The following is a 144,179-nucleotide window of genomic DNA, read 5'->3' as shown; positions in this document are numbered from 1 at the left end:
AGGTGGGAGAGGTCCAGCGAGTCAGGCCGAGGGTTCAGGCCAGTTGGGGAGGCCGGGGGTCATGACATGGGTGGGTGCAAGGTCACAGAGGTGTGGGTCAGGTCAGGGAGGTTAGGTTCTGTCAGGTAGGATGGGTTCAGCTCAGATTGTGGGTGTGGGGTCAGGCATCGTTGGGGAGGGGAAGCGGGTCAGTTGTGGTGGATTGGGTGTTGGTCAGTTGCTCAGTGTGGCATTCAGGTGGGTGGGGGGGGAGGGGGCCAGCCGAGTCAGAGGGTCAGGTCAAGGTATGGGGCTGCGGGTTTGGGGTGAGGAATCTGTAGGGGTGTGTTTCAAGGGGGGGACGGGGGGGGGGTTCCCTGGGTGTTCTGGAGTGTGGGGCTGTCCCGTGCATGGCTAAGTTGGAAGTCTAAACAGTTTCTCTGACGTTTGAAATATTTTTATTTCTGTAACTCCTGTTACTCAGAGTAACAATGAGCGTAACGCTGGCAGAACCATAGCGATTTACATCACTTTGTCGAACGGTTCCCAGCACAGTGCGTCCAGGGGAAGTTAGTATTTCTGGACATTTGTCACGTAAACCTTTTCCCGGAAGCTTTCCAGAGGGGTTCCCCAGGAAATCTTCAGGGTAACTCTAAAATCCGATGCTGGCAAACAACATATTTGTCTATAACTTGGGGTTTTGAACCCTCTTTGTGACATTCCAAAAATACTCAACACTATCCTTCAGAATTCCCGATGCACTGGTTCCATGGGAATTGTTTGGGAGATTTGAACTTCCAATCGGATATTCCCCTGCTCCCTAGGACCCTCCAAAAATGTCTTCAACTCTGAGTTAGAGTTGTTTGACGGTTCTGACTTACTTACCTGAATGTTTATCCAGAAAATGTTAGACATAAAGGCCTAGCTCAACCTGACTAACTCTCCTGACCACCTGACTGCCCCTTAACCCAATCTGATTCAACCCAACCATCTGAAGAAGATTGCCCCCCCAAAACCTTCCCTGACACAACCTGACTAGACCAAGATCGGACAATCTTTCTCACCCCAACCAAGCTACCCTTGACCCACCTACCCATTCAACCACCTACCCATTTACCACCTGCCATTCAACCACCACACCCATCTGCCACACTACACACCTGGCACCCTATCTGACTACAACTCCACCTATGACCCCACCCATTTGCCAACATGCCAATATCTACCAGCCACCCCACCCACCTGGCACTCTGCCACCTTTTCCATCCATCTACTACTCTATACCCTTGCCATCCTACACCACTATGCAGTTACTTTGATTTGATTTTGATTTATTATTGTCACTTGTATTGGGATACAGTGAAAAGTATAGTTCTTGCATGCTATATAGACAAAACGTATTGTCCATAGAGTAAATAGGAGAGAAGAAAAGGAGAGGGTGCAGAATATAATGTTGCTGCCACCAATAGAGTGTAGAGATAGATCAGCTTAATATATGATAGATCCATTCAGAAGTGTGATGGCAGCAGGGAATAATCTGTTCCTGACTTGGTTAGTACATGTTCTTAGACTTTTGTATCTTTTTTCCAATGGAAGAAGATGGAAGAGAATATGTCCGAGGTGCATGGGTTCCTTGATTATGCTGGCTGCTTTTCCGAGATGCAGGAAGTGTAGACAGAGTCAATGGATGGGAGGCTGGTTTGCGTAATTGACCTTCATTCCCAGCCCTTTGTAGTTTCTTGTGGTCTTGGTAAGAGCGGACCAAGCTACCCTCGACCCACCTACCCATTCACCCACCTACCCATTTACCACATGCCACTCAACCACCATACCCATCTGCCACACTACACACCTGGCACCCATCTAACTACAACTCTACCTATGAGCCCACCCACTTGCCAACATGCCAATATCTACCTGCCACCCCACCCACCTGGACTCTGCCACCCTTTCCATCCATCTACCACTCTATACCCTTGCCACCCTAAGCCATTACACACTCACTTTGATTTGATTTTGATTTATTATGATTTGATTTGATTTAATGCTTTCTGTGGCACATCTGTAAAAATTGGTGAGAGTCATAATGGACATGCTGGATTTCCTGATGTAAATGTAGAGGCATTGGTGTGCTTGCTTAATTATAGAGGGACTAGGACAGGTTATTGGTGATCTGAACACCTAAAAACTTGAAGCTCTCAACCATTTCTACTTCATCGCCGTAGACTTCACCACAATACCCCATTACCCACTTATATTACCCACCCTACCCTGAACCGTTTATCTTATCTCATTAAGTGAGGGGATATCTCATATCTCCTCACCTAACCTACCATCCTTATCCACTCTACCCATCACCCACTTACTTTCGCTCTGCAGCTTTGTACAGCGGTTTTAGATCATTTAAACTCTTAACCTACAGGAATACCATGGACAGAATTCTTCAGCCGCGTTCACCCCAAAGCGAAAAGTCCCGCCTGAGGTCAAGGGATCTTTGCTTGGTCGATATCCAGCCCGCTCCGATTCCTGCAACAGGTGGGACAGTAAAATTCCGCCCTATGTGTACTTCCATGTTATAAGATGGGGGCTTGCCTTTTCCCCTGACCATCCAGCTCTACAAACGACTCCATTTCAGGCATGCTCCACACTTCTGGAGAAGCTGAGATCCGAAGTCCAATTCCAAAATGTGGAACTGTGGCGTGACGGAGAAAAGATGGAGCAAAGTGGCAATCCAATGGCGATTGCCACTGCCTGGAAGATTTGAGCTATTAACTTTCTTGCTCCAGAAATGCTGCCCCATCTGTGGTGTGTTTCCGACAGTTTCTGTTCGTGCTCCAGATTTTCAGCATCTTCAGTATTTGTGATCCGCTCACAAGAGCTAGAAATGCTTGCGGTTAAATCCTACTTAAGAACTAATCACAAACTCAAAACACCTCTCTGGGACTGACTGAGCTCCAGGTTGTTGCCGTGTGGTGAAGGAAGAAAGAAAAATAACGCTCACAGCATTATCCTGACATCCTTTCTATAAATAAAACACACCTGTGTATGTGTGCAAAGTGAGGACTAGCCACACTTTAGTTGTGATGTCCCTTCGGTCACATTAGGAAGCTGGCTGAAAAAGACCCACTTTGATGAGGAGCTTGTGGGCTGCCGGGGCTGTTGGAAAGTCAAAATTAGGTCATTGCCTTAAAGGAAAGTTTGCAAAGTCAATAAAACATTTGCAATCTGTGGAGCAGGGAGGTTTAATGTTGGTTCTTTCAATGTAATGGGATCAGTAGAGGATTGCACCACCTGCTGGATAAAGTTAATTGCTTATAAAGTTTAAACTGCAGAGGGGAGATTGTTCCTCAAATCATAGAATAGAATCAATAGAATCTCTGCAGTACAGAAGGAGGCCATTTGGCCCTTCGAGCCTGCACTGGCAACAATCCCACCCAGGTCCTATCCTCGTAACCCCATGTATTTACCCTGTTAATCCCCCTGACATGAAGGGTCAATTTAGCATGGCCAATCCGCCAGACACACATATCTGTGGAGTGTGGGAGGAAACCAGAGCACCCGGAGGAAACCCGGGAAGACATGGAAAGAATGCTCAAACTCCACACAGACAGTGACCTGAGGCCGGAATCAAACCTGGGTCCCTGGCGCTGTGAGGCAGCAGGAAAGGGATTATCAGTTCACATAAGTGTCATCTAGCTTTTTCCTTGCATATTTGTTCCCACAATGTGGTTTTAACTGGCAAAGCTGCATTCAGCCTGGAGAAGGGAATCTTACTGGAAAGGATGGTGATGAGTTTCAGACTAGATCCTTTTTATGGTCAGGGTCAGTGAAAAACACTGTTATCAATGATGCAATCTGTGTTACTGGAAACACGATTACAGTTGATTAGCCATATTTATACTTGATGCCAGAGTTGGTTCGGCCACAAATGCAACACATTTTCTTATTAAATTGAGTGATTTTCTTTCTGTTTTTTAACAGTAAAAGTTTAAATCTGAGTTGTCTATACAGGATAACTTCCTGATCGTTGTCATTTGCGCAACCCTCGAAGATCACACTGGAAATAAACTCATCAGATGAGTCACGTCAGCCCAATCTCATACGCCACCAGGTGGCCTGTTGAAGAGATGCAGAATCCTAAAAGAGGCTCCCATGGGGTTTCTAATAATCAGTTGCCTGAGGAAAATTAAATACCGAGAAAAATAACACCTTCCGTCATTTAGCATGATTGGGTTCAAATCCAGTTGCAAGGATAAGGCAATATTTGTTGTAATGTGCCTTACTATACCTCTGCCATCACTTTAAGGGAAGTGTGGTATGTGATCCAGTCTCAGTTTCACTTTATTCTGGAGCAGAGCACAGATACACAGCCCTGCCACTCTAATCTCCTCAAACCCTTTCTGTGCAGTCACCAATTCAACACTCTCCGATGTTTCAGCTTCATTGTGGTCTGACCAGAATATTGGGCGCCACCTCATGCCATGCAGTACCATCTGAGGTTGTTGACAAGGGCATATCTGTATTGAATTTTGCTGCTGGACTAAACAATGTGATGTAAAAGCACCAATCACTCGTAAGGAATTGTGCAAGCTGTCTGTGGGTTCATTTATTAATTCCAGGTGTATGTGAACATATACACATGGATAGAAATCAGAGCTGTGTGTGTATGAGAGTTTTGCTCCAAGTCAAAGTGAGGCTGGATCACATGACACATCTCCCTTAAAGTGACAGCGTGCTGCTAGAAGATGTCAGATGGACTTAAAGTGTTATTTCTGTTTCTTCCTCCACAGCTGCTGCCAGACCTGCTGAGTGTTCCCAGCCTTTTCTGTTTTTATTTCTGACCTATTCTGTTGGATTTATGTACAATACAATTATTAAAGGGATGGATTCTCAGAGTAGGGAGATAAATTTATTAGTATTGTTCCCCTTACTGTCCCAGTTGATCCTGTTTGCTCGCAGATTTACACAGTTATTATTAGCTTTGACGTTGGTGTGAATGAAGGGCCTTCAGCCCTTTATTGCATTGGTGTTAAGTGTTGACAATGAATAATACGCACAGCTTCAATGATGTTATGCAACCTTCAAACAGTTATCCTATCAGAGATATATACAGACTGGAATAAATACCGTGCATGTTATTGTCCACAAATTTGTTATTGTTATCAGGATATTGAGATTAACCCCAGTCTTTTATTTCTAATCCAGGCTTTCTCACCAACTTTTACAGATGCACCACAGAAAGCATCATTTCCAGTTGTATCACAGCTTGGTACGGCTCCTGCTCTAACCAAGACCGCAACAAACTACAAAGGGTTGTGAACCTAGCCCAGTCCATCATGCAAACCAGCCTCCCATCTGCTGTCTACACTTCCCACTGCCTTGGAAAAGCAGCCAGCATAATCAAGGACTCCATGAACCCCGGGCATACACTCTTCCACCTTCTTCCATTGGGAAAAAGATACAAAGTCTAAGATCAAGTCGCAAGCGACTCAAGGAGAGCTTCTTCCCTGCTGCCATCAGACTTTTGAATATTAAGTTGATCTTTTTCTACACCCTAGCTATGACTGTAACATTACATTCTGCATTCTCTCCTTTCCTTCTCTAGGTATTGTCTGCTTTATCTGTACAGTGCGCAAGAAACAATTCTCTTGGCTGTATAGTAATATATGTGACAATAATAAATCAAATCAGAAAGAATGCTGTCCTGATTGTGGGTGACATGGGTACAGTGAAATCAATCATGAAATGATAGCAGGTACTGTAGCACAGCAGGGACTGTATGTTCTCCACTGGTTTAGTGCCGAGAGCCATGCATGTTCAACTCAGCAAACAAAACATGGGGACAGCTGCAAACATTGCTGCTACAAGTCCAAGCCTCAGTGTTCTGTTTTTGGAGTTAAACATTTATAGTTGGATTTTATTTTGGCTAGTTTAAAGATTGTTAAAGTCAATTTAGTGAATTAAATTGTCCACCGTATAGATACTACCACTTAGAGAATCCCATCTTCGGCCTTGTTTTACTTTTTATAAAAATAACAAGTTAAGAACATAAGAAATAGGAGCAGGAGTAGGCCATCTGGCCCTTCGAGCCTGCCCCGCCATTCAATAAGATCATGGCTGATCTGAAGTGGCTCAGTTCCACTTTCCCACTTTCTCCCCATAACCCTTAATTCCCTTGTCTGTCAAAAACCTATCTACCCGCGTCTTAAATATATTTAGCGAGGTAGTCTCCACCACTTCAACAGGCAGAGAATTCCAGAGATTCACCACCCTTTGAGTGAAGAAGTTCCTCCTCAACTCCGTTCTAAACTGCGTGCCCCCCCCTCTTATCTTGAGGCTGTGCCCTCTAGTCCTGCAAAGTTGGCAATAAAGGGTGCAGCTTATACAATAAGGAGCATTACCAGTGTTTGTGCGAGGACACAGAAGGCAGGGCTGTTAGTGTTTACAGACTCTACAGAGTCTGCATTATTTCAAATTCCATCTGAGCAGCTTAGCACAGGCAAACACCAGCCCTCGGTGCACTGCTATATCTAGTGCTGTATTGAGGATCTGCTAAAGTATCTCCCTTCATAATCACAATGCACCATTGATGCACCGTAGAAAGCATCCGTTCCGGATGTATCACCGCTTGGTACGGCTCCTGCTCTGACCAAGGCCACAAGAAATTACAAAGGGTTGTGAACGTAGCCCAGTCTATCACACAAACAAACCTTTCATCCATTGACTCTGTCCACACTTCCCACTGCCTCGGAAAAGCAGCCAGCATAATCAAGGACCCCATGTACCCCGGACATAGTCTCTTCCACCTTCTTCTGTTGGGAATAAGATACAAAGTCTGAGATCACATTGTAAGCGACTCAAGAAAAACTTCGTCCTTGCTGCCATCAAACCTTTGGGTGGACCTATCCTATATTAACTTCATTTTTGTCTACACCGTGGCTGTAACTTAAAGGGAGGCAATAGCCTAGTGGCTTTATCACTAGACTGTTAATCTAGAAACTCAGCTAGTGTTCTGGGGACCCGGGTTCAAATCCCGCCATGGCAGATGGTAGAATTTGAATTCAATAAAAAATATCTGGAATTAACAATCCACTGATGACCACGAAACCATTGCCAATTGTCGGAAAACCTATCTGATTCACTAGGAACCAGAAGGAAGGAAATCTGCTGTCCTTACCCAGTCTAATCTACGTGTGACTGTGATGTGGAGTTGGCAGCGTTGAACTGGAGTAAACACAGTAAGAAGTCTCACAACACCAGGTTAAGGTCCAAAAGGTTTATTTGGCAGCACTAGTTTTCGGAGTCTCAAGCTTCTTCATTAGGTGAGTGAGGACTTGTGTTCACAATCAGGGCATATAAAGACACAAATTCAATTTACAGGATAATGGTTGGAATGCGAGTCTTTACAGCTAATCTGCTGTTCAAGTCTTAAAGGTACAGACAATGTGAGTGGAGGGAGCGTTAAGCACAGGTTAAAGAGATGTGTATTGTCTCCAGCCAGGACAGTTAGTGAGATTTTGCAAGCTCAGGCAAGTCATGGGGGTTACAGATAGTGTGACATAAACCCAAGATCCCGGTTGAGGCCATGTGTGCGGAACTTGGCTATGAGTTTCTGCTCAGTGACTCTGCGCTGTCATGTGTTGTGAAGGCGGCCTTGGAGAACGCTTACCCGAAGATCAGAGGCTGAATGCCCGTGATTGCTGAAGTGTTCCCCGACTTGAAGGGAACACCCCTGCCTGGTGATTGTCGAGCGGTGTTCATTCACTTATTGTCGAAATGTCTGCATGGTCTCCCCAATGTACCATGCCTCAGGACATCCTTTCCTGCAGCATATCAGGTGGACAACATTGGTCGAGTCACAAAAGTATGTACCGTGTAGCTGGTGGATGGTGTTCTCAAGTGAGATGATGGCATCAGTGTTGATGATCCGGCATGTCTTGCAGAGGTTGCTGTGGCAGGGTTGTGTGGTGTCGTGGTCACTGTTCCATAAATTGAGTTTGTGTCTTTATACGCCCAGTTTGTGAACACAAGTCCTCATTCACCTGATGAAGAAGCTCGAGACTCCGAAAGCTAGTGCTACCAAATAAACCTGTTGGACTTTAACCTGGTGTTGTACATAAGAACATAAGAAATAGGAGCAGGAGTAGGCCAACTAGCCCTTCGAGCCTGCCCCGCCATTCAGTAAGATCATGGCTGATCTGTCGTGGCTCAGTTCCACTTTCCCGCCCTCTCCCCATAACCCTTAATCCCCTCGCTTATCAAAAACCCATCAACCCGTGTCTTAAAAATATTTAGCGAGGCAGCCTCCTCCACCACCTCATAGCTCAATCCCCTCAACTCTGGCATCAGCCTAGTAAACCTCCTCTGCACTCCCTCCAAGGCCAAAATATCCTTGCGCAGGTACGGCGCCCAAAACTGCACACAGTACTCCAGCTGCGGCCTCACCAATGCCCTATACAGCTGCAGCAAGACCTCCCTACTTTTATATTCAATCCCCCTCGCTATGAAGGCCAGCATCCCATTCGCCTTCCTGACCACCTGCTGCACCTGCAGGCTGGGTTTTTGCGACTCATGCACAAGGACCCCGAGGTCCCTCTGCACCGTCACCAGCTGCAGTTTTTCGCCACGTAAGTAATAGTCCTTCCTACCATTATTCCTACCAAAGTGGACCACCTCGCACTTGCCAACATTAAATTCCATTTGCCAGTTCCTGGCCCATTCGCCCAGCCTATCTAGATCCTTCTGCAGACTCTCCACACCCTCCGCGCAACTTGCCGTTCCACCAATCTTGGTGTCATCAGCAAATTTCGACACCATACACTCGGTTCCCTCCTCCAGATCATCTATATAAATGGTAAATAGCTGAGGCCCCAGCACCGACCCCTGGGGCACCCCACTAGTCACCAACCGCCAATCCGAATAGCACCCATTGACCCCCACTCTCTAGCTCCTATTTGACAGCCAATCCTCTATCCACGCTAACACCCTACCCCCAACTCCATGCCCCCTGACCTTCTGTAATAACCTCTTGTGAGGTACCTTGTCAAACGCCTTCTGAAAATCAAGAAAGACTTCTTATTACATGTGACTCCAGAGCCACAGGGATGTGCTTGACTTTCAACTGCAGCTGAACAAGGGCAACTAGAAATGTGCAATAAATGCTGGGCAGCCAGTGGTGCCCACATATGAATAAAAAAATTACATTCTGCGACCTCTCCTTTCCTCCTCCCTTATGTACTCTATGAACTATATGCTTTGTCAGTATAGTACACAAGAAACAATCCTTTTCACTGTACCCCAATATATGTGACAATAATAAACCAAATCAAATCAAGAAGGTGTGCATTATGGCTGACACAGAGATACAAGTCTCTGTTAGTACTATTGATTACCTAAGGGTGCTGAGCATCACCTTCCACATATGGGTGCGCTTTCCTTCTTAACAGTGTTACTCTCATTAGGGAGTTTGGAGCAGTAAAGTACTCCACTTTAATATGTGTGGCTCATCTAGGCTAAAACTCCAGGGCAGACCCATTTCTGTGCTGATAATGCACTGCCTAATACATGTCCTACAAAAATAAAAAAGAATATTGCTCACTTAATGAACAGAAAAAGCAAACAAAGCACTCAAGTTCATTTGCACTGTAATAGAATTGGAATGCAGAGTGGTTATGTTAATGTTGCAGTGACCTTTAGTTAGAGCGCATTTGGAGCATTGTAAGGAATTCTAGTCCCCCTGGTATAAAAAGGATATCAATGTTGTCCACCTGATGTGCTGCAGGAAAGGATGTCCTGAGGCATGGTACACTGGGGAGACCATGCAGACATTTCGACAATAAGTGAATGAACACCGCTCGACAATCACCAGGCAGGAGTGTTCCCTTCAAGTCGGGGAACACTTCAGCAATCACGGGCATTCAGCCTCTGATCTTCGGGTAAGCGTTCTCCAAGGCCGCCTTCACAACACACGACAGCGCAGAGTCACTGAGCAGAAACTGATAGCCAAGTTCCGCACACATGGCCTTAACCGGGATTTTGGGTTTATGTCACACTACCTGTAACCCCCATCTGTAACTGGAGAAGGTGCCAAAAAGACTTGCTAAAACTGAGATTTCATAATCTATCGGGAAAGAATGAATGGGCTGGGGCTCTTTAATCTAGAATAGAGATGACTGAAGGTTTAATATTGTAGATGAGGTCTCCACTTGCGGGGAGGAGAGAACTTGGGGGCCTTGAGTATGAGATAATAAATCCAATAGGGAATTCAGAAGAAATTTTCTTCAACCAGAGATTCGTTAGAATGTGGAACTCACTGCGCAGGGTGGGGTTGAGAGAGCTAGCATTTAAAAGGAAGTAAGATAAGCACATGAGGGAGAAAACAATGGAAGGCAATGTTGATGGGGTTAGAATGGCAGGAGGCTCATTGGAAGCATAAACACTGGCGGAGATGTGCTGAGCTGAATGATCTGCTTCTGTACTGTAATATTATGATCTGGATACTTACTGAGTTTCCGAACTGGGGAGCCCAAATGTTGTGCAGCATTAATGTCCACAGCATCCATGTTTTCCTTGAATCAGTTTTACCAGAAGTAAGTCCAACCAACAGGCTTGGCACATTATAAAACAGGAATGAGTAGGTTTATTGCTCTTCAGGGTGGAGACTAAGAGAAGTGTGTGGGGTGGATAAGGAATGGTTTTAAGCAATCCGTAATCATAGGAGGATTTTTAAAAATGTATTCATTTACTTATTTATAAGTATTACAAGCGGGCTTACATTAATGCTGCAGCAAAGTTACTGTGAAAATCCCCTAGTAGCCACACTCTAGCACCTGTTCATGTATTTAGCATGGCCAATGCACCTAACCAGCACATCTTTCAGACTGTAGGGGAAACCGGAGCACCTGGAGGAAACCCACACAGAGATGGGGAGAATGTCTTGACTCCACACAGACCCAAGCCAGGAATTGAACCCAGGTCCCTGTCGCTGCGACGCAGCAGTGCTAACCACTGTGCAAGGTATGATCATAGAGGGGCAATGTCAGTCATTGGATGAGTTGGGGATAAGTTTGGCGCTGGGGGTGTTGGGGCACTTCTATGCCTTACAGTCTGCAAGAAGTCCTGGAAAAGCACTTACCTCTTCCACACAGCAATCCTCACTTTCCTTTAACTGCTGGGTTTTATAATGATGTAGAGATGCTGGCGTTGGACTGGAGTAAGCACAGTAAGAAGTCTCACGACACCAGGTTATAGTCCAACCAGTTTGTTTGATAGCAATCCCACAAGCTTTCGGAAACAGTGTTCCTTCGTCAGGTATGTGGAAGGTTCTGATCAGACTGATCCAACCTCCATTAAGAACTGGAAGTGAACATTTTTGAGCTGGATTTACTTGGGTTTGAGATTTTTAAAAATCTTAATATCCAACGCAGCCCAAACCCTCCCAGTAAAAATTACTCCCACTGTAATAGTGCGTGACTTATCCACCTCCACATTAAAACCTGGCTTCCCGAGAACTGGTGTGCTTCTGAACTCCCCCGACAGTCTGGCATCAGTTCTATGGAATTGGCAGGCTGCAATGATGGATGTTGAAACATTCCGGCTACTCTCTTCAACCTCAGCATGAAGATCATTAGTTGCCACAGCAACCAACAAGACTGTGGAATGTGACATCAATGCAAATGCCAAACCTTGAGCCTTGCAGAACAACAAAATGACAATTACGTTACAAATTATTACTGTACCTTTCGAGCATCGTCACGATGGTAAAGTATGAAATGCAGCTCCCAATTTGTGTACAGTTAAGTCCCACAAGAAACAATATTATCATGGCCAGGTCATCTGTTTCAATGATGTTGTTGAGAGATATGTATTGGAATGGACAATGAGAAAAATTCTTCATCAGAAGAGCGCCTTTGGATCTTTTATATCCACTTGAGGTGGCAGACAGGAGCTTAGATTAACATCCCCAAAATACAGCGCCTCTGACAATGCAGCACTCATTCAGTCATGCATTGCAGGTCTACCTAACTTGTGTCAGCCGTGGCTCAGTTAGTAGCACTGTTGCTTCACCATCAACAAATTCTACGTTCAAGTTTCATCCCAGGACTTGAGCATGTAATCCAGCCTGACATGTACAGTACAACTGAGGGAGTGCTACATTGTCAGAGGTGCCATCTTGTGGATGGGGTTTTAAACTGAGGCCCAATCTGCCTGAATGTAGAAAATCTTGTCTCGCTATTCTGAAAAAGAACAGGAGAGCCATCCCAAATGTCCTGGTCAATGTTTATTCCTCAATCAATGTCACAAAAACAGATTTGTTTCAATTGTACATGGGATGTGAGTGTCGCTGGCTAAGTCAACACTTATTCCCTAATTGCCCTTGAGAAGGTGATGGCGAACTGCCTTCTTGAACTGCTGCAGTCCATGTGGTGTAGGTACACCCACAGAGCTGTTAGAGAGGGAGTTCCAGGATTTTGACCCAGCAATAGTGAAGGAATGGTGAATGACTTGACAGGGAATTTTCAGGTAGCGGTGTTTCCAGATGTCTGCTGCCCTTATCCTTCTAGATGATAGTGCTTCTGGGTTTGGAATGTACTGTTGAAAGTGCCTTGGTGAATTCCTGTTGTGCACCTTGTAGAAACTGCCATTGTGTATTGGTGGAGGAGGGAGTGAATGTTTGCAACGGGGTACAGAACGAGCCAGTTGCTCCATCTGAACAATGTCAATTTTCTTGAGCGTTGTTAGAGCTATAATCGTCCAGGCAAGTGGAGAGTATCCCACCACACTCCTAACTTGTTCCTTGTAGATGGTGGACAGGCTTTTTCGGGGAGTCAGGAGGTGAGGTACTTGCAGCAGGGTTCCCAGCCTCTGAGCTGCTCTTGTAGCCACATTTTTTATTTGACTGGTTCTGTTCAGTATCTGATCAATGGTAACAGCCAGGATGTTGATAGTGGGGGATTCAATAATGTAATGCCATTGAATATCAATGGGTAGTGGTTATATTCTCTCTGTTTGAAGATGGTCATTGCATGACACTTGTGTGTCACAAATGTTACTTGTCACTTGTCAGCCCAAGCCTGCTAATACCCAAGTCTTGTTGAATTTTGACAAGGACTGCTTTAGTATCTAAGGAGTCGCAAATAATGCTGAACATTGTGCAAACAGCTTCGAACATCCCCATGTCTGACTTCATGGTGCAAGGAAGGTCATTGATGAACCAGTCGAAGATGGTTGGTCCCAGGACACTACCCTGAGGAACTCTTGCAGTGATGTCCTGCAACTGAGAAAATTGCTCTTTAACAACCACAACCATCTTTCTTTGTGTCAGGTGCAACTTCAGCCAACATAGAGTTATCTGCCTGATTCCCATTGATTCCAGTTTTGCTAGGGTTACTTGATGCCACACTGAGTCAAATACTGTCTTGATATATCAAGGGCACTCACCCTCACCTTATCTCTGGGGTTCAGCTCTGTTGCCCATGTTGGGATCAAGCCTGGAATTAGGTCAGGAGCTGAGTAACCCTCAGAGCCCAAAGTGAATGCCAGTGATCAGGCTATTGATAAGTGACTATCATCTGATCACACTGTTGATGACCCCTCCCATCACTTTACTAATGATCTAGAGTAGACTGATGGGGCGGTCATTAGTCAGGTTGGAATTGTCCTTTTTTTGTGTACAGGTCATAACGGATCAATTTTTCACATTGCCTGGTAGATGCTAGTGTTGTAGATGTACTGGAACAGCTTGGCTAGAGGCACAGCAAGTTATGGAACATAAGTCTTCAGAAGCATTGCTGGAATCTTGGCAGGGACCATAGTCTTTGAAGTAAGCAATACTTTCAGTCATTTCTTGATATGACGTGAAATATGTTGATAGAGCCATCTGGAGCAAGCCAAGATGGATCATCCACATGGCACTGCTGAAGATTTTATTTTATTCATTTGTGGGACATGGAGCATTATTAGTTGGTCAGCATTTGTTGCCCATCCCTAGTTGCTCATGGAGGGCAATTAAGAGTCAACCACATTGCTGTGGCTCTGGAGTCACATGTAGGCCAGACCAGGTAAGGACATCGGATTTCCTTCCCTAAAGGACATTAATGAACCAGTTGAGTTTTTCTGACAATTGGCAATGGTTTCATGGCCATCAGTCGATTCTTAATTCCAGATATTTTTTATTGAACTCAAGTTCCACTGCCTGCTGTGACGGGATTCAAACCCAGGTCTCCAGAACATTAGTTGAGTTTCTGGATTAATAGTCTAGCTTCAGCCTATCTTTTACACCAATGTACTGGGTTCCCTGCTCTCTGAGGATGGAGATAACTATGGAGCCTCATCCTCCAGTGAGTTGCCCAATTGTCCACCACCATTCACGACTGGATGTGGCAGGACTGCAGAACTTAGATCTGATCCATACGTTGTGAGATCACTTGTGAGCTCTGTTTATCACTTGCTGCTTCTTACTTTTGGCATGCACGTAACTCTGTGTTCTAAGGGTTTATTTATTAGTGTCACGAGTAGGCTTACATTAACATGCAATGAAGTTACTATGAAAATCCCCTAGTTGCCACACTCTTGAGCCTGTTCGGATATGCTGTGGAGAACCTAGCATGGACATTGCACCTAACCAGCATTGGGAGCTGTGGGAGGAAACCAGAGCACCTGGAGGAAACTCACATAGACACAAGGAGGATGTGCATATTCCACACATTGACCCAAGTCTGGAATCAAACACAGGTCCCTAGCATTGTGTGGCAGAAGTGCCACAGTGCTGCACCACCTAGCCTCACCCGATTGATACCTAATTTTTAGCTGTGCCTGGTGCTGCTCCTGACGTATTACTGGTTATGTTCTTTATCATGCATTTCAACAACCACTAAACTTCAAAAGTATTTCATTGGCTGTAAAGCACTTTGGGATGTCTGGTGACTGTGACCGGTGTGATATAATTGCAAACCTTTCAGTAGCTGTCTTGGGACCTGAATGTGCAATTACTGAGGCAAGAGTTATAAATCTGAGACCATTAGTAACACCTCTAAACACCTTAGGGTCATTAGGATAGTGAAAAGGTGCCTGGCAGCCCCACTACTAACTCAGACAGCACGGGGAGTTAAATAATCACCCAAGAGAGGACACAGGCCGCATCCGTTTGAGAATGGCAAGTACAAATGACTTCCCTTACTAACAGACTTCAACAAATCAGGGAGTGGAGGCAATCAGCTTGTGGAGTGATAAGTGGGCTATTAAAATGATTGATCTACTGTTGAAAAATCAACATCTTGATAGGAGTCTGACCTCTGATTTTTTTGCTTCTTCTGTATTAAGTGAAAATCATTTGCGTGATTCTATTAATTTATGAGAATGAACTTGTTGGAAATATACAAGGAAACAAGGTTTTGTTTTGGTTATTTGGCAAGATTTTCTGCAACCAGTGATCGTGGCCAACCCTCAACCACACCTCACAGTCAGTCTTTGTTTTTGTGGCATTCAGTCATTAGCTCCCTATCACATTTCACTTTGTCAAGTGCTTTCACTGACCTGCTAAGTGTCACACAATCGAACGACACTCACGCATTCTGATTGAGAGTACGAACTTTTCATTATAGGTCGTTGGTGAAAAATAAACAAAGCTCGGTGGCCTCTCAAATTAATTCACTCTCGCAAGCAACATAACTCTGAACTTGTGGCATTTTTCCCATGTAGGCAGCCTCCTTCCAAGGATGTTTAAGTAGGAATGCAAACAAAGTAGAGGCTTGTAATACTGAACTGTGGAAGTCCCCAAAGGATCGGTTCAAGTAATCCTGCACTAGATGAGCAGGTTGCGATGGTGCCATCTTTATTGTTGCCACTGCCAACTTCAAGAAAATTACCTTCAGCAAATTAAAAATGTGTGTTCAAGATTGTGCACTGTGTTTCAAACAATTCCTCGTGATAGCTGGCTATTTCGGGTTGTTCCATGGCCCTCGCAAGTACATTTGAGGAGCAAGGAAAGTACTTCCGCTCTCCCCTCATAACAGCAAAACCTCCTCCTTATATGGAAACAGGAGGAGGAATTTTGTGACTGTGCTGGTTCAGTGCAAAACATTTCACTGGAGGGTGATGTTGTACAAACCTGTGTGTTTTAACCCCTAATAGCGAATCAATACCAAGTTAACTTTAAATACTTAAACATATATTCCTTTATTTTGTAGCTACTGAGACAATAGTCAATATCTGCAATGCACAAACCAAATACTCACTATCCATTACTAAACTTAAGATTGATTTCCACACGCACATAAAACTGAGCCAAAATTTTGCCGCATGGATACTAGCCTTTTCTCTCGTTCTAGATGTTGTCCCCTTCTGTGGCCCTATGTTTTTCACTGAACACAATCTATTTGTGTTGACATCCTTATGCCCCAAATGTTCCTTGGCAACCAGCCAATGAATTGATCAGAAACCCGATTGCATTGTTCAATGAAGTCAATCAGATAGAGTTGGCAAAGAGGCTCAGGACCCTCCAGGCCCCATCATGTGTTTAGGCCTTACTGCATATAGCTTTCATTCCAATGTCCATATTAGGAAACACTGGCTCCAAAACTCTGTCTTCAATGATGGGGAGGTGGAGGCCTGGTGGTATTTCCACCTGACAATTAATTCAGAAACTCGGCTAATGTTCTGGGGATTCAAGTCCTGCCACAGAAGATAATGGAATTTGAATTTTAAAAAAATACCTGGAATTGAGAATCTTCTGATGACTATGAAACCATTGTTGATTATCGGAAAAACCTATCTGGTTCACTTATGTCCTTTAGAGAAGAAAATCTGCCATCCGTACCTGGCCTGGCCTACATGTGACTCCAGAGCCACAGCAATGTGGTTGACTCATAACTGCCCTCAGCTAGCAATGCCCTTGTCCCACAAATAAATTAAAAATCACAACTTCTTCTGCTGGGGTCAAGCTGATGTATCCAATCCCTTGTGTCCTTTGATAAGTTTCAGGCCAGCTTGACCATAGGAAATCCTAGCATACTTAAAAACAACTTTGGCCAAAAATCAGATTTGTTTGATTGAAGCTCTTTCACTATATTACAAGTTAAATCTCTGCAGGCGATTCAGCCACAATATGTGACCCCAACCAGCTGGGTTGCTTTCCACTGTTGTTAAGGTGACCAACTGTCCTCTATTTTACAGGACTGTCCCATATTTGTAAATTTGCCCCAGATATCATATATCATTTCCCAGGGATGCCATTCACCCCATACTCTGTAACCTTGTCAGACTAGAACTCTAAAATTCAGAAACACACGTTACAAGAAATTGTTTAGGTGCTCCCCAGTTCTCAAGCTCGCCATTTGTGGCACTGGAACAAGCCTGGATTTACTGGCTTGGATTTCCATCCTTGAGATGGATATTAAGAGTTGGGAAAATTCCTGGATTCCCAGGTAAGCATAAATAATGAAGCTTGGCTAAGAACCCAGACATCCATTAGGTTGTCAAAACAGCTGCCCCACAGAGGAAACATTGGAGAATTGACAGGCTCAGGCTCTCTGTAAAGTTAAAGTTTATTTATTAGTCACAAGTAAGGCTTAATTAACACTGCAATGAAGTTACTGTGAAATTCCCCTAGTCGCCACAGTCCGGCGTGTGTTCAGATCAATGCACCTAACCAGCATGTCTTTTAGACCACGGGAGGAAACTGGAGCACCCGGAGGGAACCCACACAGACACAGAGAGAATGTGCAAACTCCACACAGACGGTGACCTAAGCTAGGAATCAAACCCAGTCCCTGGCACTGTGAGGCAGCAGAGCTAACCACTGGGCTACCATGTCGCACAACTTGGACTTAGAGATACTACTTATGGTGAGGCAAAGTGATCAGATTACCTCCCGATTGCCTTTGTTCCTATGTCTCCAATTCCTAGACTTGCGGCTTTGCTGCTTCTTCTGAAATAGTTGATCCCGGGTTACTGCTGCCGATGTTTCCCTGTTTTTTATTCTTATACAGATCCTACTGGCACTGATCATGCTTCCAGTCATATGCTCCCGTGCCAGGCACTAATCAATCACTATCTTTTTGATCACAAATGCTGTAGAGTCATATCTCCATCAGGAATCATAATTCTCTCAGGAACACAGGGGTCTGTGTTCACTCACTCTCTGCTCAAACAGCCAGTGTCTAATTAACTCCTGTGCTTGTTCCATAGCTGCACATCCTGTTCTTTGTTGCCCCCACAGTCCTTAGCCTGATACAGAGTTAGCCTTTTTAACCATCAGGCTTTGCTGGTGTCCTGACATTGCTGGTGCCTTTATGAATACCCATCAGACCATGGCTAACTGATGGTAGCCAATTACTGTAATTATTACAGGCTGATTTAAAAATCAAGAGAAGTATTCATGCTTTGTAACACACTATTTGATCAGTTTACTGTATGACTTGTTGAATAAGCTTACTGATGACTTCCAACTCACTTCCATACAAATGGAGCTGAAAATGTAAGGTGCCTCATGTGATTGACAGTGCTTCTTTCTCTGCTTCTTGAATAAAATTGCTTAACAGGTATTGATGATCTGCTCGTCGTTGCGACAGTTGATGGGTCTTTTTGCAATAGGATGGTACCTAAGCCAACCAGGTTTGTGATCATGACTTGCTGGGTGGTTTTCTCAGTATTGCACACCTCCAACATAACTTCGCTGTTCTTGTAATCTACATGTGAGATGCCGGCATTGGATTGGGGTAAACACAGTAACAAGCCTCACAACACCAGGTTAAAGTCCAACAGGTTTATTTGGTAGCAAAAGCCACTAGCTTTCAGAGCGCTGCTCCTTCATCAGGTAAATGGGAGGTCTGTTCACAAACAGGGCATATAAAGACTCAATATCAATTTACAAAATAATGGTTGGAATGCGAGTCTTTACAGGTAATCAAGTCTTAAAGGTACTGACAATGTGAACGGAGAGAGCGTTAAGCACAGGTTAAAGAGATGTGTATTGTCTCCAGACAGGACAGTTAGTGAGCAAGCCCAAACAAGTCGTGGGTGTTATAGATAGTATGACATGAACCTAAGATCCTGGTTGAGGCCATCATCATGTGTGCGGAACTTGGTTATTAGTCTCTGTGCTGTCATGTGTCATGAAGGCCGCCTTGGAGAATGCTTACCCGAAGATCAGAGGCCAAATGCCCGTGACCGCTGAAGGATTTCCCAATAGGAAGAGAAAACTCTTGCCTGGTGATTATATAGCGGTGTTCATTCATCCATTGTCGCAGCATTTACATGGTCTCCCCAGTGTACCATGCCTCAGGACATCCTTTCCTGAAGTGTATCAAGTAATGGCATTCCAACCATTATTTTGTAAATTGAGTTTGTGTCTTTATATGCCCTGTTTGTGAACAGAACTCTCACTTACCTGATAAAGGAACAACGCTCCAAAAGCGAGTGAGTTTTGCTACCAAATAAACCTGTTAGACTTTAACCTGATGTTGTGAGCTTCCTAATGTCCTGCCATTCATTGGGTATTCCTTTGTCATTTATTCCTTCCAAAGTGTATGGTGATGCTGATGGACTGAAAGGAAAGAGAGTTAAAATTCCAGTAAAATCGATCTGCATGAATGAATGGGTTGAAGTGCTATGAACTGGGGAGAGATGATAGGCAAGATGCCATTTCTACTTCTGCTTATCTACTTACCAAAGGCAGCATGTTGAAATAAAAGGGGTTTTAACTCCTGAGTGCTTTAATTGTCAGGAACCAGCAAATGACAGTTTTGATTTAAATTTTCAAAGAACGATAAATATTTATTGCTCAACATCCAAGTATACCCAGCCACGTGCACACTCACGGTCATAGACAACACACACTGACAAAAAGATTGTCATTGTAAAAATAGCACATATTCACGTCCTATAATTTCAAGAGTTCTTTGTCATGCTGGCTTTACCCCAGGGTGAAGATTTGAAACAATTCAGGCCTGTAATCCTTTCCAAACACACTGGAGAAAAGTTCTGGTAACACAGATTCACTGATGTTTTATGTTCGCAACAGCAGATTTCTCTTACTAAACTCCAGTCAAGGTTCAATAGAGGATGCCTGGAATGGATCATTGGGTAAAGAGCCAAGGCCAACACAAGGCCCTGACGGCAGCTGGCTTCAGAGTGGGTATCCTTGGGCAGGGTTGGGATGGATATTTCTGCCTGCCTGACCAGAATGTGCCTTCTTAAGACCCTTTTCAGAAACCAGGGGAAGAATTTTCCCATTCCATCTGTCACAGGAATCATAGCGGGTGATAACGGACCATGGAAAGGTCAGTTGACTTTGGGTGGGATTTTCCAGTTTTGTGGTGAGCCTTTGGCTCTGTCACACAGATCTTCCCATTGTCCTGATAAATATTTTCTCATGGTTAGACCATTGTCACATAATGGAGTTCTAAGTATTGTTTTGCCGCATACTGTCTTGATAAGATAGAGCTTTTTACATCAATTGTTTCTCGATTTCAAGTCTGGAATCACAGAAGCTGCAAGAGTATTCTAAACCCTGCCTTTTTAATTAGTTGGAGAACTGTAGCAATTATCACAGGAAAGGTCATTTGAATTTAAATGACTTTAAGAAGACTTGTCCAGACATGAAAATAAACTCAGTGTTCTTACAGTTCCATGTGTTGGCAAAAAAGAAGGTTGCCTGACCTCTCACCTCCATTTTGCATTACTGAAAAGTGTACATTTTGAATTCATATTTCATAAGTTCACACTTACAGTTCATAAGTTAGTACTGTGTGACCACGACAAAAGGAACTGAAATGGCTAATGCAGTGATAGCAGTTCTTAAAGAACAAAGAAAATTACAGCACAGGAACAAGCCCTTCGGTCCTCCAAGCCTGCATCGACAAAGCTGCCCAATTTAATTAAAACTCCTACCCTTCCCGGGGACCACATCCCTCTATTCCCATCTCATTCACGTACTTGTCAAGACGCCCCTTAAATGTAACTATCTTATCCGCTCCCACTGCCTCCCCTGGCAATGAGTTCCAGGCTTACACTACTCTCTTCGTACACCTCTTTTAAACCTTGCTCCTTGCACCTTAAACCTATACCGCCTAGTAATTCACTCCTGCACCCTGGGAAAAAGCTTCTGACTATCCACTCTGTCCATACGTCTCACAATCTTGTAGACTTCTATCAGGTCTCCCCTCAACCTCCATTTGCCCCAGTAAGAACAAACCAAGTTTCTCCAACCTCTCCTCATAGCTAATGCCCTCCATACAAGACAACATCCTGGTAAATCTTTTCTGTACCCTCTCCAAAGCCTCCACTTCCTTCTGGTAGTGTGGCGACCAGAATTGAATACTATATTCCAAATGCGGCATAACTAAGGTTCTATAAAACTGCAACATGACTTGCCAATTTTTAAGTTCAATACTCTGGCCGATGAAGGCAAGCATTCCATATGCCTTCTTGACTACCTTCTCCACCTGCATTGCCACTTTCAGTGTACCTGTACACCCAGATCCCTTTGCCTAACAATACTCTTGAGGGTTCTGCCATTTACTGTATATTTCCTTTTTGTATTAGACCTTCTAAAATGCATTACCTCACATTTGTCCGGATTAAGCTCCATCTGCCATCTTTCCGCCCAAGTGTCCAATTGATCTATATCCTGCTGTATCCTCTGATGGTCCTCATCGTTATCTGCAAATCCACCAATCTTTGTGTCAGCCGCAAACTTACTAATCAATCCAGTTACATTTTGCTCCAAATCATTTATATATATTACAAACAGCAAAGGTCCCAGCACTTATCCCTGAGGAACACCACTTGTCACAGATCTCCATTCAGAAATGTACCCTTTCACTGCTACCCTCTGTCTTCTTTGCCTGAGCCAGTTTTGTATCCACCTTGCCTGCTCCCCTCTGATCCCATGCAACTTCACCTTCTGCACCAGTCTACCATGAGGGACCTTGTCAAAGGCCTTACTGAAGTCCATGCAGACAACATCCACTGCCTACCCTCATCAATCATCTTTGTCACTTCCTCAAAAAACTCAATCAAGTTCATGAGACACAACCTCCCCTTCACAAAACCATGTTGCTTCTCACTAATATGTCCATTTATTTCCAAGTGGGAATAAATCCTGTCTCGAAGAATCCTCTCCAATAATTTCCATACCACTGATGTAAGGCTCACCGGCCTGTAATTACCTGGATTATTCTTGCTACCCTTAAACAAAGGAACAACACTGGTTAATCTCCAATCCTCTAGGGCCTCCCTTGTAGCCAGTGAGGATGCAACGATTTCTCTCAAGGCCCCAGCAATTTCCTCCCTTCCCTCTCTCAGTATTTTGGGGTATATCCCATCAGGCCCTGGAGACTTGTCTTCCTTAATATTTCTCAAGAACCACAATACCTCCTCCTTTTTGATCTCAACATGACTCAAACTATCCACACATCCTTTCCCAGACTCATCATCCACCATTTCCTTCACTTTGCTGAATATTGACACAAAGTACTCATTTAGTATCTCGCCCATTTCCTCTGGTTCCACATATAGATTCTTTCCCTTGTCCTTGAGTGGACCAACCCTCTCCCTGGCTACTCTCTTCCTCTCAATAAGAAGTTTGAGAGAAGGCAGGAGATTGAATGGCTGAATGGCCTTTTTCTGCACTGCGGGGATTCTATGAGCAGGATTTTCCAATTGCGCTCGCCTCATGACCGAAAAATCCCACTTGGGGTCAACGGATCTTAGTATGGTCCATGTCCCATCCAGTACAATTCCATGGCGGGCTGAACAGGAAAATTCCACCTCTTGATTTTATGACTGTGATCAGAGGGAAGGCATCCAGAGACTTCAGAAGGAATCATGTTCTGAATACTGAACAGTTATGTGTGGAGCTCCTAAAACAAGGACAGAATAGAAGTTCAGTTCATCAACACATAGAATGAATTGAAAGTTAGACAGGAGCTGACCAAAAGATTGAAGTTGAGAAAAGATACAAAGATGAGCAGATTGGCCATGCTAAGTTCTCCCTCAGTGCGTCCGAACAGGTTCTGGAGTGTGGCGACTAGAGGATTTTCACAGTAACTTCATTGCAGTGTGCATGTAAACCTACTTGTGACGAATAAATAAATGTCTAACTTTAGGTTTTGGTGATTTTTTAAAAATCCATTCATGGGATGTGGGTGTTGCTGGCGGGGCCAGTATTTATTACGCATCCTGGTTGCTTTGGAGGGCAGTTGAGAGTCAACCACATTGCTGTGGCTGTGGGGTCACATTAGGCCAGGCCAGGTAAGGACAGCAGATTTCCTTTCATAAAGGACATTAGTGAGCCAGATGGGTTTCAAGAACCAGCCACAACGGTTTCATGGTCATCGGTAGATTCTTAATTCCAGGTATATTTTGTTGAATTCAAATTCCACCATTTGCCATGGCAGGATACAAACTCGGGTTCCCAGGACATGAGCTGAGTTACTGACTTAATAGTCTAGCGATAATACCATGAGGCCATCGCCTCCCCTCATTAGATTACAGTCACTGATGAGACAGGAAAAGGAGACAATTATGGAGAGCAGAATGAAAGAGATAAAGCTGGTGTCCAATGAGAGAAGAGATCTAAATCAATCTACAGAAAAGACTAATGACTCAGAATCCCAGAAGGAAAAGCAGGAAATGTTGGGAGTGTACGGCAGGAGTTTCTCATAAACAAACAAACTCCATGTTTCAATCCCTGCATTCAGGCTTCTGTCCCTGGCATGAACAGAACCAGTCCTCATCAAAGTCATGAATGTCATCCAACATCGTTGAGATGGTGTCAAGTGATTCCTTCCTGTCCTCCTCTATCTGTTTGCAACCTTTGGCTCTTCTGTGTGCTGCTCTTTGGCAAAATCATCCAAAAACTCAATGTCATCAGATATGCCTTGATGAATAAGTGTTGGCTATGTTTGCGGAGGAGAATTTCCCTGCTATGAGATACCTTACATCTGCCAGCTGGCCTCAGTTTAGCATCTCCCCATAAAGACAGTAACTCCATGTGACACCTACTTAGTACAACACTGAACTGTAAACACAGATTATATCCTCAGATTTCTAAAAAAGGGCTGAAATCCACATCCTTCTGACACAGGGACACAAATACTATCACTGATCCAAAGTTCCAGGATATAGATAAATCACAGCTGTGTGTATCAGTAAGAGATAGAATAAGTAAATAGGAGTATAAACTGAGATGTAGATTTAGTTGGAATGTAAAGAAATAATTTGCAAAAGAATGGACAGTTTTGTGGGAACATCTTACCAAGGAAAGTTTGGCCTAGCTAAATTACCCCTTAGTGTCCAAAGATGTGCAGGTGAGATGGATTGGCCATGCTAAATTACCCCTTAGTGTCCAAAGATGTGCAGGTGAGGTGGATTGGCCATGTTAAATTGCTCTTTAGTATCTAAAGATATGCAGGTTAGGTGGGTTGGCTATGCTAAATTGCCCATAGGGAGGAATTTTCCCACTGCATTGCCCCAAAACCGGAAAAGCCTGAGGTCAACAGACTTTTGCATGGTCCACCACTGCCCACTATGATTCCTGTGGCGGGCAGAATGGAAAACTTGCCCCCATAATGTCCAATAGTATGTAGGTTAGGTTGATTAGCCAAGGTAAATGCACAGGGTTATGGGGATGCTGCAGCAGAGAGGGCATGGGTAGGATGCTCTTTCGCCAAGTTGGCGCAGACCCAATGGACTGCATGGTAGGGATTCTATGGAAAGTTGTAGGGAAACGTTGCTTAGATAGCTCCAAAGCAAAATTGATCAATGTGAACAAAATTGATTAGAGGATAGATTAGAGCAAATTTTTTTGAAACTCCACACCACTGGCAGGTTAAGTCATCGAGTCATAGAGGTTTAGAGCATGGAAATATTTGAAAAGGGGCAAGCTATGCACAGAATTCAGGCACAGAGTTGCAGGAAAGATGAGCATAGATTTGGGACATGATAACATGTTCAAGGACCTTGTCATTGTCATAGAGATTTACAGCATGGAAACAGGCCCTTTGGCCCAACTTGTCCATGCTACCCCTTTTTTAGCCACTAAGCTAGTTTCAATTGTTCATGTTTGGCCCATACACTGCTATAGCCGTTTTACTCATATAACTGTCTAAATGATTTTTAAAAGATAAAATTTTCCTGCTTCTACTACGACCTCTGGCAGCTTGTTCCAAACACTCAGCCCCCCTCTGTGTGAAAAAATTGCCCCTCTGGACACTTTTGTAACTCTCCCCTCTCACCTTAAAACCTATGCCTTCTAGTTTTATACTCCCCTACCTTTGGGAAAAGATGTTGACTATCTAGCTGATCTATGGCCCTCTTTATTTTATAGACCTCTGTAAGATCACCCCTAAGTCTCCTATGCTCCAGAGAAAAAAGTTCCAATCTTTCCAGTCTCTCTTATAACTCAAACCACCAAGTCCTGGTAGCATCCTAGTTCTAGTTTAATAGTATCCTTTCTATAATAGGGTCACCAGAGCTGTTCACAGCATTCCAAGTGTGTCCTTACCAATGTATTGTACAACTTCAACAAGACATTCCAACTCCAGTATTCAATGTTCTGACCAATGAAACCAAGCATGCTGAATGCCTTCTCCACCATTCTGTCCACTTTCAAGGAGCTATGAACCTAGATCTTTTTTTCTATAATTCTCTCCAACATCCATTAATGGAGTAAGTCCTGCCCTGGTTTGATCAACCAAAATGCATGTGAAATATATTCTGTTCTCTCTTCCAGCCTTGGGTTTTATCACAGAAACCCTACAGTACAGAAAGACGCCATTCAGCCCATCGAGTCTGCGTTGACCACAATCCCACCCAAGCCCTATCCCCAAAACCCCACATATTTTACCCACTAATCCCTCTAACCTACGCATCTCAGGACATGAAGGGGCAACTTTAGCATGGCCAATCAACCTAACCCACACATTTTTGGACTGTGGGAGGAAACCGCAGCACCCACAGGAAACCCACACAGACACAAGGAGAAAGTGCAAATTCCACACAGACAGTGACCCAAGCTGGGAATCAAACCCAGGCCCCTGGAGCTATGAAGCAGCAGTGCTAATCACTATGCTACCGTACCACCCGGTTCTCTAGTCCTAAGGTTTCCAAGTCTACTTAAGTTTTCTTTTGAGATGCTAAAAATGGAAGTGATGGAAATACAGATGTAGCAGCATGTGTGGACACTTCAATCAAATATGACTCTTCACAAGAAATGTCTTGACTATTTAGCTTTTCTGACAGATTTGTAAATTGTAGTTCTAGAATTTATAGCATTGTTGGAAGCCATTCAGCCCATTGTAACTTTGCCAGTGCTAACTGTGTGACACAAAGTGCTCCAAAGACACCCCCTGCTCTGGTTCACACCTGGTATTAAATGACAGAATGACTGTTCCTCTTGGTGAGTTGCTTATTGTTCTGACATTTAACGGAAACCCCAGTGCAAGACCAGGGGAGTGGCTTTGAAAACTGCAACCTTGTCCAAAAACACTAAAGTTACATGTTGAATAAACATTCAGATCAAAGGCCATCAACCTGAAATACTGGGGGGATTTCAATTGAGCCAACTGCATTGGGGGTGGGGTGCGCAGGCAGGGCAAATTGGGCTAGAGGGCCCGCATCCAACTCTCGGTGGCAGGAAATGTATTCCACAATCATTGAGTGGTGGAAAGTGCCCGATATGGGAATCCTGTCCTCTGGCAGCAGCACACAAGGTTAAGGAGCCTCTTGAGACCAATTATCCATCAGCCCACCAGGATTTATTGGTGGCTGAGTGATCTAACAGAGTTCCTGTACTCAGAGAGCCATCCAATAGAACAGGTTTACCAGTATCCTACCAAGGGGTGTACATTCATAGACACCCAGTGCCCAATCGAGCATCTTAGCAAGAGAAAAATGTTGGTGCTGAAAAACATGTCCTTGCCCATGGTTCCGACTCTCAACCCCATTCCTTGTCAATGACCACCACCCCATTTATCCTGCAATCTCATCTCACCCCACTTCCCTTCGGGGATCCAGTTGCTAAATACTCAAGTGTGTAACCGGTAATGGCCACCACCCCTGCTGGTGCTGTCCTGGTGGTGAGCAGTTGCCAGTCTGTGATTAACCAACATCCTGTGGATTGGGATTCCTGCCCGTCTTGGGATTTGATTGAGTGGGAGATCCAACACTGCCCGGGTAAGTTCCTGTTCAGATTGAATTAGCATCGAGCCTCACGTGGAATGGCAATTAAGGTTTTCCATCTGTTCTACAATTGTGCAGAGCCTCTTGTAGCCAAACAGGCCATCTAAAATGGTGTTTTGTAAAGCACTCTGCGAAACCAAACTGACAGGCTGCAGTTTAAAGACAGACAAAGAGGCTGCAACACTGATGAGTGAATACACAGGATATGGGCCATCTCCAGGATGAAAGAGACTTTCTGGTCACACTGGGTTGTGTGCCAGACGTAAAGGCACCGTGAATCCCTATTTAGGAGGAAGGTATGTGACCTATGTGCCTACAACACCTACAGGCATGGCCGCCAGGGACACACCCAGAGATTGGTGTGGTAGCACCTGATTGGACTCTTATCAATCAGGGTGATCAAGTCCTGATCGATTGATTGGCAATGGCCAAAAAAAGGGTGTGAAACCAAACGGGGTATAAAGGATGCTGCACAACCAGGAATCTCTCTCTCTCTCTGACCCCACGAACAAGCTACAACAATGGTGAACATCGCCAGCAAGAGGAGAGCCACCACACCCGAGAAGGAAGAAAGAGAGACTACAGCCAGAATGCCAGACCAGAGCAAAGGACCAAACTACACAGACAACTACCAAGACCAGCACACAGATAAAGGCCAGTATCTGTTTGGGTATTTGTCAGTCACACAAAGTTAAGTCAAGGTCTTGTATTGTACTTGAATTCTAGCATTTCTGTAAGATAACTTATTGTTGGTCGGGTGGATGATTATCGATTGCGTGGGTTTAAATAAATATTGTTTGTACTAATAAAACGTCTACTCAAAGTTATTTGTCCATCGTATAAGGGTTAAAACAGACTGATTTTTACAACATTCTTAACTAAATTAACTCATTGACTGGAATTTTCCTGACCCGCCCACCATGGGATTTGTAGTGGACAGTGGACGGACCACGCAAAGGTCTGTTGACCTGTGGCAGGATTTTCTGTCTTGGGGCGAATCTGGCAGGAAAACCCTGCCCATTTATTCTGTTTCTCTATCCACAGATGCTGCCTGACTGCTGGGTATTTCCAGCATTTTCTGTTCTCTACTGCAGAATAAACTGCATTTTTATTGCATTTGTATGTTGCAACTGCTCCTTTTCTTGCCTTGTTGTGTTGTCAAGTATCTCATGACTATTTCCAGCACTTTATTTGAATAAGTCTTGCTTGGGTCTGTGAACTAGCTGAGTGCCATGTGTGCCCATGCCTTGGGCAGTGACCCAAAGATGTACATCGTCTCCAATCATACAGACTCAACAACATGTTTTGAGAAAGGAAAGATGGATAAACTATATGAAATCAGTGTGCTGGAAAGAGATCAATGTGTGACTTACTGCAAAACAATGCATCAGTAGCTCAGGAAAACGACCCTTAAAAAAAATTAAAAAGTACGTGATTTCAATCATTCTGAATAGCAGGAAGGATTAGATTTCTGCAAGCTTCTGATAGTGAACTGCAGCAAGTAACCATTAACTATTATACAGAAATCAAATGAGACAAGTGTTTTGATGTTTATTGTTGGCTCTTTTAATTCAGATTAAAACAAATCCCATAGTATGTGTTGACAAAAGAATTGATTTACACAGAGGCAGTTATTAAGCAAATGCAAGCATCATTGTTGTGTGATTGTAAGGATCTAGACTGTGGAGGTACGTCCCACACAGCAACATTCAGTGATGTGACAGAACCTGCCAGATGCCGTTAATCACGGTCGAGATAAAAGGCACAGTATTTAGTACGCAGGTCAATGTGATTGACACAATTAAATTGATCGTAGATCCATGTGAAGAAGCACCATTGGTAGATAGGTATTTAGCCAGAGCTCATGAGAGGTCTTAAAAACAGTTGGTTAAATAGGTTGAGAGGCACATTTCATATAAAACATGTGGCAATGAGTGTCACAAGTAGGCTTATATTAACACCGCAATGAAGTTATTATGAAAATCCACTAGCTGCCACACTCTAGCGCCTGTTCGGGTACACTGAGGGAGAATTAAGCACTGTTAATGCGTCTAACCAGCACAACTTTCGGACTGTGGGAGGAAACCTACACAGATACAGAAAACTGGTGCAGCAGCAATAATCACTCCCTCAATATCAACAAATGAAGGAGATTGTCATTGACTTCAGGAAGCATAAAGGAGAACATGCCCCTGTCTACATCAACAGGGATGAAGTAGAAAGGGTCAAGGGCTTTAAGTTTTTAGGTATCCAGATCACCAACAACCTATCCTGGTTCCCCCGTGCCAACACTGTAGTTAAGAAAGCCCACCAACGCCTCTACTTTCTCAGAAGATTAAGGAAATTTGGCATGTCAACTATGACTCTCACCAACTTTAACAGATGCACCATAGAAAGCATTCTTTCTGGTTGTATCATAGCTTGGTATGGCTCCTGCTCTGCCTATGAGTGCAAAGAAATACAAAAGGTCATGAATGTAGCCCAATCCCTCACGCAAACCAGCCTCCCAACCACTGACCCTGTCTACACTTCCCGGTGCCTCAGCAAAGCAACCAACATAATTAAGGACCCCATACACCTCAGACATTCTCTCTTCCACCTTCTTCCTTCGGGGAAAAAAATACGAAAGTCGAGGTCACGTACCAACTGACTCAAGAACAGCTTCTTCCCTGCTGCTATCAGACTTTTGAATGGACTTACCTTGCATTAAGTTGATCTTTCTCTACACCCTAACTATGATTGTAACACTACATTCTGCACTCTCTCGTTTCCTTCTCTATGAATGATATGTTTTGTCTGTATAGCACGCAAGAAACAATACTTTTCACTGCATACTAATACATGTGACAATAATATATCAAATCAAACAGGGAGAATGTGCAGACTCTGCACAGACAGTATGCCAAGCAGGGAATTGAACCCAGGTCCTTGTGAGAGAGCAGTGCTAACCACTATGCCACCATATCACCCCAGCTAAAAAAGAAGTCTACCTCAGTAGAAATAGGAATTGAACCACACACTAATCATCTAGCCAACTGATCTAACTGGCCCTTTATGTCTTGCAGCATGAAGCAAGAATGTATTAACTTTGTGGTGTCATTTTAACTAATATTCTCGATTTTAATATGTTCTGATTCAGTAACCTTGTGCCTCTTAGAGCCTGCAGAGACTTGCACCATTGCATAGCACAGTGAGCGGGACTGTCTGAAAGCAAGTAAATAGAACCTCAATTTTAATACTGCCTGACTGATGTGAACAGAGCAGCTAAGCAGAGAAAGTGACAGCAAAGTAAGTATATACCACATGTTCCCAAAGAGCTTCTGCTTGCTTCCACTTTAATTGTGCACTTTTTGCAGGTTGGGGACTCATGAATAGATTAAACCTGAGCTTCTCCAACGCAGTGGGAATCCAGAAACTATTTTAACTCAAATTGCGGTGTACCATTTACAATTTTTCTTTCTGTGAGAAAGGAAGAGCAGAGTGATGCTCCAGAAAGTGTAATAAAGGTTGTTTGGTGTTTCATCCAGAGGTCTGAGGGCTTGTATTTTTTAATTCAGTCGAGTGATATGGACTCCACTGACGAGGCCAGCATTCATTGTCTGTCCCTAATCAACCTTGCAAGGACGGTGGGACACTGCTTTCTTGAACTCCACGCCGTACCTGAGGTGTAGGCACACCCACAGTGCGGTGAGGGTGGGAGATCCAGGATTTTGGCTCAGTGATGGAATATTTCCAGGGCAGGATGGTGAGTGGCTTGGAGAGGAACCTCCAAGTGGTGGCAATCCGATGTGACTGTTGTTCTTGTCCTTCTACATGGTCATGTCACGGGATAGGAAGCTGCTATCTAAAGAGCCTTGGTGAATTGCTGCAGTGCACCTTGTAGATAGTACACACTGAGCGTCAGTGGTGGAGGGAGTGAATTTTTGTGGAAGGAGTGCCAATCAAGCAGGCTGCTTCATACAGGGTGCTGTCAAGCTTCTTGCGTGTTGTTGGAGCAACACTCATCCAGGCTAGTATGGTTGTCATTGCTAACTCAAAATTATGCACCTGTCTAATTATATACCTAATGCTGTCTCCTTCCAGACTCTGCTCTACAGACAGCTTACTATCATCTGACTCACTATGTGGGTGACACAATTCTCCAGTCCCACATTAACCCTTACTCTGCCAAACATTGTTAATTCCTCTAACGCAACTAAGACTCCGGTAACAACTTTAAGTAAAATTTAAGTAAAGTTCTAACCAGTGACAGCTGCCTGAAAAGCTAGGGACCAAGAAGTGCAGAAAATAACATCACTTTCAGCAGTGCTGCCCTGCAGCTCCTTCCTCCTCTCACTGATAGCAATACTTCTCCAAAGCTGACCCGACTACTGTGGTGTTCAATGATTTAATTGTTCTGTGTTCAATTACGTTAGTCTGGAAACTGATCTATGCTCACTAAGTGTGATTGGTTAAGCCTGTGAACATAGAGCTACAGTAAACAGACACCGGAGAAAGACCTGGGATCTCAGCTGTAAATGCAGACATTTTGTGTTTACTGTTATAAAGCTTTAAAAAGTAAATGTATTAAGTGGGTTTTTTATGAATAAGTGTAGTCCTTTCAATATAGAGATGTCTGCAATATACACTTAGAGCTTTAGAACCTTACTTGGTCTCATCTCTGCTTAGGTCTTGAGGTTTGCCCATGATGGATACTAGAAGAGTTGGCATGATAGATGTAAGGGCATGTAAGATGTGTGTGTGTAGGCTGGGGGCATGGTTGACATAAATTGGCACTAAATGGCATGGGGCTATAAAGACCCATAGGGCCAGGTGGGGAGCATGAGATGGCATTGATTGGGGCAGAGAGGGTGTATGGGAGTGGTGAAAACATAGAATCCCTACAGTGCAGAAGGAGGCCATTCGATCCATCAAGTCTGTAACGACCACAATCCCACCCAAGCCCTATTCCTGTATTTACCTCATATTTACTCTGCTCATCCCCCTGACACTAGAGTCAATTTAGCATGGCCAATCCACCTAACCCATACATTTTGGACTATGGGAGGAAATCAGAGCACCCAGAGGAAACCCACACAGACACAGAAACAATATGCAAGTTCCACAGAGGCAGTGGCCTTTGGTCGGAATTGAATCTGGGACCCTGTGCTGTGAGGCAGCAGCACTAACCACTGTGCCACGCATTAAGACCATCTCCATGCCGGGGCTGGTCTCCATGGACAGCACCATGGACCCTCCTGTGTCACTGACTCAAATCAGTACTGTTCCTGGAGATGGTCCTCTCCCCCCAGTGCCACAGACCAGTGTCTATCTGGCCAGAACTGCACCGTGGGACTCACACAACAAAGGTCCAAAGGGAGAAGGAGGAATAATGAGGCGGACAAGCATTGGAAGGCAGAGGCAAGCAACAGGGAGGGAAGTTGGATCCTACTAAGGCTGCAGACAAATAGAGAATGATGTGAAGATGCCGGTGTTGGACTGGGGTAAACGCAGTCAGAAGTCTCACAACACCAGGTTAAAGCCTTTAACTTCGTGTTGTGACACTTCTTACAAAGACAAATAGGGAAGCCAAGGGTATAGCACATGTACTTCTGGAAGGGCATCATGTGGAAGGGGACAGGACGTATTCACACAGGGGAGCTGGCTGGCTCAGTTGGTTGGATAGCTAATTTGCGATGCAAAGAGCGCATGTTCAATTCCTGTATCAGCTGAGGTTATTCATGAAGGCCCCGGCTTCTCAACCTTACCCCTGGCCTGAGGTGTGGTGACCCTCAGGTTAAATCGCCACCAGTCAGATCACCTATCATCATCTGGGACTATGACGATTTTACATTTTACGCCTGCAGATTATAGGGTGGGTGCCTCTGCGGCACATTAGGGATGGTTTACATGAACACCAAACGATCGGAGCTTCAGTGATTTGTGAAAATCACTGTTGTCCGTAGTCCTCTTTGGAAACAGGAACTATGTCAAGGTTTCTATTTTAGTTCAGGGGCTGGAGATAGGTGTCACAAAATGCAGAAGTTCCTGCTGTGAATGGACAGCAGTTACAGATAACAGGCAGTGTGGACCTCACAGTCTGAAGCCAGAGAAAGAAACCGAAGTGCAGTGAGCGTACAGCAGTAGCAATCTTTGGAAGCATTGTGTACCCCAGTTATAGGGAGGAGGCAAGGGCTGTGTGCTTCATAGAAATGATGCAGAGCTTGGTGTGCAGGGCTGTCCTATAGCCCATGAGTGTGGCAGGCTCTGTACTGGGCTGCAGAGGGTCTGGTGATGGTAACTGAGGGCATCTGCAGTCTGGAAATAGGGAACATATTGTACAGGGTATGGTTGTGAAGCTGATATGGGATGTGGGGCGGGGGGGGAGGTGGGGGTAGACCTCTGCAAGTGATGGTGCTCACAGCTTCCAGACGGCATGGCACAGGCTCACGTGGGGCATGGGTGCCTCGCAAGTGATAGACTCGAGGTGGGATGTCCACCAGCACAATGACAGGATCCAGGATTAATGGGGGAGGCTGGAGAATAATAGGTGGCATCTCAACCTGCACATTGTGAGGATCTGGGTAAATCAATAGCATGCAGACAGTGTGGGAGGGAGGGTCAAAACTCATTCCTGTAATAAAGATACACCACTATCTCAACACTCAGGTCAAGGGCAGTCTTTCCAAACCAAGAGTAAGATTGATTCTCTTTGAGAGAGATCTGATGAAGTGTGAGAGGACCATTAAACTGGGCTCTGGAGATCCTTCTTGCAATGCATACTCACTTGTTGGAGCCACTATAGTATACAGGATCTGGGTCACTAACATGGAACTCAGATCCTGTTGCCCAGAAGGAAGAGGAAGTGAGAATTCTAATATCATGATTCGAAAGGGCTCAGCACAACTCAACAGCTTCAGGTCAGATTTTGATAAGGTGGAAGGCAGGAATGCAGCCTTGAGGAGTGAAGGCTGTAGTGAAGGGGGCATCAACTGTGTCATTCCCATCAGTGAAGGGGAATCACAAGTTAATGAATACTATTCATCAGTGATCTAACAGATTCCATTCATTCACCATGAGCAAATGAGTGCTAATGGTTATGCCAAGTGAATGAATGGAGTTCAGGGCCACATTGGTTTAAAAAGTTTATTTATTAGTCACAAGTAAGGCTTACATTAACAATGAAGTACAATGAAGCTACTATGAAGCTACTGTGTCGCCACACACTGGTGCCCCTGTTCGGGTCAATGCACCTCACCATTGTTCAATGGTGTAAGTCACAAGTTCTCACCCTCCCCACAGGGCTCCAGATGTCACAGAACAAAGAACAACACAGCACGGGAAACAGGCCCTTCAGCCCAACGAGCCCGCACCGCCATTTTAACACTGTGAGTGCCCTCTGCTACCTATGACCTTTGTCTATGTCTATTGGACTCCACAATAAAGGAACCATAACTCCACAGCTGTGGAATGAAATGCTGCTCACCTCAATGTGTGTGCTGGAGTCCCAGGAGTAAGACCACATGAGGAACAATGTAAACTAAGGTTCCAAAGTTTAGCTGCCCAACTCCTCCCATCGCTTTCTTGTTTTCACACTTTGTACTCTGCACCCTTTACCCATTCTGCTCTCCAATATGTCTTTCCAGAGAGGAGGCAGAAGTAAGAATGGATCCAGTTGTCCAGGGAGATTTTGTATGAATCCTCATTCATCGCTGGAGGTGATGGAGGGGAAGGTGTCTGCACAAGAAGTTCCAGTAGGAGGCACTGCATGGGGGACAAGGCCAGGAGAAGTGTAAACATCAACCTGAGGCTGAGGAGCAGGGAGTCAGTCTGTGGAGATAATTAGTTACACCAAGGGTCCATCATCCACAAGTCTCCTTTCAGTGGGAAGCAATGCAGGGCAAGGCTGCGATTGTCCAGCAATCTGGTCAACCAGAGGGTGAACTGGAGGAGGATCCCTTCTCAAAAGATAAAGATAGGGAGGTGCACGAAGACCAGGGGGATGCTGAGGGCAATATGAGCATCATGATGTCATGGAGGAGGGGAGACATGGAAGACATGCCTATGATACCTTCATAGCTGAAAGGTTTCAAGAGGAATAAGTCTTGAAGTTCAATCATCCAGAAACATCTCTTCAAGCCCTCTGAACTAATTTGTGACTTCTGAGGAAATTGCTGAGAGGACGGGTTCTGCAATCACACTTGGGCCATAAATGCTCGTGAATCACTAGGGTCAGATCTTAGCTGTGGTCAGCAAGGCCCTGCCAATTGCTCACTCTGTCAACTTAAAGACCAGCAAGGGAGTGTTTCTTCTGAAGGAATTCTTCAAAATGTAGATAACGAAAATGTAACAAAACTTACTCCAACTTGTAAATCAAAGAAAGGGTTTAATAAAGAAACTTAATTACTCCAAACTTGGGGCCTAGCCCTGGGCTACTCCAAGCGTCCCACAATTACAAACAGGTTCTTATTTATAGTGATTCAGCTGGTCAGCTGACTATTACATCATTCCGTAATTGGTTCCATGGTTTACTGGGTCAGCTGACCCTCACAGCTTGTTACCATTGGTCACATTACATCCAATACAAAGTTGTCACTGGTTACATTCTAACAGGGAGGACAGTGACGTGAGTTGAGGCTGGAAGTTTTCCACACTGATTGCCAAACCTCCCATGGCAGCTTGCATGTCAGAGCCATGACATCAAACAAAATGCAAAGCTGTCTCCAATGTGTATTCTATTCTGATGAGAGACTGTCGAAGCTCTGCTCGATGTTCCACTACTTCCACCAATGAGATGGCAACTACTTTGAGAGACTCATTCGCTGACTAGGACTGAACTCCCTCATGCACGGACATGCTCCAAGGTCTCAGAGAGCCACTGGGCTGGCTAGCTACCCAAGGTCTGCTGATACCTGCAAAATACAAAAGGACAATTCTAGCGGATGATCTGAAGATAATTCAAAGGGTGTTTCACTCTGAGAATTACAGCATTGGCTGAATGATGGAGCTGAGGTTTACTAGATTGTTGCAAGGGACATTCGTGATCTTTAAGGGGCGTCTTTACAGCCACGTGAATGGGATGGGAATAGAGGCATATGGTTCCTGGAAGGGTAGGGGATTACAAATCAGATGGGCAGCTTGGTCGGTATGGCTTGGAGCACCGAAGGGCCTGTTCCTGTGATGTAATTTTCTTTGTGCTTTGTTCCATGTTCAATGGAGAAATGTGAATCACGAGTTGGTATCCCAGGTTCCTCTCCCTGCCTTGCTCTTAACCTTGAGTTCTATGTTGCAGGGACAGATCTGGATGCCTGGGACCTTCTAGACTACAGGCCCTTACTATAGCTTCCGCTCATCCTGTTCAGGACTGCTCGGACAAGTCCTCGGGGGATACGGCTGCAGGGACCTCCGAGTGTGGCACCGTTTTGGTGTCAGCTACCACCTCACAACTCACCATCCCAGATACTGACACAACGATGGTTCCAGTTAGTGGTGAGGCTTCTGGGTCACTCTCTGGTGAGCACGACTCATCTACTGATGTGCATCGGGTGGAGGAGGATTGTCCAAGGCCTTTGGCATGCAGGGGCCTGCTGAAGGCGAGGACTCAGCTGGCCCCAAGCTATAAGCTGGTCCTCTGAGATCACATCTCCCTTAGCAGCCAGAGATGCAGCAACAGAGCCAGGGAATGCAGGAGGGGCTGACAGCCACACTGAACTAACTGCGAGGCTGTTAGGACGGATCCCAAAGCTTTCAGATGGACCAGCTATTGCCTGACTTATAAGGGTGGCAGTGGAAAGCCTGGGGCAGGAGACCCTCACCATGAGTGGTATTCAAGCGATGGCCGGGTCACAGAAGGTCATGGCTGAGGAGCTGCAAAGTGTGGCTCAGTCTCAGAGGGCACTTGCTGAGGCCATTGAGACGTGACCCTCAACCCAGGTAGCCATTTCAGAGAGCTCGACCACCATGGTTGGACGCAGATGGTCCTCTAGGACCGGCAGTGCAAGGAGAAGCCGGAGCTTCTGGAACTCACTGCAGAAGCACCACCGTCCCATGGAGTGACCCAGGGGCCCACAAGAACCCCAAGGGAGGAGGAAGGACTCGAGCCCATGCTGGGGCCCTCCAACCAGGAGACTGTGGCTGTGGCTAAACCTTCTGACTCCCCCCTTCCTGACTCTGGGGCTCCTCAGGGGCGCAGGATGAAGAGGGTGTCATGGAAACATCCCAGACACCAGGAAGCTGGCCAGGGTTGTCAAGATGCAAGGCCTTCCAGAGGACGCCTACCACATGCATCACAGGCATCGGGGCGAGGTAGGCAGCTGGTCCCCCGGAACTCTGATGTACATTCTGGGGAGTCACTCAGACATAGTAGTAGGCCGTGTAAGGTTAGGAAGTTGTCACTGAGATGGCACAGGTGAAGGACTGCACTAGCTAGATCTTGAGGCACCGTAACAGTTTCTGTTCACAAGCTTTTAGGGAGGCGAGGGGGAGCGGTGGGAAATGGAACCCACAGGCACAAACCCCTAGTGATTGAACCGCCTGGTGATAGGGCTTCCCTAACTGCCTTCTCATGCCTCACTTGAGCTGCCAGCTCTCCTGAGCCTGGGTGGTGTTCCTCAGCTTGCTCTTCCTCTTCCTCCTCCTCCTCCTCTTCCTCCTCCACCTGCTAGTCATCCTCCCCAGTGACGCCCAGCTGGTCAGCCTCCATATCCTCCTCCTCCTCCTCCTCATCCAATAGGTCACCTCTCTACAGAGCCAGATTGTGCAGGGCACAGCACACGACCACAGTGCGGGAAGAGATCACTGGGCTGTATTGGAATGTCCAGGCACCGGAATCGTATTTTGAGGAGCCCAATGCACCTCTCCATTATCGCACGGGTGGCTACATGGGCCTCATTAAAGCGGGACTCTGTCTCAGACACAGCTCTCCACGCAGGCGTCATCAGCCATGTCCGAAGCCGGTGACCCAATCACCCATGAGCCATCCCTCCAGCCCGGCCTCCTTCTCAAATGCCTCCAGGATGTCTGAGCTCCTAACAATGAAGCTATTATGCACACTACCTGGATGTCTCGTGCAGACATGCATTAATGTTCATATTATGATCATACCTCAGTTGCACATTCAGGGAGTGGATTCTGTAAGGGGGCCTTGAGGGTGATGTGTGTGTGCAGTCAATGGCCCCCTGTACATTAGGCATCGCCCCAGTGGCTGTGAATCCTGCAGCCTAGGCTTCCTGACGGGCCTAGTCCAGGTTAAATTTGATGTACTGCCCAGCCTGGGCATACAGGGTTTCTGTGATCTGCTTAACACAGGGGTGTACAGGTGACTGGGGAACGCCATCTACATCTCTGCCAGGGGTCTGGAAAGAGCCGGTCGCATAAAAGTTCAGAGCGGCTGTCAATTTGACAGCCACCGATTAGCGGGTGCCTCCTGCCACCCCATCTCCGGGTGCCAGGTTCTGCAACAGCTTGCACAAGTGTTGCACTGTCTCCTTTCAGAGGTGGAGAAGCTGACGGCACATCATGTCCGACATCTGTTCAAATGACACTCATGAACGGAACTGCCAGGTTCTCTGCTCCCTCCTTCTCCTGCTCCTGAAGGCGGCCACCCCCTGTCTCTAGTGAGCGCCTCCCTCTACTCCTGCAAGTAGTAAGGCCCCGGGCCTCCTGTGTCCTCAATTCTTCCTCCAGCTCCTCCTCCTCCTCAGCTCCAGCCGCAACCAAAAGAACAGCAAGATGGATTGGTTGCATTGCAAAAGCCATCTCATCACTCTGAAAGGGTGAGGGGTCAGAGAGGAAGATGAGAGAAACACATGTAGAGGCTAAGGAACGCTGCTTGCCCCTAGCACATCAACAGTCACTGTCCATACTGCCCATTCCCCCAGCCACATACTCCCCACAATCACAGCCCCCCCAATTCCCCCAGCCACATACTCCCCACAATCACAGCCCCCCCAATTCCCCCAGCCACATACTCCCCACAGTCACAGCCCCCCCAATTCCCCCAGCCACATGCTCCCCATAATCACCATCCCCCCAATTCCCCCAGCCACATACTCCCCACAATCACAGCCCCCCCAATTCCCCCAGCCACATACTCCCCACAATCACAGCCCCCCCAATTCCCCCAGCCACACACTCCCCACAATCACAGCCCCCCCAATTCCCCCAGCCACATACTCCCCACAATCACAGCCCCCCCAATTCCCCCAGCCACATACTCCCCACAATCACAGCCCCCCCAATTCCCCCAGCCACACACTCCCCACAATCACAGCCCCCCCAATTCCCCCAGCCACATACTCCCCACAATCACAGCTCCCCCAATTCCCCCAGCCCCATGCTCCCCACAATCACAGCCCCCCCAATTCCCCCAGCCACATACTCCCCACAATCACAGCCCCCCCAATTCCCCCAGCCACATACTCCCCACAATCACAGCCCCCCCAATTCCCCCAGCCACACACTCCCCACAATCACAGCCCCCCCAATTCCCCCAGCCACATACTCCCCACAATCACAGCCCCCCCAATTCCCCCAGCCACATACTCCCCACAGTCACAGCCCCCCCAATTCCCCCAGCCACATACTCCCCACAATCACAGCCCCCCCAATTCCTCCAGCCACATACTCCCCACAATCACAGCCCCCCCAATTCCCCCAGCCACATGTTCCCCACAATCACAGCCCCCCCAATTCCCCCAGCCACATACTCCCCACAGTCACAGCCCCCCCAATTCCTCCAGCCACATACTCCCCACAATCACAGCCCCCCCAATTCCCCCAGCCACATGTTCCCCACAATCACAGCCCCCCCAATTCCCCCAGCCACATACTCCCCACAATCACAGCCCCCCCAATTCCCCCAGCCACATACTCCCCACAGTCACAGCCCCCCCAATTCCCCCAGCCACATACTCCCCACAATCACAGCCCCCCCAATTCCCCCAGCCACATGTTCCCCACAATCACAGCCCCCCCAATTCCCCCAGCCACATACTCCCCACAATCACAGCCCCCCCAATTCCCCCAGCCACATACTCCCCACAGTCACAGCCCCCCCAATTCCTCCAGCCACATACTCCCCACAATCACAGCCCCCCCAATTCCCCCAGCCACATGTTCCCCACAATCACAGCCCCCCCAATTCCCCCAGCCACATACTCCCCACAATCACAGCCCCCCCAATTCCTCCAGCCACATACTCCCCACAATCACAGCCCCCCCAATTCCCCCAGCCACATGTTCCCCACAATCACAGCCCCCCCAATTCCCCCAGCCACATACTCCCCACAGTCACAGCCCCCCCAATTCCCCAGCCACATACTCCCCACAATCACAGCCCCCCCAATTCCCCAGCCACATACTCCCCACAATCACAGCCCCCCCAATTCCCCAGCCACATACTCCCCACAGTCACAGCCCCCCCAATTCCTCCAGCCACATACTCCCCACAATCACAGCCCCCCCAATTCCCCCAGCCACACACTCCCCACAATCACAGCCCCCCCAATTCCCCCAGCCACACACTCCCCACAATCACAGCCCCCCCAATTCCCCCAGCCACATGTTCCCCACAATCACAGCCCCCCCAGTTCCCCCAGCCACATGCTCCCCACAGTCACAGCTCCTTGAAAAGTTGAGAGGCTGCAGCAGTGCAATTTATGAGGGCTTTGTGCTTCAGCTGGAAGTGAGCTGAGTGCGCTAGGACCCAGCAGCACCACAGTGCTCAGACCTAGGTCCGTGCAGCAAATCAGAGACCCTGCTGAGCAATGCCCACCCCCCCCCCATCCCCTACACACCCTCAGAGCCGCCACCGACCCAAGAAAGAAAATGGCTGCAACGAAAGGACACCCATGAGCAGCAGAGAGCCATCGGACGCTCAGCACTTACCTGCTCACTAACCCTCACTGATGGAGTGCCCGAATCGGACTTTTACAGAGCATGTCTGTTTCCCGATTGACGAACATATTGGACAAGGGGGAAGTGCTGTTAAAGTTGGGCTGCAGCCCATTAATTCAATTGAAATGGATGCAATGCATTTAAATGGCCATCACGTCTGTTTCGTGTACAGTCCCAATCGCGTCCATTTTTGGGCCTTGTAAAAGGGGAAACCGGTGCAGAGGTGGGCGTGGATCGGACTACTTGCCTCACGCCCGACTTTACCAAGTTTTCATGCCTGAAATCAGGCCCCGAGTCTTAAAATAGGGAAGTTCTGCCCTCTGTCTCCCTCCCTTTTTGAATCATGAAGTTGCATTTGCTGCTTCCCAATCTTGTGGACATTGTTCGAATCTAAGGAGTTTCAGAAAATTAAAACCAGTGCATTAACTATCTCGCTAAACATTTGTATTAAGGCCATAGGATGATGTCCATTAGGACCTGAACACTTGTCAGCCCACTGCTCCTATAATTTACTCAGGACCACCTCTCTGGTGATTGCAATTTTCCTGAGCTCCTTCCCCCCCCGCTCCTTCCATTTCCTGATTTGTAGCTACTTCCGGGATGTTACTTGTATCCTTTATGGTGAAGATCTCAGTCAACGTTAAAGAAATGAAAGGCATATGAGGAATAAAGTGTTGGGCGAATTGCTAAGACACTGGAAGGCCTAAGGAGGAAGCAAGAAGAGGGAAAATGGAAAGTCTCACAGTTTGAAAAAGAGTCTCCCCCACGCAAAGTGACCCGTCAACCCAGATAAAAAAGCTATTTTTTTTTTAAACTGAACACTCAGAACAAAATATATCCCAAATATTTTATTTTCCAGTGCAACTTGATTCGAAAGAGAAGATGGATACGTGGGTTCTTTTAATTCCTTTGGCCTTTGAATGAAACAGAATGTTGTGGACTGATGATAGAATACAAATTAACTTTGCACATTTGTGACCCGACATCACACAAAAACAGGAAGGTAGTTTCATCAAGTTCCATTACAATCACTTTCCTTTATATCTCACACCCTTCCGAAAACACTTTTTCTCCAGATAAGTGAGGTTAGGGTAATTAAGGATTAAATGTGCTTAAGTTCTCTGGTACTTATAAACCCTTAATATTATTTGTCTGAAGTGTTCCTCTTTCCTGTATATTTCAGAAAGTAAAGTGATTTGATAAGAGCTGTCAACATTCTTTGAAGAGAATATAATCTAAGATTCCAGCATGCTATGATTCCACAGTATTGGGAATCATCATGGACTCTCACGGCTGTTTCTCCTTCCCCAGTTCTCTCCACTGTAACTGGATTGGAAACAGCCTGATGGATCAATACGAAGGCTGGAATATTCTGGCTGGGATCCGCTAGCGGGATCTTCCAGTCCTGCCGACGACGCACCCCCACCGCGTATTTGCTGGCAAGCGAGGGGTGCACTCAACACAATCCTGCCACCGTCCAATGACACGTGCCTCTGCCACCACGAAACACACAGCGGGTAGCGTGGAAAATGCAGCCAGGTGTACTTGTACTGATACTTGGTTTACAACACCTGGTGTGCACTGGTAACAACACCTGATGTACCAAAACTCACAACTGAGTCAGCTATGCAGCCTCCCAGGTCTAGACTACCATTCGATTAGATCAATGATCCGCACCTTTACTCCACTTATCTCTTGCCGTCATTTTGCATCATATAAGTTGATAAACTTAAAAAAGCAACGCAGTAACAGAACCTGTTGTCTCAATATCAGCTTATCAGATATCCCGATACATGGTGGGCCTACAGTGTGCCAACATCAATTCTTGTGTACTTGCTGCTTCAATGCTGTGGGGTTGTGTAGGAATTACAGTTTCAATAGTTTATTATAAGGACTTTCAGCAGCTCTTGCATGCCATGCCTGGAGCCACGCTGGAGAGAATCCCCACACAACCATCACAACACTTGTGGTGCACAGGTCATGGCAATATATGCATGAATATACATTCTACAAGTACTATTGTTTAGAATACTTGGGGTGGAATTTTACTGGCGTGTCTGCCCAAGGTTCGTATGATCCCACCCGAGGCCAACAGAGTATGCCGTTCTCCAAAGCTCATCCGTCCCCAGAATGGGGCGGGTGTGCTGGTAGAATTCCAGCCAAGGTCTCTCTCATGTACCACACTGAATATCAGCTGAATATCAAAAGCTGGCCATCAATATTACTATCTATTGTACAAGTGACAACAACAAGCAAACCAGTAGAACGATTTGGTAAATTATTATCAGTAACTGTGTCTGGCATTATGAAAACTGGTGACTGGTGTGCCAATTATGGACTGATACCTGCTGTACCAATACCAACACTAGGTGCATTAATACCAAAACATGTAAGTGTCAACCCCTGGTTTAGTAAAAATGTCAAATTACTATTTCTATCAATCATGAACCACCGTGAATCCAGTAAAACTCACTGTGGGATATGATTATATTCTGGATTGGGTAAGTCCTGGATACTCTACATATTACAGCAATTAGAAGAACACATGAAATAACTTGAAGAATATTTTCAATATTGATTCAAGCATTAGGCTTGTAAATATATTTGAAATTGTTTTTTTTAAATTCATTCATGGGGCATGGGTGTCGCTGGTTGGCCAGCATTTAGTGCCCATCCCTAGTTACCCTGGGAAGGCATCCGAGAGTCATCCATATTGCTGTGGCTCTGGAGTCACATATAGGCAGGCCAGTTAAGCACGGTAGATCTCCTTCCCTAGAGGACATTAGTGAGCCAGATGGGTTTTTCCAACAATCAACAGTGGTTTCATGGTTACCAGTAGATTCTTAATTCCAGATATTTTTTATTGATTTCAAATTCCACCATCTGCCATGGCAGGATTTGAACCCAGGTCCCCAGAAGATTAACTGAGTTTCTGGATTAATAGTCTAGGGATAATACCAATAGGTCATCGCTAACTAATAGCTAAAAGGGTGTTAGCGTGCCAGGGGCAGTATCAGAATGACAGAGACAGTGTCAGGATACGAGGGACAGTGTCATGGTACGAGGGACAGTGTCTGGGCAGCGCCAGGATACTGCCTGACCATGTCCCTCTTTCTCCGGGTGCTATATTTACCTACACCACCCCCTGCCTCCACCCCAGTGGGTTCTCTCCACCTGGCTCCCCTTTTTTTGAAAACTTCTAGTAGACCTCTCTGATGGAGGAGAGATTCCAGTGTGGGGGACAAAACAGCAGGGGAGACCTTTAACTAAATTATAATTTATTTAAATGAGGTTTCTGACTGTTCTGGGTGGAGTTTCACAACTCTCTTTGACAAATCTAGGTGACACAGTGGTTAGCACTGCTGCCTCATGGTGCCACAGACCCAGGTTCAATTCCAGCTATGGGTGGCTGTCTGTGTGGAGTCTGCACATTCTCCCTATGGGTTTCCTCCAGGTGCTCCGGTTTCCTCCCACACTCTAAACATATGTGGGTTAGGTTGATTGGCCATGGTAAATTGCCCCTTAGTGTTAGGATTACCAGGGTAAATATATGGGTTTATGGGGGATAGGGCCTGGGTGGGATTGTTGGTGGTGCAGACTCGATAGGCTGAATGGCCTCCTTCTGCACTATAGGGATTCTATGATCCAATAGATGGGATTTTAGGGCCTTGCTCATCCCGAAACCATAAAATCCAACCTGAGGTCAGTGGACCTTTCTATGGTCTGCCCCTTGTCCGCTCTGATTCAAGTTGCCGGCAGCATGGTAAAATTCCAGCCGATCAATCTATGAAAGGTGCAATGAAAAGTGGGGGAGGCAATGGTGTAGTGGTACTGTCTCTGCAATAGTAATCCTCTGGGGACCCAGGTTCAAATCCCACCATGGTAGATGTTGAAATTTGAATTCAGTAAAAAATCTGGAATTAAAAGTGTAATGATGACCATGAAAAAGTTTTTTGCTTTAAATCTGTGCCCTCTCATAACTAAGGATTAACAAATAACGATTGTTAATCTCCTGGTGCTTTTATCAATTGTACTATATTCAGCTGCCTAATTTGGAGACATTTTTATATAATCAATATTATCTCTTCTCCATTTCACCATTTGATTCTGCCACATTGTGCACCACTGCCTAAAATGACAGAGTAAGAAGTCTCACAACATTAGATTAAAGTCCAACAGGTTTACTTAGAATCATGAGCTTTTGGAATGCTAGTCCTTCACCAGGTGAGTCAAGGCGAGGCTAGAATGATGGAGGAATGAAGGGTTATAGCGATGAGGAAAGGCTTGAAAAATTGGGTCTTTTCAATGGAACAGCCAATGCTAAGGTTAACATATTACAGTTCTTCATGATTCTGAAAGGTTAGGTGTTTCAAGTCCTCGTATAAATGTGCGGCCTAAAAATTCCTATCTGTTCATTTGGTGAAACAAAATCATATTGATGGAGTTGGGAATCTTTTTTCTGAGGATAGGATCAGGATCTAACATTGAGATAGTGTACAACCTTCTGACAGCACTATAGCTGTACTCTGAGCCAAAAATAAAATACACAGTCTAATTTTATTTGTTGTGTGACCCAAGGACTGTTATTTTTAGATGAGTTGAATTGTGTACAAAGAGCATGCTGCAGTCCTGAAAAGGAAAAATAAATCACCTGGTGATCTCTAGCCCCTGGGTTCAAAAATCACTTCCAGAGGTTGACTACAAAATAATAAACAAGGGTCAATCTGAGGAACTTCCTTCAACATCTGGCAAGCTTTAGCAAATATTTTACCTCAGTGTCCAGTCATGGAATGACAGCGGATTTCCACTTTGTAGTGAGCTAATTTGGGTGGATGCTGTTCTGTGCGATGAGGGCTGATATCCAAGCCTACACAAAGAGGAACGTGGTCTTGTTTCTTTGTTGACAGTGGGAGGCCTGTGGGTGTAAATGGGTTCTGACAGCTCTCAGTTCAATTGGGCCCTCAGTGGGAAAACTTCTAAGAGGATTGAAAGTCTTAAATTGAGAGGATAAAAGTGTCACATGGGTGTACCACCAGCTGTTATTTCACAATGGGAGACTGTCAGAGGATACAGCAACAGGGCAGTCCTGCATTGCAGCATACCTAACACAAAATTACTTACTAATCTAAAAAAAGGATCAAAATAACAATTGACTGACAGATGAAGGCCTCTCCGTCCATTCAGCCTGACCTGTTTTAATGACTTTAATCAAGCAATTGCGGTGGGCCTGTTGGAATATGAACTCCCTGATTAATGGCCATTAAAGGATGTCCCTGATTAAGGGCCAAATTGATGGGCCAGTCAGGGAGCCTCTTGGTTCGTACTTGACCAGGCGTGTCAGTTCCTTTGGGGCTCCTAGTGCAGACCGCTAACTGAAAGCACTCAGTATGCTGTTGTCAGACTGGAAAATAAAGGGATTCTGCTTCCGAGGACTTACTACACCAGTACAGTTGTGATAGATTTTCCACATGACAACAGTGACTACATTTCATAAGTACTTCAGCAGCTGTCAAACACTTTGGAAAACACTGAGATTGTGAAAGGCACTATGTATGTTTTTTTGATGCCTTATCGCTGGCAATTGCTGGATCTGCTTGGAACACTAGGGTGGAATTTTGCCGTCCTGCCCACCATGAGAATTGTAACAGGTGTGGGGGGGGGAGGTGGTGCCAGACTATGCAAAGGTCTATTGACCTCAGGTGGGATTTTCCGGATATTGGCCAGGATATTGGCCACGCGGGAAGGGAGATGATGTGAAAGTGGTGGGTGTGTGAGGAGAGGGAGAGTGCGGGAGAGGTGTCGTACGAGGAAAGATGCGGATATGGCAGGAGTGGAAACCTGAGGGATGGATACGGAGGGATGGGTGCAGGAAGAGAGGGAAGGGTGTGGGAGGGGAGGTATGGATATACAAGGATGGACAGAGGAAGGATTGGTGTGGAGGAAGATGAAAGGGAGGTGAGTATGAGAAAGGAGGGAATGGTGGCAAGTGGTTTGCACTGCGGTTTCTGAGTGTCAGGGATCCAGGTTTGATTCCAGCTCCAAGTGACTGACTGTCTAGAGTTTGCACATTCTGGCTGTGTCTGCGTGGGTTTCTTCTGTGTTCTCCAGTTTCCTTCTACAGTCTAAAGATGTGCAGGTTAGGTTGATTGGCCATGCTAAATTGCCCCTTAGTGTCAGAGAGATTAGCAAGGGTTAAGGGGATAGGGCCTGGGTGGGATTATTGTTGGTGTTGATTCTATGAGATTCTATGATTCTCTGTGATGCAAATGGAGTGGTGAGTGCAGGAGGAGAGGGGAGGGGATGATGTGCAAGGCATTGGGTAGGTACGGAAGGGGTGAATACAAGAGGGAGAAATTGGCTCAGGGCACTTTATTGCCCCCTTTCTCCTCCCTATTCTTCACTACCAAGTCTATTTATCATCCTGATATCACTGGACCATTACGGCAGATATTGCAATAGTCAGCCGTTTGCTGCTTCACCAAGTCTGCTATTCAGAGATCCTGAAGTCCTATCCTGTAGTGCTACTGATCCAGGACCGGCAGGACTAAAGATTTCCGGCTATTTTCAATGGTGGAAGCAGGTCTGGCAGCATCTATGGAGTGAGAAACAGAGGGGGGGAGCTTTCCAGCGATTCGTACCGGTGGGATTTTCTGTTCCCCCTGATAGTGCACCCTGGCCATGGACTTACCGAGGCGAGCGATATATTCAATAAGAAAACAATTGACATTGGCAGGACCAGAAGATCCTTCCTTTGGCCAATGACAGGCCATCTCAGCCACATGAAATCCCGCCCAGAGTTAACATTTCCAGTCCAATATGACTCTTCAGAAATAAGGCAGTTAATGGCTCAGATCTTGCTGAGCATTTTGCAGCCTGGCCTACCAGTTAGACTTCATTTTTGCACCCTTCTGTTTAAATTTTATTACATTGCAAATTGCTGGGAGGTATGAGGTGACAACAGTGCAAAGGCAATGGAGCCTCTAGGATCATGGTAGACACCGAGACTCAGGGTATGTCTCTGTAACCAGGATCGAGAGAGAAACAAAAGGACAACTGAGAAATGGGTGAATTAGAGCCAAAGTAGTGCAGAAGGAGACATACAGAGGGAGAATGATTGGGTTAAGAAGTGCCTGGATCTCAAAGACTATGTTGTAATAAAGATGGAGTGTACTGTAAACAAGTTCACATGTTGGCACCAAACAACACTTTGTGCGCTGTGGAAAAATCAGACATTCAAAGCTATTCCTTAGTTGTCGAGTGCCACCAGAGGAAGGCTGAATGGCGAAAGATCACTGAAGGTTATCGCATCACTATTTTGATAGCTCTATGCAAAGAATTAAATGTCGGAGTGCTGTTACACCAGCAACTTTATTGCATATCTGCAAAATACAGATCCTTAAAAAAAGGAATGATGAAGGGTCAATAGTGCATTCAGTTCCTTTTCCAAATACTTTTAATGGCCGCAAAGTTATATTCCAAGGATAATAGGAAGTAAACAGAAGTGTGATGTGGAGCTGGATTTAGTCCTGCAACAGTGGCGCCTGCCAGCAGGGTCAGAAGGCATTGGGAATCTGGTCATGGGTCCATGGAGTAAGCTGAACCCTATTACACAGCAACAAGCTGCTCAAAGCTGGGTGATATGGGTTTGCCATTAAGTCAGGTGGTGAGTGTGGCACAAACATCAAGAGGCCCTAATCACCCAATGACTGTGCAGACATGGCATCATCACACTGAAAGGACATAGTATCATCACGCTGAAAGGACATAGTATCATCACGCTGAAAGGACATAGTATCATCACGCTGAAAGGACATAGTATCATCACGCTGAAAGGACATAGTATCGTCACGCTGAAAGGACATAGTATCATCATGCTGAAAGGACATAGTATCATCACACTAAAAGGACATGGTATCATCACGCTAAAAGGACATAGTATCATCACACTAAAAGGACATGGTATCATCACGCTGAAAGGACATAGTATCATCACGCTGAAAGGACATAGTATCATCACGCTGAAAGGACATAGTATCATCACGCTGAAAGGACATAGTATCATCACACTAAAAGGACATAGTATCATCATGCTGAAAGGACATAGTATCATCACACTAAAAGGACATGGTATCATCACGCTGAAAGGACATGGTATCATCACACTAAAAGGACATGGTATCATCACGCTGAAAGGACATAGTATCATCACGCTGAAAGGACATAGTATCATCATGCTGAAAGGACATAGTATCATCACACTAAAAGGACATGGTATCATCACGCTAAAAGGACATAGTATCATCACACTAAAAGGACATGGTATCATCACGCTGAAAGGACATAGTATCATCACGCTGAAAGGACATAGTATCATCACGCTGAAAGGACATAGTATCATCACGCTGAAAGGACATAGTATCATCACACTAAAAGGACATAGTATCATCATGCTGAAAGGACATAGTATCATCACACTAAAAGGACATGGTATCATCACGCTGAAAGGACATGGTATCATCACACTAAAAGGACATGGTATCATCACGCTGAAAGGACATAGTATCGTCACGCTGAAAGGACATAGTATCATCATGCTGAAAGGACATAGTATCATCACACTAAAAGGACATGGTATCATCACGCTAAAAGGACATAGTATCATCACACTAAAAGGACATGGTATCATCACGCTGAAAGGACATAGTATCATCACGCTGAAAGGACATAGTATCATCACGCTGAAAGGACATAGTATCATCACGCTGAAAGGACATAGTATCATCACACTAAAAGGACATAGTATCATCATGCTGAAAGGACATAGTATCATCACACTAAAAGGACATGGTATCATCACGCTGAAAGGACATGGTATCATCACGCTAAAAGGACATAGTATCATCACGCTAAAAGGACATAGTATCATCACACTAAAAGGACATGGTATCATCACACTAAAAGGACATGGTATCATCACACTAAAAGGACATGGTATCATCACGCTGAAAGGACATAGTATCATCACGCTGAAAGGACATAGTATCATCACACTAAAAGGACATGGTATCATCACGCTGAAAGGACATAGTATCATCACACTAAAAGGACATGGTATCATCACGCTGAAAGGACATGGTATCATCACGCTAAAAGGACATGGTATCATCACGCTGAAAGGACATGGTATCATCACGCTGAAAGGACATAGTATCATCACGCTGAAAGGACATAGTATCATCACACTAAAAGGACACAGTATCATCACGCTGAAAGGACACAGTATCATCACACTAAAAGGACACAGTATCATCACGCTGAAAGGACATAGTATCATCACGCTGAAAGGACATAGTATCATCACGCTGAAAGGACATAGTATCATCACGCTGAAAGGACATAGTATCATCACGCTGAAAGGACATAGTATCATCACACTAAAAGGACATGGTATCATCACGCTGAAAGGACACAGTATCATCACACTAAAAGGACATGGTATCATCACGCTGAAAGGACATAGTATCATCACGCTGAAAGGACATAGTATCATCACACTGAAAGGACATAGTATCATCACACTAAAAGGACATGGTATCATCACGCTGAAAGGACATGGTATCATCACGCTGAAAGGACATAGTATCATCACGCTGAAAGGACATGGTATCATCACGCTAAAAGGACATAGTATCATCACGCTGAAAGGACATAGTATCATCACGCTGAAAGGACATAGTATCATCACACTGAAAGGACACAGTATCATCGCGCTGAAAGGACATGGTATCATCACGCTAAAAGGACATAGTATCATCACGCTGAAAGGACATAGTATCATCACGCTGAAAGGACATGGTATCATCACGCTAAAAGGACATAGTATCATCACGCTGAAAGGACATAGTATCATCACGCTGAAAGGACACAGTATCATCACACTGAAAGGACATAGTATCGTCACGCTGAAAGGACATAGTATCGTCACACTGAAAGGACACAGTATCATCGCGCTGAAAGGACATGGTATCATCACGCTAAAAGGACATAGTATCATCACGCTAAAAGGACATAGTATCATCACGCTAAAAGGACATAGTATCATCACGCTAAAAGGACATAGTATCATCACGCTAAAAGGACATAGTATCATCACGCTAAAAGGACATAGTATCATCACGCTAAAAGGACACTATCATCACACTGAAAGGACATAGTATCATCACGCTAAAAGGACATAGTATCGTCACACTGAAAGGACATAGTATCATCACGCTGAAAGGACATAGTATCGTCACGCTGAAAGGACACAGTATCGTCACACTGAAAGGACATAGTATCATCACACTAAAAGGACATAGTATCATCACGCTAAAAGGACACAGTATCATCACACTGAAAGGACATAGTATCATCACGCTAAAAGGACATAGTATCATCACGCTAAAAGGACATAGTATCGTCACACTAAAAGGACATAGTATCATCACGCTGAAAGGACATAGTATCATCACACTAAAAGGACATAGTATCATCACGCTAAAAGGACATAGTATCATCACGCTAAAAGGACACAGTATCATCACACTAAAAGGACATAGTATCATCACGCTAAAAGGACATAGTATCATCACGCTGAAAGGACACAGTATCATCGCGCTGAAAGGACATAGTATCGTCACACTGAAAGGACATAGTATCATTACGCTTAAATGACATAGTATCATCACGCTAAAAGGACATGGTATCATCACGCTAAAAGGACATGGCATCATCACGCTAAAAGGACATAGTATCATCACGCTGAAAGGACATAGTATCATCACGCTGAAAGAACATGGTATCATCACGCTGAAAGGACATAGTATCATCACGCTAAAAGGACATAGTATCATCACGCTAAAAGGACATGGTATCATCACGCTGAAAGGACATGGCATCATCACGCTAAAAGGACACAGTATCATCACGCTGAAAGGACATAGTATCATCACACTGAAAGGACACAGTATCATCGCACTGAAAGGACATAGTATCATCACACTAAAAGGACATAGTATCATCACGCTGAAAGGACATAGTATCGTCACACTGAAAGGACATAGTATCGTCACACTAAAAGGACATAGTATCATCACGCTGAAAGGACATAGTATCATCACACTAAAAGGACATAGTATCATCACGGTAAAAGGACATAGTATCATCACGCTAAAAGGACACAGTATCATCACACCGAAAGGACATAGTATCATCACACTAAAAGGACATAGTATCATCACGCTAAAAGGACACAGTATCATCACACTGAAAGGACATAGTATCATCACGCTAAAAGGACATAGTATCATCACGCTAAAAGGACATAGTATCGTCACACTAAAAGGACATAGTATCATCACGCTGAAAGGACATAGTATCATCACACTAAAAGGACATAGTATCATCACGCTAAAAGGACATAGTATCATCACACTAAAAGGACATAGTATCATCACGCTAAAAGGACATAGTATCATCACGCTGAAAGGACACAGTATCATCACGCTGAAAGGACATAGTATCGTCACACTGAAAGGACATAGTATCATCACGCTGAAAGGACATAGTATCATCACGCTAAAAGGACATGGTATCATCACGCTAAAAAGACATGGTATCATCACGCTAAAAGGACATGGCATCATCACGCTAAAAGGACACAGTATCATCACGCTGAAAGGACATAGTATCATCACGCTGAAAGAACATGGTATCATCACGCTGAAAGGACATGGCATCATCACGCTAAAAGGACACAGTATCATCACGCTGAAAGGACATAGTATCATCACGCTGAAAGGACATGGTATCATCACGCTAAAAGGACATGGCATCATCACGCTAAAAGGACACAGTATCATCACGCTGAAAGGACATAGTATCATCACGCTGAAAGGACATGGTATCATCACTCTAAAAGGACATGGCATCATCACGCTAAAAGGACATCCAGCCTTGTGTCTAAGTTGGAAATCACCTTTGATAGAATGTAACCAGTGACAATTTGATTGGATGTAATGTGACCAATGGAAATAAGATGTAAGGGTCAGCTGACCCAGTAAACCATTGAACCAATTACAGAGTGTTGTAATAGTCAGCTGACCAGCTGATTCACTATAAATAAGGAACTGTGCAGCATTTTGGGGAGCTTGGATTGGCCCACGATGAGGCCTCAAGTTTGGAGCGATGATGTTTCTTTCTTAAACCCTTTCTTTGATTTCTAAGCTGGAGTAAGTTTTGTTGTGTTGTCATCAGCTGCATTTTGAAGAGTTACTTCTGAAGAAACAACCTTGCAAGTTTTTTTTCTTAAAGGAAATTCTGCGGGTTTAAATCTCCGGCATCTAACTTTCCTGACTCCAGCACGAGCAGACCAGGGATAAGATTCTTCTGCTGTTACACAAGATCATTCAGTGCAGCGGTGGGGACACAGTCCTTGCAGTATATTTCCCTGTTCCGTCCGCCACAGGAATTGTAGCAGGTCGGGGATGGACCATGGAAAGAATTCAGGCTGGATTTTCCAGTCCTGTAGCTGGAAAATCCTGCCCCTTGTGTATATGCGTGTATAGGGGATTTTCACAGTAACTTCATTGCAGTGTGAATGTAAGCCTACTTGTGATGAATAAATAAACTTTATATTTAAGGTTGAGAGAGATAGATACCTGATCAGTAAGGGAATCAAGGGTTACGGAGAGAAAGTGGGTGTGAGGAATACCAGATCAGCCATGATCTTATTGAATGGTGGAGCAGTTCGAGGGGCCAAATGGCCTACTCTTGACCCTATTTCCCATGATCTTATCAATGGCTTCAACTGAGGTTTGAGATGTCTCATTCCATCTGGCACACCCCCTCCACTGCTTGAAAATAAAGAAGGACAGAGTGTATGGTTTCCACGCTGCCACTACCTCTCTCTTTCTTTGTGAGCTGGTTATTATATTCAATTAATAAAAACAAAATCTGGAATTGCAAGTTGGCATTAGCAATAGTGACCACATGAAACTTTCAGTGATTGTTTCTTTTTAAAAGAAACAATGTCACTAATGTCCTTTAGGGAAGGAGATCTGTCATCCCTAGCATAGTCTACATAGGACACCACAGCCACAACAATGTGCATCACACTTAACTAGCCTCTGAGATGGTCTAGCGAGCCACACAGTTCAAGGGCAATTAGAATGGGTAACAAATGCTGGTCTTGTCAGCAACAGACACATCCCATGAAAGTAAAAAACAGACAAGAGCTACCATATCCATTTAAAACTGTTCATGTAGATCAACCTCCCTCCATTCAAAAAGGGAGAACAATGTGAAAAAAATAATTCATCTGCTGCAGTTTTTGTGTTGTAATTTACATAATAATAGTCATTTGAATAAGAAGGTAAACTTAACATGGGTGGGATTGTCCAAACTCAGGAGACAGCCGGTGGGAATCCCCGATGTCCTGCTGAATGGGCATCGGGAAAAAAAATCAGGATCCTGATGGCTGTCAAAATAATCGGGATTCACCCAACTTGCCCCACTGGCCCTCATCAAATTTTGATTTGATTTGATTTATTATTGTCACATGTATTAGTATACAGTGAAAAGTATTGTTTCTCGCATGCTGTACAGACAAAGCATGCCATTCATAGAGACAGAAAGAAGAAGGTCCATGTAATGTTATAGTCATAGTTAGGGTGAAGAGAAAGATCAACTTAATGCAAAGTAAGTCCATTCAAAAGTCTGACAGCACCAGGGAAGAAGCTGTTCTTGAGTCGGTTGGTACGTGACCTCTTTTGTATCTTTTTCTCGATGGAAGAAGGTGAAAGAGAGAATGTCCGGTGTGCATGGGGTCCTTAATTATTCTGGCTGCTTTGCCGAGGCAGCGGGAAGTGTTGTCAGAGTCAATGGATGGGAGCCTGGTTTGTGTGATGGATTGGGCTACATTCACGACCATTAGCAGTTTCATGCAGTCTTGGGCAGAGCAGGAGCCATGCCAAGCTGTGATCAACCAGAAAGAATGCTTTCTATGGTGCATCTGTAAAAGTTGGTGCGAGTTGTAGCTGACATGCCAAATTTCCTTAGTCTTCTGAGAAATTAGAGGCATTGGTGGGCTTTCTTACCTATAGTGTCAGCATGGGGGGACCAGGACAGGTTGTTGGTGATCTGGCCACCTGAAGACTTGAAGCTCTTGACCATTTCTACTCTATCCCCGTTGACTTAGAAAGGGGTATGTTCTCCATTACGTTTCCTGAAGATTCCCGCCCAGGGCAGGCAGCATCCTGATCATTTTGCTGATTTCAATGTCATTCGTGTGCTGGACAGCCCATGCAGTGGCCTCCCATCAGGCACCCACCCTCTCTGCCAGATGTCATATGGGCTTCATTTGGTGCCTGAAACTAACATGGATAGAGTTACGTGCCACACCTTGGAAACTGAATGAAAGCAGTCTGCCAATGCTTTCCCTACTTGTCCCCCCAAGATCACCCCAACTCAAACTCCCCCTTGCCCGAGTGGTTGCCTGGCAGCAAGGCATTTGAGGGGAACAAGGCAGTATTGAGTTGGCTATTGAGTTGGATAATCAGCCATGATCTTGACGAATGGTGGAGCAGGCTTGAAGGGACAAATGGCCTCCTCCTGCTCCTATCTTCTATGTTTCTATGCTCATGAGCATTGAAGAGTTGCTTTGCTCAGCTTGTGGAGTTCTGCGCCTCAACTGGGCCAAGGGGGGGTGGTTTGAGTTGGGATGATCTCAGGGGACAGGTTGGGAAAGCATTGGCAGGCCACTTTCATTCAGTTTCCAAGGTAACACCATCCATGTTAGTTTCTGGCACCTTTGTTAAAATTGCTCCGTCAGGAAAAAGATACAAAAGTCTGAGGTCACGCACCAACCAATTCAAGAACTTCCCTGCTTATTCCCTGTTGCTGTCAGACTTTTGAATGGACCTACCTCGCATTAAATTGATCTTTCTCTACACCCTAGCTATGACTGTAATACTACATTCTGCACTCTCTCATTTCCTTCTCTATGAACAGTATGATTTGTCTATATAGCGCACAAAAAACAATACTTTTCACTGTACTAATACAAGTGACAATAATAAATCAAATCAAGTCAAAAAGGTCCTCTCAGTTCAGAGCTTTAAGCTTAATATAGACATCTTCACCAGGGCCATCTGGACCCCCGTATACTTGTACCAGTTGTCCACTCACAGTTTGGCCTAATCTTGGCTTCATGGAGAAACCCCAAGCTCAGGCCAGCCCTCCCTTAACTCACTCCACACACAGCAAGTGTCAGTAACCCAGAGACCCAAAGCCTACATGATCACAGGTAGATGGAAGAATTTGTAGAACTCCCCTTACTGACAATCCCACCAGATGAGGGGCGGGATTCAGAAAGGTTGGTGTACACAGGATCAGGTAGCCCAACAGCGACTGAACAATGTGCTGCCAAGTAGCCCATATCATGTAAAACAGCACAGAGACAGTTGGGATGTTCCATGAAAGATGACGCTCTCTGCCTCTGCCTAACAGCCACTCCCTCTGGTCTCCTCCAGATCCAGCTGGCTAACATTAACCCTTTCAGCACCTTGCTGTATCTCGCACTGTGGCCCAGATTTCCCCCATAGAGTCACATCGCTGACTGACAGAATCCTTCAATCTGTGGCATCTTGCAGTCTCCTCATGAGGAGACACTTGGCTGCATAGAGTAAACACTCAGTCTACACATTCAGCTGCCTCTGCCGTACAAGAGTCTACAAGGGCACCTCATCAGGGACCCCCCTCCCACCCACTGACCCAGACCCCCGGAAGATGCTGGGGAAGGGACACAATGATGCTTGCCTTCACTCAACATTTAGCTCCCATTCTTGTCATGCGAGAGGAAGGGGTTTTACAAACTGACGTTTTACAAACCAAGGGGACCCCGGCAACACCCTGAAGGCCACAGGGTTGTAATGTCTTCTGTAATCCCTGGAAGCAGCCAGGGTTTCAGAAAAGGGATCAAGGGGGTGGTTAGAGAAAGCAAGTACAGCCAATGGAATGTTCCAGATCATGCAGCTGATTGCCACTTCCAGACAGTCACCCAAACTGCCTCGGGTACAGGTCATAATGAGAAAGGTCCTTCTGGCTCTCACTTTCTCAGCTCAGCCCAACCTTGCATTTGGACACTGGCTGCTCTGGGGTTTCCCCCATAATTTCCAGCGTACTCCCCTCAAATGGTGTGAGGATGACACGCTGGCACAGTAATTAGCACTGCTGCCTCACATAAGAACATAAGAACATAAGAAATAGGAGCAGGAGTAGGCCATCTAGCCCCTCGAGCCTGCCCCGCCATTCAATAAGATCATGGCTGATCTGTCGTGGCTCAGTTCCACATTCCCGCCCTCTCCCCATAACCCTTAATCCCCTTGCCTATCAAAAACCTATCAACCCGCGTCTTAAATATATTTAATGAGGCAGCCTCTACCACTTCAACGGGCAGAGAATTCCAGAGATTCACCACCCTTTGAGTGAAGAAGTTCCTCCTCAACTCTGTTCTAAACCGCCCCCCCTTTATCTTGAGGCTGTGCCCCCTAGTCCTACTATCCTTTCTGAGCGGGAAGAGTCTCTCCACCTCTATCCTATCCATCCCATTCATCATCTTATACGTCTCAATGAGATCTCCCCTCATTCTTCTAAACTCTAACGAGTACAAGCCTAGTTTATTCAGCCTCTCCTCATAGCTCAACCCCCTCAACTCCGGCATCAGCCTAGTAAACCTCCTCTGCACTCCCTCCAAGGCCAAAATATCCTTGCGTAAGTACGGCGCCCAAAACTGCACACAGTTCTCCAGCTGCGGCCTCACCAATGCCCTATACAGCCGCAGCAAGACCTCCCTACTTTTATATTCAATCCCCCTCGCTATGAAGGCCAGCATCCCATTCGCCTTCCTGACCACCTGCTGCACCTGCAAGCTGGGTTTTTGCGACTCATGCACAAGGACCCCAAGGTCCCTCTGCACCGTCGCCTGCTGCAGTTTTTCGCCACGTAAGTAATAATCCTTCCTACCATTATTCCTACCAAAGTGGACCACCTCGCACTTGCCAACATTAAATTCCATTTGCCAATCCCTGGCCCATTCGCCCAGCCTATCTAGATCCTTCTGTAGACTCTCCACACCCTCCGCACAATTTGCCGTTCCACCAATCTTGGTGTCATCAGCAAATTTCAACACCCTACACTCGGTTCCCTCCTCCAGATCATCTATATAAATGGTAAATAGCTGAGGCCCCAGCACCGAACCCTGAGGCACTCCACTAGTCACCATCCGCCAATCCGAATAGCACCCATTGACCCCCACTCTCTGCCTCCTATTTGACAACCAATCCTCTATCCACGCTAACACCCTACCCCCAACTCCATGTCCCCTGACCTTCTGCAATAACCTCCTGTGAGGTACCTTGTCAAACGCCTTCTGAAAATTAAGAAAGACCACATCCACCAGCTCTCCTCTATCCACCGCCCTAGACACATCTCACAGTGCCAAGGATCCACGTTCAATTGTCAGATTGGGTCACTGTCTGTGCGGAGTTTGCACATTCTCCCCGTGTCTGCGTGCATTTCCTCCGAGTGCTCTGGTTTCCTCCCACACTCCAAAGATGTGCAGTTTAAGTGGATTGGCCATATTAAATTGCTCCTTCGTGTCAGGGGCTAGCTAAGTTAAATGCATGTGATTATGGGGATAGGGTCTGGGTGGGATTGTGGTCAGTGCAGACCCAAAGGGTCAAATGGCCTCCTTCTGCACTGTAGTATTCTATGACCCTCAGCTCTGATATGTCTCCATCCACCTTGCCCTCATCTCTCCTGTTCTGTCAAGGCTTGTCCCGGGAGACACAAAGGGGCAGTTTGAGACTGTGGCCAGGTGGCGGCATCATTCGAGGTGTGTGTGGCAAGTCTGTGAAGGATAAGGATGGGGATCAGTGGGGCGAGGCGGGTTCACGGACAGGGGAAGATCTGAGGGAGATGCTGCTCGCCAGTGGATGAAGGCCAGAACTGTTGATTGTTAGATGACAGAAATACAGGAATGATGCCATGAGAGGAAAAGTGGGTACTACCCTTACAGCTCAAAGGAGGTCATTCAGCTTTCTCCAGCATTGGACAGAGTTCCACCTCGTCATGTGTTCTTTCCGACCACCTCTCCAGCTGCTCCTACAACACTGGCAGGAAATCTCCTGCCTGCCCTGGGGAATGGACCTCCTCTCCACAATGCGTCCAACATTTGATTGTAACTTTTTATTCATTTTCATTTATCCTGATCTTTTTTTGCTTCTCGCTGCCCTTGCCTCTGTAGCATCATAAAGATGACACTTGTTTCCATGACAGAAGTTAGAAATAAATACTACATGGAAACCAAGTCCAAAATCAGCCAGTGGTAGGCACCCTGTTCATACTGAAAGCCCCACCTCAAATATGCAACACTCTGCTATTATAGCTCACCACAATATATCTCTATTCCTTTGTTGTTCTGTGCTACTATTTTTATACATAACGGGACAGCCAGTGTCAGAATGACTATTTAAACTTGGCTGGACATTGCATTCTTCTCCCTTTCACCTATGGTTTCCTGTTTACTAATATTGACGTAAAAGAACAGCAACATCGTTCTAAATCTTACCCCACAGAGAAGTAAGTATTAGTTACAAAAATTCAAGCGATTCTCATTTTGGACAAAGGGCTGGATTTCACATGGGACAAGGTGATGGAATGGTTTAAAGAGGGAATTTCAGAGTAAAACCCAGATTACTTTCCAAGCTTATCCCAGCATTCTCAGCTGAGTTTTAAAATGTGGCTAAGTTAGTTTTAAAGCTTAGCATAGTTAGTTACACAGGCAGAAATATCTTAAAATGAAGTATTTTGCATTAACTGAAGCAAACCATTCAAAAGATCCCACAATATACATATCCATAGCAATAAATCTGAGTGCAAACATTTTTTGAAAAGAATAAAGCAATGCATACAATCACCATTACTGAAAACGATATGAGAGACTGTTTCTTTACAAATAGTAACGTAAAATCATTGTCTTCTTTGTTTGCAGTTACGAGGTAAGCAAATATTGAATTTCCTGTAAGTGATTAGTGATTAATGTGTTTTTCCCTCTGGTCTGTAACGTGGAAAATGTCCAGAAAAGATGACTCAAGAATCTCCAATCTGTTTGTGCTAAGATAAAAGCTCATTACACAGAGGACTGTTCCAAAGAATTCACAGGGTTATCCTGTTCTAAGTGACTTTGCTACATTGGGGGACCTGAATGGATGAAAGATTTACTAAGAGTATTTATAACTGAATAGTGATGTGAATAAATGACAGGACTTTTGAAAGTCTGAAGAAGTTTTACATACAAATATCTCTGAAAGTACTCGTAATCAGTCCTTTTATAGAGTATCTAGAGTGTTCAAGTATTTCCAGATTGTCATTTGCTTATCTATTGCTCAGATGGGATTAAACTTTGAGAAATGTTCCAAGATCAGTAAGATTGGTGAAGCGTATTTTCACAACAGAATTAAATCTACTTTTACCAGCCCAGCAATCCAAGCAATATCTAAAAACGGGGTTAAAACCCATTGAAAATATTCCCAAATTAGTAGAATCCTTTGCGAAGGTGCAAGCGCTCTTACCTCCAATTTTTAACTGCTGGAGCTACCTCAGACTCTCTGGGTCGGATTCTCTGACCTCACTTGCAGCTGGGATTTGCTGTAGTGATCGGAGATTTGGCTGAGTGCCAAATTCTCCATCCTCATTATCAGTGGTAACGGGGCATAAATGCCTGGAGAATCCCGGCCTCTGAGTATTTGTTCCAGGTACAGATTGAATGATGTTGGCACGGCCTTATCGCACTCCTCTCTTCACTTACAGCACACCGTCACTCTCCGAATCAGAAGAGGCTCTATGAAATATCATAGATCAAATAAAATTGGAGCTTAGAATATGGGTTGAGCATAAACATCAAAAAGACAAAGCAATTGTAGGAGGAATAGAAGAAGACTGAAGTGGACGTAGTCACATTGGAACAAGCAGATTGGTTTTGGCTATTCACGGCAAATAAAAGCACAACACGGTAGATGCAGTGCCAAAGTTAGGAGCAATTTTGTGAAGATGAAGGATGTTTAACAACAAGAAAATTCAAGCTTGCAACAAGGGAAAAATTCATATGATGCTGCATTTTATCCACCATCCAAGGTAGACAGTGGTTAGCACTGCTGCCTCATAGCTCCAGGGACCTGGGTTTGATTCCCGTCTTGAAGTTTGCACATTCTTCTCATGTTTGAGTGGGTTTTTTCTGGGTGCTCCGGGTGCTCCGAATCTGCAGGGTCCTAATGCACCCTGTATACAACATTACCTTTCTCTTTGTGATAGTTACTGATTGATACATAACACTAGTTTATCCATAACTTTTTACACCTCAATTAGGACTCCAACCACCCTCCCTCAGCTTTCTCTGCCCTAGAGAAAACACCCCCACTTTAAGCAGCATCTCCTCATAGCTGAATCGCTCCAGCCCAGTTAACATTCTGGCGAATCTCCTCTGCACCCTTTCTAGTGCAATCAGATCCTTCTTATGGTGTGAGAGCCAGAACTGCACACAGTACTCTAGCTGTGACCTAACGAGCGTTTTATACAGTTCCATCATAACCTCCCTGCTCCCTCGGCTAATAAAGGCAAGTATCCCATATGCCGTTGAAATATACATGGTAAGATATATGCTAAAAATTGCATATACAGACCATCAGACAAATGAAGAGGTACTTGAAATAGCAAAATCAACTCTTAAGAAATGACACCCAGAAAAGACAATATCAGAATTTTAGCCATTTGATCAGAGTTGAAAAGCTATACAGGTCTTTACTGGAGGGCAAAGGAGAACAGCAAAAGGAAGGATTAACCTATGCATAGTAGGTTGATGTATATCTTACAGACAGGAGAGAGAGAGACAAAACTGCACTGATTTCCTCTTACCATCTGTCTGACAAACATCTGCTTGGAGAGATGTTTGTCTTCATCAATGACATGTTGAAGGCTCCGGAGAAGATGTCATAGCTTCTCCGCTCCAGGGAAGTACTGGATGACGAAGGGTACTGCGTCCACCGTGGAAAACAAACATCTCACCAAGGCCAACCCCACACACCCACTTTTTGCCTTCAAACAACCGCACAACCTCAAACAGACCATTGTCCGCAACAAACTACCCAGCCTTTAGGAGAACAGTGACCATAACACCACACAACCCTGCCACAACAACCTCTGCAAGACGTGCCGGATCATTGACATGGATGCCATCATCTCACGTGAGAACACCATCCACCAGGTACACGGCACATACTCTTGCAACGTGGCCAACGATGTCTACCTGATAAGCTGCAGGAAAGGATGTCCTGAGGCATGGTATATTGGGGAGACCATGCAGATGCTACAACAACGGATGAATGAACACCACACAACAATCAACAGACAAGACTGTTCTCTTCCTGTTGGGGAACACTTCAGCGGTCACAGGCATTTGGCCTCTGATTGTTGGGTAAGCGTTCTCCAAGGCGGCCTTCACAACACACGACAGCGCAGACTCGCTGAGCGGAGACTGACAGCCAAGTCCCATACACATGAGGGTGGCTTCAACTGGGATCTTAAGTTAAAATCACACTATCTGTAACCCCCATGACTTGCCTGGACTTGCAAAATCCTACTTTTTTTTTTATATTTTTACTTTTCTGCTGGTAATTGATTCAGGGATGGCAGTTCAGGCTGTAAGCTGCATCTCCTGTGGGATGTATGTAGTGAGGGACTCCCACAGTGTTTCAGATGATTTTACTTGTGGGAAGTGTGTTAGATTGCAGTTTCTGGAGGAGCGTGTAAAGGAGCTGGAAGGGGAATTAGAGGAGCTCCGTATAATTCGGGAAGTGGAGCAGGACATAGAAAGGAGTTATAAGGAGATAGTCACTCCTAGGAATAAGTCTTGGGTCACTGCCAGGAAGAGGGGCAAAAAGCAGTTGGGGGGACAATCCCCTGGGGCTGTTCCCCTCCAAAATAGGTTCTCGGTCCTGGAGGCTACAGTTGAGGAGAAATCAACTGGGGATAGCCAAAGGGAGCAGGTCTCTGGGGGTGAGCCTATTGGCAAGCCTCAGGTGGTTAGGGGTAAGAGATTGGGCCTCGTGATTGGGGACTCCACAGTTATGGGGACGGATAGGAGAGTTGGAGGTAAGGGTAGGGACTCTGGGCTGGTGTGTTGCCTACCAGGGGCTGGGGTCCAGGATGTATCGGACAGAGTATTCAGGACTCTTAGGGGAGAGGGAGATCAACCCCAAGTTATAGTTCATGTGGGGACACATGACATAGGGAGATTAAGGGAAGGGGATATTAAGCAAAGATTTATGGAGTTGGGATGGAAACTCAAGGCGAAGTCAGAAAGAGTAGTTATATCTGGACTCTTGCCTGTGCCACGGGATAGATTAGAGAGGAATAGGGAGAGGGAAAGTTTGAACTCGTGGCTGAGGGGATGGTGCAGGAGGGAGGGGTTCAGGTACTTGAGCAATTGGGGCTCATTCTGGGGAAGGTGGGACCTCTATAAGAGGGATGGTCTACACCTGAACCAGAGGGGAATCAATATCCTGGGGGGTAAATTTGCAAAAGCGATGCAGGAAGGTTTAAACTGATTCGGAGGGGGGGAGGGATAGTGAGGAAAGGGGGTGAAAGTGAGGGGGGCATAGTTGGGGAATGCAAGGCACGGCATAGTGGGGGTGGGGCGGAGCAGGGTTTGAAATGCGTGTACTTTAATGCGAGGAGTATTCGCAATAAAGTGGATGAACTTGCAGCGTGGATCAGTACCTGGGACTTTGATGTTGTGGCCATTTCTGAGACTTGGATAGAGCAGGGTCAGGAATGGATGTTGCAGGTTCCGGGGTACAAATGCTTTAGTCGGAGTAGAGAAGAAGGTAGAAGGGGGGGTGGGGTAGCATTGCTAGTCAAGGACTGTATCACAGTGTCGGAGAGAAAGTTTGATGAGGACTTGTCAGTTGAGGTAGTATGGGCGGAGATTAGAAATAGGAGAGGAGAGGTCACCCTGTTGGGAGTCTTTTATAGACCTCCTAAAAGTTCTAGAGAGGTTGAGGAAAGGATTGCGGAGACAATCCTGGTTAGGAGTGAAAGTAATAGGGTAATTGTTATGGGGGACTTTAACTTTACGAATATTGATTGGAGTTGCTATAGTTCTAGCTCGCTAGAGGGGTCAGTGTTTGTACAAAGCGTGCAGGAAGGTTTTTTGTCTCAGTATGTAGACAGGCCAACTAGAGGTGAGGCTATATTGGATTTGGTGCTGGGAAATGAGCCAGACCAGGTGCTAGACTTGGAAGTTGGTGTGCATTTTGGTGATAGTGACCACAATTCGGTTACGTTCACCTTAGTGATGGGAAGAGATAGGCGTGAACCTCGGGTCAGCAATTTTAGCTGGGGTAAGGGCGATTATGAGGCTATCAGGAGTGAATTAGGAAGCATGGATTGGATTAGGGGATTACAGGGACTGGGAACATCTGAAATGTGGAATTTTTTCAAGGAGCAGCTACTGCGAGTCCTTGATAGGTATGTCCCTGTCAGGCATGGTGGATTTGGTAGATCTAGGGAACCGTGGTGCACTAAAAGAGTTGAGTCGATGGTTAAAAAGGAAAAGGAGGCTTATGTTCGGATGAGATTGGAGGGCTCAGATAGTGCACTAGAAAGCTTTAGATTGGCTAGGAGGGAGTTGAAGAGTGAGTTGAGAAGGGCTAAAAGAGGACATGAGAAGACTTTGGCTGATAGGATTAAGGAGAATCCTAAGGCGTTCTATAAGTATGTCAAGAACAGAAGGTTGGTCAGGGCAAGATTAGGGCCAGTTACAGACAGCAGGGGGAAGTTGTGTGTGGAACCGGAGGAGATTGGAGAAGTATTGAACCAATATTTCTCTTCGGTGTTCACGCAGGGGGACATGAATATAGCTGAGGAGGACATTGGGTTGCAGGGGTGTAAAATAGAAAGTATTACGGTTGATAAAGAGGATGTGCTGGAAATTCTTGAGGGGCTGAAAATAGATAAGTCCCCTGGTCCGGATGGGATCTACCCTAGGATTCTCTGGGAGGCTAGAGAGGTGATTGCAGAGCCTCTGGCTCAGATCTTCAGGTCGTCATTGGTCTCTGGTGTAGTCCCGGAGGATTGGAGGATAGCGAATGTTGTCCCATTGTTTAAGAAGGGGAACAGAGACTTTGCCGGGAATTATAGACCGGTGAGTCTTACTTCTGTTGTGGGCAAGGTTTTAGAAAAAATTATTAGGGATAGGATTTATAGTTATTTGGAGTGTAATGAATTGATTAGAAATAGTCAGCATGGTTTTGTAGCAGGTAGGTCGTGCCTTACTAACCTTATTGAGTTTTTTGAGAAGGTGACCAAAGAGGTGGATGGGGGTAAGGCAGTTGACGTGGTATACATGGATTTTAGTAAGGCGTTCGATAAGGTTCACCATGGTAGGCTTCTGCAGAAAATGCAGATGTATGGGATTGTGGGTAATCTAGGAAGTTGGATCAGGAATTGGCTATCAGATAGGAGACAGAGGGTGGTGGTGGATGGAAAATATTCATCATGGAGTGCAGTTACGAGTGGTGTGCCTCAGGGATCTGTTTTGGGGCCACTGTTGTTTGTAATTTTTATTAATGATCTGGATGAGGGTATAGTTGGGTGGATTAGTAAATTTGCTGATGACACCAAAGTTGGAGGTGTGGTAGATTGTGAGGAAGGGTGTCATAGTCTGCAGGGAGACTTAGATAGGTTGCAGAGCTGGGCCGAGAGGTGGCGGATGGAATTTAATGCGGAGAAGTGTGAGGTAATTCACTTTGGTAGGAGCAACAGATGTGTCGAGTATAGGGCTAACGGGAGGACTTTGAATAGTGTGGATGAACAGAGGGATCTAGGTGTGTGTGTACATAGATCCCTGAAAGTTGGGAATCAAGTAGATAAGGTTGTCAAGAAGGCGTACGGTGTCTTGGCGTTTATTGGTAGGGGGATTGAATTTAGGAGTCGCAGTGTAATGTTGCAACTGTACACTACTCTAGTGCGGCCGCACTTGGAGTACTGTGTGCAGTTCTGGTCCCCGCATTACAAGAAGGATGTGGAGGCGTTGGAGAGGGTGCAGAGGAGGTTTACTAGGATGTTGCCTGGTATGGTGGGGAGGTCCTATGAGGAGAGACTGAGGGATCTAGGGTTGTTTTCGTTGGGAAGAAGGCGGCTAAGAGGGGATCTTATTGAAACATATAAGATGATTAGGGGTTTAGATAGGGTGGATAGTGATAGCCTTTTTCCTCGGATGGAGAAAGCTAGCACGAGGGGGCATGACTTTAAATTAAGGGGGGGTAGCTACAGGACGGATGTCAGGGGTAGGTTCTTTACCCAGCGGGTGGTGAGGGATTGGAATGCCCTGCCTGCTGCAGTTGTAGATGCGTCTAGTTTGGGGGCGTTTAAGAGATCTCTGGATAGGTTTATGGACGAAAAGGGATTGGTATAGGCTAGTGGGTCATTGTTTTTGTAACTGGTCGGCGCAACATCGTGGGCCGAAGGGCCTGTTCTGCGCTGTAATGTTCTATGTTCTATGTTCTATGTTCTAACTGTCCTGACTGGAGACAATACATGTCTCTTTAACCTGTGCTTAATGCTCTCTCCATTCACATTGTCTATACCTTTAAGACTTGATTAGCTGGAAAGACTTGCTTTCCAATTATTATTCATGTAAATTGAGTTTGCATCTTTATATGCCCTGTTTGTGATTAGAACCCCCATTCGCCTGACGAAGGGGCAGCCAGCGGTCCAAAAGCTAGCTGCTACCAAATAAACCTGTTGGACTTTAACCTGGTGTTGTGAGACTTCTTACTGTGTTTACCCCAGTCTAACGCCGGCATCTCCACATCATGACTGTTATTTTAGCGCAACGGGCTGGGAGATTCAAGTGGCACCTGATGTACAGATCCACACTGGGCATCGCGTCCTGATAGCATCTCCTAGTGCTGGGAATAGGCTCGGAGCTTCATTACCTATACAGGACGTCATTTCCCTACAATTTAAATAGAATTCGTGGGCTCGGGGCTGAAATGCCTAAGCACACTAGCCTCTCTCTCCCCCACCAGGAGTATGTCACCCCAGTGGGGTTTACAGTAGCTCCCCACTTTCAGGAGATGGTGGCCTGACGCCACTGGAGTGAAAGGGGTCGGCTGGGGCCTTTCCAGAGGTCTGGATGCCGGAAGGGTGCCCCCTGGTCATTGGCAGTGTCAGCCTGGTGCCCCTAGCACTGCCCAAGAGGCAAAGTACCAATGCCCGGGGGCACCTTAGCACTGCCCATCAGGCATTGGGCAATGCCAAAAGAATGGTGGGGGTGGGCAGCTCCCTTTGCCAGTCTGAATTTGGGATCAGTGGGAGGAAGCCAGCGATCGGTGCTGGCCAATGGGGCGGGGCAGCCTGCTCGGCGGTTGGGTGGTGTCAAGACTGCAGTGGGGCAGGGAGGGGGATCGGAGCTGAGCCTGGGCATGCACAGGGGCCAGTGATTGGACCAGGAAGGTGTGGAGGGCTGGCATTGTGGGGGTCACAGAGTGTCAGACTTACTATAGAAACATAGAACTGCTAAAGTGCAGAAGGGGGTCATGTGGCCCATCACAGCTGTCCGAAAGAACATCATCCCCCCAGCATTTGACATGGTCAATCCACTTAACCTGCACATCTTTGGACTGTGGGAGGAAACTAGATCACCCGGAGGAAACCCGCACAGACACAGGGAGAAAGTGCAAACTCCACACAGACAGTGATCCAAGCCAGGATTCGAACCTGGATCCTTGGCGCTGTGAGGCAGCAGTGCTAACCACTGTGCCACCGTCTCTGCTGGCTTTTTGAAATAGCTCTCCAATTTAGACCCTGCACTCGCTTTTCACCCAGAACCATGCACTTCAGTCATCTTTGAGTGCGTGTGACTACACGTCAGCATGTCAACACTCCCAAGACCCCAACTACAGAAACACCCCATGCACCCACACACACAAACACACACACACACATACCTGTATTCACTCACCCAGGCCTCTGATATACCTGCATGCACCTACTGCTTAGTTGGCAGATCCTTATTAGCTTCCAGCTATATCATGAAGCAAATGTGGAGGCAAAGACCTATTGGTATTATTGCTTGCCTATTAGTCCAGAAACTCAGCCAATTCTCTGGAGACCCAGGTTTGAATCCCATCGTGGCAGATGGTGGAATTTGAATTCTATAAAAAATACCTGGAATTAAGAATCTACTGATGACCATGAAACCATTATTGATTGTCTGGCTCACTAATGTCCTTTAGGGAAGGAAATCCGCTGTCCTTACCTGGTCTGGCGTCCCTGTGACTCCAGAGACACAGCAATGTGGTTGACTCTCAACTGCCCTCAGGCAACCAGAGATTGGCAATAAATGCTGGCCCAACAGCAATGTCCATGTCCCACAAATAAAAAAAAAGAATATTTACATTTCTCGGTTCGTATTTTAATCAATGTTTCTGTCTTAAAATTGTAACCTTGAGTTTGGCCCCTTTGCTCTGAATTAAATAATTTTTATCATTTTCATAAAGATAAAAGAAGCATAAAACTCCAGACAAGTAATTAACCCACTCATCAGAGTATAAAATCTTTCATTTTATCATCAAGGAGAACTACAATTACATTTGGAGGATTTTTGGGAACAAAGATCTTTGTGAAACTAAATATAGCTCTATGGTGGCACAGTAGGTAACACTGCTGCCTCATTGTGCCAGGGACCCGGATTCAATTCTGGCCTTGGGTCACTGTCTGTATGGAGGTTGCATATTCTCCCCACGTCTGTGTGGGTTTCCTCTGGGTGCTCCAATTTCCTCCTCCACTCCAAAGATGTGTGAATTGGCCATGCTAAAATTAACCCTAGTGTCAGGGGATTAGCAAGGTGAGCATGTGGGGGTTTGTGCATTTTACCATATCACTGTTCTCACATCATTTTCACTTTCCTAGTCATACTATTTGTTCACAGCAGCACCGTGAGCTCTGCAGCAATATAGCCTCTTTCTTACAATGCACAAGGAGCTTATTTAAGTGTTTGATCCCCTTAGGTTTCTTTTGCACGCTACACACAGTCAGTACCTTAAAGTGGCCAACTTGCACATGGAAACTTCTGAGTTGTGGACTGTGGCGAAGTTTGGAGAGAACATTGCTCTACATTCTGACAGTGACTGATTTAAATTACACCATTCAGAGGAGGTTGAAGCATGCTGAAGGAGGTAGGATCAAATCCAGGCAAACCCACTGGTTACTCCTTATCCTCCAAGGTGGCTAATCAGAACTTAATCCAACATATGAATATCTTGATTCTTCCTAGAAGCCATTAATTCAGGGTGGTGAGTGTTAAAAGAGAAAATAATAACCTTGCATTGTTAAGTAGTGCAATACTTTGAAATAAAAACCAATAGTTTTTCATAAATAGCTTGAAAATGTTTGAAAATTATTATCTGTAGTCACTAAAGGGGAAGAAAGATATGATCAGATCTTTAAGGAGAAATTTTTCAGTGACTTCAAGCTCCAAATGTTTTAGACAGTCTATGTACCAAAGAAGGAGGTCTTTTATATGGATTAGACATTACTATTCTGAAAATCACAATTGATTGGGGTGGCACAGTGGTTAGCACTGCTGCCACACAGCGCCAGGTACCCGGGTTCAATGCGGGGGCTTGGGTCTGTCTGGAGTTTGTGCATTCTTCCCATGTCTACATGGGTTTCTTCCAGGTGCTCCTATTTCCTCTCACAGTCCAAAGATGTGTGGGTTAAGTTGATTGGACATGCTAAAATTGACCCTAGTGTCAGGGGATTAGCAGGGTGACTGTGTCGAATATGAGGGGTTATGAGAATAGGGGCTGGGTGGGATTGTGGTCAGTACAGATGCGATGGGCTGAATGATATCTTTCTGCACTCTAGAGTTCTATGAAGTATGTGGAGCCTGACATTTTGCAAATAACAAAAGCCTGCAAGCAGCCATGTGTGAAACTCAGGGTATTTTAGTCAAAGTGAGCACTTACAGCTGGCATGAAATTATGTTATCTCTGCAATGGATCAAATGATTGGAAGAAGCAGCGGGGGTGGGGAGTCATGGTTTTTTTCATACTTCCTTCTCTTTATTCTGTTCCTTTTCAAAACTGGCCAACTTTCTGATGAAAGGCCTACATTTCCATTCTTGCCACATACATTGACTGGCTTGTCTTACCTGCTGAGGGTCCCCAGCAAGTTTAAATTTCAGGCAGAGGCAGGGTTGTGGGTTCAGAACAACAGAGTCAGAGATCAGCAGTTCACTAATTTGAGAGCTTGCTTGGTCTTTCATTGTGTTACACAGTCAGAGATCCGATAATAAAACATCAAATAATCTCTACTGGGAGATAGTGCCTTATGCAGCTGTGTCTCCTTTTCCTTCTTTTAGGCAGACCCTCAGGATCAAGGATCATTTGCTTCCACTCCAATTCAATGTGTTCAAAATGGCTGTTGTGAGGTTCCTCAGACTAGAAACAATCAGAGATAGCCAGAATCAAAACTGCTCGAGCACAATGTCTTATCTTATTGAAACGGCTTCTTTGTATTCTGCTTGCAAACCCCCTCTGCTGGTACAATTCTGTATGGTAACTTCAAGTGAACAATACATACACATTATCATTTCAAAATATTAAACACGCCAATGTGCAATCTGTAGAAGCCGACGCATACAGGATGGACGATGCTTGAAGGTTTTTTTCACGAGATGTAGGCATCGCTGGCCAAAACATCATTTATTGCCCATCTTTAATTGCCCTTGAGAAGCCAGTGGTGAGCTACTTTCCTGACTTGATACACCCATTGGGAAGAGAGCACCAGGATTTTGACCCTGCGACAATGAAGGTACAACAATATCATTCCACGTCAGGATGGCTTGGAGGGGAATTTGCAGATGGTGTTCCCATGTATCTTATTCTGCCTTTGTTCTTCTGGATGGGAGAGGCTGGAAGGTGCTATGGAAGGAAGCTTGGTGAGTTGCTGCAGTGCATCTTGTAGATGGTACACTGTGGATCAGTGGTGGAGGACGTGAATGTTTAAGATGGTGGATGTGGTGTCAATCAAACAAGCTGCTTTGTCCTGGGTGGAGTTGAGCTTCTTAAGTGTTGCTTGAGCTGTATTCATCTGGGTGAATGGACAGTATTCCATCACACTCCAAACTTGAATCTTGTAGATAGAGGACAAGCTCTGGGGAGTCAGAGGATGAGTTTCTCCCAGCCTCTGATCTGCACTTATAGCCACTGTATTTACATAGCTGGTCCAGTTCAGTCTCTGGTCACTGGTAGTCAGTTGGGGATGGTTGGATCTCTCTTTAAGATAGTCATTGCTTGACATATGTGTGGCACGAATGTTACTTGCCACCTGTCAGCCCAAGCATGACAATTGCCCAGATCCTCCTGCACATCGGCACAAAACGCTTCAGTATCTGAGGAGTTGTGAACGATGCTGAACATTGTGCGACTTTTGACCTTGTGTAAGAGGGAAGATCATTGCAGCAACAATTGAAGGGCGGCATTCCTAGCTTGTTTCACTCTCTGCAAAGTCTGCACCTTCTCCCCGTGTCTACGTGGATTTCCTACATCTTCTCCAGTTTACTCCTACAGTCCAAAAATGTGCAGATTAGGTGTATTGACCATGCTAAATTGCCCCTTAGTGTCCCAGGATGTGTAGGTTAGAGGGATTAGCGGGGTAAATGTGTAGGATAGGGTCTGGGTGGGATTGTTGTCGGTGCTGACTTGATGGGTCGAATGGCCTCCTCCTACACTATAGGGATTCTATGATTCTATGTATAGGGTGTAGGTTAAGTAGTCATAGTACATACGTGGAGTTACGGGGATAGGGTTTGGAGGGAGGGGGGTCTGGGATTTGATGAAGGGTCACCCAGACTCAAAACGTTGGTTCTATTTTCTCCCCACAGATGCTGTGAGACACACTGAGATTTCCCAGCATTTTCTGTTTTTGTTTCAGGTTCCAGCATGCACAGTAATTTGCTTTTCACCTGGGTATGATGCTTTCTCAGAGCATCAGTTTAGACTTAATGGGCCAAACTGAATTGTCCCAAACCACCCAGCAGGAATCTCATCAATTTTCCCACTGGGGAAAGCACTGAGGCCAGAATTCTCTGATGTTGTACGTCTCACTACCGCTGCCAGTGAAGATGGAAAATTTAGCGCTCAGCCAAATGTCCGTTCACTGCAGCGAGACCAGAAAATTCCAGCCTTAGAAATTTACTGATTAATAGTGATGTGAAATGAGAACCCTTCAATAAGTCAACTTAGTAAATGGATTTGTAAGCAGTTGAGTATCTTACTACAAAGGACTGTGGGCTGTGCCTATTAACTTTACTGTTTGCACGGGAGGAAAATATAAGACTGTTTCTTATTTTCAAACTGGTGCAAAAGCTACTGTTGAACTTAGAAGGTTAATGGAAACTGTTCCCATGGAGGCAGTTCTGCAAATTCTAAATTTGAATTTTACATTAATGTCTCTCATATGTCTGTGGAATACTTCCTTTTGTTATTATTCACACTGCATCCTGATTGTCATGATAACTCGAGAATGAAAAATAGTTTCAAGAGAAGCTGGACACAAACAGGAACTATGGTTATATCTTTTGAACTTAAGTGGTTATGAGTCATTTCGGGATTCCCATCAATGAAACGCCACAGAATGTTTGCATAGTTTGTTCTTGGGAAAATGGTGTAACCTCTATAATGGGTGTTAACTTAACATTCCTTCCCCTTGCTATGCTACGCTTAAAGGAGAATTGTAATCATGTTAGGAAAATTTCCCTAGTATAATAAACTCCTCGATTTGCTATAGATAGTCCCTTTCAAGTTTCCGCCAAAGGTTTCCCAGCCTGTTTGTCAATGTGGATTAATGTTGCAACAAACTGACTGAATTGTTAACTATTAAAACGCTAATGCTACAGGGACCAGGGCTTTTCACCGATTTCCCACCCCACGTCAACAGGAAGCAGATTGCACGAAAAGGCAGTAAAATCCGATAGCAAAGCCTGATACCACTGCAATGTCAAAATTCAGCCTCCCTAACACCATCGTTCCCCCATAACCCTGATGTGGGAAAGCCAGCATGGGTAATTGGTGGTGGGGTCTCGCAAATCACCCATTTTCCTGTTTCCCTCTTCTGATCCCACTAATCCAGTGGAACATTTATATATAGTGATTTCACGACCTCAAGATAGCCCAGCCGTGTAGCCACTGGTGAATTTATGGAAATGAGGCTTGAAGTGTTCAGTGCTTCAATTGTTCTGTGTTTGATTACGTGAGTCTGTTTTGTATTCAATCTCATTGTGCTTGGTTGGTTGGGCCTGGATGCAGACACAGAGCAAAGTAAGCTGTAGGAAGAGCTGGAAGCTGGAACTAGAAGCATGCAGCAGACGTTCTAATGTACTGTGAATAAAACCCTTACACTTATCACCTCTGCATAACCCTAGGATATATATGAAAGTACAACACAGTAGTCAATTTGTGCACAGGAGGATCAAACAGCAATGTGGTAATGACCAGATAATCTGTTTTAGTTGTATTGGTTGAGGGATAAATAATGAATAAGGCAGTGGAGTAAAACTCTGTTCTAACTTAGATGTTACTCTTGTGTATTCACATCCACAGGAGGGGGAAAATGGGGCCTCATTTGAATATCTCAACCAAAGGAATGTTACCCAATTCACTGGAATTTAAAAGAGAGGGGATGTCATAGAAACTTATAAAATTCTAACAGAATTAGACAGGTAGATTCAGAAAGAATGTCCCTCATGGTGGGGGATTTCAGAACTAGGATTCATTGTTTCAGAATAAGGGATAAACTTTTAGAACCAAAGAGAAATTTCTTCACTCAGAGAGTGGTGGATGTATGGAATTCACTACCACAGGAAATAGTTGAGGCCAAAACATTGTCTGATTTCAAGAAGAAATTAGATATAGCTCTTGGGGCTAAAGGGATCAAGGGATATGTGGGGGAAGGGGAGATCAGGATATTGAATTTGATGATCAGCCATGATCAAAGACATTGGCGGAGGAGGCTTGAAGAGACAAATGGTCTACTCCAACTTCTAGTTTCTACATTTCTTTGATAGTTCAGTACTTCACTGAAGTGTCAGCCAAAAGTTTGTGCTGAAGTCTCTGGAGACTTTGAAACCACAATCTTCTTGATTCAGAGACAAGTGTGTCAATAATTGAGGCATGGCTGACATGGAATAATGGCCAAGGTCCAAGTGAAAAGTTGCAAGCTGCAATCTGGGATTCTTCTCTCCCAAACATCCCCCCCCGCCCCATTGAAATGACTCTTTCTTGTCAATGGAGTCCAACAGCAGTTTCCTCCTCAGAAGCTTCTTGGTAGTGGAAACCTGGCCAGAAATCTGCCCCACCTGATCAACGGTGCCCCACCTGATCAACTGTCCCCAATTCAGGAGGAAGATGGCAAAGTGGTTAGCTCTGCTACCTCACAGCACCGGGAACCTGGGTTTGATTCCCCACTAGGGGCACCGTCTGTGTGGAGTTTGCATGTTCTCCCTATGTCAGCGTGGGTTTCCTCTGGGTACTCCGATTTCCTACCACCGTCTGAAAGATGTGCTGGTTAGATGCATTGATCCAAACAGGCACCGGAATGTGGCGACTAGGGGAATTTCACGGTAACTTCGTTGCAGTGTTAATGTAAGCCTTACTCGTGACTAATAAATAAACTTTAAACTTTACTTTCGATTCAGGGCCACACAATGATTGGTGAGAAAGACAGTAGTATAGTGCTGATCCTCCTGAGGAAAGTCTAGGCCACTGCTTAATGAATGTCCGGGAGTAATCACTCACCATTTGTTTTCAGGTCAATATGTGGCCACACAATGCCACCCAATACTGTAGTATTTGATACTATATCAGGAAAAATGACTAAGCTTTATGGTGGCTAAATTTCCCTTCCTGCCAGCGGGATTTTTCGGTTCTGCCGGTGGCCTCCCCCATCCCCATCCCTACAGCAGGTTCCCTGGCAAACAATGCAAAATGCCATTGGCGTTGGTAAGATCCCGCTCCCTATTTCTGCTGTATTAATAAAATTAAAACAAAATTCTCACTCTGAAATATATCAAATACAGGGAACAACAGCAATAATGTCCCTTTTGTGCTAGTGCTGGGTTCATGGAAGATTTTACATTTGTAATTATGCAAATCAGTTCAAGTGGAAACTTGGGACCATAAAAACGCAGATTGTCACTTTCACCCAAAGTGGGAACACCTACGCTTTAACATAATACAATGGATGGGATTTCCTCGCTCCAAAACCAGAAAATCCTACCTGGTCCTTTGCATGGTCCACCCCCCCGCCCCTGCTACGATTCCCATGGTGGGCGGGATAGGAAAATTCTGGTCAATATATAATTTTGCAATGTTCCTGAGAGAAAAGCTCTGGCTGTGGGGCTTGGAGGGAAGGAACCAATGATTGAGGAACAGGGTGGCAGAGAAGTGCCAACTTTGACCACAGATGGGGAGAGGAACCCTTGAGAGCTCCATGGTGGGCTTGTGGGGGTGGGGGGGGCTGCAGGATTTATCCATGTTCTGATCAGTGCGTACTTTAAAGGTGATGCCCTGATCATGTTTTGCTGGCACAGAACCCTTTCATGTTGGTGTGAAACATGATTTTTTTTGCAGAATATCACACGATCTGGGAGAAAAAAACTGGCTTGTTTTTCTGAAAAGAAACACTCCAGTTTTCTCACCAGAAACAACACAGCCATTTTTTGGTAAGATCCCCCTCTCTAAGTTCAACAGGTGGGGTGGAATTTTCCCAAAAAAAGGCTAAGGGTTGGATTCCCCGACCTCGCACACAGCTGGGATTCTCCAGTCTCTCTGCAGTGAATGGAGATTTGGTTAGGCATCGAGTTCTCCATTCGCCTAGTGGTGGCAACAGGGAGCAAATGGTCGGAGAATTCTGACCTTAGTTTCATTTTGATGAGAAAGCCAGCGCTAGCACAAATTGAAGGCCCCCCTCCCCCCCAAGAACACTGCAAACCTGCCCCCTCCCACCCCACCCTCAACAAAGGGATGTTTCCCCAATCCCCTCCCCAACAAAGATTGCTGGCATCAGGGCCCTCTCAAATGGAATGCCATCATGACCCTCCCCCCTTCACGTTCTTCTCCTCCTTCTTGATCCCCCCTTTCAGAACTCCCATTTCATGATTCTCCTCTTCATGCCCCCTTGACACCCCTCTTCATTCCCCTCCTTTTCTTCATGTCCCCTCATAATCCCCATCATACCTCATCTCTTCACCCGACACTTGATGCCTCCTTTTCATTCCCACCTTCATGTCCCACCACCCTCTCAGGTCCCACACACTTGGCACTGCCCCAGCATTCTGACAGTGCCAAGGTGTCAGTTGGCATTGCCAGGTGGGCACTGCCCAGCCATGTCCCTGACCACCCAGGGACTTCAATGGTGCCAAATTCTCTAACCTCACCACAGCGGAAGCATGGTGTGAACGCCCAGTAAGATCTGACCCTAAGTATATTTAGACACTTCTTTAAATATGGTCATCTGGTTCCCATCCAGATTACATCTGGAATTGATGACTGGGAAGATTTCAATAGGGAGCCAACAGTATGGGTTCAATTCCTGTACCGGCTGAGGTTATTCATGAAGTTCAAGTCTTCTCAACCTTGTTCCTCGATTGAGGTGTGGTCAGCTTTCCCCCATCAAAGATGCCTACAGTGACTTTCATTTCATATACATGAACTTAAGATGCCACCTGCTGGTGTGAATTTACCAGCAATAACCAAATGTTCTTACTTTACAGGATTAAGAAATTAAAACGGCTGATTACCACCTCAGATACATATATACATTTTCCACAAAGTTATTTTAATATTCATTTTAAAAAGAATTGATAAATGTTTTGAGGTTAATTGTTATTAGAGTAGCCTGTTCAATATTTGCTATCTTAACTATTCAACTTAACTTATTCAACTTAGGGGGCTTCACAGTAGCATAGTGGTTAGCACTGTTACCTCACAGTAGCAGGGACCCCGATTCGATTCCTGGCTTGGGTCACTATCTATGTGAAGTCTACACTTTCCCATGTCTGCGTGGGTTTCCTGCGGGTGCTCCGGTTTCCTCCCACCATCCAAAAGATGTGTGGGTTAGGTGGATTGGCCATGCTAAATTGCTCCTTAATGTCATGGGAACTAACTAGGGTAAATGCATGGGATTATGAGGATAGGGCCTGCATGGGGTTGTGGTCAGTGTAGACTAGATGGGCCAAATGGCTTCCTCCTGCACTGTAGGATTCTATGATTCTGTAATATCTTTTAAAGGATGTTTGCTTTATTGAAACTTGTTATTTTAACATTTCCATTAGGGACCAAAATGTTAAAATGTCATAATTTGGCCAATAATTATTTCAATACCCTTATACCTCTGCTGTAATGAGAATTCGAAAATGATACCACTGGAATGTCACTGGATGACACAGTATTAGCTTCTTCCCATAAATCACACCATGCTTCTAAAAATAATTTTGTCATCCTTTTTCCCAGTAACTGAAAGCTTCAAAGGCTTTAAACAGAAAAATAGAAAAGATGTATTTCGTAAAAAATGATAGATGTATTGATTGAATTATTCTTTGTGAGTTTTAATGTTTTAATTAATTCAAGCTATTACTCAAAACCCACAGCCAATTTGAAATGGCTGTATTTTGGCCGGATATTCTTCATATAGTTAGAGGAAGCTTAGAAATATGTTTTAAAAAAAAAATCACACTAGTAGTAAAAAGGCTAATTAGCTAAGTGGGAAAAAAGATAGCTAACTACACATTATTTACTAATCTATTCATTTAATATAACAATCCAAACCAAAACTCACCACACAAGAACAGCAACTTTGCAAATTCTATCCAGTGGATTCATTGCAGTTCTACTATTAAGTGGTAATATTACATTGGGTTCAAGTAATTTCGTATTATGAAACTATGACAGCTTGGAGCTACTTATTGGTTCTAAATTATTTTGCACCAATGAAGAATGTTGGTATGTATAACCAAGTCCAAAAGAAGCAGAGGTTTGAGAAATCAGTCAGGAAGCTAAACAAGACAAAATGAAAACAGCGAAATACTGCTGTAATGTCAAATACATGGCAGTAAATTTGCACACAGCAAAGCCTACCCTACAAATAGCAATGTGCAAACAGCCAGATAATACTATTCATTTCAGGGATTGATATTGGCCATTGGCTCCTTTATGCCTGGCAGGTGGGCAGACAGAACTTTGGTTTAACATTTTAGCATTTAAGTGGATTAGCCATGCTAAATTGTCCCTCAGTGTCCAAAGATGTGTAGGTTAGATGGGTTATGGAGATGGAGCAGACAGGAGGACCTGAGTGGGATGCTTTTTTGGAGAGTTGGTGCATACTCAATGGGCTGAATGGCCTCTTTCTGCATTGTATGGATTCTATGGCTCTATTTCATCCAAAAGATGGCACATCCAACTAAATGTGTCAGCTGAATTGTTCTTTGTGAGATTTAATGTCTTCATTCAAGTTTTTAATCAAAACCTATAGCCAATTTGAAAAGACTATACTTTGGCCAGATATTCTTCCCAGTTACAGGAAGCTTTGAAACACGCCATGTTTCTGACATGACAACAGTATTTCACTTTTATCATTTTCTCTTGTTTAGCCTCCTGTCTTTCTGACTGATTTCTCTCAAACGTCTGCTTTCTTTTGGACTTGGATGCATACACAAACAATTCTTCATCGGTGCAAAACAATTTAGGACCAGTAAGTACCTTCAAACTATCATAGTTTCATAATATGTGTAGTTAGCTAGGTTTCCCTTAATACCATACTTAAATTGAGATATTAAGCCCCAGCTTGAATCCACACTTTCCTTTCAGGTGAGGGCATTATCCACTGATCCGTAGCTGATACCAGTGCTAAGCTTAGAGATTGAATGCTGGTACGCTGGCTTGTTTCAGGCAGTAGATCACTTTAAATATGCAAATAGGCTCCTACAAGGATGGGCATTGAGTAATCAAACTCACTGCCCTTGATGCCTGAGGCTATCAAAAAACTATTATAAACTTACATTTTTGTGGGATAACAAAGCAACAGGAATGAACCTCTTGGTGACATGGAAATGCCAAACCATTGTCAAATCACTTTTTTTGCCAAATATTAAAACAGCTCTGGGATCATCTCTCATCCTCCAGACTCACGTTGTTGACCACTTTTTCATTGGAGTGGATCAGTTTGTCAGACACACCCAACTAGCAAGCTCATTGGAGCTTGCACTACATTAGATCCGCGCTAATCAGGCTTGTTATAAAGGGAGATGTAACATGGGGAATCAGGATAATCTCAAAGGTGTTATCATGGTGAAAGGAGAAATGGTAAAGTTGTTTAATATAGTATAAGGGGTGTGTGGCTTTGGAAATGGAGGCAGTAAAATCCAAGGAACTGCTCTCTACTCTAAAACAGAAAATTCAGGAAAATCTCAGCAGATCTGATCACATCTGTGGAGAGAATAGAGCCAGTGTTTGAGTCGGGATGCTCCTTTGTTAGAGCTGAGCATTTTCTGTTCTTGTTTCAGATTCCAGCGTCCACAGTATTTTGCTCTTGATTATATTATGCATACCCACCCACAGGATGGACCAACAAGGGTACTCAAGGACTGGCATCCAGCTAAAATTTGCACTCAATCTTGCTAAGCATACTTAAAATTAAATGAATAGTAAATGATGGAAATCTGCAACATATTTTTGAAACAAAAAGCGTTGGAAACACACCACAAGACAGTCGGCTTCTGTAAAGGGAAAAGGATGGGCTAACGTTTTGGGTAGATGCCCAAAATATTAACCCCTCATGTCTTCACTACAAAACTGACAGATCTGCTGTATATTTCTAGCAATTTTCTGTAATGAATTCTAACCCAAATCCTCAGTTGGGCAAAACTTGTCAAAAAGAAGAGAATTAAGCATCGAGAAATAGTATCCATCACTTTTTTTGCCAAATATTCAAGTATATTAATGCTAAACAAAAAAAAACACCTGTCTTATTTGACCCAAGAAATATATCTACGGTAAATTAATTGCTAGCTGAATTACAGAATCAGTTTGTTAGCTCAAACTAACAAATTGTTCTCTTTACATTGTCATGGGAAGGATAATGATTATCTGACTTGGAAGAGGGGGCTGAAGGGTGGGTTAGTAAATTTGCTGATGACACCAAGATTGGTGGGATAGTGGATGAGGTGGAGAGCTCTTGTAGGCTGCAAAGAGACATTGATAGGATGCAGAGCTGGGCTGAAAAGTGGCAGATGGATTTTAACCCTGATAAGTGCTGAGGTGATTCATTTTGGTGGGACAAACTTGAATGCGGATTACAGGGTCAACAGCAGGGTTCTGAGGAATGTGGAGGAACAGAGAGATCTTGGGGTTCACATCCACAGATTGTGAAGGTTGCCACTCAAGTGGATAGAGCCATGAAGAAGGCTCATAGACTATTAGCGTTTATTAACAGGGGGTTTGAGTTTAAGAGCCGTGGGGTTATGCTGCAACTATACAGGACCTTGGTGAGACCACATTTGGAATATTGTGTGCAGTTCTGGTCACCTCACAATAAGAAGGATGTGGGGGCATTGGAGAGTGTGCAGAGGAAATTTACCAGGATGTTGCCTGGTTTGGAGGGTAGGTCTTATGAGGAAAGGTTGAGGGAGCTGGGGCTTTTCACTTCATAGCGGAGGCAAATGAGAGATGACTTAATAGAACAAGATGATGAGGGGGATAGATAGAGTGGACATTCAGAGAATATTTCCTCGGGTGGATGTAGCTGTTACTAGGGTGCATAACTATAAGGTTCATGGTGGGAGATATAGGAGGGATGTCCGAGGTAGGTTCTTCATTCAGAGTGTGGAATGTGCTGCCTGCTATGTTAGTGGAGTCGGACATTTTAGGAATTTTCAAGCAGTTATTGGATAGGCACATGGAACACACCAGAATGATAGGGAGCTCGAGCTTGGGTTCAGACATAGCTCAGCACAACATCGAGGGCCGATGTTGTACTGTACTGTTCTATGTTCTATTAAGCTTTAATTCTCAAGTGCAGCAGAAATATTCAATTACCTGAGCTTCTTGCTAATTTCAGATGTAGCGATTTGAAAATGGGAAGCTACTGGTCACTTTATATTTTGCAATTATAAAATTATAAATATTATAATAACGTCACAGAATTTATAGAATCGTACACATCCCGGGACACTAAGGGGTAATTTAGCATGGCCAATTAATCTAACTCGCACATCTTTGGACTGTGGGAAGAAACCAGAGCACCCGGAGGAAACCCACACAGACACGGGGAGAACGTACAAACTCCATACAGACAGTGATCCAAACCAGGAATCAAACATGGGTCCCTGGCACTGTGAGGTAGCAGTGCAAACGACTGTGCCACCATGCTGCCCCAAATATGTTGATAAATATTACTTATTGAAAGGCAATTTTTGTAAGCTGGCTCAGTGGATAGGAGGTCAGATCCCACTCCAGGACTTCAGCGTTCAATCCAGTCTGGCACTCCAGTGTGGAACTCGGAGTCCTGCATTGTTGCAGGGGTAACTTTCAGATGAGGTACTAAACCAAGGCCTTGCCTTTTGGAAAAAAAAGTATTAAATTTGTTGAACGAGTACAGATCAAAGCTAATACAATTCATGTAAATTAAGTCTATTTTGTTAGACCTACAGTTTCTCTTGGCTCAGCATTTTCTATAATTATCCATTGACTCTGTCTACACTTCCCGCTGCCTTGGAAAAACAGCATAATCAAGGACCCTACACACCCCAAACATACTCTCTTCCACCTTCTTTCGTCAGGAAAAAGATAAAAGGTCTGAGGTCATGTACCGACAGACTCAAGGAGAGCTTCTTCCCTGCTGTCATTAGACTTTTGATTCAACCTATCTCACATTAAGTTGATCTTTCTCTACACCGTATCTGTAAGTGTAGCACTACATTCTACAACCTCTACTTTCTTCTCTACAAACAGTATGCTTTGTCTGTATGGTACACAAGAAACAATTTTCAAAGTATACCAATACTCAAACCCCCCCCAAGTCCCTAAACAGCACTATTCGACCCCACCCCTGGCCAACACTGGCCAACCTGAACATCACTCTCCCATTGATCACCAGCCTGCCCCACCACCCCCCACTGCCAGCCTACCCAACATCTTACCCAAGCCGCCTCCCCACCCAATGCCCCCCCTCCCCCACGATCATGGATCTACCTGAACCACCACCACCCCCCCGCCTCCCCCCCCACTCCACCAATCACCAGCCTACCTGGCCTTCTCCCAATGTGCAGGCCCAATCCCTCCCATTGCCCAGTGAGGCCCCAGTTGCTCTCTCCCTTACCCACCAATCTCATTGCAGAGTGTGCAGTGGGTTCCTCCACAGTAGCAGCAATCAGCAACACCCCCCCATCCCACTTGGCCTTAGTATTGCATGGTCAGCAGTGCAAGGGTGCCATGCTGGCACTGCATGGTCAACAGTGCAAGGGTGCAAGGCTGGCATCACCCCCAATCTCCTGGGGCGGGGTGGGCGTGCTCAATGGTTGCTGTCCTCACCAGCAGGGTGATTATGCTTCGTCCCTATTGATGGTGACCAGTCGCAATCCCTGCTTCTGGGAACCTATCCGGGGGGGGGGGGCGGGCGGGGGGGGAACAAAAGCAAATCCACAGAATACTGTCCCAGGCTTGCTAATCATACTGACGTTATGATTTCAACATGGTACTCAACCTTGCGCCGATTTCCAGTGTCAGGCTGATTACGTTGAACAACATGGCCTGGGAGACTTATGGTCAGCCAGGTGTCAGTTGCAAGTTCCATTACAGGGCCCCTGCTGATTTCTCCCACCCCACTGAGATTCCCGAGCAGCGCAGTGGGCTGGGAAAATCATCCTCCAATTATCTTAAAGTACTTTATAGCCAATTAAATATTTTTGAAATAGACAGAAAATGCTGGATAAATTCAGCAGATCTTGTGGAGAGAGAAAAAATGTTACCATTTTGAGTCCATATGACTCTTCCACAGAACTTTTGAAGTCTGGTCAAGATTGTAATGGAGGAAACGGAGCAGATAATTGGCTCACAAACTTCCACAACAGCGAAGTGATAATCACCAGATAACCAGACTGAGTTGATTGAGGGGCAAATATTGGCCAGAACACTGGAGATAAATCTTCAGCTCTTTTCTTAAAATAACGTCACAGGATCTTTTACATCCACCCGAATAGGTGGATAGGTGAGGCCTTGGTTTAACATCTCATCCAAAAGATGACACCTCCAATAGTGCAGCACTCACTCAGTACAGCAACGTACCACCTCAAACCCTGGAGTTTTACATGATCCTGGTAATGTACTCGAGAGCCTAATTTACAGTTTAAAATCAGTCTTTGGATAATTGAGCCAGAACTGAATAAATCCATCATGTAAAAATAAAGCACAATGTATTGAAAAATTTAGTGTTTTAAAATAGCATTAATGGGGTCAGGTAGTATTTCTAAATTTTTTTAAAGTTTATTTATTAGTCACAAGTAAGGCTCGCTGCAATAAAGTTACTGTGAAATTCCCCTAGTCGCCACACTCCGGTCCCTGTTTGGGTCAGTGCACGTAACCAGCACTTCTTTCACACTGTGGGAGGAAACCAGTGCACCTGGAAGAAACCCACGCAGACACAGGGAGAATGCGCAGACTCCATACAAACAGTGACCAAGCTGGGAATCAAACCCGAGTCCCTGGCAGTGAGATGCAGCAGTGCTAACCACCGAGCCACCCTTACTTTAACTTTACTCTTGTAGCTAATTACATTATTTGAAATCATTTCAATTATAATCTTCAAATTCCTTTTACTTGTTTTTTTCATGTAAGAAAAAAGGTGATATTAAAATCAAAAATTTGTATATTGATGCATGTCACATTAAGTGTTTTTCTGAATAATAGAGGCACACTAATACTTCTACTTCTGAGTTACAGTATTTCCTCTGTGAATTAAATTCTGGGACACATCAGGTAGGAAATAGGTTCAGTTTCAACATTAACAAGGTAAAATAAAAAGGCAGTTCTTGTTATTGACATTGCAGCAACTCACCAAGCTTCCTTCAAACAGCACCTTCCAAACCAATGACATCAAACAACTGGATAGACAAGGAAAGTTGGTGTATGGGAACAGCAAGTTCTCCTCCAAGCCACACACCACCCTGACTTGGAACCATATCACTGTTCCCTCACTGTCACTGGTCAAGATCCCAGAAATCCCTTCCAAGCAGCATTGTGCATGCCCCTACATAATAGTGGTTCAAAAAGGTGGTTCAGCATCACTTTCTGAAGGATTATTAGGGATGGGCAATAAATGCAGACTTTGCCAACAATGCCCACATCCCAAAAATGAATCACTTTGAGAAGCTAACATGAAAAAGCACTAAATAAATGCAAATATTGTCACACCAGAACATCTTTAATGGGACAACAAATCTTTGGCATGTTGAACTCAGGCAGATAGGTGAATGAGATATTTTAAGAAAAATAATGTTCTTGACATTCTTATAGCAGGTTAAAAATACATTTTCGAACTGGTTTCAATTTCTTCAACCTTGGGGGAAAAAAAGCTTGAATGATTTGAAACAAATTCATATAATCCCTAAAGAACAGAAGAGGCCATTCGAGTTTGGCTCTATTCCCATAATCCCATACATTTACCTTGTTAATCCTCCTAGGACACTACAGTTAATCAACCTAACCTGTACACATCTGTGGGAGGAAACCAGAGCTCCCAAAGGAAACTCACATAGACACAGGGAATACATGCAAACTCCACACAAAGTCAAAAATATGAAACTGCTTTTATGTTGTGACCGTGACTTGGGGGCTTAACTCAAGCAGTTTATTCCAGTGAGTCATGCAAACCATGTGCAAGCCTGATCCTGTTATGCAAAATATGTGAAGATTTGACTGTGATTCTTGGGTCAGTCTACATGTAAATTCAAGCGTCACTGAGTTAGCCAACCATTGTGTATTTACATGCTGCTTTTAGAAAGCTGTATTTACTGAGGCAAAATAATTTCTACAACTTCAGGCTGAGGTGGCACTACATTACTAATAAAACTGACTACCAGAACATGAAGAAATGCTACTTCTCACATTGGGCCTTCTCATTTAGACTACTTGGAAACCATTTACAGATTTCTCTTGGCTCAGCCCTCTACCTCCTTCTGGTTGGACCAATTTTCTGTCTGTCAATAAAAGGGTGGTTGGAGGACCATTTCATCTCAATTTGCCAAGAATTAGTTTTCAATGGCAATTTTACCTTGCCCCTGAGTTTTATGAAGTTTGAAAAGTGCAATCTACAACAAATTGTGTGAAAACCAATTTGCGCACATAAAGATCCCACAAAGAGTAAATAAAAGGAACTGCTGCCAACCTGTTTTTGTTGGTAAAAGCAAAATACTGCAGATGCGGAATTTAAAACAAAAGCAAAAAATGCAGAAAAATCTCAGCCAATCTGACAGCATCTGTTTAGAGGGAATTGAGCCAACGTTTCAAGACTGGATGACCCTTCGTCAGATTTGAAAGAAGGGCCAGGATCTTATGAAGGGTCATCCTGACTCATAACGTTGGCTCTGTTCTCTCTCCACAGATGCTGTCAGACCCGCCGAGATTTTCCGGCATTTTCTGTTTCTACTTTTGCTGGTTAAGGAGCATTAACCAGGACACCGAGCAACTTCTACTGTCTTCTTTAAATAGTGCAATGGGACTTTGTCTGGAATTTTACCGGCCCGCCCATCACAGGAATCAAAGTAGGTGGGAAATGGCTTGGGGGGTTGGGAGCATGGGAGGGTCCATTGATCTCAGGCAGGAATTTACTGTTTCAGGTTGAAGCGAGGCTGTAAAATCCTGCCCTATATGTTCATTTGAATTATCTCAGTAGGCAAATGGAATGTCAGTTTAACAGCATATCTGAAAGACAACACCACTAACAATGCAACATGGTGTACTGCAGTGTCAGCTTAGAATATACGCTTAGATCCTGAAGCAAGATTTGAACCTATGACTTTCTAAATCAAAGAGAATGCAACCAAAGGAGCAGAGCTAATAAAAAGGCAGGGGTGAGAGAAAAAGGACAGGAGATAAGGACATACATTGGCACAGTAGCACAGTGGCTAACACTGCTGCTTCACAGCTCCAGGGACCTGGGTTCAATTCCTGGCTTGGGTCACTATCTGTGTGGAGTTTGTACATTCTCCTTGTGTCAGTGTGGGTTTCCTCCGGGTGCTCCAGTTTCCTTCCACAGTCCAAAGATGTGTGGGGTAGGTTGATTGGCTATGCTAAATTACCCCTTAGTATCCTGAGGTGCATAGGTTAGACAGATTAGTGGGTAAGTGGGCAGGGAAATGGGAGTAGGGCCTGGGTGGGATTGTGGTTGGTGCAGACTCGATGGGCCAAATGGCCCCTTTCTGCACTATAGGATTTCTATGATAGGCAAAGGGATTTTATCAATCTAGTAAACATCTTCTGAACTCTGCTAATGTATTTACGCTCCTTCTTAAATAAGACTAAAATTGCAATCGTTTTTCAAGAATTTTCTAGAATAAGCAGATTGTCTTATGAAGAAAGGTTGGACAGACTGGGCTTATCTCCACGAGGGTTTAAAAAAGTGAGGGATGATATGATTGAAATATATAAAAGGTTCCGCATGGTCTTGACAAGATGCTTGTGGAAATGATGCTCCCTCCTGTGAGAGAGTCCAGAACTAGGCATTATATTGAAATTAGGATTGATTGCCTTTTTTGGGAGAAATTTTCTCTTAGACGTTGTGCAGTTTTGAAACTTTCTCTCTCAGAGGGCAGTGAAAGCGGGGTCATTGAATATTTTTAATACAGAAAACAACTGTTGGTCTGGCCACTTCCATGCTAACTGCTTGAAAGAGATAAAGAAGGCTTTCACCTTTACTTGGGGAATAACTGAGCAGACCAGGAATCCTTCCCCTTAGTTTGAGTTGTTTCAATTTAAACTCACTTTCCTTCTCTCTTTCCAGGAATTCCCTTCATAAACATATATAGGAAACAGAGGCAGGAGTAAGCCATTCGGCCTTCAAGCCTGAAAGATTTACCTAGCACAAAGCCAGAGGCAGAAATCTGGAGTGGTTTTCAGACAGTCAATAGTTAGTTTGGAAGCATTCAATGAACATCTACCAGGAATTGGGAATCAGCTGCAGGTCTGGCATGAGTACAGAAGCACGAGGAACATAGAAGATCATTAGGAACCATTCCTGACATTTAAATCCCTAAGCAAGAATTCAAATTGAAAAATTCATTTTTGAGGTGTCAAAGAGAAATTTGAGGATCATTTAGCCAAAGCGATTTTTGGGCTGGGAGAAGGGATTATGCATTTTTTTTTCATTTACGGATGTGGATATTGTTGGTTAGGCAATCATTTATTGCCCATCTGTAACTTCCTTTGAGAAAATGGTAATGAACTGCCTTCCTGGACTGCTGCAGTCCCTGCGGTGTAAGTGCACCCACATTGCTCTTGGGGAGGAAGTTCCAGGGTTTTGACCCAGCCACAGTGAAGAAATGGCAATATATTTCCATATCAGGATGGTGAGTGACTTGGAGGGTGAATTTCCTGCTATGGTGTCCCCATGTGTCTGCTGACCTTGCCACACTAACAGTTCTGGGTTTGGGAGATACTGCCTAAGAAGTCTTGATGAGTCACTATAGCGCTGGTGATACACATTGCTGCTACTGTGGAAGAAGATGAGTTACTGATGGCAGGATTCCTAATCTCTAACATGCTCTTCTAGCCCCATATTTATTTTGCTAGTCTATTTCAGTTTCTAGTCAACGGTAACCCCCAAGATGTTGACAGGGGGAATTCAGCAATAGTGATACCACTGAATGTGAAGAGGCAATGGTTAGATTTTCTTTTATTGAAGATAGTAATTGCCTGGCACTTGTGTGGCATGACTGTTTTGCCACTTCATCGAAGCCCTGCAGGGCAAGAAGCCATTCAGTCCATCAAATCTACACTGACAACAATCCCTAGGCCCTATCCCTGTAACCTCACATATTCAACCCACTAATCCCTCTAATCTACACATCCTAGGACATTAAGGAGCAATTTAGCATGGCCAATGCACCTAACCTGCACATCTTTGGAGGAAACCAGAGTACCCAGAGGAAACATGAAAACATGGGGAGAACGTGTAAATTCCACACAGTGACCCGGAATTGTACCTGGGTCCCTGGCGCTGAGAGGCAGCAGTGCTGTGCCACCCACTTGTCAGCTTTAACCTGGACATGGACTGCTTCTCCATCTGAGTCGCAGTGAATGGTGCTGAAAGTTACGCATTCATCAGTGAACATCCCCAGTTCTGAACTTATGATGGATGAAACAGCTGAAGATGGTTGAACTCAGGACACGACCCTGAGGAACTCCTGTAGTGATGTCCTGGAACTAAGATGATTGAATTACAACACCACAACCATCTTCGTATGTGTCTTGTAATGATTCCAACCAGTAAAAGTTTCCCCAATTGCCACTGACTCTTGGTTTGCTAGGACTCCTTGCTGTCACACTTGTTTAATGCTGCCTTGATATCAAGTGCAGTCTTTCCATGTTTGATCCAAGGTTATGATGGAGTCAGGAGCTGAGTGATCCAGGCAGAATCCAAACTAAGCATCAGCGAGCACTGTTGATTACCCTTTCCGTGACTTTACTGATGGCCAAGAATAGACTGTTGGGGTGGTACTTGTGCAGATCCGATTTGTCTTGCTACTTGTGTACAGGACATATCTGGTTGGACTCAGGAAAAGGAAGTAACCTTCAAGATACATGTAACAAAAAACTGTGTGTGTGTGTGTGTGTGTGTGAGAGAGAGAGGAGGAAGAGGAGAGAGAATAAAAAAAATTGTAAAAATTAGAATGGAATTCACAGCAAAAATATTTACAAAACTGTTATGGCAGCAGTACTTGCTTTGCTTAATCTTTCTACATACAAACTTTGTTTTTGCTTAAATGCTTGAAATCTTGTGGCACAGTTCTGTCAGTAGTTACGGCTGTTTGAATGTCCCTTTAGATGTTAATGGTTCCTAAGAAAATTCTAACATCCACTCTAATCTCTCAGCACATTATTTGTTTCTCACTACAGAGCTCTGAAGCAATTTGGGACATTTATCTTAAAGGGTTTGGACTAATTGTACTGAATGCCAGAGTAAGAAAGTTCTTACTTAGAGATAACATTATTAGCAAAAAAAAAGGACCTCTACTAATTTAGAATGCCAACAAATAAGGCTTATTAAACAACAATTATTAATACTAACATTCCACTGGTCAAGGAATGGCTTGATACACAATTTCCGTGTGATGGGTCTGCTATTCTATGGATCCTGGGACATCTGGTGGTCTTTTCTTGGTTTCTTGAACTTCGTCTATTTACTCATGATGCCCTTCGAGATTTTAACTTAATCGAACATGCACACAACAAATCCAATAAGACTTCAACTCGAGTGGAAGTCTATCGCTCTCTCGCTGGCAGACATTTTTATAACAAAGACTATTCATTTTCTCTTAAGGCAATTACCTTTCAGCCTAATTCTGTATTTTAATTCTGATCTGCCAACTACAATTGCCAAAGTCCCATGAAAGTGCTAACTTTGTAGTAAGTTCTCTGTTACTAACTCCTAATTTTCTCTTCCTCCTAAGTGCAGAAACCCCAGTGGTGCTTCTGTTTTTAAACCCTTTTTGCAGGCAGCTTTTGCAACATTCAACTGATGTGCACATGTCAATTTAACAAATGACTTCTAACCAAATATTTGCAATTTCTGACAAATGGAAAGGATGCTACTGCCTTCCCCATAACAATCTAAACTTAACTTGTGCCCTTTTGACCAGAGATACATCTTCAGACCATTCTTCCAGCCAGTGTTGCAGACTTGCCTTGCTTAATCACGAATGCTAGACTCAGTGGAGCCCAAATGTGCAAAATGTGTCCCAGGTGGAAATTCATGTGTCATTTCTTAAAGTTACATTACAGTATTTTGGCACTTAAATAGATTCCAACTTGAAGGTCTTCTTAACAACATTACAATAAAACAAATAAATTAAGACTTTCATCACAAAGTTTATTTGCAGTACAATGATAATTTAAGCCTTATTTATGTTCCAAATGTGCCAATGAGTTTAGGTCACTAAAAGGTGTTATTTAACTTTACAGACTTGACTATGTTCAGATCAAGCAAATAGTTTGGATTATGTATGAACATCAAAGTGCTTTGACGTGATACTAACCCTAGCATTCTAGTTTCCAAGTTGGAAAGCTGCATTTTCAAGCTACGCTCCAGAGAATTGAACGCACTTCCTAGCCGGGATGGCCAAACTTACCGAACCGAAGAGTGACATACAATAATCTTAAAATGTTTGAGGGCTGCAAGACATGAACAAATTTTACACAAGTTAATTACTGCCATTAGAGGTCTTTTGGGTCTGCATTCTATCCGTAAATCCCTGGAAATCCAGCTGATATGCTGCCATGGCTACATGAAGGGCTACATGAAGTGTTGACCTCACAAACTTCTTCATGGAGAATAATGATTCAGAGATATGCAATGCCAAAAACTGAACTGAGTCACATACTATTTTCCTTAAGTTGAGAATATTTTGTTTCTGGCACTGGCTTCTAGAACTCGATTGCGACACATCTCAGACAATGGTCCTCCCGGAAGTCCAATTTCTACAGCGGATGTTTCTGTAACCAGAAGTTTGAGAATAGGATAACCATTGTTGACCATATCAATCGTGATAGGTCCAACAGTTCCACAAACCTACTGAAGATGTGGCTGGCTGATAACCATTTCAGAATGGAATAGAAAGAGACACCAGGCTTGTCTCCAAAATTCAGCTCGTCAAAACAGTTTTTGAACTGCGGGTGAGCTTCCTATTTGAGCAGATAAAATTAACAATTTCAAGGTCCGCTATCATAATATTTTCATACTTGAGAAAGTACCTGACTGCTAGAAGTTCACACAGAACAATGCAATCGTGAGCGAGAAACTCTAGAAATTTGGGGTCACTTTTCAACGGCACAATTAGCCTACATTTATCTCCACCGTTCATTCGAACATTGACAATTTCATCTAATGGTACATCAGCAATAGTCAACACTGTCAAATTTGTTTTTAATGTCAATACCAGGGCTTGTTTCTTTTAGCACCAAAGTCCAACATTTCTTCTTTCATAATTATAGGAAATAAAACAAATATTGTCAGTTGTAGGTTGATTTGTATATCTGTTGATTCATCACGAGCTAAGTTGAATGCTAGAGAATTCAAACAATTCTGTATCTTGCTTGCAAAAAAACCACTGCTCTGGAAGATATGCTTCTTCCAGTGGCCTCATGTGACGTAAATTTGGAATGTGTTATTAGTCACTGACGTTGTGTGTTATTTGGATCTAAAACTTCAGCAAGATTCTTCTTAAATTCTCCATCAGAGAAGAACAAGAGGAATATTCCATGACATAACCAAACTAGCTTCGGTCATTGTGTCAGCTTCTTTGCTGAACATTAATAGTACCACCTACTGGCCATTTAGGGATGATGTTAACATAATTAGTTTTTCAGTAATTCTGATTCTAAGTTTAAAGTTCATTTATTATTGGTGTTACAAGTAGGCTTATATTAACACAGCAATGACGTTATTTTGAAAATCCCCTAATCGCTACACTCCAGTGCCTTTTTGGGTACAGCGAGGGAGAATTTAGCATGGCCAATGCACCTAACCAGCAAGTCTTTCAGACTATGGGAGAAAACCAGAATACCAGGAGACAACCCACACAGATGTGCAAACTTTGCAGTGACCCAAGCTGGGTATCGAATACTCAAAAGATTTCTTTTGGGATTGGTTTCCTAGTGGCATTTCAAATAACTGGTTTTGAGAGTGAGCGATGCATTGCAGAGAGGGCCCGTGACTCTTTGCACCTTTGACATCGAATGCAAAATCTTCTTCCCACTCTGGATTAAAATTTGTATTCACCTTCATACTTGTGTGGCTTACAATTTAACAACATAATTTTTATTCACAAAAGGTTACACAGGGTTGACACTTAAATCTAAAGCTATTTAAAAATAACTTGCATTTATGAACTGTAAATACAATCTGTATCCTCAGCAGGGTTTCCAATTTTCACCTCCTAAGATCCTGCCTTGGAATTTTTTCAAACGTTGCTCCAACTCAAACAATGGTCCAGGTCACAGGGTTTCAATCTCACATTCTGAGATTACTGCCTACAGATTACCATGTTTTCTTCTGGATCCCTTGAATATTTAAATTAAGCTTCAGCCTGCACTCTTAAATTTAATGGCAACTACCAACACTGGTACCTGTGTACTAGCAGAAAATAGGACTGGGATATGTGTCATAAAACAGGCATACCTGGTGATATTTGAATCAAGATTACAGGCGTGTTGCCACCTGGTTGGGTTGCCAATGGAAGCCCTGCATCTCTTTGGGGAAGACTTGATGGACGTAGTTAGAGATGGGCATTGCCTGGAGGACCCCATGTTGAAATCCCATTCTCAGAGCCACTGGCCAGATGCCAGCAGCTGTCCATTGTTGGCAGTGCCATAAAAAGTAAGGAACTGCCCTGCCTTTGCACCCCACTTAAGGGCTTCAATGCCCATTTAAGAATGAGAAGAGGAGGCATGAAGACCATCTTCATCACCAGACTTCAGGGCAGACACAGGGTTCCCAACCCACACAATTCCACCCAATTAAATGCCTACCCATCTCCAAACTCTGCTCATTGATTGAGCCATTCACTCCCTACTATACTGTATAATTGATGGAAATCTCAAGAGAACAGGTGAATTCCAGCTGTTGATTTTTCTTAGGTTTTTTTAAATGGTATTTATTGATGTTGCTGCTCTGGTAGGAAATAGCTATTGACTGCAGTGATCAAAGACGAGTTCATTTTTTATTCACTGGATAACGAGAAAGATATACCGGGATAGCTGAAGTGTTTTGAAACAGTTATGATTTAAAAAGGAACATTTTACATTTAGGACTGGCTGTACTGCACGTTTGCGGTTTAGAACTATTTTTATTTTCATCATAAATCCAAAAATAAAGAGGTTAAAGATTACAGAGGATGTGAAAACAAGCTGGGGGAGTGAGCGTGACCGAGTCTACAGATTGTGTGGTACAATTTAACATTCTATAAAGGTGTAATTCACTGTCATAGCTAATATACATTTATTTTCAACATCGTATATCTTGGGAAATCTATGAAAATATATAGCATACACACACAAAGGATTAGCACTGGATCTGTGTTAAATCATTAAAATAGATTTCATCAAAATCACATGAAGGGAAAAGAATATCAGTAAATCTGCACAAAATGTAAACAACTTTCCTAAAAACAATTCAGTTTAATAAAAAATGCAGTAAAAATATTTCTATAAATATCACTCCAAAAGTAAGAATTGCAATTTTCAGAATCACACAGCCACTGTATTCCAATGGTATCTGTTTAAAAAGGTCTTACCAAATTAGTGTATTTACATTAGTGGAGGCAAGGAGAGGAAAAAAATTTCAGAAAGAAAGTGCTGCAAAACATGGAAGAAAAATGCTGCATTTTTACGTAACCATAGTCAATCTGGAAAATAATGTACATAATTGTTCTCAACATCCACTGAATCGTCACAAGTATTGATCTGTAGTTGAAAATAGATATCTGTATCAAAGTACACAATTTCTCTCAAATAGATAATTTCAAGATTACACTAACCTGTGCTTTTGAAATAATTCATAATAATTTATATGTTACAATCTTATTTACTCAAGCAAGGAAAAATCATATGGTTGAAATCCCTTCCTGAATGCCTTAGCAAATTCTTCCTCATCTTCTCGGCTATATGTACATTCCCTCCAGTTAGCTTTATCTGGTATATTTAGGACAGCTTCACTTGCCAAAACCTCCCTGAGAGAAATTCAGAAACAATAAATAGTTAATAAGCCAAGCAGCTGAGTATGTATGTGGTGTAATAAACAAAGTTTGAAGACATAAAATTTACCTCTACAGACTTACCTTGCCTAGCAAACAAAAACAACAAAGATACAATTACCCAATGGCATTGCATTGTATCTACAGGATGCATTAGATGTCTTGTGCAAGTACAGAGTACGAAGTAATTTTAACTATCCTGTTATCAAAGTTACACCAGAACTAAAATTTTATTTGAACTCCACCCCCCCCCCAATTCGAATTCTCAGACCAATTGCCCTCTAGGACAGGTGGGCATTGTTCTTTATTTATTCAAGACCTCACAGATGCACATCTACAAGATAGGTGGTGCTGTTCTCCACAGAACAATTCACCTTAGAACGCCTAAATTGAGCCTGAAGCCCATTGCCACTCCACTACTAACTCCTGCAATTCAATGCCACTGCCTTTCAATTGGAAAACCAAAATCAAACTTTATTTTGCTCTTAGTGCAGCCTTGCAATGTACTTTTGACAGCGTATGGTAAGTTGAAGGGGATTCATCAAAAGCAAGGTCTACTCAGTGATACCGAAACTCTCTATAAAGCCCTTGCTGTTGGGACACATTCTACTTTCAATATCATATCTTTCTACTCCTACTGGCTCTTTTCTGCTACTCCCACAACAACCATCCATATAATTCCCCTCACAATCAGCCATCCAATTCCACAAACACATTACCCTGCACTTTAGTCAGCAGATGAATGGCAAATAGTTAAATAAAGACTATCCATGTTGCATACAAATAATTATTTTTAAGAAACCAATGAAAAGTAAAATCACAACATTTTTACTTTCTGAATCCAAAGGCGGCATGGTGGCACAGCGGCACGCTGCCTCACAATGCCAGGGATCCAGGTTCAATTCCAGCCTTGGGCAACTGTGTGGAGTTTGCACATTCTCCCCATGTTTGCATGGGTTTCCTCTGAAGATATACACTCCAAGATCCCTCTGATTTTCAGTACTTTCCAGCATCCTACCATTAGGAGTGTAATCCTTCCCTAAAGGTGGCAGGGCAGGTAAATAGGGTAGTTAATAAGGGATATGGGATACTTGCTTTTATTAGCTGAGGCTTAGAATACAAGAGCAGGGAGGTCATGCTGGTTAGACCACAACTAGCATACTACGTGCAGTTCTGTCTACCACATTATAGGATGAATGTGATTGGACTGGGGAAGATACAGAAAGATTTATGGGGATGCTGCCTTGAGCTACGAGGATAGATAGGTGGAGGCTGTTTTCCTTGGAGCAGCAAAGATTGAGAGGGTATGTGGCAGAAGTGTATTAAGATTGAGAGGCATAGATAGAGTGGATAAGACAACATTTTTTCCGTTAATAGAGGGGCCAATAACTCGGAGCGTAGATTTAAGGCAAGAGATAAAAGGCTAAGACAGGTGTTGAGGAGAAACATTTTCACCCAGAGGGTGGTGGGACTCTGGAACCCTCTGCCTGAAAAAAAGTGTGGTCGAGTTAGAATCTCTCATAGCACTTAAGAAATATTTAAATATTAACTTGTGCTGCCATAATCTCCAGGGCTATGTGCCAGGAGCTCGAAAATGTGATTAAATGTCTTGTGTGCATCAGTATACAGCGCAAAGTATGTCAAAAGTACATTGCACACTAAATACACAAAGCACAGCGTTCATAGAGAAGGAAAAGACAGCATGCAGAATGTAGTTACGGTCATAGCTAGCGTGACGAGAGAGATCAACTTAACGAGTTAGGTCCATTCAAAAGTTTGACAGCAGCAGGGAAGAAGCTATTCGAGTTGGTTGGTATATGATTTCAGACTTTTGTATCTTCTTACTGATGGAAGAAGGTGGAAGAGAGCACGTCCAGGGTGCATGGGGGCCTTTGATTATGCTGGTTGTTTCTCGAAGGCAGCAGGAAGTCTAAAGGGAGTCAGTGGATAGGAAGCTGGTTTGCGTAATAGACTGGACTTCGTTCACAGCTCTTTGTAGTTTCTTGCAGTCTCGGACAGAGGCTGTGATACAGCCAAAAAGGATGCTTTCTATGGCTCATCTAAAAGTTGGAGGGAGTCGTAATGCCAAATTTTCTTAGCCTCCTGAGAAAGTAGAGGGATTGATGGGCTTTCTTAACTACAGCATCTGCACGGAGGGGCCAGGACAGTTGTTGGTGATCTGGACACCTGAAAGCTTGAAGCTCTCAACCATTTTCACTTCATCCCTGTTGATGTAGACAGACGCATGTCCTCCATTACTCTTCCTGAAGTCGATGACTATCTCCTTTGTTTTACTGACATCCAGGGAGAGATCACTGTCATTGCACCAATTCACCAGATTCTCCATCTTCTGTAACAATCCAGATTATTACAGAAGAAATACATCTTCCTGTATATTCATCATTGTTTGAGATCCAACCCATTACCATGGTGTCATCAGCAAACTTGAAAATTGAGTTGGAGGGGAATTTGCCCAGTCATAGGTGTGTAAGCAGTATAGTTAAGAGGCTGAGGTTGGAGACTTGTACAGTTAATCTTTGTTGACTGGCATGGACATGATAGGCTGAATATCCTCCTTCTATGCTGTAAATGTCTTTGAACATACAAAGCATAACTTTGCGCCCCAAATCAATTTTGTTTACCTTTGCTCCACAAGTTATTGGTTTACAAAAAGGCAATTGTCAATTCCTTTAACATGAAGTGAACTATCATCCAAATTGAGACACTTTTGCAGAAAAAAAAGGTCTGACTTTACGAATCACCTGTTTCATTATTTTCTACAAAACTGCCTCAATTGAAATGTGCTGCTGTTTAAATTATGTGGCTCAAATCACAAAACTGTCATCTGTTTCAGTCTACAGCAATCATCAGCAAAGAAAACATGCCAAAAATAGAGCATATCCAGAGACAGTCACTTGAATCATGTTCAATGACAGTATCATCTCAAGAGTTGAGATGGCATTGATAACTACTCAGTTATATCATCATGGTTTAGGACAATGATTCTTGAACATTTTCCAGAAGTGGCCCATTTAAAAATTCTGTACTCTTGTGCTTACTTTTTGTGGATCTGATACAGTATCCTAGCGCATGGAAGTTTGTAATCCAAAGCTAGATAAAACTGAAGATTCTTAAACCTTTAAAACCTATTGTGGGGATAATTTGTTTTACAACAGCATTGTAAAATAGACTTGCTGCGACAAACAAATGTTGATTTTTATAGGTAGAGTGAGAAAACAAAAAATAAATTAAGTATCTGATCCAATTTATCCAAAATGTGCCACTGGCTTTGAAAAAAGCACCATGGGATTTTAAAATCCTGATTTCAAATAAATACACAGGAATCTGTTGCTTATGATGCTTTCTATTAGAAACTTGTATAACACATTATTAAATGTACGCTCTTTTCATTTGGCTAGATCTAGTCTATCTGATGGTAAAATTCAATCTTGCAGCTTTTATAACAGCTGTCCAGATTCCATTCAAGTATCTACATTGAGCAACACAAAGACCCATTAGAATGATAGACCCTCAAAATCATCTAGTTTCCTATTCTTCTTACCTTCCAAACTGTAAAGGGAACTGCTTCTTGATTCTGTGCAACAGCTTTTCTCCACTGTCCAGCTCAACATAAAAATATGCTGATCCAGGTTGAATTATCTGCAAAACACAAAGCAAGTGGTCTGACTTTACAAATCACTGAAGATATGTATCAATTCCAATTACTTTTAACATTCTAAGCTGGAATTTTTATTTGGTTGAAGGCAACATCAGCTAACATTCTGGCAGCAAGTCAGATCTTTCACTATGGAGTCTATCTTCATTTAATCCAGGCTGATGGCTGTAATTGCAAATGAAATTGAAGCAAATTCACAACCCTGAACAGCCCATATTTTGTCCATCTCTAAAGCCACCATAGTTATACATAGGTATGGCAAAAAAAATCAAAACGAAATGTCAACATTTTACAATTAATGCTAGAGCATAAGCTTATACACATTAATACAAGCTGAAATTTCATCTTGCTCTAGTCAGATTGATTTTCTTTAAAACTGTCTGAAACATCACCATGAACATAGCAATCCAGGTTTTGTATTTACATATGTCTCCCCCTCCCCCATCTGACCATTTATGCTTGCAAAAATACTATTTATGACTTCCAACTGCACATTTTCACTGATCTTCAATAAAAAAATTGCTATGGAGACAAACACAACATTAACATTTCACAGAAGGTGGTGACAATGAGTTTTACATGAGCACAGGTGCATTAGCTGCTAAATACACTAATCTGCTGTTTGTGCCTTTCCAAGGTGGTAATCAACATGCCCTACAAGTGTCATTCAGAAACAGCTGCAAATATTTGTTGCAAGTTTCTAAGAAAAGCATCTTGGATATCTTCCAATAATTGAAACATAAAACTTTTTCCATTGCTACGTATACAAACCCACAAATATAATAATCATTGTCTCTTTACAAAGTTATTTTTATGAAACAATATTGTGCGTCACGAATTTTTTTTAAACATTTTATCATGAGAAATTTTAGTTATTTAAAGCTGATTCTGAGACTGCCAAAGAAATTAAAAACAATATGACAAAAAGATCAAGTTGAACACTATTTTGTATTTCATTTTTTAAATTGAATTGTTTTGTCTTGCCATTTAAAATACTTTCTGCACTTGTACAGCAATGGCCAGAATAATTGCAGTCTAGTGTGCTTTGCTAATTAGTCAGTTAGTTACTACACATACATTTCTAAAAAACCTATACAAATATTCCTCATCATAATATTATACCAGGGGCATAAGTAAAACAATTTGCATTTATGTAAGTCCTTTCATGTAGAAAAATCCCACGGTACTTCCAAGAGGCAGAAATCAAGTCACTGAACCGAAGAAGGGTATATCAGAGGGCTAGCTGCAACAAACAAGATATTAGCTTTATTCCCCAACAGAATTTCTGTTTGTCCCTTTCAACCTGTCCACCGTCATGGCTTTCCATTTCCCTCCTACTGTTCGACAAGGTATTTACATTTTTCTGATTTTCTTTGCCCTCAGCTCTGACAAAGGATCATCCAGGCGAGAAATGTTGGCTCTATTCTCTCTCCACAGATGCTGTCAGACCTGCTGAGATTTTCCAGCATTTTCTATTTTTGTTTCAGATTCCAGTATTCACAGTATTTTGCTTTTAAGATATTAGGAGAGGTGATCAAAATTGTGGATTTTAAAGAGAAAAGGTAGTTAGGCTGTGGAGTTTACAGAAGGAATTCAACAGAGTGGGTCTGAGGCTGCCAAAGCCATATCTACTAACAATGCAATGAAATAATGACAAGTGATTAGAGTGAAAGAAACAAGAATTCAAGATGAAGGTTTAAGCGAGTTCTAGGGCTGGATAAAGGTTAGAGAGCTGTGGGGTTATGGTGAAGTGGGACAGGAGATGCATGCAAGGCTACAAGGGGTTTAAATGTGAGGATGGGAAATATAAATGTGGTGTTGAACAAATAGGAGGCTATAAGGTTAAGCAGGTCTTCTAGGACATATGGACAGCTGTACTAAAGGCCCTGCAGTTCAATGATCTATGTTACAACACTTCAATTTAAAATTTTGCACCCCCTCCCTGAGACTCTTATGTGGGCTTACCTCTAATTAGCCTCTCCCAGTCTCATAGTATCTCTACGCTCCTCCAATTACTTCTGCTAGTTTAACTGCTTTATCAATAGAGACCGTGGTTCCAAAAGCCAAGGCCATATACTCTAATTCCCTTCCTAAATCTTTCTGCCTCGCTATCCTGCTTTAAGCCATTCCTTAAAATTTACATATTTGACTTAGCTTATGATCTTCTACCCAAATACCTTTTTCTGTGGCCAGTGTCTAATTTGTTTGATAATGAACAGGCACTGGAGTGTGGCAACTAGGGGATTTTCACACTAACTCTGTTGTAGTTTTAATGTAAGACTTGAGATACTAAAAAATAAACTTTAAACTTTTGAAAGCACTGAAGTTACTGTGAAAATCCCCTAGTCGCCACAGTCCAGTACCTGTCTGGGTACAATGAGGGAGAATTTAGCATGGCCAATGCACCTAACCAGCACATCTTTTGGACTGTGGGAGGAAACTAGAGCACCCGGGAGGAAACCCACACGACACTGGAGAACATGCAAACTCTGCACAGACCGTGACCGAAGCTGGGAATCAAACCCAAGTACTTGGCGCTGTGAGGCAGTAGTGCTAACTACTGTGCACCATGCTGCTCCAGCTTGTTCAAAATATTGAATTAGCTGAGAGATTGATGAACAGCATTAAACTCGGAATTTACAGCACATATAGACTTTTTAAACAAAGAATTAGTTAACATAATGGCAACTTGCCACTTTAATTTTACTAACATGTTCTAAAATCAAACTAAAGACTATTTGCTTAATTGAAAGCTGTTGTAATCTAACAACATCAAATCAGGTATTCACTGCTTATCATTCTAGGTCAAATCACACTTATTTCCTGAACCTAGTCAAGTAGGATTTTTTTTAAAATGGTAAAGTACGTGAAGAAAGCAAGTAGCTTCAAGTACCTGAGAGATGAGTGGTTGCAGAAGATGGAACCATGAAAATGGAAATGAAACAACAGATAAGCCAAGTCACTGGAAGCAGTGCTGTGGACTGTTATGTGACAGGAAAGTACCAATGAAATTGAAAGGACAAACGTACAAGACAGTTGAGACTGACCCTGTTATATGGTGCAGAAATTTGGACAACACAGGGGAGAGAAACAATGACTGGATACTAATGAGGTGCAGATACTGAGATGGGTGTGTGTGGAATGATGAGAAAGGACAAGGTCAGGAACCAGTACATCAGCGAAGATTGTAGGAGGATCGAAGAACATAGCTGAGGAGGGACTAAAATGGGCATTGGTTATGGATTTGGAGAGAAAATATGAGAGATAGCGAGAGATGGGACTATCAAGAGGTGGAGGAAGGCCCAAGACCAGCTGGAAACGTCGTGGCAGGAGATTTAAATGCAATGGAATTGGAAAGGAAATGGGTAACTGAAAAGAGATGGTGAAAGATGATCAACCAGGATTTTGGCTGCACCAAGTAAAAAGTAAAGTCAAGTTTATTTATTAGTCACAAATAAGGCTTACATTGCACTGCAGTGAAGTTACTGTGAAATTCCTCTAGTCGCCACACTCCAGCGCCTGTTCAGGTAAATGCACCTAACCAGCACATCTTTCAGATTGTGGGAGGAAACCCACACAGACACGGGGAGAACATGCAAACTCCAGACAGGCAGTGACCCAAGCATGTAATGAGGCAGTAGTGTGCTAACCACTGCCAAGAAGCCAAAAGAAGGGAAAGAGTGTGCACTATTTAACTTGCAAACAAATTGAGCACAGATTTCTTAAAAGCTTGGAGACTCAAGTTCCCTGATGGATTTTCATCTCTCAGAAACTTGCTGATAAAGGAATTGGTTTCAATGTTACTTGACACTGCACTTATCCACTGGGATATCAGGAAGCCCATCCAAATCTTTATAGTAATGGCTGCTTTTTGGAAAATTTTGACAAGCAAGCTTGATAGAGAATATACAAATTACCTTTCTGTTGAAAAAATGTAATTTCACTTGAATTGCCAAAGTACATTGAACAAACTCACTTGCTTAAGATCAGAATGTTCAGGGATCTCCAAAAGCTCCATCTGCTGTTCCTCTGCTTGCACAATAAAAGCTTCTTTAATGTCATCAGTAGTACAACATTGAATAGGGACAGGAACTACCTGGTGAAAATGAGAAGAAACAGCATATTTCAGTGAAACTCCAAACTCGTTGCAAAATTACTATAAAAAAAATTAATTTTTATGCAGAAGTCAAATATTTAGATTTTTCTACCAATTAATCTAACAGGAGAAGAAAAAAATGCATCATTGGGATGTTCATTCCCTCAGGAAAGCTTGTCATCATATCAGATAAAGACATATCTGGGATTATTTCAGACTTAAACTAATGAAAAACCAGGAATTGTGAGAGGTGGAAAAGCTAAAGGAAGAAGCTGACTCAACAGTCCTTCACAAAAAAATATTTTCCACTCAATATTATTATTTGTGGAGACTTTAGGACTGGCCTGGTACTTTCCAAACCAATCAATTTAAGATCAACCACAACATGTATACATGAAACCTTAAACATTGCTTGAATAGGAAAAATCGATAATCTTTCAACTGACAAATGCTGCCATTTTGAAAGAATATGGTTACTTCAGTATACATACAGTGAGTATTTTGCAGCTTCTACAATAACAATTTAAGATTTTACTCGTGGCTAGAAGTTACCTGCAACTGTAAGTGCTGACTCCTGTAGTTTCTTTCAAACATTACAAACCTTTTCCCAATGCTCTTGTAAAAGTTTTTCAAAGCCAGTTTACATTTCTCTACTTCTTCTATGACTTCTGAAGGAAGCTCTAGCACTGACTGATGATGCCCAATAGGCAAAATGAGTACATGATCAGGGGTTAAGCTACCTTTTGCAAGGGCAATATAACACTGCAAAACAAAAAGGAATTTACAAGAATTTAAGTTCATAAATGCATTTTCTAGAAGGTAGTTTATTCAACTTCAGATTTTTATGTAATCCAATAAGTTACCCAGCAGGAAAATCACAAGCTTAAACATCAGTTTCTCAGTTGACATCTGAGTGTTTGTGCCACATACTTGAATATTATCATAAAGAGCTCTAATGGTCACTGCTAATGTGGAATTCTGGAATACTTACACTACAGGGCAAATTCCTCAGTGAGCCAGGAGCAAAAAACTATAGCAATTGCACATACATTGTTGTGTAAAAATCAACTTTATTTTCTTGCTGTTAGTCTATATTAGTAGGTCTAGTGTTGGGTTTACTCATAGTCAAAGTTGCTGGCTACTCTTACCAGAGGCATTTTTTATTCTTTCATGATAAGTGAACGCAAGCATTGTTACCCATCCCTCATTGCCCTTGAGAAGATGCTGGTAAGCCATCTTCTCAAACTGGTGCAGTTCATCTGGTGTGGACATAGTGCTGTTAGGAAGTTCCAGGATATTGATCCCACAACAGAGAAAGACTGTCATTATAGTTCCAAATCTAAATGGCTTGGGGGGGCAATTGCAGGTGTGATGTTTCCATGTGTCTGCTGCCCTTGTCCTTTTAGACAATAGAGGTCAGATTTGGAAACTGCTGTTGAAGGATTCATGGTGAATTTCTGCAGTGTATCTTGTATAATGTGAGTAAAGTCACCATCATCCCAGATGGCCATAGGCAGAGGGGAGAGCTGACTGGTGGCGATTTAACCTGAAGATCATTACACCTCAGGTGAGGGGAAAGATTGTGAAGGGGTCCACAGCTGGTAACCTCAGCCAGTTAGGAACTGTGTGGCGTTTATTACTTGCCACTTTTCAGTCCAAGCCTGAATGTTGTCCATGTTTTACAGCATATTGGCATAGACTGCTTCAGTTTCTGAGGAGGTGCAAATGATCTTGAACATTGAAAACTGATGGTTGCACACTGATTAGTGCAACTGTCTCCAACCTCACTAGAGAGGATGATCATAGCAAATCAAGATGCAGCAGCATTAGTTAATTTTATCTGACAGAGTCAGGTAGATCAATTGTAGCCATAGCAGCAATGCTGCAAATAAACACATCATAGAGAATTCTTAAATAATTGTTTCAAATGCTCTTGTGCTTCAATGGCAACCAATCCTCAAAAGGTTCACATTAGAAGATACTTTCAAGAAAGAGCACCAAAGTGCACGTCCAGTACTTACGTGCGTACCAATACTGATAACTAAGTGCTTTTCAACTTCAGGACTAGCAAGGCAGAACCAGCAAGGACCCATAGGCTGAGCTGCGAAGAAACATGTAAAATGTCAGGTGTGTGCTTAATTTTACATCAAGAATAACAAAATGTTTGCTACAACAACAATTTTTGGGAGGGGGCTTTCAAGGAAACAATAACAAATGATGTTACTTCCTTGTGGAAACAGGACATGTAGGATTGGTTTTGATATCCTCCTTTCATTCTGCACGAGTAGCAGCTTACTAACACTGTGCTTCAAGCAAAGATGGCTAATTAGTGAGATAAAATAGAGCTGCTAATGGAATTGGATCACAGAACGAATCATGTTTTTGAAAAACAGGTGATGAATGAGAGAATTGAAAGAAGTGAATGAAGGGAACAGAAAAGATTTGCAGAAATCTTAAAACAAATGTGTGGCCAACTGCAGCTGATACTTTGGGCTCTTTCCTCACAAAGGATAGAAATTTAAAGTTTGGATTGTGCATTATTATCTACCTGGTTATAAAGTATATTCTTATAATCCCCAATGTTTAAAAATAATACATTTATATTTAGTTGCTATGTCTCTTAATTATTATACTCAATAGAAGCACTTTAGGTCTCCTGCTGCAGCATTGTGAAATATACTCTAATAATACAATAGGGAATGTTTCACAGCCTAACATTCACCATTTAACAGGAAGGGGTTGGGTGCAGGGACAGAGGAAAGGTAACCGAATAAAATATCTTCTCTGAGGGATTCTAATCAGCTGTTCAAATCATACGATAGTAACAAAAGGGCTTTGAGAAACAAGAAAAAATGTAAGACACCTGGCTTCAAGGATAATAAAATATCTCATTAGAATATACTTCCCCGGTTAACTCCACCTTTATATCAAATGGAGTCAAAATGTAATGTTGCATGATTCTCAAATCCAACAAAAACATTTTGGCATTAAGTTAACATTACTATAACTTCGCGATGGAGGCAAGATATTGTAGCCACGTAGGTTTGATTTGATTTATTATTGTCACATTGTTAGAATACAGTGAAAAGTATTGTTTCTTGCACACTATATAGACAAAGCACACAGTACATAGAGAAGGAAAGGAGAGGGTACAGAATTTGTGTCACACTCAGTTAGGGTATAGAGAAAGATAATATGGTTAGAATAGAGTTTTAAAAGCACAGAATGAGAGTAAACCATGGAATTAGGGGTATGCTGGGCACAGCTTTCAAGAAGTCACCATGTTTCAGCACCAAATTGGGAAAAACTTTGCCAGTGTGGCTTAATTAACATAGCATACTGTAAACACATTTGAGGTTTTTTTGTTTGTTCAATGTAAAGATTGAGAAGAGAATGTCATTTTATTGACATCCTCCATGTTCAAAGGAAAATGCAAAATTATATCACATAAATAGTTTTCCATTTGAAATTTAATGCTCCTCCCTTTTGTAGGAGGATTTCAGAATTTAACATAGAACTAACGTATGTACTATGGTACACTTAATTAACAAGTGAAAAGTGGGAGAAAACAATTTTTATACAGGCTATGAAAATATTCATTTTTTGAGGGATTATGAAGAAGACAAAATTACCAGAAATGTCAACTGCTTACTTCTTACTAAGCAGAAATAACAGAAGGTTTGAAAGATAAATATATATGAATTAATTTGTATACTATTAAGCTGTTTAATATTGACAGCACAGGAATATTGCAGTCTGGGATTTCAAACAGTCCCTGACTGGGCTTAAAAAATATATTTTCCCCCACTTACTTAATTGGTGAGTGAGCAATCTGGATCTTAGACCAAGCTGCAAACATGACAAGCTATCTGGCCTAGCTAGTTATTGAGCATTTGATGCTTCTATGATTTAGTTACAGGCAATGCAAGTTAAATAATGTATTAAACACTCTATGCTTAGTTTCTCTTTAAACAGACTGAAAGCTCAGCCAACAAAATTGCTCCATTACAAAAGCAGGCAGAAACCTAAATAAAACTGAAAATGGGTAGGGCGCAATAAGAAAGATGACAAAAATTTATAGGCTTAGTGTGACTTGGTGGGCTACTGAGAGTAGTGTTGATCACAACCTTAAATAATTTTCTTAAAGCTTTTTTAATACTCTTATGGCGTGATTCTCCAATCTCATCCATGCTGCAACCCACTGCAAGTGTGAACAGAGGATTTGGCATTCTAGTTAAAACTCCATTCACTTTCCATGACATTGAAGGATCCCAGCCATGAACGAGGACAGACATTTTTGACATTAAGATTTTGCAACAAACAGGTCAAGAGAAAGAAAATTGACCTCTAATGTCAAAGAAACATTACCTTAAGAAAATCACAAATGATGTTTTTAAATCTTGAAAGGATTTCTTTTAAAATGGTTTCTGTGCTACTTTCCAATTCTAGTCAGAGAAAGAAAAACGGAATGCTTGCTCACAAATCCAAGTTTTTCAAACACTTACGTGGCTTTCTGGGTTGTTTTGACTGATGAGGTGAAGGTCTTCCTCCTTCAGAAGATCTTTTCTTTCCTTCTCGTTTGCTTAAATCAAAGAAGAACTGAGGCTCTTCCTGCAAATTAAAACAGCTATTAGAGCAACAAATAGTAAATTATAAATTTTAAAGCTGCTATACTGAAAAAAAAAAACCAGTGAAGGGAAGTTTTTTTTAAAAAAGCAGAGCAGAACTAATAACATTACGCTGCACAGAAATTTGGAAGTTCTTGTACAGGCTGATTACAAGTAGATCCCCCAACTAGTCTGTCTTACTGAAGATGCTAATAGTAATCCAGCATGACACCCATGGATCACGGATATCAAAAACTGCAAGATGAGACCTCAGTAAAACTACTCTTGGAATTCAAAAGAAGCATTTAACATTTGCAATCAATTTATGATGAGCAAAATATTTCATAACAATCACAGGCATTTCAATTTGTGCCACATTATAATTTCTTAACCTGCTTTTCCTCCTCTTTTCTTTTTCAAATAGAGTTTTTTTTTAGCTTCAGCAAATAATAGTGATATAGTCCATATTCTATGTTCCTTTCTATTAAGCAGATAACAGAATAATCTGTCACTGTTTCTCATTAACTGTTCACAAGATTCTGTATATTTCTCAGACCTTCTATGCTCCAGGGAATAGAATCCTAATTTTTGCAAGTCCCTCACCACAACTATCAGCCCTCAACACATCCCAGGGGCACCATGATCTACACAATCTGAAAACTATTAATTTATCTTTATGGCTTTTCTATCTTAGTCACCCCTTATCCATACCACCACTTTACGCATTAATGTGCTGGGCCTGGATCTTTCCAAAATGTCTTCTGATGGCAGTTCATGGCTTTCTGAAAGTCCAAATATATTGCATCCACTGCACACTCATTGTCTAACAAATCAGTTCGACAAGGACCACAAATTTCTTTATACAACTGATAGTGCATACTAAAGCTTCATAGAAGAACTACAGAATAACACAAAAATTGCATGATAAATGCATGACAGAATTCATTTTCAGCATATTTCAGATTTTCTAAAAACAGCTTAAATATCCTGAAATTGCATTAAATTTTATGAGCTACTGCCTCAAATTTTTTACACAATTATTGGAGAAGTGTCAGTTCTACTGCTCTCATTATACACCTTTGACTAAATTTCCAATCATGCTGAGAAGAATGGTTATATTGCACAAACGTCCTCCATCCTGCACATTTTATTAAACCCAATAAATCATTTCACAAATACTTTTGATATATGTTGAATTATAGATAAGTTGAATAAGGTTGCTCTATAGAAACACAATTTTTGGAACAAAAAAAGCCAATGGATAACAATATCTAAGATTTAGTAGGAACAAATAAAAATCAAACTACATGGTGACACATTTAAATCAGTCCATATTAGATAAAGTTTAAAACAACATTTTATTTTAGTTAGTAAGCTTTTGCAGTCTGGAGATTTAATAAAATATGAACAAAATTCAAAGCTCTGAGGATGGGGTTATCAGAGTGAAGGAAGAGGAGAACTGTGTGTCATACATTGTACCCAGACATATAAATAAAATGGAAAAATGCCACATTACACTACCAAAAGTTGATTTCAAGATGTTAGATAACTACAAACAGAATGTGTTTTGGGTCTATCGAGGGGAAAATAGCTTTTTTTTTTAAAAAAAAGAGGGATTTGTTGTATTAAATTTTTAGAACTAAAATTATAAAAAAAGGGCCTGCTACATATACATACCGTTGCAGTTTCCCCTAGAATAGGTTTCTGAAATTCCTTAGTCATTTTCCTGTATGGACTTTCTGTGACATCCAAAGGTTGTTTCACTAGTTCAGCTGGATCCATAGAGCTTAATGGCATTATGTTAAATGCATACAAGTACTATGAAAAGAAAGTCAAATCAGAAAAACAAATATAAATTCTGGTGTTTATAAGCCAAAAAATCTAAGAAATTGAAAACATCATAAAGTTACTTAAATTGGAATCATATTTTTTCAAGAGTGATTTCTCATTAAGTTCAAGGAAAGCAGCTTTGAACAAATAATAAAACAAGAAAATTATTAAAACTAAAATAGATCTATGCAAATATACATAATACTAATAAACTGCACCAGAGACTGGTCAGATGAAAGATCAAGCATACAACTCCATTTAATAGATTGGAAGAGGTATGGTCAACCTAGCAAGTGATTAAAACAGATGGTGGCTAGAGCATGTTTCCTATTCATCCATTTAAATCAAAAGAGGACATCAAATGTTTGAGAAAGAGCTCACAAACATGAAGGTGATGGGTGGTGAAGCAAAAAAGATCAATTTTCTTTGAGAAATGTTTAGATTAGAATAATTACTAGTTTTAGAAACAGTTAAGATTACATACAATTTAATTTTCAACATGTTTTTGGAAATAAAGATCAATGTTTTTTTATTTAGGAGAAATTACTTTATTTGATCTACTTTTTTTTAAAGAACTTCCAAAATTTAAGTTATGCATAAACAAATTAAAAAACAAATACCTATGGCCATAACAGCTCAAACAAACACTCTAAATGTCGAAATCAAAAATGACAAAATAAAGTAAACACTCTATACTAACAGGTAGAAGAGCTTGCATTTTGATGGCACGTTTCACAGCCTCAGAACGCCCAAAAGTATATGGCAGCCACTTTTGAAATGCAGCCATGCTACTAATTGGGCAATTACACATTTAAATTTTGCAGAGCATGAGCAGCAGCTTTGTTTTTGGGGTGTTGATTGAAGACGACACTGGGCAGGATGCTAGAATTCTGCTGCTGCTCCAAAAATGTCATAGGTTTGTTTTTGCACTGATTCAAATGACAGCATCTTAGACAGAGCAACATTTTCAACTTAGATTGTGTTTTCAGTTGCCTAGAAATGCCTGAACCCATGACTTTATGACTCAGAGGCAAGAGGGCTACCACTGAGCATGGCTAATGAACACAAAGTATCAAAGAATCATAGAATGGTAACAGCACAGAAGAGTACAATATGACCCATCACAGTTTGAACTTTTTAACACATTATTGGTATTTGGCAAAAGTACAGCAATCACAAAAGGCAATTAATTTTACGCCCAGTTCCCAAATGGGACAATAATTATAGATCAAATAGTCTTAATGACACACTAGTACAAAATTTATACGGCGTCTGAAGCTTCCTGTTACTGTTTTAATGGAGAAAGCTGATGAGAGGAATTTCAGACAGTGATTGCATTATTAGTATTAAATGACAAATGCAGGTTCAATAAATATAGAAAAACAGTAAAAAAACATGAACTCAACAGGAAAGTCTAAATTAACATTTAAATTTAGAATATGCTCTCCCAAAGTATAACCATTCTGATAATTTTGGATTTTGCTACTTGCCTTTTTCTTACTGGAATTGCTGAGATTTGCCAGTGCTATGAATCTGCTCACATGCTGTGCATTTTCCTGTAGTATCACATGGTTTCTATACAAACAAAAATTAACTTTTTATTGTATGGCAGACACCAATTTAATCACAAAATTACACTGACCAGAACAGTTTTGGATTCAACCTGTGTTGCTTGAGTTTTATGTTACCAGCTCAAGCACTCTGTTAATCAACTTTAGTTTCATAAAGTATTAAAGGGATTAAACAGCCAAAGTTCCTGCTTTTTATCAACATAGAGGCCTGTGCTAATAAAAGTACCGCACAAAGAAAGATGCTTAGTGAAGATAGGTCAGCTCGTGTTAATTCTACAGTTAAGTACAAATCATAAAATCATAGATTCCTACAGTGCAGGAGGCCATTTAGCCCATCGATAAAACAAGAAAAAAAAACAAATAATTGCATTCTAAACCCAGCTTTTGTGCACTGATCCATGATATGCAAATAGGTTTTAGTGGATTTGGACTATGCCCTTCAGCTTCAGTATATGCAACTGAACAATAATAAGAATGATCACCTTTCATAGAAAGGAATATTAGTTTTAGTACATATTCTTTACACATCAGGTCAACTTTAGAAGACCCTCTGATTGTTACTCAAAATTTCACTAGCTTTCTGACACAAAAGACATAGTCCAAATCCACTAAAACCTATTTACATATCATGGAATATCTGAATCAGTGCAAAAAAACTGGGTTTAGAATGCAATTATTTGTTTTTTTCTTGTTTTATCAAATAATATTCACATAGGTACAGTAACCTAGTTCAGCTCGATTGGAAGAGCAGACATATGACCCCCATCTCCAGACATCGAGATCATCAATCATTATGAACCATGGAATATCTTTATGCTTATTCAATGTAAAGTAAAATGCGGAATACCTCACTTCTGCAACCTCCCTCCCCAGTGACTTTATCTGAAGTAATTCAAACTATTTTCAATGCTTTTAAAGTCCCCCACCAACCAACAAGAAAATCACACTGCTTTCTGTTACAAAGATCAGTGATGATTGAACTTACATCTCATAGGGAAGAATTTCACAGAACAAGATACCTCATGCATATCGATATAACTGTTGGTTAACAATTTAAATGATCATAATGATACCTGTAAGGCAATCTTTCATAATTGGCTCCTTCCAATGCAGCAAAATGATATCGTGGTTTTAAAGCAAATGCAAGATGAGCTACAGAGATGGAGCCACATGACTTGGTATCAATAGTTTCCTGTCAAAGATATTAAAGTCATTAGTTTCTACTTTGATTTTCACGAGGCTTTATTAGAACATTAGTCTTAATACTTTCAATTATGTCACTTTCTCTAATTCTTACATTTTGTAAATTATATAACAGAAGAATATTTAATCAAAATCAAAAACCTACCAGTGAGATTTTTATTCAAACACTTTTAACAATTTCAAAACTTCCCCAATATAACCCAATTTTGTCATGCTGTAGTAAGACATTTTTTCTATCTTATATATAATGCATAAATAACATATCTGGCTTGCAATTCTGCAATCATGATCCTATGCACAAACTGAAGTGCATTATATTTTTATAAGATCATGATGCAATTTTTTTTTAATTAAAAACTTAAGCAAAGAAACTGACCACACTATTTCCATATTGCCACACTCCTTTTGGCCACTGTGATGTCAACAGTATATCCACGCCCTTGAATTTGGAGCTGGCTGTTAGTGAGCTCTTTAGCGCAGTCACATCTTTTGATGTAAAGCAATAAGCAGGTGCGGGTTCATGTTGGGCTTCAGTGCCACTCAAGTAAGCAATCTGCAGACCTGATGCACCTGTAAAAACACCCTTGCGACCTATAGGAATACATCATGCCAAAATTAAAGAAAAGCCTATCAGAATAAGATTAAGTAGTTTTATTAAAAATTAAACACTTGTAATTGAATCAGTTAATGTTTCACAATGTTAATAATGCACATCCATAATGTGGATAAATCAAACTATGAAATATAATACATACCTAAATAAGTAATGTTTTCTGCCAATTCGCACCCATCTATATCTGGGAAATATTTTGAGGTCTCCTGATTGTTGGCTCCCAATATGTATACTTGCATGGGAACTAAAAAAAAGAAAACACACACACACTTATTAAAATATATGACCCAAATAATACATTTCCGATGAATCTTAGGAGAAAAAAATTCAAATCTGAGTCACTGAATTCTGTTGTTTCCAATTTTTTGTTCATAACTAACTAAGCTTCTAATTTTATTGATGAACTACCACTGAAAATAAAACTTAAAATTTATCAAAATAAATGTTATACCATTCTACAATAAATCAAAATGACCAGGATGCACGAAAGTGCACCTTCACTTGCATTGTAGCAGTTTATTGAAAATGTACAACGGCATAGTTCATGCTGATTAGTTGCAAACCTATAAACCTCTCTTAAATGCTATTCTCTCTACTCTTTCTCCTTTAGTTTGATGTTGATTCTGCACTTATTGTGTGCTAGCTTTAAGGGGAAGGTACAGCAACAAGCAAGATTTAAAGCACTCTACAACATTAATGCAATATGCTTGGTGTAAAATAAAGCATTGGATATTAACTGGGGAAGGGTGCAGTTGAGGTATCTAGGAATCAATCACACCTGTTGGCTGCAAACAATATTTTAATGTATATAATATTTTAATGTATAGTAATATTATAATGCAAACAATATTAGCATTGTCAATTACCAGTTCCACGTATAATTATTTTAATAGTGCAAATAACTTAAGGTCATTTATACTAGTGTCAGCCATATGATATTTTTCTTTCACCACCAAGAATAGAAATCTATAAATATAGCATGCATCATTTCAGTTATCAAAGGCTTCCGAAGTTGCACAATACAACCACCACATAAAGCAGACAAATTGGTGCTAACAGTTGTCCTGCAATACGAAGTGCAGATAAAACCCAGTTTGAGTGCTTCTATTTTCTGGATAAGAGTCAAGTGCAAATAGCCATGTTGCTCACATGTTAATGAGATGCATGTGCTGGAAGATACAAGTTTGCCTGAAAACAACTGATCTTTTCTTTCAGCAAGTAGAAATTGAGGGGATGATTCTCCCAAAAAAATTCTAAGTGCTGAATTGGCAGGAAGAATTTGTTTCAGTGAGCTCAGGCTCGAATCTCCCACACGCTGTACACTGCAGGTCATCACTGTCAATATAATTTGGACCCCTCACTCCCACCAATCGCCCCCATCCCCTTGGCACTGCCCCCTAAACCCCACCCCCTTGGCACTGCCGCATGCCTGGTGGCATTAAAAATAGATTAAAATTTGTAATTAGCTTCTGTGGTGATACTAATGCTTATCAGAAGTGACAAGAACTTTGCCACAATCAAGTATTTTCAAGATTGGTACAGAAATTTAGTTAATGAAGATTTACCTTTCTTGGTTCCGGATTTGTATTCTGCCCATTCTGATTCCGCCTCTGCTGTGGTTCCGAAGAAATTTCCCACACACAAAAGCAACTGTAAACAAAGAAATCATACATCAATCTGCAGATTTAGATCTTTCCCCCTACTCAAGAGACTTTGAATCATCAAGTTCCAATCAGATTCTGAATTAAAACATTATTTTTAATAGACTTTACACGCGGAAACTGTCATCTTCTCTCTAGTACTTCAAAGAATCGAAGTGAATTTATTTGTAATTATTAAACATCTGGTGCAAATTACACAACAAAGGGGAGGGGGAGGCGGAGGGGGAGGGCAAGGGGTCTTGTTCACTGATGTCCTTTAGGGAAGGAAATCTGCCATCCTTACCTGCCCTGGCCTATATGTGACTCTAGAGCCACAGCAATGTGGTTGACTCTCAACTGCCCTTAGGCAACTAGGGATGGACAATAATTGCTGGCCAGCCAGAAACACCCGTGTCCCACAAAAGAATAAAAAAAAGGGGCCGAATGTCAGGAGACAAAGAAGGGACCAACTGCCGGAGATCAAATAGCGGAAAAGAAAATAAAGGGAGAAAGGAAAAAGGGAGGGAACTATAGGCCAGTTAATTTATCTATTATAGGCAATAATCAAAGAGGAAAAGCTAACCACTTAGGAAAGCTAGATATAATCAAACATGGGGTTTTATGAAAGATAAATCACGTTGATAAATTTACTCAAATTAGAGAACGTAACAGGGAGGTTAGAGGGTAACCCATAAGTGTAGTGTATTTAAATTTCCAAAGCACATTTGACAAGGTTCTGCATAAGGAATTGGTGCATAAAATAAAAACTCACTGGAAGAATTGGAGGAAGTGTGTTAGCATGGACTAAAAACTGGCTGTCACATAGAAAACAGATGTGGTATAAATGGGTCCTTTTCAGGCTAGAAAGATACAACTAGTGGAATATCAAAGGCATCAATTCTTGGCCTGTAATTGTTCATTATTTACATTGATGACCTGGAGGAATGAACAAAATGGAAGGTTTCCAAATTTGTTGATGATAAAAAGATAAATGGAAGGGCATATTGAGATGAGGATACTGTGATTCTGCAACAGGATATAGATTGTTTGGGTAACTGGAAAACAACCTGGCAAATAGAAGTTTAATAGTGGGAAGTGCGAGGTCATGCATTTTGGTAGGAGAAAGCAAAAGGCAGGTTGCCTAAATGGAGACAGAGTAAAGGCAAGTGGAGTACAGAGAGATCTAGGTACTCTAATACATGAATCACAAGAAGCTAGCAAGCAGGTCCAACAAGTAGTTAAGGAGGCAAATGACATTTTAGCTTTTATTGCAAAGGGATTGGAGTTTGAAAATAGGGACGTTTTGTTGCAATTGTGCAGAGGGTTGGTGAGGCTTGATCTGGAATACTGTCTAGAGTTTTGGTTCCCTTAGCTAAAAAAAGGATAACGTAATATTGGAGACAGTCCAAATGAGATTCACTAGGTTAATTCCAAGGATGAGAGGGATGTCCTATCAAGAGAGAATAAATAGTCTAGGGCTGTATTCCTTGGAGTTTAAGTGACCTTATTCAAAGGCACAAGATCCCGAGGGACCTTGAGAAGATAGGTGGTGAGATGTTTTCACTAGTGGGAGAGTCTCAAACATGGGGGACATAACTATAAGATTAAGGGCTGGTCATTTAAAACTGAGGTGCAGAGAAATTTCTTCTCACAGAGGGTGGCGAATCTCTGGAATTCTTTGTCCCAAAGGGTGTTGGAGGCCAGATCATTACAAATATCCAAAGTTAGGATAAATATTTTATCGACTGAGGAATAAAGCACTATGGGGAAATAGCACAGAAAATTGAGACTGGCATAGGTCAACCATGATCATATTAAATGGCGGGACTGCTGGCCTACTCCTGCTTCTATTTCTTATGAAGGAGGCACTAAGTGCTGGACAAGAGAGGAGGGACCAAGTGTTGGACTCCACAATAGCACATGCACAAAATATAATTGCAGGTTAATCTTCAATGTAGACAATTTACGTTAATTTTTTTCCCTGGAAGGGTTCAAATTTATATGGAGAAAGTGTGATGAAAAGAATGTTCCGACTGAAATTTGTAAGGCACCAGAACCAAATCAGATATATCCAACAACATTGAAGGAAGAGAGAATGGAAATTGCAGGAGTGCTGTCCATAATCTTCCAATCTTCTCTAGACTCAGGGAAGGGACTAGAGGACTGCAGAATTGCAAATGTAACAGCTTTCCAAAAAAAGGTTGTGAACATAGCCCAGCGATTACAAACCATGTCAGTTAAACATCAGTATTAATGTTCCGGATCCAAATCACCCTTGTGTAGAAAGGTCACTTAGATCAGACTGTTTCTCTCCACAGATTCTGCCAGAACTGCTGCAATTATCCAACATTTTTTGTTTTTATTTCAAAATTTCCAGCATCTGCAGTATTTGCTTTTAGTAAAATTGATTAATCGAGATAGAATTAGTGGTCATGTTGGAAAATTTTGGGTTGATTAAGAAAAGCCAGTGTGGATTTCTAAACGGGAAAATCATGTTTAACTAACTTGGAGATTTTTCCCCGGAAGTAACAGAAAGGGTTGACGTAGCGAATTTGAACTTTTGGAAGGCATTTGATACAATGCCATAGAACAGACTTGAGAAGTCATTGCTCATGGAATAAAAGGATCAGTAGAAATGTAGATACAAAACTGTCTGAGCAAGAAGCACAGAGTAACGGTCACTGAATACTTTTTCCGACTGGATGGTTTGTAGTGATGTTCCAGGGCCTTTGCTTTTCTTGATATACATTAGTTATCTAGATCTTAGTGTGCAGAGGACAGACTCAAAGTTTGCGAATGATACAAAGCTGGGAAATATTATAAACTATGAAGAGGACTGTGTAGAACATCAGAAGGACAAAGAAGTTGGTGAATTGGACAGATAGGCAGCAGATGAAGTTCAATGCAGAGAAGTATCAGGTGATGCACTGTGCTAGGAAGAACGTGAGGGTCAAAATAAGAGGTACAGGAGCACAGGGACCTGGGTATATATATGCATAGATCATTGAAGGTGGCAGGATAGGTGGAGAGCAGTTAATAAAGCACATTTATTATTGGAGACATTGAGTACATGTTCAAGGAAGTTATGCTGAACTTGTACAAGACACTAGTTAGACTTCAGCAAGAACTTTGTATACAATTCGGAGCACCACACTGTAGGAAGATGTGAATGCACTGGAGAAAGTGCAGAAGAGGTTTACAAGAATAGTTCCAGGGATGAGAAATTTCATTTATGCGGATAGATTGAGGTATTGACAATATTTTCCTTGGAGAGAAGACTAAGAGGAGATTTGATAGAAAAGTTCAAGATCATGGAGGGGGACTGACAGAAGATGGGAAAAACTATTTCCGCTTGTACAAAGATTAAGAACAAGAGCGCACAGTTTTAAGTAATTTGCAAGTATGAGGTGAAAAAACGCTTTTTCACAAAATGAATGATTCTGATCTGGAATGCACTGCCTGAAACTGTGGTGGAGGCATATTCAATCAAGGTATTAGGTAACTACTTGAATAGAAACAAGATATAGGGGTATGGGGAAAAGGTAGGGGAGTGGCACTAAGCTATAATGCTCGTTTGGAGAGTCGGTGCAGACACAATGGGCCAATTGGGTTGAGTCGTAGCAATTCTGTGATTAGCTTCAAAATTTCAATTTTAGATTCAAACAGCAAAGTTCTTAGTTTCCCATCAACTGACTTTATCAACACTGCTGCTTTATATTCAACAATTTGTTACCTACGTCTTACAAATTAAACAAATACTAGATACCATTTTAGCAATCTCATAATAGATTATAGTACACCTGAAACCAGTCAAATCATTCATGCACTTCCAACAATACTGAAGAAAACATGTACCAAAAAACCCCTTATACCACTAAACAATTAAAAATGAAAATACATGATAGAGAATAAAATGGTTTGCAGAAATGTAAAGTAATTGAATTTCAAAATTCTTGATCACAATTTCTGGGAGTAGTTTACAACACCCTGATTCCACTCTCTCCAGACTTTGGGATCACTGTGCTAAAACAAAATCTCATTATTTGAGAAACAAAGTGAGACTCAATCATCTCAAAACAATAAATACTGGTGAGCTAAGCTGATACAAAATTTGTATGCAGCTCAGCTTCACCTGCAAGGTATTCAACGTATAAGTTTATGAATGGAGAAGGAAAATATACTTTCATTCTTAAAGATAGAGCTGGATTTATTTTCCATGCAAACTTTAACCATTTCTTCATGAGTCCAAAACTCAAGTCACCCAATGCTTTAAATTCAGTAAGTGTAGTCTTGCAGTGTCTAGGGAGGAAGCAACTCAAGATGCAACTAAAATATTATTTCAATAACATGTTTTAAGATTTTAGAAAGTTTGACCATCATTAAAATGGCTGTGACTCTAACCCAGATAAAGCCACTTACTACTACACGATAAACACTTTCAAACAATGCAAATCCTATTTATCACAAAACTAAATTACACTTTCTTTAATGGCCAATTTGAATTTTGCATAGATTATAATACAACGCACATAACTTTATATTATAATCAGATGTTTCAATACTTTTCGAAGTGGTATTTACAAACAAATGTCATTTGACAATATGTTCTCACGTCAAAATCCCCGCTTTTCTTTTGAATTGATCGCACTCTGGTAAACAATGCATTCAGTTTTCCTTCAACATCACCACAAGCCAGCCTGAAAAGTAAAAGAAGCATGCATATTATTTTTGTTGAAGTCAGCACAATCCAAAACAATTGCTTTCAAAATAATCACTTTTTATTTATTGGAAGGATGAAAAAGAAAACAGTACAGAAATTGTTAGGATTAACAAAAGACCATTTTCCTCAAATATTTTTTGTACATTTGAACCACATATTCTCAGTGTAGTTCAAAAACATACTTTTCAGCAAAAAATAACTTGAGTCATCTACGTGCCAAGGTTACAAGACAACATATAATTGAAGTAATCAGTTGATCATTAAAGTAGTTGCAAAACTGAATTATATTGTGATATGAAATCCTAAACAATCAGCTCGGGCAAATCAACTTCCTCACTGTGAGATTTAAAGACATTTCATCCACTATCAAAGCAAGGCAACATTGTCCAGAGTTGCAGAGTTATGGAAGCATCTTTATGATAAACAATCAGATTGCAAATATTTCTTCTGTCCCTCTTTGGTCTCTCTGTACACCACCTTAAGTTGTAGGTATTAGCTTCAGCTCCCAATTAACATGCCCCTACAAAAATATGTGTTCAAAGATTATCTTGAAGTAGCCTGAGCTGCTGTTGAATGCATCTCCCTGGAACAGACCAGCTGATGTATCAGAAGTAATACAAATTAAAAATGTATTTGTGAATCAGAAAAGAATTATCATTGTACCAACCTATACTCTATTGAAGTTTATTTAAAAGGGTCTCCAGACCAATTCAAATTAATGATCTCTTTATGAACCAATGACTCTAGCACTGTATATTTGCAATCATAAAAATATTCAATTCCATTTTACATCAGTTTACACCTGAGAAATATGGCTCTTTCATTCAATTAACAAAAACTGTGATGATACAATATACTTTGTATAGGAAACATTTATATTCTTTGCTGCGTTACTTTATAATTTTGAACTACATTTATTTAATAAAGAAACCTGCACAAATTCAGCTGAAGTGGACCAAGAAAAACAGCACTATAATTTCCCTTGAAAACTATGTCAGAATTGAATATATGCTGAAATCTGAATTTTGTCCAGTTTGACAATCAAGTAGCAACACATGCAAAATAAATTTAATTGTGCCACTCATTTAATTATCTTCTCACTTCCTACAAAAATAACACTTTCTCTAGTTCACACAATGGCCATGACATAGAGCCTCCACATTCATCAGAATCCTTGTCCCCAGTTTCATTTCGGTCTTCGTTTTATCCGACACCTTAACAAGAAACCTTTTCTCTTCTTGTCAGGCGTTAAGGAACACAAGATCCAACAACACTCAGTACTAACATGCATTCAGGATCCTCCACTGCTTCCTGTCCCTCAGACCCCTATCCCTTCTAATCTCAGTCTTTACCTTGAATTCACCATATCCTCTGACCTTCCTCTCTCTGAGGTCATACTCAGCAAAGGACTCAACTTTATGCCTTACACCCCACACTCAATGAATTTTAGGCTCACATGATGCTGAAATCTTCTTCTGCTGCTGCCTTTGTCTCCATCCTCACTTCTTTGGGCAGCAGTCCTTTCCACTTACTAAAGATCCTTTCTCTTGCCTCTAATATTCTTCCTGCACTTAATCCTTTAATTGAAAACCGTCAACGTGACAATGACTGTCTCGCTTTCTCTACTCTCACCTACTCTAACCTGTCTCTTCTGAATTTACTGCATTCCACTCTTGTAGATCCAACCCTGACTTTGTCGTCAAACCCACCGACAAGTGCAGTTATTGCCTGACACACTGATCTGTATCTTGCAGGGGTTGAGCACCAACTCTCAGACACTTCCTCCTACCTCCCCCAGGAACATTGGAACATGACCCCACCACCGATCATCAAGCCATTATTTCCAGGACAATCAGTAATCTCTTCTCCTCTGAAGATCTTCTCGCCACAACTTCAAATTTCAACGTCCCAAAACCAGATAACCTGCTTTTACCTCCTGCCCAAAACACGACTATCACGGTAGGTCCATCATGTCAGCCTATTCCCCACTGAACTCCCTCTACTCCATCTGCTCTCCTCTTGTCCAGTCCCTTCCCACCTGCATCGGGAATTCCTCTGATGCCCTACATCACGTCAACAACTTACAATTTCCCAACCCTAAACATCTCCTCTTTACTATAGACATCCAATCCCTCTATATTTCCACCCCACAGCAGGGTTGAGGGCTCTCCGCTTCTTCGTGGAACAAGCCCAGAACAATTCCCACTTACCTCCACATAGCTGAACTGGTCCTCTCTCTTAATTTCTCCTTTAGCTTGTTTATTTATTGTCTCACATCCTCTAAGTAAAAGGTGTGGTTATGGGTACCTCTCTATGAGGTTTGAGGGACATTCTTTTTGCCAGCCCCTTTCTACAACTCTTATTGGTATATCAGTGACGATTTTGATGCTACTTCATGTCCTTGTCTGGACCTGGGAAAATTTATCAATTTTGATTTCAATTTCCATGCCCTTTCACCTTCACATGGTCCAACACCAACTTTTCCCTTCCCTTCCTTGACCTCTAACTCTCCATTTCTACTGAGAGACTATTCATTAGTATCCATTGGAAGTGCACCAACTCTCACAGCTACCCCAACAGCAGCTCCCCATATTCCATATCCTGTAAGGACTCCATGCCATTCTCTCAATTCCATCGCCTCTGACACATCCATTTCAATGATGCCACTTTCCAAAATGGCATTACTGACGGGACTTCCTTCTTCCTGATTTCACACTCACTACAATTGACAGGGCTCTCAGTCATGTCCAACCCACCTCCCGTGCCTCTACTCTCACCCCTCCCCCTTCCTCCCTGAAGCCAGGGTCCTTCATGTCCTCACTTTTCAGCCCTCCAGCCTCCACATTCAAAGTACCAACTCTGCCATTTCAGCTAACTATAGCATGATGCCACTACCAAAACACATCTTCCCCTCACTCTCCCTATCAACATTTTGCAGGGACTGTTCCCTCCAGGATACCTTGATCTACACCTCCATAACCTCACTCCTTCCCTCGGCACCTTCCCATTCAATTGTGGAAAATGCAACACCTATCCTTTTATATCTCCCTACCAATCATCCAAGGATCTAAACGTTCTATTCAGGTGAAGCAGCTTTTCACATGGACCTCGTTCAATGTGGTCTACTCTATATTGGAGAGATTAAACACAGAATGCGTGACTGCTTTGCAGAACACCTTCAGTCCATCTGTAAGCAAAACCCAGACCTCCTTGTAGCTTGCCATTTCAACACTCCATCCTTTTCACATGTCCACACTTCCATCCTTGGTCTGCTATAATCTTCCAGTGAAGCCTAACACAAACTGAAAGAACCTCCTCACCTTAGACCTAATTGGTTACAGCCTTCCAGAGTTAACATTGAGTTCAATAACTTCAGATTGTGAACTCTCTCCTCCAGCCTCACTCATTTTTTTATTTCAATCATCGCATTTTCATTTCTTCCACAGATTCATTTCACCCCATCCCATTTTTAATATCCCTATCCAACTTTTTTCCTTTATAGCTGTCTTCCCTCCACCCAGTAAGAAGTCTGGCAACACCAGGTTTAAGTTCAACCAATTTATTTGATAGTAAACTCACAAGATTCGCATTCTAATCAGTAATCTGTAAACTGTCTGTGCTTTATATGCTCTGTCTGAGGCCAGAACTCTTCATTCACCTGACGAAGAGGTAAACCTCGAAAGCTCGTGAGTTTACTATCAAATAAATCGGTTGGACTTAAACTTGGTGTTGTCAGGCTTCTTACTGTGTTTACCCCAGTCCAATGCCAGCATCTCCACATCATCACTTCCCTCCACCCACTAGGGCCACCTGTTAACTGTTTCAGGTTGTCCTTTGTCACACTGTTCTAACTTTGTTCTGCCATTAACACATTTTGATCACTCAACATGCCACTATTAGCACCCTTCTTAGCCATGATCACCATCATTTACATTCCTTTGTCAATCTCTCCCTATCCTTCACCTATCGCTGGCCCCTATTTCCAGTTCATTTTAGCTTTGACAAAGAATCATCCAGTCTTGAAACATTGGCTCTGTTCTCTCTCCACAGATGCCATCTAACCTTCTGAGATTGTCCAGCAATTTTGTTTCAGATTGCAACATCTGCAATGTTTGCCTTTACCACAATATAAATCTTTTTTCTTTAAAATTCTCTACTTTCAAATTACCTAAGTTACCACTTTATTTCAGCTCCACCATTCATCCATTGACATTTTCCAAAAGGAACTTCGACATATCCATTGCCAATGCTGCCTGAAGTTTCATTTCAATTACAAATTTCATGGAAGAATCAGATGGGTATTTTGAAGCACAACAGTAACAGAGACACCAATAGGTTATGAACCGCCCTTTGACAACTTTACAATCTCTGCTCAGAATGAAGATCAATGTGTCAGTCTCTCACTTCAGCAGTGAAAATCTTCAGTCACCAACTCTGGTTAACCAGAGAGTTCAGCATCAATTCAAAAAACTTTTATCACATCTCCAACACGCTGAAAGAATTATAACAAAAACACAATGATTAAAGAGCTCTGTTATACTCATCTCCTTACGCAGGTGATTGAGGTTAGTCTTGAACTCCAGGGCAATGCTGGAGAGTTGCTGACAGCCCTCACGCACCCCATCTTACCCTCCTCTGTTTGTCTGGGATTGGGAAATGTAACCCGGCCCACAGGGTGGCTGGGGAATCAGCTTTGTGCAACCGTGGGGAATCGGGCCTTGTTGTGAGGCAGCGCCTCCCGAACCAACGCTGACAGCCCGACCCAGCCGGGAGAGAGCCAGATCCCAGCTCAGGGCCTTTCCCACCACAGGTCCTGGTACTCACACTCTTCCTCCCCGCGACCCATAGCTTACACCCTCCCTGGGCCTCGGTCCTGGTCAGTCACTCACTCACACCCTCCCCCGGGCCCGGGTCACTCACACTCTCCCCGGCCCCAGGTCCTGGTCAGTCTCTCACACCCTGTCCGGGTCCCGGTCACTCACGCTCTTCTCCCCCCGATCCTGGTCACTCACTCTCTCCCCCAGGTCCTGGTCACTCACTCTCTCTCCCAGGTCCTGGTCAATCACTCACACTCTCCCCAGGTCCTGGTCAATCACTCACACTCTCCCCAGGTCCTGGTCAATCACTCACACTCTCCCCGGGCCCTGGTCACTCACTCACACTCTCCCCGGGCCCGGGTCCTGGTCAGTCCCTCACAGCCTGTCCGGCTCCCGGTCACTCACACTCTCCCCGGGCCCGGGTCCTGGTCAGTCCCTCACAGCCTGTCCGGCTCCCGGTCACTCACACTCTGAGGCCTCTCCCGCTCATCTCTCTCTCTCCGGTCTCGCGCTGGCGATTCAAACCAACCGTCACCGCCGCTCGGCATTCTGGGTCACATCCTCCTCGGGCAACAAATTAACCCCCTCCCCAGAAGTTGGGGTAATAGGAAGGCGGGTTGGGGTAATAGGGTGGGGGGGTGATGTGGGGGGGTGATGGGGGTGGGAGATGGGGGGGTGACGGGGGTGGGAGATGGGGGGGTGGGAGGGAGATGGTGGGGGGGGGGTGGGGATGATGTGGGGGTGGGGGGGGGGTGGGGATGGGGTGGGGGGGGGTGGGGATGGGGTGGGGGGGGGTGGGGATGATGTGGGGGAGGGGGATGATGTGGGGTTGGGGGGGTGGGGTTGGGGGATGATGGGGGGGTGGGGGGGGGATGATGGGGTTGGGGGGGTGGGGGGGGGATGATGGGGTTGGGGGGGTGGGGGAGGGGGATGATAGGGAGGTGGGGGCTGATGGGGGGGTGGGGGATGTTGGGCGGGTGGGGGATGATGAGCGGGTGGAGGTGGGGGATGATTGGGGGTGGGGATGTTGGGGGGTGGGGATGGGGGATGTTGGGTGGGGATGGGGGATGTTGGGTGGGGATGGGGGATGATGGGGGGATGTTGGGTGGGGGATGATGGGGGATGGGGGATGATGGGGGGGTGATGGGGGGTGGGGATGATGGGGGGGTGATGGGGGGGTGATGGGGGGTGGGGGTGATGGGGGGGTGGGGGTGATGGGGGGGTGGGGGTGATGGGGGGGTGGGGGTGATGGGGGGGTGGGGGTGATGGGGGGGTAGGGGATGATGGGGGGGTAGGGGATGATGGGGGGGTGGGGGGGGGTGGGGGGTGATTGGGGGGGTGGGGGATGATGGGGGGGTGGGGGATGATGGGGGGGTGGGGGGTGATGGGGGGTGGGGTTGGGCGATGATGGGAGGGTGGGGGATGTTGTGCGGGTGGGGGTGGGGGATGATGGGGGGTGGGGGATGATGGGGGTGGGAGTGGGGGATGATGGGGGGGTGGGGGTGGGGGATGATGGGGGGGTGGGGGTGGGGGATGATGGGGGGGTGGGGGATGATGGGGGGGTGGGGGTGGGGGATGATGGGGGGGTGGGGGTGGGGGATGATGGGGGGGTGGGGGATGATGGGGGGGTGGGGGTGGGGGATGATGGGGGGGTGGGGGAGGGGATGATGGGGGGGTGGGGGAGGGGATGATGGGGGGGTGGGGGAGGGGATGATGGGGAGGGGATGATGGGGGGGTGGGGGAGGGGATGGTGGGGGAGGGGATGATGGGGGGGTGGGGGAGGGGATGATGGGGGGGTGGGGGAGGGGATGATGGGGGGGTGGGGGAGGGGATGGTGGGGGAGGGGATGATGGGGGGGTGGGGGAGGGGATGATGGGGGGGTAGGGGAGGGGATGATGGGGGGGTGGGGGAGGGGATGATGGGGGGGTGGGGGAGGGGATGATGGGGGGGTGGGGGAGGGGATGGTGGGGGTGGGGGAGGGGATGGTGGGGGTGGGGGAGGGGATGGTGGGGGAGGGGATGGGGGGGTGGGGGAGGGGATGATGGGGGGGTGGGGGAGGGGATGATGGGGGGTGGGGGATGATTGGGGGGTGGGGGTGGGGGATGATTGGGGGTGGGGGTGGGGGATGATGGGGGGGTGGGGGATGATGGGGTGGGAGATGATGTGGGGTGGGGGTGGGGGATGATGGGTGGGTGGGGGTGATGGGGGGTGGGCGATGATGGGAGGGTGGGGGATGTTGGGGGGTGGGGTGGGGGATGTTGGGCGGGTGGGGGATGATGGGGGGATGATTGGGGGAGGGGGATGATGGGGGGGTGGGATGATGGGGGGGTGGGGGGGGATGGGGGATGATGTGGGGGTGGGGGATGATGGGGTGGTGGGGAATGATGGGGGTGGGTGTGGGGGATGATAGGGGGTGGGGTATGGTTGTGGGGGTGGGGGATGATGGGGGGTTGGGGTATGGTTGTGGGGGTGGGGGATGATGGGGGGTTGGGGGTGGGGGATGATGGGGGGTGGGGGGATGGTGGGGGCGGTGACAGGGATGGGGGGGATGATGGGGGTTGGGATGGAATGATTGGGGGGGTGGGATCGTAGGGAGGGGTTGGGGGGTGGGATCGTAGGGACGGGGTGGGGGGGTGGGATCGTAGGGAGGGGGTGGGAGGGTATGGAGGGTGTGGGGCGGATGGGACGATAGGGAGGGGGTGGGGGTTGGGACGGGATGATAGGGAGAGGGTGGGATGATGGGGAGGTGGGATGATAAGGAGGGGTTGGGGGATGGGATGATAGGAGGGGGTGGGGGGGTGGGATGATAGGAGGGGGTGGGGGGATGTGCTGTTGGGGTTAGGAGGGAGTGGGGGGGGATGTGCTGTCGGGGTTGGGGGGGGCCATGTGTTGTTAGGAGGGGGTGGGGGGGATGTGTTGTTGGGATTAGGAGGGGGTGGGGGGGATGTGCTGTTGGGATTAGGAGGGGGTGGGGGGATGTGCTGTTGGGATTAGGAGGGGGTGGGGAGGGATTGCTGTTGGGGTTAGGAGGGGGAGGAGGTGGGGGGGTGATGTTGAGGTAGAGTGAGGGTAGAGAGTGGGGTTCCAGATGCCACAGTAACCCTACCTTTAACCCCAGAGCTTGCTGCTTCCCCATTCCCCAGACCACTCCCTCTCCCTTTGAATGCTCACCCAATGCTGCTTAAAATCAGTGTGAGCAAAAACCCTGAATCAGAGCAACAAAGCGAATGAAGTGTGGGAGGTTGCAGAGAGCAGAGCAATCAGATTCGAAAACAAGTTTGAGAATTTTAAAGTGGAGGCTTTGGAAAGTGCTTTGACTGGAGGACTGCTGATGAGATTATTGACTGAGGGGAGGGGGGAAAATGACATACTGGACTAACCACCCCCCCATCTCTAGTGCTTGCTGGATTCCCCTTCCCCTCGGGACAGCACAGGGGTGATGAGCAAATGAACTTGGTGAAGATCAAGGTATGGGCAGTAGAGTTTTGGATGTGTTTAAGTTTACAATGCACAGCAGGAATGCAGTTAAGAGAGGAGTGGAAGAGTTAGGTATGGAGATAAATGTGTGGATGAGGGTTTTGGGAGCAGATGGGTAGGAGTAGAGACAGATGCTGATGTTGAAACAGACAACCTTGGGTATTTGAATAAAGATGGGGTTGCATACTCAATTCAGGGTCATGTAGAATCCCAGAGTTACAGATGATTTAATTCAGCCTCAGGTAAAGGGAGGGGTGAAGTTAATTGCGAGAGCATAGGGAAGACAATGACTTCAGTCCCAATATTTAACTGGAGGTTATTTCTGCTCACGCAATAGCTGTGTGACAAATCCGGCAGGAGGGGTTGAGAAGTGACGTTGAGCTCATCCACCGTACCATCAACGTTTTTTATTCATTCACGGGATATGAGCATTGTTTGTATGGTCATCATTTGTTGCCTGAATACCACTAGAGAAAGCCCCTGTGAACCACGGCTGTTTATTTGGTGTAGGTACACTCACGGTGCTATTAGGGTGGGCGTGCCAGGATTTTGTCATAAGGATAGTGAAGAGCTAGTGGTACAGTCCAAATCAGAATGGTGTGCTGCTTGGAGAGAAACTTGCACTTGACGTTCCCCAAAATCTGCTGCCCTTTTCATCTCCGTGGTAGCAATCTAGGGTTTGGAAGGTGCTGTTGAAGAAGGCTTGGCACGTTGCTGCAGTGCGTCTTGTAGATGGTGCATGTTACAGACACAGCGCACTAGTGGTGGTGGTGGTGGAGAGAGTGAATGTGCAAGTTGGCAGATGGGGTACTGATCAAGCTGTGCTGAATGGTGTTGAGTTTCTTGAGTATAGCTGAAACTGCACTTATTGAGGCGAATGGACTGCATTTCACTAATGACTTGTGCCTTGTAAATGGTGGACAATCTTTGAGAAGTCAGGAGTTGTTCACCTCAGAATTCCCAGCCACTGACCACCCCTTGTAGCCACAGTATTACGGTATCACAATATTGAAGGATACAAGATAGCAAGGAACGAGCTAAAAAAAAGGCTTAGGAGAGCTAGGACGGGGCATGAGATGTCCTTGGTGGGTCAGATCAAGGAAAACCCCAAGGCTTTTTATGGTTATGTGAGAAATAAAACAATGACCAGAGTGAGGTTAGGGCTGGTCAAAGATATTAGTGGGAATTTGTGCATGGACTCAGAAAAGATAGGAGAGGTGATGAATGAATACTTTTCTTCAGTGTTCACCAAGGAGAGGGGGGCCATGTTTTTGAGGATGAGAGTGTGATATAGGCTGGAGGAGGTAGATGTTCTGAGGGAAATGTATTAGCAATTTTGAAAAACCTGAGGGTTGATAAGTCCCCTGCGCCAGATGGGATGTATCCTAGGATTCTTTGGGCAGCAAGGGAAGAGATTGCAGAGTCTTTGGCTTTGATCTTTGGGTCCTCACTGTCCATGGGGATAGTAAGAAGTCTCACAACACCAGGTTAAAGTCCAATAGGTTTATTTGATAGTAAACACCACTAGCTTTTGGGGTTTGTCCCTTCGTCAGGTGGGTGGGAGTTCTGACGAAGGGGCAAACCCCAAAAGCTAGTGGCATTTACCACCAAATAAACCTGTTGGACTTTAACCTGGTGTTGTGAGACTTCTTATTGTGTTTACCCCAGTCCAACGCTGGCATCTCCACATCACGGGGATAGTGCCAGAGGACTGGAGAGTGGTAAATGTTGTTCCTCTGTTCAAGAAAGGGAATAGGAATGACCCTGGTCATTATAGGCCAGTCAGTCTTACTTCAGTGGTCGGTGAGTTAATGGATAGGATTTATGACCATTTGGAAAGATGCAGCTTAATCCAGCATGGATTCGTGAAGGGTAAGTCTTGCTCACAAACTTGATTGAACTCTTTGAGGAGGTAATTAAGTGTGTGGATGAAAGTAGAGCAATTGATGTCGTATACATGGATTTTAATAAGGCGTTTAATAAGGTTCCCCCTCTTCGGCTCGTGGAGAAAGTAAGGAGGTGTGGGATAGAGGGAAATTTGGCCAATTGGATAAGTAACTGGCTATCTCATAGAAGACAGAGGGTGGTTGTGGATGGAAAATTTTCAGACTGGAGACCAGTTACCAGCGGTGTACCATAGGGATCAGTGCTGGGTCCTCTGCTATTTGTGATTTTTATCAATGACATGGAGGAGGGGGTTGAAGGGTGGGTCAGTAAATTTGCTGATGATACCAAGATTGGTGGAGTAGTGGATGAGGTGGAGAGCTGTTGTAGGCTGCTAAGAGACATTGATAGGATGCAGAGCTAGGCCAAAAAGTAGCAGATGGAGTTTAACCCTGATAAATGCAAGGTTATTCATTTTGGTAGGACAAATTTGAATGCGGATTACAGGATCAACAGCAGGGTTCTGAGGAATGTGGAGGGACAGGGAGATCTTGGGGTTCATATTCACAGATCTCTGAAGGTTGCCACTCAAGTGGATAGAGCTGTGAAGAAGGCCTATAGTGTGTTAGCGTTTATTAACACGGGGTTTGAGTTTAAGAGCCGTGGGGTTATGCTGCAACTGTTCAGGACCTTGGTGAGACCACAGTTGGAATATTGTATGCAGTTCTGGTCACCTCACCATAAGAAGGATGTGGAAGCATTAGAGAAAGTGGGGAGGAGATTTACCAGGATGCTGCCTGGTTTGGAGGGTAGGTCTTATGAGGAAAAATTGAGGGAGCTGGAGCTTTTCTCTTTAGAGCAGAGGAGGATGAGAGGCAACTTAATAGAGGCTTATAAGATGATGAGGGGGATAGATAGAGTGGAGGTTCAGAGACTATTTCCTCAGGTGGATGTAGCTGTTACTAGGGGGCATAACTTTAAGGTTCACGGTGGGAGATAATAGGAGGGATGTCCGAGGTAGGTTCTTTACTCAGAGAGTGCTTGGGGTGTGGAATGGACTGCCTGCTGTGATAGCAAAGTCGGACACTTTAGGAACTTTCAAGCGGTTATTGGATAGGCACATGGAGCACACCAGAATGATAGGGAGTGGGATAGCCTGACAAACCTCAGCACAACATCAAGGGCCAAAGGGCCTGTACTGTGCTGTACTGTTCCATGTTTCTATGGTTCTAAGTTAGTATTTTTATGACTGGTCCAGTTAAGTTTTTTGTTCATGTTAATCTCCTGCAAATGTTACGTTGAGAATAGAGGTACTATATCTCTATATGAAAACAGTGTTTTCTGAAATTTTAGATAGAAAAAGGGTTTTATTTGTTTGTAATTTTTAGTTTCTTGAAATATGCAAAAAGTCAGTTATGGCAAAGCAGAACAAGAGTTTTTTTTACAAAGTTATTGATTTATAAATCAGTAATACAGGATGTATTTATTTCAGGGTTTTCGCAATTGAGCCTTGCGGCTAAGGACATGATAAAAACTGCTGGCTGACAGGGAACAATTTCGTTTCACTCATCCTGAAGTTCATTCTCACATAAAGACACAAGTTATAGCCCAAAATCTTCTCAGCTGCCGTGAATATTTGCCTGGCATTGTGATATTTCTGATGCCCTTTACAACCCATTCTCAGAAACTGGCTGGGGAGCCGGAGCGGTAAGTTCCCCCAGGACTGTCTCCCATTTGACTCTTTAACCCAAACTTCCCTTGTGTCCTGTTGCTTGCTGCTAACATTCCTGCATTGGCTGCAGAAGGAGTAGAAGGTATCAGTACACAGAAAGCAGAGGGTTTCTGTAGTGAGTAGTGGAGAGAGCTTAGAGTCAAGGTTTCCAGCTAGTGTTTCAATCTTCAGTACCAGCAACAGGGAGCTCTCGGCACAGTCTAACTGCCCCTTCTTCAGGGTTAAACAAGCAGCAACTGGGAGGAACTAACTTGAAGTGTGTGTTGGATCACAACCCTGGTAAAAACGCAAGTGGCACGAATCAGAGGGTAAGAATGAAATTATGGCCCAGGACGCCTCTCGTTTCGGTCTCTCGACATGTCACAAAACAATATATCAGCCCCAAATATGGAAGTGCAGTGATTGGCAAGCATTGATATTTCTGCTGAAACCTTGGCTGGAATTTTCCAGCTGTTCATGCCAGCAGTATCTTCTGGTCCCATATACCACCATTGCGGGTTTCCTGGCAGCAGGGGATGCAGTAAATAGGAAATGCCATTGACCTTGACGGGACCAGAAAATCCTGCCACCAGCAAATGGCGTGCTGTCTCCCACCACGAAAAACACGCTGCAGAGAGGCCAGCAAATCCTTCCTATTATCAACCTGATAGATTAAATCTGTTTCTCCACCTATGCTGCTTGACCTGTTGAGTATTTCCAACATTTTCTGTTTATATTTTAATTTTCCAGAATCTACAGGATTAGCCTTTAGATTTTGTTCTAGCACATGTGAAAAATACCTCCCCAAAAGTTACAGTTTAAATTTCAATGAGGCACGAGCCAAACAGCATAAGCAAGGTCCTTTTTTTGCAACCCAGACTGCAGCATCAGGACTGAGACCAGTTTAATCCACATAATACATTGCTTACACTGCAAAACTAAAATTTCAGTTCAATTCTCCATGTAAGTTGTAGATACTCGCATCTTCCCCCAATAATTACACGTTAAATACTCTGGGAATTGGATGAAGGAATGATTGCACAATCAAGATATTTAAATTAATTGCAGACATTTTTTAATTACAATCAGTAGGTTCAAGGTGCCTCTTAGTTCAGCGTGTAAGTTGCCCATCCAAAGGATCTCACTGTATGGGCAGGATTTTATGGCCTTGCTCGTTCCGAAACCGTAAAATCTTGCCCGAGGTCAACAGACCTCACCCGCTCTGATTCCTGTGGCTGTTGTAGTATGACTGAACTTTCACTGCATCTTTATCTTCAGTGCAAGGAAAGGCCATTGGGAGATTGTCATGTGGATACACAGTAGCATTTGATGAGATGCTATCAGTTATTAACGTGTTTGGAATTCATAATAAACTTGTTAAACTGATAAGGCTGATTGAGTCTTTCTTTGGACTGTGTTTGTAGTCCTAAATGACTGAATCGCTTAATGTGCAGTCAACAAAAACTGATGATTGCTACTGTCAAAAATGAGCATTTTTTTTCCAAAATTCATAAAATTTGGCCTTATGCCCAGAAAAAACTTCACGGCAATATGTGATTTAAATTCATTAACCAAGGATACAAACATACAATATAGGAGCAGAAATAGGCTATTCAGTCCTTCAAGTCCATTCCATCATTCAATAAGATCATGGCTGATCTGTTTGTGTTTCTAATTCCATATTCCCATCTACTCCTGGTAATCTTTGATTCCCTGACCTAAGAAGAATCTACCGACTTCCACCTTAAAAATATTCAATGATCTCACTTCCATCACCTTCTGAGATAGAGAATTCCAAAGTCACACAATCTCAAAGAAAAAAGTTCTCCTCAGTCTTAAAAAGGCATCTCCTAATTTTAAAACAACGCTTTCCCAGTTCTGGACACACCCACATTTCAACATTCACTTTGTTAAGTTGGTTCAGGATCTTAAGTCATCCCCTCACTCTTCCAAACTCCAATGGAAAAAAGTACAGCCTATCCAACCATTCCTCATAATACAACCTGCTCATTCCAGGTATAAATTTGGTAAACCTCTGCAATCCCTCAAAAGCATTCACATCCTTACATAGGGAGACCAAAACTACACATACTATTCAAAATGTAGTCTCACCAATGCCTCTATAACTGAAGCATAACATCCATATTTTTATATTCAATTGCTGTCATAATAAAGCATGCTTGTTTGACATGCAGTCCAAGGGCATGTCTACAGAAGGATCATTTAGACCTGAAATGTTGGGCAGGACCTTGAGCCTGCATTCGTCATCCACAGGATCAGCGGTGAGGGCTTAATATCTGACAAAACCCAAAGGTTACAAATCTCGCCGGAAAAATCACTACCTCTGATTTTCGCCGCTGCTCACTGGTGATGTAATCAGGCTTACACCCATAATGAGTGAGAACCTGATTTACGTGCATTTTAATATATAAGCATACGATTATAAACAGTCTCTGCCACATACTGCGTCTCCACCATATTCTCAAATGCTGCGGTGCAATGTCGTATCGGTAAGGTTTACAACAGCTACACCCAGACATGAACCCGTCGTGTGACTCTCTGGGGATTTAAAGGTCAATATAACCCCTGAGGGAGAAAGGGACATGGTTAGATATGCCAGGTTGGCATGGGCATGTTATCAATCTGGCAATGCCAATCTGTGCCAGGGTAGTGCCATGGGCAGACCACAGTGGAAACTTCATGGAGCGGGCATTCATTTAGTCACGGGGGTGATTGGTAGTGCATGTGAGAGCTGAGGTGCCTGTTTGTTGGGGGATGGGCAGGGGTCCAATTTTAGGGTGGGGTGCAGATAGAGAGTCCTGGCTAGATCGCTGGGGTTGAATGCCAGATCCAATTGTATGGGCAAGGGTGGGATTGCTGTGGGGAGGTTACTTTTTGCTGTGATCAAGGCACTCTTTAAACATGGCGCCCTAATTTCAGTGCTACTGGGCTTTGTCGGTCTGTTGAGGCCCTGTCCCTCTACTTGACAGTGTGGAACTTGCCCAGGTATTTTCCTGTGGCAGACGGTGGTAAGATTCAGAGAGAAAACTGCCATGTTCTTTAACAGAACCAACACTGCCATTTTTTGGTAAGATTCCCCAGTTAACTCTATTACTGTCCACACATGTTGACCGACTTGCTGGGTTTGTCCAACATATTCTGTTTTTGTCACTTTAGATTAAATTTGGCACATTACACACAAATATTTTAAAAAACACCCTGAAGTAGGAAAAGAAAATGGAGGGAATAAAAACTGAGTAATAAATAAAGCAGAGTATTAGTATGTAATAGGATAAGAGTATACGTTTGTGGCTCACTCCCAGTTTGAGGGTGCTCATTCACTGTGAGAGTGGGTGAGAGTGCATGATTGTGTATTCCTTGTGGATGAGGAAAATACTGATACCAGCAGTGTGACTGACTTATGGACAGTTTTTGCCCCTGCACTCTTTACCCTCTTCCCCCATAGCCTCTCAGCTCCTGCACTCTCTCACACTCCCCCCCCATACTCTCCACCTCATCCAATTCTCCTCTGCCGCACTCTCTTTCACCCCCTCAAACATCTCTCTCCCCTCATACTGTCTTTTCAGCCTAACACACACTGTCCCCTTCATACTCCCTTTCCTCAGCCCCAATTTTCTCTCTCCCCACCTTGCCCACCCCCAGCTCCCCGCTTCTCTTCCATCTCCCCAATTCCCCCTTGCTCCTCTCCCCTTCCTTCCCTCTCTCTCCCTTCCTTCTCTTCTCCTCCTCCTCCTCTTCATACACTTTCTCACCTCACTCTTCCAAGCCCTAGGCTCCCTGGCTTAGACTCCTCTCCTTACAGGCCTTGGCTTCTCAGGACTTGAACTGGTAGTTGCTATTCCTCCAATCAGATTGCTTCTCTGCCACATTTTCTGCTAATAGGCTCACTAGTAAACCTATCAGCAGCAAACATGGGAAGGAACTGTTCTGTGATTGAGGGAAAGGTCATTTAGATCCGAAGCGTTAACACTGTTTCTCTTCACTGATGCTGCCAGACCTACAAAGTTTATTCAGCATTTTCTGTTTTTATTTCAGATTTCAATAGCTCCGTCATTGGCACCTATAATTTCACCTACCTCAGCCCTAAGCACTGCAATTCCCTGTCTAAAGCTCTCACCCTCTTTACCTCCTCCTTTAAAATGCTTTTTAAAAGAATTGCCATTCCAGTGGAGTGGTAGTGGCTCCCTGGGCATTGTGTTCCCACCACTGTCACTTTGCCAGTGCCCTGGCTGATGCTCAGTCAGTTTAGACTGCTGATGCCTATGCTGAGGTGGTGCAGTCCACAGATAGGACACTTTTGAGCAATTATGGGCCTATGTGGTGTGAGTCAGAATACCGCTATCTATAGCCACTAATGGAGCATAATGTAGAATCTATGTGACAGGGAAAGGCAACAGCAAGGGAAAGCAAAAGTGTGAGTAATTCATGTTTGTGTGAATTATTTGTTGCATACATATTGTATGCTATTGGACTAATGTTGTTATGGAATGGATTTGTGCTTTATAATTTTGACCAATTTTAGTGTGATGGTCAATCGCAGAGGGATGAAAAAGTGGGGAAACTGTGGAGCAATGGTGATGTAGAGTGCCTTTAGGGGAATTATAATGTAATTAGTTACTCCAAGAAGACCTATTCAGAGCAATGGTGTCCCTGATGCCTACTCCCTTCTTTATCCTCTCCTCCCTCTTCTGCCTCCTGAGGTGCTCACCAAAACTTAGAACATAACAGCGTAGTACAGGCCCTTCCACCCTTAATGTTGCAATGACCTGTGAAACCAATCTAAAGCCCATCTAACCTACACTATTCCAGTATCATCCATATGTTTATCCAATGACCATCTAAATGCCCTTAATGTTGGCGAGTCCAGTACTGTTGCAGGCGGAGCATTCCATGCCTTTATTACTCTCTGAGTAAAGAACCTATCTCTGACATCAGTCCTATATCTATCACCCCTCAATTTAAAGCTATGTCTCCTCATGCTAGCCATCACCATCCGAGGAAAAAGGCTTTCACTATCCACCCTATCTAATCCTCTATTCATCTTGTATGCCTCTATTAAATCACCTCTTAACCTTCTTGCTAACAAAAACAGCCTCAAGTCCCTCAGCCTTTCCTCATAAGACTTTCCCACTATACCAGGCAACATCCTGGTAAGTCTCCTCTGCACCTTTTCCAATGCTTCCATATCCTTCCAATAATACGGCAAACACTCCAAGTGCAGCCGCACCAGAGTTTTGTACAGCTGCAACATGACCTCGTGGCTCTGAAACCCAATCCCTCTACCAATAAAAGCTAACACACTGTATGCTTTCTTAACAACTCTATCAACCTGGGTGCCAACTTTCAGGGATCTATGCACATGGACACCAAGATCTCTCTACTCATCCACACTATCAAGTATCTTACCATTAGTCCAGTATTCTATATTCCTGTTACTCCTTCCAAAGTGAAACACCTCACACTTTTCTGCATTAAACTCCATTTGCCATCTCTCAGCCCAGCTCTGCAGCTTATCTATGTCCCTCTGTAACCTGCAAAATCCTTCTGCACTGTCCACAACTCCAGCGACTTTAGCGTCATAGGCAAATTTACTAACCCATCCTTCTACACCCTCATCCAGGTCATTTATAAAAATGATAAACAGCAGTGACCCCAAAACAGATCCTTGCGGTACACCACTAGTAACTGAACGCCAGGATGAACATTTCCCATCAACTGCCACCCTCTGTCTTCTTACAGCTAGCCAATTTCTGATCCAAACCACTAAATCACCCTCAACCCCATGCCTCTGTATTTTCTGCTATAGCTTACAATGGGGAAGCTTATCAAACGCTTTATCCATATACACCACATCAACTGCTTTACCCTCATCCACCTCTGCTGGCCAGGTCACGAGAGTCAGGTTATGTAACACATTGCCAATCACTAATAATTTGAGGGCATGCACCGATGAATATTTTAGGGCGTCCTCTAAGCAATCCAGGCAGCATTACCATTGTATTAGAACCTCAATAGTTTGCTTCACATCATTCCTGCAGGCAGAGTGACTCTCACTGTAGGAAGACCGATATGTAGGCAGCTGCAGAGAATCATCATAAATCTCACCTTGAATGGGTATCCCTTGTCACCAAGCAGCCACCCTCAGGTCATGGTGCTTTATATATATGGCAGAGGAAGCTGTCTGATTCAGGATTAAAGCATTATAGCTGTTGCCATTGTTAGTGTGTTTTCACTGGCATGATGTTTTATGCATGTGTTGTGCACCAGCTGCACAGAATGGTGCTCTATGCAGTAAATCTACCCACTGCAATGTTGCACCCGCAAAAGCAAATGCGTACAATCGATCACTCCATGTGTCATTGGCAATCCTGTTACCTTAGCAAAGTCATGTGTTTGCTCCCAATGCTTCTCTCTGGAGAGAAGACCATGGTAGTCCTCTCTTCTTGTACACAGGGCTTCTGTCTCCTGCTACTCCCATGAGTGATAGCAGGCTTTCTGTTTGCAGGCCTCCACGTTCCACTGTACTTGGAAAATTCAACACACCCTTTAAATCCAACACCTTGTGATAACTCCTTCAAAACACAGTTGACAATACTGAAACCAAATCTGCAGCAACAGAAGAACATTAGAAGCACCTCAGCTGAACGTCTTTATCTGATCCTTTTAAATAGTGCTATTGCACTGTCCCTCCAATGATTGCATATTCAGCTGAAAGCATTTAAGAGAGGGTGTTAACCGGGCCAGCAATGTTCAAAATGGCAGGATGGATGCCAGATCAGCATGAGCTATGTTGATGGGCTGATCTGTCCACTATCTGACAGAAAGGTCCTTGACCTCTGTTTCTCTTTCCACAGATGCTGCCAGACCTGCTGAGTATTTCTAGCATTTTCTGTTTTCATTTTAGATGAAAGACTACTTGATGAAGAGCAAGGAGAATTTAATTTGTTCTTCCTTTGAATAGAAAAAAAATGAAACAACATTGAAAGAATGCACTGGGAAGGAATATGTACATTGCATTTACTTTATTCTGCTTATCATCCCAATATTGTCATTTTAAAACTTCAAAATACTCATAAGTGCATATTGCTGTGTACATTATAATTATCCACTGTTGACAAAGAACCATAGTTATCTCAATTTGAGAGAAGCAATTGGTTATGTGTATATATAGTTGTTTGGTAGAACTTGAGTATTGCTGAAAACAGACCTGTTGTCAAAGCTTCTCATAAAACAGAGAGCAGAAGAAGGTAATTTGGCCTATCGAGCCTACACCAACAACTATCCTACCTAGGCCCCATCCTCGTAACCACACGTATTTACCCTGCTAGTCCCCCTGATTTAGCATGGCCAATCAACCTAACCCATACATCTTTAGAATGTGGGAGGAAACCGGAACACCCAGAGGAAACCCACACAGACAAGGGGAGAACATGCAGACTCCACAAAGATAGTCATCCAAGGCCAGAATCGAACATGGGACCCGAATGCAGTGATGCGGCGGTGCCACTGTGTCACCTCGTCTTGCACTCATCAGGACAAATTGCAAGAATATCAAATGTAAAGGAAATAACTGTTTATTCTTTTTGAAAAAGAGCACTGATTGGTTGGCTAATTGACACTGACTGGGACAGTGTCAAGTGGGACATTACCATGGAGAATGCACCAGTTAACTGATGACTGACAGTTAACAGTCAAAATAAAAGCAAATTACTGTGGATGCTGGAATCTGACATAAAAACAGAAAATGCTGAAAAATCTCAGCAGGTCTGACAGCATCTGTAGAGAGAGAACAGAGCCAACATTTTGAATCTGGATGACTGCATCAGACCCCCTTTAACAGTCAAGCTTTGTTTAAATTCAAACCAGGCAAGTTGACTCTGATTGGCCAAGGCAGTGCCCTGGGTAATGAACCAGAGAATGGCTGTCACCTACTTTGTTTAGGAACAATGCTGTAAATAGCAGGGCTCCGTATATTAATATTTGCAGCTTGTAAATGCACCACATGTAGCTTATGGGATACCACGCTGCAATTGTGAGACCAGGACACCACACTGCGAGTGTGAGACAAGGTGGGAGGCAAGCCTCTGTGAACTACCACAGCTGGCATGGGTTTAAACCCACACTGTTGGTATCATTCTCCATCACATTACAGCCATTTGCCAACTGAGTTAACCAACCTCTACACGAAACTGAAGGGTTTACTGAAGTGCGGAAAAAAGAATCAGCTGAAAACCTGTCAGCGGTGGGATTTGGACACACATGTCCTCAGAGACAGGAACCTAAATCCAGCACTGGAGACCACCAACTAACCTATGGATAAGAAACTTGTTTAAATCTGCTAATTTTTCATAAGTCGGTATTGGTATTGTTTGCTGAATGTTTAAGCTCATTAAAATGGTTGGCATTTTGCCATATTATCATCTCTCTTTATATTGGGCTGAAGTCCCAGAATTAGAAGAACAGTGAGCTCAATTTAGCTTCAGCGTGGCAGAATTTCAAAGTTCATAACAATGTTGACACACTGTAATGTGCTCTATCTCACTAGAATACAACTACTACGAACACATTAGCTTCTAGAAGGTAGGTAAAGGTCATACTTAGAGCAGCTGGTGCAGTTCAGGCATTTCAGATAATGGCAAAAGTTATTTTGCAGATGACCTTCATTTTTGTCTCCTCAGATTTATCAATCTATGTGTTTCAGAGCACACTCCATGATGCGTTTCCATACACCATGCACACATCTATGCAATTTCACAGAGAAGCAGATGCAATATTGAAGGATTTGTTTTATGCCATTCAATTATAAATTCTGTCATGCCATGAAACATAGGTAAAGTCTACCTTTTAGAAGAATTACAGAACAGAAGGGAGCTTATCTGCATATCTACTAAAGTTAAAGTTTTATTTATTAGCCACAAGTAGGCTTACATTAAACACTGCAGTAAAGTTACCCTGAAAATCCCCCAGTTGCCACACTCCAGTGCCCGTTCGGTACACTGAGGGAGAATTTAGCGTGGCCTGCACCTAACCTGCACATTTTCGGACTGTGGGAAGAAACCGGAGCACCCGGAGGAAAGCCACTCAGACATGGGAGGACGTGCCTCCACACAAACAGTGACTCAAGCTGTGATTCAAACCCAGGTCCCTGGCATTGTGAGGCGGCAGTGCTATCACTGTGCTACCGTGCCACCCCCTGTAAAAGTTCCTCAACAAGAGGTCTTTTCCTGACCATTCCTCACACCTTGACTTAGTTTCAATTAATTATACAATTTCATCTTTTAAAGTGATGATGTAGGCTGACAAATTCCATAGAGTTGTTTCCCCCACAAGGATTACTTTGTGGGTGGCATGGTGGCACAGTGGCTAGCACTGCTGCCTCACTGCATCAGGGACCAACGTTCAATTCCCGGCTTGGGTCACTGTCCGTGTGGAATTTGCACATTTTCCCTGTGTCTGTGTGGGCTTCCTTCGGATGCTCCGGCTTCCTCCTACAATCCAAAGATATGCAGGTTAGGTGCATTGGCCATGCTAAATTCTCCCTCAGTGTGCCCGAACAGGTTCCAGGATGCGGTGATTGTGGGACTTTCACAGTAACTTCATTACAGTGTGAATGTAAGCCCATTTGTGATTAATAAATAAACTTTTATCCAGAAGAATCCAGAACTAGGAAGGTTGTAATTGTCCTGGAGAGGGTGCAGAGGAGATTTACCAGGATGCTGCCTTGATTGGAGTATTTCAGCTATGACGAGACTGATTAGGCTGTAATTGGTTTCCGTAGAGCAGAGAAGGCTGAGGGGGGACCTGATCAAGGTGTACAAAATTATCTGGGACATAGAGCAGATAGGAAGGAACTTTTCCCCTTAGTAGAGGGGTCAGTAGCCCAGGAGCATAGATTTAAGGTAATGGACAGAAGATTCAGAGGAGATTTGAAGAAAATCTTTTCACCAAGAGGGTGGTGGGAATCTGGAACTCACTGCCTGAAAGGGCAATAGAGGTGTGAACCTTCACAGCATTTAAGAAGCATTTAGAAAAGTACTTGAAGTGTCATACCTTACAAAGCTGTGGCCCAAGTGCTAGAAAACGGAATTAGAATAGATGAGGTAATTGATGGGCAACCGAAACATGATGGGTCAAAGGGCCTCTTGAATGTGGGGGAAATCCCATTTGCACATCGAAGTGAAGCAAGGGGATTTCCCAACCAATACCACGGCCAAGACATATCCCGCAATCAATACCATCATCTGTTCAATTGTCTCATTTTTCATGTTTTGGAATCTTGCTGTACGTAACCTGGCTTTTAACAGCAGGCACTACGATAAATAAGCAATTAATTTGCTGTGAAGTATACTGGAACAGCACTAAATAAATGCAACTTTTATTTTCCTTCAGTAACCATTCGCAGTGAAAGATTTTACTTTCTAATAACCCTCTGAAAAGAAATCTTATAACTTGAATGTTCATCCTTCTGTTGATAACACACAGTCAGTTATCCCTATTTTATATTGGGTCAGATCCTACTGGCGGCAGTAAATGATCATCACCTGCCATTCCTTAGATTCGCATTTGTCCTTAAACATTCTATGTGGTTTTGTGCTGCAACTTCCTGTTCGCATTCATCAGCGTACCTGGAAGTTGCATGAATATAGAAGAAACTTTTTTATCTTCTTAATTTATGAGATTGAAGAATTGTTAATGAGCAGGGCTGAGTCTAAACCAGGAAGTGCAAGTTAGAAATAAATAAAAGCAGAAGGAATGGGGCTCCACAATCATAAAAGTACATTTTAAGTGCCAGAAAGATTATGCAACAATTATTAAGACTTACCATACTGTAAAAAACAGCAAATATAGTGGAATGGGCAATGCTAAATTTTTGTGGTGAATATGATGAGTGTCCACGACAAGAGTACAGGAACTTTGTGCTGTTCAACACATTTGAATGGGGACAAGATGTCATTTTTGCACAGTTTGTGTATGCGTGGCATATTGCAGTCAGCAACATATGGATTTTCAAGTGTAACTGCACATCTTTACTGCCTGCCTTATCTGATTACGAGTAACAGTGACACTAACAGTGCCATTAGGCTCACAGACATTTTCACAGTAAAATCTAGCCCATTATCTTTTCTCTATAAGAAATCATGGTAAATTCTATCATGATATAAAATGCATATTAAACCTTTATTACAAAACATTATTTTGTCTGCATAGTACAAAGTCAAAATGCAAACAGTTTTATTTGATGGACATTTAGAATAAATAGATTACAAGAAAAGGAATTCAGAGCTCACATTCCCCCATGTGATAACAGCGTGCCTCACATTCCTGGACTATCAAATCTATCCGCCTCTAAAATATTCTAAATTTTATTAACAATTTTCTCTACTTATTGAAACAACATGCACTTAAATAGTTCTCTTAAACATTAAGTTTGACAGGGTGAGTGCAGTTACCAGTGAAGTTAGAATTATTTTTGATATGATGATTGAAGATTTTCATATATTTTACATAGCAAACAAACACAGATGTAAAGATTTTTTTTTACAGTGACTGCATGGAGTCTGAATTTCTGAAAAATATTTTTCAAAACCTTGCAATTAAGCTTTCTGTCAAAATTTCAATATAAATTTTACTCAGCTATTTAATTAAAATTTGGATCTAAAGTCCTTGAAAGTCAACAGTGTTTGTACATGATTTCATAGATCACATTTTTAATTTTTTAAGGGTCATTTCAATGCTTGGAACAGTTCACATTTATAGCCACAAAATTTGCCTAATACCACTAACAGCAATAGTCATTTTTGTTATTTTTCCTCAGCAATAAAAATAAGAATGCAAATGGACCAAGTGGATCTATGCAATGACAGCTTTTCATTGCTTCTGAGGGGTCACAGCAACCCTTTTCACTCTGGGATGGAATGCTTTTATTCCTATCCTCCTGCTCCACTTCCAATCATATATTAACATTACACAAGTGTTGCATGCAGAAATCCAAGAATTTCATGGACTGTAATCTGATGATTTTTCTTCCAACAAGATACAAGATGACTATCACATGAAACATTCTCCTGTTGCTCCTCACAAATACAGCAAGAAAATTAAATGTTCTATTTTGGGGATTTATTATCTCTGCATCACTTTATGCAGCAAAGATACATTCTGGCAAAAAGTTGAGAGTGATTTCCCAAAATGCCTGTTGTAGATCATTTTGCCCATGTGGATGGAAGGATACATATGTGGTTTGGCGCTGAGAACAATACATTGAAAGAATGGAAAGACATCAATTAGTTTAGAACAATAAAAGATTCAGAAACAGAAATACACAACTTGACTTTCCAATTGCAAAGTGATGAATAATATTATTTTCTATTTGCTCTGACAAAAAAATTACATGGGTAGATTTTAAATGTTAATCTGCATCATTTCCTTGTTTCCAGTTCAAAGGTCTTCATTAAAAAAAAACTTTTTTTGCCCAGAAAAAGGGTTTAGAATGCTGGCACAAAGATGACAAAGTGTTTTCAGATATGAACTGAAGCTTTTGTGTCAGATGTTGGAGGACTGCTAAAAATAAACAATGATGTGTTTTCAAGTGTCACAGCTAAATTTATTATCCAGTCAGAGAATAGTTCCATTTGGTGTTCGATAATAAATACTTGCATGTGTCCATTTCACTCCTAGCTTTGTTCCCCAACGCAGAGAGAAGTCTGATTGTCATAAGAAAGGTAAGAATGGTTCAAACATTTATTACAAATGAGAATGAAAGTTAGTGACATACCAATCTATGCACTAAAAAAGGGAAAGCTTTGGGAAGTTGTGTTATATATCCCATAGTTTTGCATTGGTTTCAGTCATTTGTATTTTATATTCAGATTAAATAAACAGTAAAATAATATATGCTGACAATCCATGTTTGTTGTTCTTGTTAGAAATAAATAATGTGGTACAACATTACCCAGTTAACCCTCAGACATATTATAAACCACACATTTTTTTAGTGAAAATTGAATCTTAAGGAAAGCAGAAAATAATCTAACTGACAGAACTCAATAATAACTGATTAAAAAAAGATTCATTTTCAAACAATCAAATTACTCGATTACTGCAAAAGAAGCAAGTTGATTTATAAGTTTTAGGAATAATTCCACTAAGTGACTGCAAAGTTAGAGACTGTGAACAGATATCACCCGAGCTATTGTTCAAGAACTATTATCCCCTCTACAACTCCTGAACCATTATAATCCGACCTGTGAATCTCTGACAGTTCAATTCCATTTGAACATATATTTGTCATTTGTTGGTTTCTAAATTTTCAAAAGTTTTTTTTTAGCATAGTTGCCTTGTTTGTGGATAAATCCTAAAGCAGAGCAGCAAGGTTAATTAATAGCAACTGTGGGAACATGGGCTCAAATTTCATTTGTGGCCCCAAAACTACATGGTACATAAATATATTGCTCACAAAGACTGGAGACATCTGAAAAAGAAGATGAGGCATAATAAAATCTTTAATGTTTGTTATCATTGCTCTGTGATATTCTAGGAAATGTAATTATCAATCTAATGTTCTGTAATATATTTAGCTATTCTTCCTTACGTTATCTGAATCAGCAGTGCAATCAACCAAGCACTATCTTCCACACAAATTGAGTTTTCCATCTTTTTATCAAAGGAAGGGGTTCCGACTTGGTCAGAGACAGATTTTCAAACCAAGAAGGTTGAGGTTTTGGTGCATTTAATACTCTTAGACACTAGATGGCACATTTGACTGAAATCACAGCTTTGGAAATAGATGTTCAATCAAATAAATGTCTCAGTTTGATACGTGTTTGACATTGACCATTTTTCACACAGAAAACAGCATATAATGCACAGGACAAGATTAATGGATGGTGGTAGAAGTTTATTCTGAATTTTTGACACAATGGATGTAATTTTAACCTAATTCACTGGACAGGAAGTCCATTGAGTTGGCTGAACGCTGGTTTGACACCCCAGTCAATTTTATTCTCCACTGACTTCAATGGAGAATAAAAATAGAAGGAGTATTAAACCAACATTGCACCCAAACCCCACAGTTTCACGCTGGGTGGGTTAAGTTAAAAT

The 144,179-nt window shown here is 43.2% G+C and overlaps 1 protein-coding gene across 4 annotated transcripts; it reads right to left on the bottom strand.

Moving 5' to 3' along the window:
• Positions 1–60,707: 60,707 nt before the first annotated feature.
• Positions 60,708–136,511, bottom strand: cwf19l1 (CWF19 like cell cycle control factor 1). 4 transcript variants are annotated; one of them, XM_080207267.1, is made up of 14 exons: positions 136,458–136,511; positions 118,065–118,149; positions 113,378–113,462; positions 111,955–112,056; positions 111,576–111,790; positions 111,070–111,188; positions 109,916–110,000; positions 108,273–108,413; positions 106,494–106,599; positions 104,010–104,089; positions 102,541–102,750; positions 101,869–101,988; positions 97,779–97,876; positions 60,708–60,976 (listed from the first exon to the last, which is right to left on the bottom strand). In XM_080207267.1, the coding sequence occupies exons 1-14, from the start codon at positions 136,508–136,510 to the stop codon at positions 60,940–60,942; spliced, it is 1,536 nt and encodes a 511-aa protein (XP_080063393.1). In that variant the 5' UTR covers position 136,511; the 3' UTR covers positions 60,708–60,939. The 4 variants fall into 4 exon arrangements, with proteins under 4 accessions (XP_080063393.1, XP_080063389.1, XP_080063390.1 ...); XM_080207263.1 differs by lacking the exon at positions 60,708–60,976 and adding an exon at positions 92,282–94,192; XM_080207264.1 differs by lacking the exons at positions 60,708–60,976; positions 136,458–136,511 and adding exons at positions 92,282–94,192; positions 123,457–123,523.
• Between the last annotated feature and the right edge of the window lie 7,668 nt (positions 136,512–144,179).

This window comes from Carcharhinus amblyrhynchos, chromosome 19 (assembly GCF_965287045.1).
Source record: "Carcharhinus amblyrhynchos chromosome 19, sCarAmb.v2.hapA, whole genome shotgun sequence".
Lineage (NCBI taxonomy): Eukaryota > Metazoa > Chordata > Chondrichthyes > Carcharhiniformes > Carcharhinidae > Carcharhinus > Carcharhinus amblyrhynchos.
The sequence above is the reverse complement of the archived record's forward strand: the minus strand, read 5'-3'. Positions and strand labels throughout refer to the sequence as shown.

Coding starts and splice junctions, on each gene's coding strand:
- cwf19l1 (XM_080207263.1), bottom strand. CDS start 136,510: ATGGTCTTCTCTCCAGAGAGAAGCATTGGGAGCAAACACATGACTTTG. Junction 113,463..118,064: donor AGAAAAGCGGGGATTTTGAC/GTGAGAACATAT, acceptor CTTTGTTTACAG/TTGCTTTTGTGTGTGGGAAA. Junction 108,414..109,915: donor GCAATTCCAGTAAGAAAAAG/GCAAGTAGCAAA, acceptor TTCTTTTCATAG/TACTTGTATGCATTTAACAT.